Here is a 137,306-nt window from a genome sequence, read left to right on the forward strand (position 1 = left end):
GAGGAGACAGATGGGAGGAGAGGCTGGAGGAGAGGGCACCGTAGGGCACAACCTGGGGAGACGATCCAAGTGGCTGCGGGTCCCACGTCCCGTCCCCAGAGAGGCCAGCGGTCAGCGAGCAGGGCTCCTGCACCCAGATCCCGCCCGCCTTGGATGGGCCCAACCTGCTCTCACCAGCCCCGCTGCCTCTTCTCCCGGCCCATCACTTCTCACGACCCCCGGGGCTCCCCGCTGTCCCCCACCCTGTGTGCAGTCATGGCACTGGCCCACCCCAGGACCCCTGCCTCCACTCAGCCTGCCTGCTCCCCCCAGCTTCTTGCCTGCATCACCCATCTGCAGGCTCTGGGCGGGAGAGGACAGAGACAGCCCCCCAAAGAGACCCCACGACACGTTGGCCAGCGCACCTCTGCACCCCTGGATCCATCCCCAAGCCTCGTGCCAGGACTTTCCGGGCAGCAGAGGAGACCCCGGAGGCTCCCATGCCGTGGACTCAGCCCGACAATCTCTCCAAACAGCGGCTCCCTGAGCCGGCGCAGCGAGGCCTTTACCTGCCCCTCCGTGCCCACCAGGCCTCGCACGCCTGTGCCCGGAGCCCCGGGGGCCCTCCACCCATCTCGCCCACCACATCCCAGCCGGACGCCACCTCGGGGAAGCTGCCCAGAACCCCCTCGGCCTGCTTGCTGAGCTGGGTTGGTGCCAAGCCAGCACCTTGAACAGGGCCTGGGGCGGGGAGCCCAGCAAAGACCCCGAGAGGGGTTCACAGGGCGATCACCTCGACTCCCAGAGGGGACAACAGCAGGTGTGACGTAGCAGCAGGGGTGAACCGGCCGGGCCTGGGAGAGATGTCAGAGGCCGGGAGGTGGGTTGAAGGAGGCGGGGAGAGCAGGCATCGCTTGGCAGCCCGCGTGCCCACATGACCCCCAGCCGAGACGCTGTGTCCTCGCCACTTCTTCTAAGGGGACACTGTCCTCCTCTCAAGGAGACAGGCTCTTCCCTCCTCCTCAGGGTGACCTCTCATGTCCCACAGAGGCCCACAATCGACAGGAAATGGTCTGCCCCTCCCGCTCTCCGATGGCCTCGTGTCTCAGGCTGACCCAGGTCACCTGCGTGCCCTGACGATCCCCCTGCTTCTGCCCTGTGCCCGGTCCCTGGGGAACCCCGGTGGGTCTGGGGCCTGCAGCCCCCTCCGCCAGCAGCACCAGGACACAAGCCAGCAGGTTTGGATTCTGTTGTTTCTCTTACCTTTAGATGTTCAACAACATGAATATTCTTACTTTTTATTTAAAGCTAATTTGGAGCTCTCACTCTCCAAGCGGCTCCTAATCACCAGAAGGCGCCTGCAGTGAGGGCTGACTGACAGGCGGCGGGGCTGCTTCTGAGAGCAAGCTGGCCACTGGCGGCGCCTCGCACAAAGGGAAGCGCCGAGCGCTCGCTATTCATGAGCTATTAGGGCAGCGCAATCAGCATCTGCGCCCCACATGGGCAAAAACACCCGGCAGACATCAGGAGGCCGTAACACGCACACGCTTCACAGCCACTTTGTTTAAAAAGTCATTAAAATTGAATGTCAGCTAAAACCTAGGAAAACATTTATTCTCCGAACCCCTTTGAATCTTGCTGGTGAGCAGGAGACAGGACTGTTTCTGCCGGGACGAAGACACGAGTTTGTAAACAGGCAGGCGAGTCCCCGGAGCGGCCACAGTGACAGAACAGGACACGGGCAAGGAGAGGCGTCCGTCAGGGCCCCGGACGGAGTGTGGGACCTGGACGCCCGCTGACCCCGCCCGCCCCACGCTGACCGGGGCCGAGGTCGGCCCTCCGCCCACAAGGAGGCAGCTGCCGGCCCCCCCCTCTTCTTCCCCCAGTGCCGCCCATTAGGGCCAGTTCTGGAGACGCGTCCGCATGGGGACTCACGGGCGCAGGCCCAGGATGGGGTCCGAGCAGCAGGCGGGGCCGGGGGTGCTAACTCAGGAGCCAGAGCAGGGCCAGGCTGGCTCAGATGGGTCTCCTGCTGTAGGGTTGAGACCCCTGGCCGCCCCTGCCCATGTCCCGCTGCTTCCCAACAGAGGGTCCCAGGGACAGAAACTGGCCCGAGGCCGCCTGCTGCCACAGTCTCCACTCAACATGGACGGACTGTTGAGGATGCGGAGGGTTTGCCTCCGGCGGCGCGGCAGGAAGCCCAGCGTCACCCCAGCCCCGCCGGACGCGGGGAAGGGAGGACAGGCTTGCGGCAGCCGCGCCCTTGGCCGGGGCTTCAGACTCGGGCTGGGCACAGGCGGGGATGAGGGATCGACCGGCAGTGGGGACTTTGGCTCAGCTGTTTCGGCCCAAGAATGTTGGTCTTGCCCAGATTTTGCCCGGTTTTGCCCGGTTTTGCCCGGGGCCTGCGAGGTGCTCAAGGTCGTGTTTTGTGTTGAGCAACGGTCATTGGAAGGAAAAGGTCTGTTTGGCAGAAGTTAAGGCTTCAGACATGCCCAGGACAAGAGGGTGAGGCGGCCACAGGCCCCAGAGAGACTGGACCTCATGATTGGCAGATTTTGACATAGACCAAGTAGCTGAGCCTTGTCTGTTTTTCACATAAAAGAATTAACCCTAGGAATTCCCTGGGGGTCCAGCGGTCAAGACTCTGCACTTCCACCGCAGGGGGCAAAAGTTCAGTGCCTAGTCAGGGAATTAGGATCCTGCAAGCCGCGCAGCGTGGCCAAAAACAAAAGAAAAACAGAAAGAAAAAAAAAAGAATTAACCCTGGTGAAAATCATTTCGGAAAAGGAAACATGGAAACAGAAATGATGGAAGTAGTGAGCGGCCCCATGGACGGATGACTGAGGAACCCAGCCAAGCCCCCCGTCGGGAGACAGTGGTGGAGACAGGGCTGCAGACCTGGGACCCTCCCCAGCTGGCTCCTCTGGGCCCGTCCCTGTGCAGATCATCCACTTGGGGCAAAAGTGCCGGAGGGGAGGAGGCCAGACTCATTGGCCTGGGGAGAAAAGTCCGGGAACCCGTGCCGCTGAGGGTCCTCGGGGACACACCGGCCGGGACCGCAAGGTGCTGCAGTGCCGCGAGTGGCTCCCACCCCTGAAGCCCCAGCCCGGCCAAGCTCGTCCCGCAGCCAAGGGGGGAAGGGCTACCCATGCCCAGCTCGAGGGTCCCTCACATGAGCGCCCGGGCGCCTGGGGGCTTGCCCCACCTCCTCTGGGAGCAGGACCCAGCTGCACTGTCACCAATTACCTCCGTTCCCTGGGCGTTGGGAGCGGTTCATCCCTGGGAGCTGCGTCTCCTAACGCAGCTCTGGCATTTCTTCCTGGTTTAGCGTATGGAGAGCCCCAGACATGGCGGACGTAGGTCCCTCCCAAGCTCGGAGGGGCTCTGGGAGCCCCCAGCTTGGGATGCGGGGCCTGCCTCAGGTCGGGCCCCCTGCAGGCGAGGCCGAGCTGGAGACTGGCTGCAGGAGGTCATGGGGGTGGTCTTGACACCAGCCGGGGGGGAGCAGGGGTGGAGTTGGGGTGCAGTGCACCACAACAGAAGCCTCCACCCCCCCATGGAGAACTCTGGAGCCTGATGCCCTTTAGGGTTGTCCCCACTGAGGCCTAGAGCAGGGCCGTAATCCCCTGCAAGATGACGAGTCACACTGGGGGTCAACCCCGGGCGCTGTCGGCAGCCCCCTCCGCACCCTTACGGGGGGTCCGGGCGGCCCGTAGCACCCACTAGGTCTCCACGGCAGCCTCTCCTGGCTCCTATGGCCCTCGGTTCAGGGTAGGTGGAAACGGGGGAGCCACACTGTCATGAGCTGAATGATGTCCCCCCAAATTCATATGTTGAAGTCCCAACCCCCAGGAACTCAGAATGTGACTGTATTTGGAAATAGGGCCTTTACAGGGGTGATTAAGTTAAACTGAGGCCCTTAGGGTGGCCCTGGACCAGTCTGACCGTGTCCTGATAAGAAGAGGAGATCAGGGCACAGACGCACACAGAAAGACGACCATGTGAGGATGCAGGGAGAAGACGGCCGTCTACATGTCCAGGACAGAGGCCTCAGGAGGAGCCCTGCCCACACCTCGACCTCAGACTTTCAGCCTCCAGGACTGTGAGAGGATCTGTGTCTGTTGTTCAAACCCCCTTCCTGAGCGCTTGGTCCTGGTAGCCCTAGGACAACCCCACCAGACCCATCCTGAAAGCGCTGGCTGCTCTGTGCGGAGGTGCCAGGTTCTGTTAGTAAAAATGCGTCAACGGGCGCGCATGAGAGTAGAAGGCAGGAGGAGAAGGGGCCAAATGGTGCAAAATGTCCCATCGGGTGTGGCAGGGAGGGGGCGGTGCAGGCAGCAAGCGGGTCTCCACCGCCCCACCCCCTGCCAGGCCTCCCCTCCCCCAGGTCTCCCTCCAACCCCAGCCTGAGTGCTGGCTGAAGGTTCTCCCAGCCAGAGGCGGGAGGGAGAGCAGGAACCACGCGCAGGCGTGCAGGATGGTGGTGGAAGCTGACGCATTAGCTGACGCATCAGCTGGACAGGCTGTATCTCACGTCGCGGTCCCCGCATGCTCAGTGCTGTCTCCCAAGGTCTGTCCTTGGCTCTGATGCTCTTCCGGCTCTTCCCTAAAGCAGCTCCTAGGTCCGCTGCCCGCCTGGCCAAAGGCAGGACACGCTTTTGGGAGGGGGCCAAATTCTCTCCCAACTACTGGACAGCCACAGAGTGGCCGGTGACCCTCCGAAGGTGGCACTGACTGGAGCCAGGTCCCCACTGCCTGGCCAAGCGGGACTGTCCCTGGGGCTGTGCTCGCCAAGCAACAGCCCCCCCTCCCGCCGCCTCCCCCAGTCCCAGCTCAAACACACCTGCTCCTGCAGCCCCCTGGACGGCCCCTCTCCTGAAGCCTCCCGTCCGTCCTGTGGGATCTTCTCTCCAGCTCTTACCTGGTTGCTATTCTGCTCAGTTAATCATCCCAAGATCTGGGTGCTTTTCTGTCCATCATCGTGTGCTCTCTGCCTGTGTCTGTGCCGGGCATCTGGCAGGGGTGGGCTCCTCCAGGCGTTCCGATCGGGCTTCCTCACAGCATGGCGGCCCCAGGAGGGCAGGGCATAGGCTCACCAGCTCCAGTGTCCCATTCTGGTCTCACAGGCCCACCCAGATCCCAGGGGGACACAGGCCCCATCTTTCCAGAGAAGGAGTCTGGGGGCCAGGTTTTGAAACGGCCGCAGCATCCTATGCTAGATTGGTTTCTGGGGCTGAGTGGGGTCCTCCCCGCTACCTGCCTCCCCCAGCCCCTGATATGGGCACCAGAAGTGCCCGATCAATGCCGAGACCACAGGCCCAGGATTTCTGCCACCCAGTGTGGGACGCAGGAGTCCCGGGTCCTCCTGGCGGGCACCCCTGGCAGGCGGACAGTGTGTGCCATGCACCCCCAGGCCAGGCCTCCTGTGCCCTGTGCAGGCTGCACCCTCGCCAAGGAGCACACAGGCGGGGGGCACAGAGGAGCCCCTGCCTAGCAGGGACCCCCGCATCTGTACCATGCGCGTGTGTGCCTGAGTATGCTCACGCGTGTGCCTGTGTACACGTGTGCGTGTTCATGAGGGTTGCACACGTGTACTAGATGAAGTGGGGAGGGGGTCCAGGCGGAGACAGAGGCCCGGCCAAAGTCTCCAGGTGGGAGAATACGGGCAGGCGCATCTAGCGACCGCGAGAGCCTGGGAGCCAGGGCTGGGGGGGGCGCGGAGCCCTGTGGCTCAGAGGCTGAAGCAGGAGCCTCTCAGAGTAAGGCCCAGAGAGGCTGGAGGGACAGCTGGACTTCGTCGTCCGGGACCTTAGGAGAGTCGTGTCAACAGATGGCCAGGGTGAGGGGCCCGCGACCCCTCTGGGGAGAGAGAGGCAGAGACAGACAAAGACAATGAAGAGAGACAGAGATAAAGAGGCAGAGACAGAGACAGAAAGACAGAAACGGAGATAGAGACAGAGACAATGAAGAGAGACAGAGATAGAGAGAGACAGAGACAGAGGGAGACAGAGATAGAGACAGAGACAATGAAGAGAGACAGAGATAGAGAGAGACAGAGACAGAGGGAGACAGAGACAGAGATAGAGACAGGGACAATGAAGAGAGACAGAGATAGAGAGAGACAGAGACAGAGGGAGACAGAGACAGAGAGCATGAGCTGGAAAGAGACGTGGAGCTGACACAGCTGTTGCTTCACATCCAGCAGGAGGCAGGAGTGGCAGGGAGGGCACCCTGCAGTGCCCATGAGGAGCAGCGCGGCTTCGGGTGGGCTCGGGGGCCTGCCCGCTGGGCTCAGCGTGTCCACGTGAGAGGAGGGGACCACCATGCACTCAGGGCGCTAGGCGCATCCTTCCCCACCGTGCGGGTGCTCTCGACGAGCACTGTCCCTGGACTTCTTGCTGTCCATCAGGACAGAGCAGAGGCGCGAGCCCAGTGGGGGGCGGGCGGGCGCAGCTGGCCCGGGGGTCTTCCGTCCGGCCTCAGGGCACTGCTCTCAGCCCCTCCTCGCAGGACGCTGTCAGCAGGGTGGCGCAGGCATCACCCTCTGGGTCCTCCCTCCCACCCCACTGCTCCCCTGCACCGGCCTGTGACCCCAGGAGAACCCATAGGGCCACGTCCTCCAGGTGCAGGGAGGAGAAGCCAGAGCCCACGCGCCCGAGGAGCGAGGGGCGGCCAGGCACACGGTCCCTGCACCTGCACCAGCCTCCCTGCCAGCTTCCTTGAAAGCTGGGGGCCTCTTTTGTATTCCAAAGTTCAAAGGGCCAAGCTTGCCTGTAATTAAAATGCCCCGTCCTTTAATTACAGGTCCCATAACACATGAAGGGCATCTACTGAAATACGACGTGTTACACAGTCATTTCTCTGCTGTTAATTACTAATTAATGAAGCTATTTCAATTAATAGCTTCCCTACCTCGCTCCCCCTTTGACAGGCGCCGTGCTGGGGCGCGTCCCGCAATCAGATGAGGCTTCCAGCCGCCTTGCTGAATATTCATGCCACGGCTTCAGCGGTGTTCAATTAAACATGATAAAGCAAGTGCCCATCAAAAGTGCGTTCCTACGCGCAGCCCTGCTCCTTCTGCAGGAACCAGCGGACGGAACGAACGGCAGGCTCCACCGAACACTGGAGAGAACACGGCCCGCGGCCTCGGGGGCGCCCCAAACGCCCAGGATGGCCCCTGCACATCCCGCCCAGGAAAGGCGAGCAGGGGTCCCCCAGGGGCAAGGGGGCACCCCCAGGGCCTTGTCCTACAGCTGAAGGACAAAGCCAGAAGTGGGGGTGGGGGGAGCCCAGAGAGGTGGGGCTAATTAACATGCTAATTACAGATATTAACTGGCCATTAAAGATCCTGTTTTAAAGAAATGACAGAAGAGTGTCACTTATGGTGACCAGGAGGGGACACCCCGCCTGAGAGCGGGAGATGGGGGAGGGAGCCCGGCGAGGCCTGTGTGGGGCTGGTGGGGTCTGGGGACAGGACATCGGGGGGAGCCTGGACTGGCACATCCTGGGCCCCAGAGGGACCCCAGCCCGTCCTGACGCCAAACTCCTGCAGTCCCAGGTCGGGGGACAGCCCTGCCCCTGAGGACACCTGTGCCCTGGGGAGAGGACCGGGGGACGGCCCCCCCAGGACCTCCAACCCCGAAGTCCTGCTGCTGTCTGTCTTCTTGTTAGAAGAGGACACAGACCTTCCCTGGTGACGCAGTGGTTGGGAATCCGCCTGCCAATGCAGGGGACACGGGTTCGAGCCGTGCTCCGGGAAGATCCCACATGCCGCGGAGCAACTAAGCCCGTGCGCCACAACTACTGAGCCTGTGCGCCTAGATCCTGTGCTCCGCAACAAGAGAAGCCACCGCGGGCTTCCCTGGTGGCGCAGTGATTAAGGATCTGCCTGCCAACGCAGGAGACATGGGTTTGAGGCCTGGTCCAGGAAGATCCCACATGCCGCAGAGCAATTAAGCCCGTGCGCCACAATTACTGAGGCTGCGCTCTAGAGCCCGCAAGCCACACTCCAGAAGCCCGGGAGCCTAGAGCCCATGCTCTGCAACAAGAGAAGACACCACGATGAGAAACCCACGCACTGCAACGAAGAGTAGCCCCCACTCACCACAACTAGAGAAAGCTCGCACGCAGCAACGAAGGAACCAACGCAGCCAAAAATAAATAAATTAAATAAATAATTTTTAAAAAAAAGAGAGAGAAGCCACTGCAATGAGAAGCCCGTGCACCGCAACGAAGAGCAGCCCCCGCTCGGCACAACTAGAGAAAAGCCCGTGCGCAGCAACAAAGACCCAACGCAGCCAAAAATAAATAAATAAATTTATAAAAAGAAAGAAGAAGTGGACGCCGTAACCCCGTGTGTGCAGGCCCAGCAGCCAGCGGGAGGGACCCACAGTGGGGACCCAGACTGGGGGAGGGGTGGTGGGAGAGGGTCCCCGCTCCCATACGCGCACCCCCAGGTCCTGCCGCTCCTTGGGCCCCCTCCCGCCTGGGGGTCCAGCCTCGAGCCTCCCTGCGCCTGGAATGTCCTTCCAACCCGTCCCTTCCTACAGAGCTGAGGGGCAAGAGCACCGGCCTGCACGGCACAGGGTGGCCAGCTGGACCCCTCGGCTCCCACCTGGCGCCCTAGGGAAGCGTCAGGTCGGCTGCTCTGGGGCCGGGAAAAGCCCTGTCAGACGGCGCCCTCTGTCAGCCAGCTGCAGGAGGACAGCAGCCTGGCCCTCCCGAGGCGCCTCCTGGCTGTGGGCCGGGCAGGCAAGGCGTACACACACGCGTGCACAAATGCACACACACACATGCACTATTGCACACATGCCCTGCACAAGTGCACACTCACGGCCCCGGGCGGCCAGAGCCCCTCCTCTCAGGAGGGAAGTGTCTGGGGTTTGGTGGCCCTACAGACTCCGCACCGGCTCTCCCCCTACTGCACTCAGGGTTGGTGTCGGCCCTGGGATCCTGCCAGGGCCAGCCGGGCTGGGGACGTGTCTGAGCCTGGCTGCACCAGATAACACAGCGGGGCCCGGCCATCCTCCCGCCCATCTGTGCTAACGCTGCCCTCCCCGCCAACAACCATTTCACCTGGACTCCTCGGAGCCCGACCCAGGGCCCAACACTGGCATTGGGAAGGGTTGAGGGGCCGCACCCAGCTCCAAGGTGACACTGAGCACGAGGGACGGCAGTGACGGGAGGAGGCTGGGCCCAGCTACTGCACAGCAGGCCCAGGGCCCCCACATCCTGGCTTCTCCCTCCCCTATTCTGCCAGGTGCTAACAGAAGCGTGACCAGACTCGGATTCCAGGAGGCCGGGGATCCCAGTTTACACGTATGCCCTAGGACCCCCTGCTGAGCAGGACCCACCAGCACCTTCTGGGTCCCGCATCCCTTCAGGGCTCGAGCACTGAGACCCCAGACGGCTATGTTCCCATGGGAAGGGCCGTCTCTCTCACGCTCTCCAAGAGTTTACAGTTTGCTGTGGGTTAGAAAGAAAGGTGTTACTCTCACATCCATGCTCACAGCAGCGAATTCACAGCGGCCGAGAGGTGGAAGCAGCCCAGTGTCCACCGATGGATGAAGAGCTGAACAACACGTGGTCCCGCCATACAATGAAGTATTACACGGACTTACAAAGGAAGGAAATCCCAGCACGCGCTACAGCACGGACGAACCCTGAGGACACCACGCTTAGCGAGATGAGTCAGTCACAAAAGGACAAATGCTGTAGGATACGTTTCCATTGAGGTCCCTAAAGGGTCAAGTTCATAGAGACGGAAAGCAGATGGTGGGCGCCAGGATCTGGGGGAGGGGGAGGGGAGAGCTCCAGTTTGGGAGGAGAAAGTCACGACAATGATGGCGGTGACGGTTGCCCAACAAGGAGAAGGCAGAGCATCCCTGCGCTGCGGGCACGAGGACACACCTGCGTCCTGTGTCCTGTGTCCTGAGGAAACCACCCTGCCCCGGGGAGTTTCCTGGGCAGGGCTCCCAGCTCGGGACAGCACAGCCTAGAAATCCACCCGCGGTTTCTCATGAAAACCCCCAGCCGAGCAGACAGCGCGGCCTTTATGGCAAATTAACATTCCGGCTGCATCTCCGTAAACAGTCAGGCCAAACCTACAGGGGCCAGACTCACTCTGTAATCGCGAATCTTTCTTTCAGAGTCTTTCTGATCACAAGTGGGGGGGCTGCGGGAGGAAATCTTTGCTTACATGGAAAATTAGGAGTTGTCTGATTCTAGAATGTACACAGCTGACAGCTACACCAAGCAGCTCTGACACAGACGCACAGGCGGGGTCTGTCCAGAGCGGGAGCTAGGAAACCCCACCTCGGCTGTATTTGCACGTGTGTGTCAGCATCCTGGAGGATCAGTACGTCTGTTCTTGGCATTTTCCTTCGACTGTTTGAAACACGTTGCTGGTTTCCACGAACTAGTGAAATAAATCTTTAACACACGTTTATTCTTTTCATAAGAAGGGCCTTAAATAACATTATGGTCTTCTTTTTAAATAGTTTAATAGTCATCATTTAAATAAGGCTTTGGTGTGCTTTTCCACATTCTCATAGTTTCTTTTCTCTGCATATACATCTTGCAAAATCTATTATTAATCCGCGAGACGACCGGCCCCTCTATTGTAAACAAGGAGGGAGAAAGAGAATGCGGACCGGTGGGTTCACTGGTTCTGGGGCGTGTCCTGGCCAGGAGCGGGTGCCCACGCGCCCTCCCCAGGCACCAGGGGAGCAGGACGCATCGCCAGTGCCTGGGAATCCACGGGAGGGGACGCCGGGGGCAGGGTCCCCAACGATGCACAAGGGCCTCGAGCCCCCACTTCTGCCCACCCATCGAACTGGGGGGGCCTCAGCCTGGGTGCCTAGAGAAGCAGAAACACCACAGCCCTCCCTGGCCTTCTTCTAGAGCTGTGGTCCTCAGCCAGGGGGCGGGTCTCCCGGGGACACTTGGTGATGTCAGGAGACAGGGTTGGCTGTCATGAGTAGGGGGGTCATCTAGTGGGTGGGGGCCAGGGACGCTGCTAAACGCCCCGCAGTGCACAGGACGGCCCACCACAGAGCATGATCCGGTCCCAAGAGCAGAGAAACAGAGCCAGGCAGGTCTGGGGGAGAGACTCCCGTGGGGCGCCCTGCCCTGCAGTGACACGGCCCCGGGCGGGCTGACCACGTGGGGCTTGGTCTACGAGGAACAGGCCGTGTCTGTGACGAAGCTGCTGCTACTGAAGATGCCTATCCACCCACCGTGAGGTCCCACCAGCCCGGAAGGAGGCTGCGACCCCCAAGGGCGGGGGAACCGGACCGCACTCTCCTGCTGGGCTGAGGCTCCCCCGCCTCTGCTCACCCTGCGGGCCAGGAGCAAGGGGCCTCTAAGCTGAACGCTGTCCCGAGGCTGACGGCGCTGGGTCCTCGGGGACAGGGGGTCGGTCGGCTAGAGGTCCTCATGGGCGGGGCTCAGGTCCACCCGCTGGGCCTTCCCGAACACCAGGAAGGTGCATAGCCCGAGGCTGCTGACGGCCGCCACCAGGTCGAACACAGACGTCCAGGAGCCCGTGGTCTCGATGAGGTAGCCACCCAGGCACACGCCCACGACTCCTGCACCCTCGAGAGGGGACAAGCAGACGGGGTGATGGGCCATCCCGCCCCTTTGAGGACAGCTTTGAGGGGAGCTGAGGGCGGGGGGCCTGAGGGCATGAGCCCCGTCACCGTCACCCAGGCACTTGGCCTCTGGGGACCCTGGACCTCGGGGATTCACTCACATCTGCGGGTCACGTGGTTGGGGACGGTTACATGCCATTGGAAGCATGAGCACCGTGGTAGACGGCTCTGTGCTCTCCCCCGGCCAGCTCTGGGGTCTGGGCTCCCCCCCCCCGCCACTGCTCTGACACTGTGGGGACCCCCCAAGGGGTGCCACGCCCCACCCTGAGGGCCGAAGCAGCGGAGCAGGTGGGAGGACACAGGCGTGGGGCGGCGCCCCGGGGAACTCTGGGTTTGAAACCCGCAGGCAGGGGACCCCAGCCCACTTCTCACCTGCCAAAGCCCCAGCTGTGTTGGCCACACCTGAAACAGGACAGAGAGAACGAGGACCAGTCAGCGGAGGCCCACTGTGACCCTCCCACGGCGCACCCACCTGGGGGCCCTGGGAGCGGGGAGGGGGTGAGCAGGGGGGCGCAGCCACTTCCTGTCCAACGAGGGGCCAAGGTCCTCACCAAACAGAAAGCCGGCACAGGACGGGGCCAGGTCCTGGATATTAACGGAAATGCCGCTGCGGGAAGAGGAAAGGACGCGGGTGAGTGACCACAGGGCGGCCGCCACCCGCCAAGCCGGCGGTCGGTCCTCCGATCACCTGGATTCCGGAGGCTGGCCACGCCAGGAGCTCAGCTCCAGCTCAGCGGTTACGCATGGGACCCACTCCCAGGATGAAACAAGACAGGGAGGTGAGTTTGCCTGGACTCACACTCATTTGCCACCCGATAATCTGGAAAACGACATCAAGGTGCCGATTCCCAAGACAAGTCAGTGCAGTTTTTCTGACTAAACACTGAGCTGCTGCGCAGGCCAGGAGGCCCGCAGAACAACACGTGGGATCCGATGGGCTCGCTCCCCACCTCTGGTTCAAAAGATGCTGCTTGGGGACCCTCATCTGCTCTGCCAGCCCCTCCCCAAGCACCCGTTTTGTTTTCCCAAAAGGCCCAGGTCCTCACCGGCTTGATACCCTGACTGCCCTTCGCCTCGCGGCTCACTTGTGGGGACCTGCCATGCGCCCGCCCTCCATGTGCGCCCCGAGCCAGGGGCCCCGGACCCGGGAGCCCAAAGGCAGCGTGGGTGGCTCTGGTGGACGAGGAACCTGGCCCTTACCTGTGGTTGAAGGTTTGGAGGCCGATGGAGGCTGATGCAAAGACCACAGACTTACAAAAGCTCGAGGTGTGGCCCAAACACAGGGCAAAAACGCTGGACAGGCCGAGGCCCATCGCCTGCGGGAGAGACGAGTGGGGACGGGGTGGGAGTCTCGCCCCTTCCTGGGCTGCCTGAGCCACACTGAACGAGGGTCGGTGGGCACCCCTCCCGGGCTGGGGCCTGCCTGGTGGCCACTGGGACAAGGCTGCACGAATGATCTGGACCTGCTGGTTGTAGCCCATTCGACGTGAGCCGACCCAGGCCCCCAAATGGGCACCAGGACTCAGGGAAGGGCCTCAGGTCAGCCAAGCCAGTCCCAAGCACTGCCCCACAGTGCCCTCCAGCCACTGTGCCACACCAGTCCCCTTCTAGGTCAGGGGCCCCAGGAACAAAACAGGGACGTCCGGAGGGAGAGAGCCGTCCCACGACCCTCCTACCTGCATGAACTTCCGCACAGTGATGGTCCTGTAACCTAGACGGGGAGACCAGGAGACATCCTGTCGGCCCATCTGTGCTGTCCCACCCCAGACGGCACCCAGAGTGGGTCCCACCCTCACGGCTGCGCGGAGGGAGCGGGGAGAGGAGGGCCGGGCTGGGCTGGCGGTGGGGCAGCCCCTGCATCGCCGTGAGCCGCGCGCACATGTGTATGAGCCTGTGCACTTAGAGGGTTCCCAAGGCCGAGGCCTGGCAGACGCACCTGAGCAAGGCCACTCTATGGTTACAAAGTGCTTGCTTTGTGTTTCTACCAATTTTCTAATTTTTCCACAATGAGTGGGTGGTTCTTCTGTAACTAGGACAAGACTGACATTTAAGGACGTGCAGTGCAGGGTCGTGGGGAGCTTGCGTGTCTGCGGGACAGTCATCCTCGGGCCGTGTGCACTCGGGTCTCAGGCCTGAGACCTCTGACCTCACCAGGTGCCCTTTCCTCCTCTGAAGAGGCCGGGGGCTGTGTCCAGCCCCCAGGTGGAGGAATTCCACCGTCGCAGTGTGACTGTGTCCCAATGTCCCCACCTGGGGAAACAGGCTGGGGGGTGAGAAGCTGGAGGCAGTCATCAGCAGAGTCGGGCCGGGAGCCGGGCTCCACGGGCCCACCTGGCTGGCTCTAAGGGCCAGGGGTCCCACTCTCACGGCCTGGTCCTCGGGGGCGTGGCCTCTTCCCATCGCTACAGGAGCACCCCAGGTGGGGTGCCTCTCTGCCCCCCAGAGTGAGGCAAAGCCCAGGCATGGCTCCCTGCCCGGCCCCTCCCCCAGGGCTCACCCTGATTGATGAGACGGTCTGAGAGAAGCCCGCTGAACAGACTGGCAGGAATGGCCACTAGCCACGGCACCACGTTGAAGACCCAGCCCTGTAGGGAAGGAGGGTGCAGGGGCCTCAGAGGCCACCAGGGCAGGTGCGCGACCACGGGGAAAGGATGAACAGCCCAGGCGGTCATCCACGCCCACCACTGCCCACCAGGCTCTCTGCCCACAGGCTGGGCCTCCGAGATCCTAAGTCATCCCCGACCTTGACTGAGCGCTGGGCCCCCAAGTGCTATCACCCCTGCAGGGAGAACCTCCCTCACGGCTCCCCACACCCCGCGGGGCAGAGCTGGGGGGCCGCACCCTGCCCAGAGTGTGCAGCCAGGGGGCCCCGGTCACCAGAATTGGGAGGGTAGCCGGGCGGCTGGGGTGCAGTCAGCCAGGCTGACCAGCAGCTGACATCTGTGCCCACATCACAGCCCCTGCGTGCCCCCCCACCCCCCGGGAAGGACTGTCCGCAGACGGGCAGGCAGCCGGGGCAGCAGCTGGGCCTCTCCTGTGTGCACCCAGGTGCAGCCGCTGAGCCAGGAGGCGGCAGAGCCGCCAGAGCTCGGCGGAAGGAACCCAGGGCCCCTCTGCGTGTGCTTCGCGGCGCCCCCCAACCCTGTGAGCTGCCGGGCGGCCAACCCACCTTGGAGCTGGGGAAAGTCTCCTTAAAGAAGGTCGGCAGCCAGGAGAGGAGGATGAAGAAGGAGCAGGCCGCCGAGAGCTGGGAGATGATGGCCGCCCTGGGGGGGCGGGGGCCAGGCTCAGGGTCCACACCCCAGCCCCCTCCCCACACCCAGGGCAGCCAGGGGCCTGAGGGCGCGGAGCCCAGAGTGGAGCCGCCCCAGCGTGGGCCGCTCGCCCTGTGGCCGAGGTCCCCAGGGCCCCAAACCCCATCCCCGCAGCAGCCCGGCTCACCAGACAGAAGGCTTTCGGAAGAGCTGTCTCCAGGGCACCTTGGTGTGTCTGGACACCGGCAGGCCCTGCGCCAGGACGCCCAAGGCCAGGATTAGATCTGAAGGGCAAGGCATCTCCACGTGAAAGCCATTCAAAGAGGGTGGACGGCTCTGCCCCCACAGGCCAGAAGCTGGGGGCGGCTGGTGGGTCCCCGGCTGTGCCTGGGGGCCAACCTGTCCTCTCCGCCAGAGCCTGGGCTCGGCAGCATCTGCCCTCGAGGGTGGACAGTAGTGTGGCCATCTGTCCCCTGAGTCCTCAAACGCTCCAGGCCCCACTCCTGTCACCGGGAGCCACCTCTACCCCTGCAATCTGCCTCTGCCGGCTGCGCAGCCCCCTGCACGTGTGCGTTCACCTGGCGACTCTCACACCAGACTTGACCGTAGCCGGCTGAGACTCAGGGAGTGGGCGTCTTCTGTGAGGCTCTACCTAGGGGATCCTGGGGCCCCCGAGCTGGCCTGCTCTTGGGGGTTCGGTGGCCGCTCGCTGGAGGGGACAAGGCACCAGGGCCCCCGCCCTTCCCGGGCAGCAGCACGTACCTTTCTCACCCAGCAGACACCTGTACACGTAACACACCCACAGCAGGGTGAGCCCACCCGAGAAATAGAAGACGCTCGGCCAGCCGTACCAGTCCAGGAGCAGGGAGCCTACGGCCCCCGTCACCAGTGTCCTGGAACGACAGAGAGGGGCGTGGCTGGGACCCTCGCTTCACTGGGGTGCGGAGACATCTCCGAGATCCCTACCCCAGGTGACCTGAGTCCCTAGAAAAGAGCATTTCTATCCCCTGTGAGGCAACTGCCCGGAAGGCTGGTCCCCAGGCAGCTTGCTAGGGATGTGATAAATGGAATGTTTATAAATGGAATATTTCCTGCCATATCAACAAACAAAGGATGTCACATTCATCAAGGATTGCAGCCCTCCAACGTGAGCCAGTGAGCCCTGAGGAAACTCAGGGCTGAAAAGAATACCTGCTATCCTGCAGCCGTCTGACTGCAGCCACTCCCTGCGGTGAGCCCTGCGGAAACTCAGGATGTGAAAATACAGGACACTGGCCCCAGAGAGCTGAGGTGCACATCAAAGGAATGATTTCAGTGAGCCCAGACTCTTGCATCTTCCCAGATACAGAAAAGCACTAAATTCCTAAACTTGACAGATCGGGTTTTCTTTAATTAACAATAATTTTTGACCATTACCAGCCCTTTTGTTGCAAAACTCCTCTATATCCTGGCTCCTCCCCTCACCTCCTGGGAGCAGTTTCTCTGAAATGCTGTCTCCCGGGCTGCAGCCCTCATTTTGCCCCAAATCAAACTTAACCTCATGTTGTGCATTTTTTTAAGACAGATGCAAGCTTTCCGGGGACTCCCGGTGCCACGGGGGCCAGCGTGGACGTGGCAGCCGTGATGTGGCACACGGGTCCTGTGTTGCCCTAGTATCTCCTTACTAGGCCTCCCAGTTGGCCTACAGTTGTGTGTGGATCCTTTTAAAATGAAAAGGGCAACGAGAAGACAGCGGTGACAAGAACACGCTGAAACATAAAACCTCCTTGCTGTTTTCAGCTGCTCATATCAGAGAGGATGAAATTTCAAAAAGATTTCAAAATGCAAAAACAACCACCCAACCCAGCTGCCTCTCCAGGTCCTGACAATGCTATTGTCCCAAATATGCCCTCGAGGCCCACCCCTCCCCCAGGCTGGCCTGCCTGTTCGGAGGCTACCCCTCAGCTGCCCCCCACCTGCTGAGGCTTGGCCAGGAGATAAAGGAGAAAGGCTTTCCCCCAAGGCCAGTGGAGGGATGCCTTCCGCTCTGAGCCTCCATTTCCCCATCTGCGGGGAGGGGGTGGGCACGGTCTCTCCCTGTACCTCCCCTGCACCCCACTCCCTCCCCGGAAGGCCCAGGTCACCCAGTGAGATGGGATTTCAGATAAACAATGAAACTCTCCTGTCCGTGTATTGCTTCTCTGAAATTCACATGTCACTGGGCCCCCTGGGTTTCTATCTGGGCCGCTCCCAGCCCCTCAGCAGGTACCCCTCACCCCTCTGCATTCTGCCTGGACCTCGGCAGCAGTAACGTGAGGGCCCTGAGCCCGGGGGTCGTGAAGCCCCAACAGGACAGCAAGACGTCCTTCCAGCCCCAGTGCAGTCACCCCACGGAGGGTCTGGCGCTCTGGGGGGTGCAGTGGGGAGGGGCACAGGTCTGGACCTTACAGGTCTGGACCTTTCATGTCTGGACCGTGACGGGTACCCTCTGGGGCGAACGCAGGCCACCTCCCCCATCGGGACGGGCACCCCATCCAGTTCTGTCAGCACAGATGGAAGCGAACTTAACACCCCAGCCCACGTGCCAGAGCCCCAGAGCTCTGGTCACATGCCGCTGGCCCGAGAGGGACAGAGCATGCACGCAGATGGGGGTGGCAAGTGCCTCCCAGAGCACAGAGTCACCAGACCTGCGTCACCCTGTCCCAGATGTGCACGTGGCCCGTCCCCACCAGACGCACCGAGGCGCTCTGCCAGGTGCACGCCCTTCGCCTCCCCACACCGACCCCCCCGCTCGGCCCCCCAGGCCGGGACTTACCCAAACTGGGAGCCGGCCCCCACGGTGCTGTAAGTGAAGGCTCGCTCACTCTCCCGCACCTTCTGGGACAGCAGGCTGGTCAGCGCAGGGAAGTAAACCCCTGGGGCGGCAGAGAAGGCAGAGGCCCGCGCAGAGCTGTGTCCCGAGCTGGCCCGCGGGCCCTGCCGGGGTGGCCGGCAGAGGGGTGAGACGGGGCTGGAAGCTCCGCGGGGCCCTCGGTGATTATTCAAGCCCGGGTCTCCTTCCTCCCGCTGTCACCCCCAGGGATCAGCAGGGCTGGGCTTTTCCCAACACTCAGCTAAAGAGACAGCTTGGGGAGCGGGGGGTTCGCTCAAGGTCCTGCCACCAGGACGGCTGCAGGGGGGCTTCTGGGCCCAAGCTGGCGCTCCTCCACTGTCACGCCAGCTCCCAGAGCCACACGGCTCCAGAGTCCTGGCACCAACACGCAGAAGCACACACACAGGTGACAAGTGACAAGTGCACACGCACACACACTGACACACACGGTGCGTGTACGTCGGTGAGACCTGAACAGCCCCGTGGAACTGCACTGCCAGGTCCTGGATGTGATGCTGCCCTGTAGCTACGTGAGATGCCACCACAGGGAGGTGGGGGAGGGAGCTCGGGACCTCCCTGTACCTTTCACTGCAACTTCCTGTAAAGCTATAATTATTTTAAAATCTAGTTTAAAAAAAAAAAAACGGCATTGGCGAAAGCAGCTCTTGCCCGTTACACTGCGCTTTTCTCCAAAAGCACCTGGGGAAGCTCAGAGGCCAGGGCACATAGGGACAGGACTTGGTCCCTGCCTTCCCTTTGGGGCCCCAGGCCCCTGCTCCCACCATGTGGGGAGCACGTGGGGTGAATTCAAAGGAGCGCAGGTGCTGGACTGCCTGGACCACCAGGACCACATGTGGGCCAGCCCGGTGGGGCTGATCAGGAAACAGGCAGAGGCCCATTCCAGGATATACATCTGGGGTCTTGGGGGTACGGGCTAGAGGCCCACGCCCCACCAGAGCTCTGGGAAGTGGGGAGGTGTGGTGAGGAAGGGGTCACGTCCAGCGGACGGATGCTGTCAGATGCCATGCTGGTGGAGGGCAGGAGCTCAGAAGGCCGTCCCACTCCCTGGAGGGTGGGTGTGCGCCCCTGCCACCAGCTCCCCCAGGCCACTGGGGATCTTTGAGGGGGGCTCTCTCCAGAAGTATAATATCCCCAAAGAACGAGAGCGGGGGGCTAGGGAAAGCTGGCATCCCCTCAGCCTGCTGGCCCGGCCAGCGCGGGTGTGGCCTCCGACTGGCAGCACATAGAAACTGGGCACGTGCCCACCATGCGGCTGGTGGAGCCGACGGTGCCACGTGGCAACCTGGCTGACACCGGATCCCTGGAGCGGAAGTTTTGGCAGAGGAGGACACGTGACATTAAAACGTGCCAGCCGGACTGTGAAGTGACTCTAGACACGGAAAGTGCCTTGGGCGCGACGGCCTCGAAGCACAAACAACGCCCGGTGCAGGGAAGCGAAGCCAAGAGCCGGCAGCCCGCCAGCGGGGGCGGCCCGAGCTGTCCGCCTGCCAGGGAGGAGAGCCCATGACCTCAGCAGCAGCAGCGCTGCAGCACTGACGCACCCGCTCTGAAGTGAGGCACACCACATGCAGGGGCACACACGAGGACACACGTGCACGCCCACGAGCACCCACCTGAACACGCGCCCATGCACACAGGTACGCATGCACATACATACGCGGGCACACACACCCGTGCACACACTCCCCTTGCTCTGCGGCGCATGGGCCCGAGGTCCAGCCCCCCGCAGCCCCCCTACCTTGGAGCAAGCCCGTGAGGATGCGAGAGAAGGTCATGAAGGCCAGGTGGGCGCTGCTGAGGCGGGAGAGCAGCGGCGTGGCGGCGGTGATGAAGCCCCAGGCAGAAGCCGACAGCAGGATGACCTTCTCACCCCCGATCCTGCACGGGGGACGAGAGGGCAGTGACGGGGAGCTGTGCAGCTGGGCTGCAGGCCGGACCAGGAGACCCTACCGTGGAGGAACCCGGGGAGGGGGCCGGCACCGCCCGTCACTTGGAGCTGCCCTCTGGGGTGGGCACTGCAGCCGCATCCCCTCTGCAGAGGAGGCCGAGGCTGAGCGCGCAGGGTACAGCCGCGTCCCTCTGTCCCCATGGGCCCCAGAGCTGCCTCCTTGGATGCCGGTTGCTCCCCAGGGAACCAAGCATTGGAGACAAGCTGAGCGCCGGCCCCAGCCCACCCCTGCGCAGCCCTCGGGTCTCCCAGCCCCCATCCTGCTATGGGCGGGGCCTCCCCCCATTCCCTTCCTAGGAGCCACTTCCCCAAGCCCTGCAGTGCGGGAGGGATTACCGGTCCCCCAGGTGGCCGCCCACCACCTGAGTCAGGCAGTAGCCCCAGAAGAAGCTGCTGAGCACAACACCGGCCTCTTTCTTATTCCAGCCGAAGTCCTGGCTCATGGCGGCGGCACAGACGGGCATGCTGACGCGGGCGCAGTATAGCAGGCATGTCCCCAGAAGCAGCGTCCCTGTCCACACCTGGCACTCGGGTCTGGGGAGAGAAGGGCCCGGTCAGGCCCAGGAGAGGCTGTTGGATGGGGCCCTTCGGCCACCTCTCAAATGTCCACCTGCTCACGTCTGGTGACTCCTGGGAGAAACGGGCAGACACAAGAAATGATGCAGGGGGTCCCTCAAGCAGCAGGGGTGGGAGCGGTCGGATGGCTGTCGCAGGGCAGAGGCTGAACAGCCGCAGCTGGGGAGGTGCTGCTCTCCAGGCCCCGGGCTCCCGGTTTCCATGGACCAGGGGCCCAGGAAGGCAGCAGGCTGACAGCTGGTAGCCGGCCAAGGGGGCGACGGGCTGGGGAAGAGGACCCCAGCCGCAGCAGAGAGGGAGGGTACCACAGCACCATGGGCCCCCGCAGGGTCCCCAGGAAAGCTGGGTCTGCCCAGCAGACCACCTTGGGGCAGGCAGGCCCTGGGAGGAGCCTGGGCAGCAGTGAGGCAGCCCTGGCTGCCTGGGAAGGTTGCCAGACGAAGTCCATACAAGTCCCCAAAGCTCCTGGCCAGCACCGTCGACTGTCAGTCACCAAACCAGGAAGTCAGAAACTGCCAGAGTGCAGAGCCCGGAGGAGCCCAGGAGACGCAGGTGCCTGTGGGACCCTGGGCGGGGCCCTGGGACCTCGGGGGAGAGTGCAGAGCCCGAGCACAGCGTGGGCTTTGGCAGCAGGACTGTCCACGGCAGTCCACTGATGGGGACCAATGGACACTGACCTAGGACGTGAGTGGGGGACACGTGTGGAGCGCGTGGCAGTCTGTACTGCCTTTGCGGTAGCTCTGTACATCTAGAACCGCCCTAAGAGACAAAGTTTGGGGGGGGACTGGTATTTTTTTAACGAAAAAGAGAGAGGAGACTCAGTGCCCTTTGTGCAGGTGGAGGGGGGCTCAGTGGGGGACGGCCTGGGGGAGGAGCACCACTAGTGACTTGCGATGTCTTTGCACAGGGCGGGGACGTCCCCTGAGGGTGGGGGCCGCAACTGGGGGGGGTCGGGAGAGTGGACAGGCCTTGAAGCAGTCTCAGTGGGGCCTTGGGGGTCCTGCCTGCACCTGGACTCACCTGCCCAACTGGGGCAAGGGTTCTCCCCAGGGTGGGGAGGGGTGGTGGTGCGAGACGCACAAAGGGAATAGGTTCAGGCTGTGGGGAAGGCACGGGGCCGGGGCTCCAAGCCCAGGGCCCCCGAGGCGTTAGTGCTGTAGACCTTGGGGAGGCCGCTGGACAGGCGTCCAGGAGGGTGAGGCCGGCAGGAGCCGCACGGGCAGTTCTCAGAACAGACGGAAGGACGCCTCTCACCTGGCGGATGACCCAGGACACTGGAGTCTCACCCTCGCTCCCCAACCCCCCTTGGACCCCTGTCTGGACCTGGCAGGGGCTACCCCTGCCGGCCGGGCACGTGAAAAGAACAGCCAATGGGGCCCAGGGTAGTGGAAGCTTGGACTCCATCTGCGGACACGGGCAGGTCCCCTGCCTGTGGGCCCCACCCAGGCTCAGGCTGTGAGCCGACTCCGGGGGGACAGTCCAGGGTGAGGCCAGGACCACCCCGGGAGGGCCGGAGCCCTCGCCTGCACGCCTCCCGGGGGTGAGAGACCTCGGAGGCCCTGAGGGTCTTGCCCGCTGGCAGGCAGCACCCGCACCAGGAACTGATAAGTGCGTGCGACGGCTGTGTCCGTTATCTCCAGGGCAGGACCGCTGGGCCAGCAGCGAGGTGGGGCTGCCCCCCACCCCCTCTGGCCCGCGTCCTCCTCCTGGCAGGGTGGACTCCGCACCCCTGGCGCTGGGCGAAAGTTTCGGGGCGGGAAGAAGCTGCTGTCCTGGACCTGGTCACAGACGGGGCGGGGGGTGGGGGGTGGCACGTGGGGCCCGTCGCCCGGCCTCCCGAGCTTCAGTTTCCTCGGTGAAGATGGGCTCATGTCCCTGACACCCAGCTCCTTCTCGGGTCAGTGAGCAGCAAGGTGACCCACCAGTTCCTGGAGCCCCAACAAGGAGCTGTCGACCGGCCAGCGGGCTGGGAGAGGCCTGGCACCAGCACAGCCCTCCTCCCCAGGCGCCTCCCCCGGCGCCGCTCCCCCTGGCACATCAGTGTACTTTTCCACAGTCCAGGGAGCGAGTCGGGGAGCCTTCCCCGTGTCTCAGGCCTGCAGAGGCCTCCCCGGCCCCGCTGCTGCCCTCACAGCTGAGGAGCTGTTGCCCCAGGAGGCTGCAGCGTCTGGCAATCCCACTGGCGGAGACAGCTGCTTCCAGGCTCGAGCCCCTCCCTCGGGGGGTTTGGGGTAAAGGAGCCCGGCCTGCTGTCCCCAGACAGAGCCGTGTTTGTGGGCGGCGCCCGGTTTGGGAATTACAGTCCAAAGTGTTCTGCAGCACTCAGTGATGTGTGGTCTGATGTGGTGACCAACTCTCCCGGAGGAGAGACTTGGGAGCCGCTCTGGGCCCTGGCCTGACTCGGGGAAACCCGCCCTTCCCTGTGCCTCAATTTCCCCGTGTGCACTGGACCACGGATTTCAAACTGGGTCTCTGGGTGCCCGGAGGGGTGCCATGGGTGGGGCTCCCAGGCAGCACTCTTGGACGAGTTGCTTTTTATATTAGAACCTCCCATACGAGTCCAACGGGAAATAGGGTCCCGTGCTGGAAAGCCTGCCGTTCTGCAGTTCCAGGAGCCGGCGGCTGGACCGTGCCTTGGCAGGGGCTGGGGGGCTGCTCCCTTCGGAAACTGCCCGGTGACCCTCAGTGACGAGGGAGGGGCCGTCACGCTCCCACCCTCCTTCCTGGTTCGTAAAGTGTGCCTGAAAGAAGCCAAGATGGTAAGGATGACAGTAGCACAGCGCATGCGGCAGGTCTCGGTGGCCTCCCCCCGGAGAGGCTAAGGCGGCGGGAGGGGGCGGAACCCCACGGGGCAGGTCGCAGACTCACCTGGGGACTGGTGGTCCCAGACGCTAGTTTCCTTTACAGAACCAAAGACTGTGAGGGGCGGGGCAGGGGCGGGGCGGGGGTTCTGCCAGGCCAGCGAGTCCCCAGGAGGCACCCGCTCAATGTCTGAGTTTGTGACATGCAACCCCTGGGGGCTCAGGGCCTGTCTCCTCCGCGGCTCCAACCGTGGGAATGACACCCCCAGTCCACCCTCTTGCCCCCTGTTTCCCAGCCCCGCACTTCAGGCCTTCGGGGACACTGCTCCCTCTGAGCAAACATCCCACCAGGCCTACTGGGAGGCACGGTCCAAACTGCCCACCAAAACCAGCCCAGCCGGCCACCCGGGCCCACCGGGACGGAGCCAGCAGAGGACTCATGAGCCCAGCCCTGCCGTGGCCTCCGACACCCGTCCAGGGCCACCTGCACGGCCCTGCGGGCGAGCCCTCAGCAAGCACACACGCACGGGTTGGTGCACAAGGGGAGTGGCAGGGGCTGGGGAGCAAGGCTTTTAACTTCCCACGAACAGCCACAGCCCGAAGTTGCCTTTAAAAGGAAGTTTTATTCCTTTATGCGGTCAGAGCGGCGGAGGGTCGCCTGCGCGCAGATGGGACCGCGTCCCCGGCACCTGCCCCTCCCTCGGATGCACTGTGCCGGCACCCCGGGAGCCTGGCTGTGTTTGCTCTCTGGGTGGGAAGTCCAGTTAGAAACAGGGGAAAGCCAGATGAGACTGACCTGCTCGGGAAGGCTGGCAGGGTACCGAGAATACGGTGCTGCCCCCCGCCTCCTTGTGGCCCCGGGAGGTCAAGAAGGGCCCGTCAGCTTTCAGGCAACCAGCCCACTCTGAGTTTAAGGCGCTGGCATGGGACGCCCTCTGGAGCTGGGGGGCCAGGTGCTGTGTGCTTCCTCCCTGGGCCCCGGAGGCCCCCGCAGCCCTGGCCCTGAGTTGGCGGGCAGCGCCACTGGGTGGGCAAAGGGACGTCCTCCACAGCTGCTGGGGACACAGAACAGGCCAGCTGGAGGTCTGGCTGGAGGGGGTGACCCAGACACGGCCAGCTGCCCGAGGCCCGATTAGGACGCCAGACGCAGAATCCTGGCCCTGCGGACGGGCTTGCTAGGAACACGGAAGGTCATGGCAAAATCAGCCACAAAAGGCCTGAAGACCTGCCTCCAGCCCACTCTGTCCACTCCCGAGCCTTGGGTCTGAGCCCCCAGCTCTTCAGGGTGCTTCCGTGAACCTTCTAGAACCTTCTGCATCCTGCAAATGGCCCCTGTGCATGAGAAGCACCCACGGCTGAGCAAACACAAGGTCACGTGGACCCTCGATTCAGAAAAGGGAAATGAGTCGGCGCTGGGGGCAGAGGGCAAGCAGGGGCAGAGGGCAACCGCCGGAGCGTGCAGGCCCAAGGCTGCCGGCGCCCGGCTGGGACGTCCCTGGGGAGCGGCCCTGCCTCGGGGGTCATCCACATGGCGGCAGCCGCCCACAGTCGCCCTTGTCACGATTCTCATCACCTTTAGCCACTCGGGGGTGCGAACCACCTTTTCCCGCTGAGCCCCACTCCACCCAGGACCCCCGCTACCCCACCTGCAGCTGCTCCTTTCTAAACTGGGCGGGGAGGGAGGCGGTGAAGGCAAAGCCGGCCAGGTCTAGATCCGTTAAAGCGTAACCGAGGGGGAGGTTTCAAAACATTCTTCAGAGGTCCCGGCCCTCTGCCCAGCTGCCTGCCACCTGGGTCAGCGGGGCCTCGCCTCGACAAGGGGCGGGGAGAGAGCGAGGGAGCAGAGGCGGCCGCAGGGCGCTCCCCAGCCGGGCATACCCTGCATGCCTGCCGCCCTCCTGGGCACCTGGCAAGGAGACCCCGTGCTGCAATTTGGGCTTTGGGGCTCCCGCCCTCACCAGGCCCTGTCCCAAGGGAGCCTTCTGGCTTCTGAGGCCTTCCTGTGACCAGCTGTGGGAGGCGGGTCCCGCAGGCAGCAGGGCAGGCCCCGGGGACTCAGAGCTGGAGGTGGACGGGCCTGGAAGCGCAGGGCCTGACTCTGGGCCTGGGGTCCACTGGAGGACCTGAGGGAGCTCTGAGCGGCGGGCGGCCTGGGGGCTGCTCTGAGGGCTCGCCTCTCGGTCCTGGTCGCCCTGTGAGTCATGCTGGTGAGCAGATCCCTGTCCCAGGGCCTTCTGCACCCGGCAGCAGAAGAGGGCGGCCTGCCTGGGCTCTTCCTCCCTCACAACCGACACCCCCGTGGGGACCCTGTTGGCGTCACGTCTCTGGCACACGACGACAGCAGGGCTCAGCCAACTGCTGCAGGTGCCGGCGTGGTCCCCCCAACGCCCCCCAGCCCACTGCCTGCCTGCACAGGTGGCACTCAGTGGGTGGTCACAGGTGCGGTCCTGGGGGTGGGGAGGCCGTGCCTGGGAGCCACCCTGCCCAGCCAGGCAGGCCTCCCGGGACAAGACACTGCGCACACCACCCCCAGGACCAGGGCGGCCTGGAGAGAGTGCAGGGGGCTCTGGGTGGGTGGGGGGTGGCACTGGCCCTGGATGGGAGGCGTGGAGGTGCAAGGCCCCCCAGGCAGAGCAAAGGTGCGGGGCGGCAGGGAGCCATCTCTGCCCAGGACGCCCGCTCCCTCCCCTGACCGCCGCCCCGCCCCCACCCCCCGCCGCGAGGCCCCACCTGGACCACTGGGCGTCCTCGGCCGCTTCCCTGCGGGCCTCTTCCGGGAGCGGCTGCATCGGGCGCGGACGGCGTGGGCACAGGGTGTCCGGGTCCGTTCCCGCCCAGCCGACCCACCGGGCAGCGCCGCCCAAGTCCACGTGTCAGTCCCAGCTGCGCTTCCGACCGGCGTACTCCCAGGACGTGTCGCCCCCGGACGGCCACCGCGGCGGGCGGGGCGGGGCGCGCAACTTGGGTCTCCGCCCTGCTCACTCCGTCGGAAAGGCCAGACCTGGCGCTCCCGCGGCCGGGCGGGTCAGACCCTCGCGCGCCGGGGCCTCCTCGCTGCCGGTCGCGGAAGTTCGGGATGGCGCGGGCACTTCCCCTGCAGGCGGCAGGAAGGATGGGGCTTTGGAGGGGCTGAGCCGGCGTGATCCCGGCCGGACACATTGCTGGCAGGGCAGCCTCCGCGCACATACACAAATGGAGGTGTGGTGGGGTGGTCCTCACCTCGCAGGGCTGCCTACGCATCAGTTGACAGCTCGGGGTAGTCTCACCTGTGCAAGGACAGCAAGACTCAAGGGGAACCAATTTTTAAAATGGATCTTTGAAGGTGGGCTCCAGCCCTGTGACCCCGGACCAGCCTGGGAACCCTGGGCAGCCCAGCGCTTGCGGGGGGTGGGGGTGGGGTGGGGGTGGGGGTGGGGGCTGAGTGTTCTGAGTAGGGACACGTGCCGGGCCCCACGCTGAGCCCTGTGTATCCTCAGTCTCAGGGCTCCACCTGACCTCAGAAGGCTTCACACCCACGTGCTGCGCACAGCCAGCGCTGTGACGGTGGGGACACATTGGAAGCAGGTGGATTTCTGGGCGATTCTGCTTCCGCCAGCTGCCCCCTCTTCACCCTGCAATGCCCCCTCCACCTGCTACCCCCTCAATCCATCCTCCACACGGCAGCCTGGCGAACGTGGCCACATCCCACCCTGCTCCATGTGTGCTTGCCGAACAAACTGCTGTTCTTCCATCCACGCGACGCTCAACGGGGCAGAAGGATGGGGCTGGAGAGAGGTGTGTGCCCCCAGAGAGCCTGTGACTCGGAAAAGTGTTCAGCTCAGCTACGACAGTACCCCACCCTGCTCCTGGCAGCTCACCCTCACCCACTGCCTGGGGCTCTTTGATGATGATTTTACGTACAGACCTAGAGCCACACTGTGGGGGGCATTTGTCATTTGCCCAAAGTCCCTCTCCTTCTGGAGCTGATGTTCCAGGGCGTGTAGACGAAACACAAAAAGGAGACCAAGTGGGGCAGGGAAGGGTGGCTTCTGCCGTGGGACGGGCTGAGAGGTGCTCCCAGAAAGACATACGCGTCAAGTCTGAGAGCAGGGAAGGAGGAGGCCGTGCGGGCGAGGCGGGCGGAGGCCCAGGGCCAGCTCCAGGACCGCAGGGAGCCCAGCCGGGCTGAGGAGGGGGAGACAGGAGGTGGGGACAAAGTGCTGGTGAGGTCATTACTTGAACCTCACAAACACTGCTGTTCAACACTTCTGTTTTACGCTCAGGATACAACAGAACACCCGGAGATTAAGGACTCATCAGTCCCACGAGTCTGTGGCCAAGCAGGGGCCAGTGCCCCGTCCCCTCACCCTGGCCAGGGTGGTCGACGGCCTTCCAGGCTTCCGGCTGACCGCCCACCACCTCCCTTCCCGCCCCTCCAGCCCCGGCGTGGCATCCTCCGTGACGGCTGGGCTGGCTTCACTTGCAGAAGCCAGATGGTAAAATTAGTGTGACTGTAAGACACCACGACCCGTGGGAGAGAAAACCTCATGTGACAGGGCCCGCGGCTGAGTCTGCGGAGAGCGGGAGCCACGACCGGAGGAGGAGACGTCCCTCCGTCCTCTCCGGTGACTAAGCTTACGTGCAGCCCAAACACGCAGAGTGCCTTGGGGTCCCAGCGGCCAGGCGCATCCCACCCCCAGCTCCAGAGGCGCGTCGGGGTCTCAGCCTCGTGCCGCAGTGAGCCCGCTGCTCCACGGGCATCTGACATGGAGAGAACGCAGCCGCTCAGAAGCTTCACGTGGGCAAAATCTGCTCACCTCCAGTCGCTGCTCCACTGGTCAGAGCTGGGGGTAAACGAGCCCGGGAGACTTCCTTCTGTGCCACGGTCGGATGTGACCGTGAACCTGGCCTTCCAGCTGGGAGGCTTCCAAACCGCAGACAACCCGGGCCCCGTGTTCCTATCTAACTCCACCCCCCAATCCCCACAACGGGAAACACCTCCATGCTGTCAGCGCAGGGTTATCGCGATCAGTGGCCCCAGACCACCCCTCCCCGCCTCCCCCCTCCCACCGCTGGGGCTGGGCCAGTCTGCTCACCACGGAGCCGTGGCCGGCATCCCGCAAAGACGAAGCCACTCAGCACGCTCCACCCGCCCCAGCGACTCGTGCCAAAGCCCACTCGAACCCCGTGCCCGACATCTACGTAAGTAAACCACCACAAGGAAGGGAGAGCCTTGACGGCATCTCAGCGTTGAGGCACGGCCTCCAGGGGGGGCAGGCCCCGTGCCAGGACCAGCCCCTACCGAGCACCCTGCGGGAGGTGAGCACAAAACAAGGGCTTGGGGGCACGGCAAGGGCCACCTGGCCGCGCCTGCGAGGTGGGAGAGGCCCCTGCCGTGGGCCAGCGACGGGGGAGGCCCGCCTTTCCTGTCCCCATCACCACCAGCGCCGGCACCGCTGCGCATTGCCCGGCCCGGGCTGCACTCTGCACCCCGCCCATCGCCCTCCAGCTGCGTCCAGGGTCCCGCACTGGCCTTCCACAGAGGGTGCTCGGGAACCCGCCCCACTGGACGCCAGCACGGGCACCATGGCGGCGGCCCCGGGCTTGTTGGAGCAGCCCTTCTTCTTTGAAGGTTTGGAAATTTCATATGTCACAAAAAAATTACTTAGAATGTTCCAATTCAGCTGAAAGTCATACGGTGGGCATGGAGCCCGACTAGCTCCATCTCCTTCACAAAACTGAAACGAGGTGCCGGTGCAGAAGCGCAGACGGCAGGCTTCAGGGTGGGGATGCAGCCACAGCAAAGCACGGACGCACGGCAACCAACGTTCCGCCACGCTTCCAGGTCTACGTACAAACGTGTTAGTGTGGCACGGAACTCTGTTCTTATTAGAATGTTGTCGGTGGGGGGTGCGGTGGGGAAGAGCTTTCAGACGAACACTCTGAGAAAAATGTGCAAACTTTTACTATGAAATTAAGAACAGGCAGCAAAGGCAACCTATTCTGCGTTTTTCAGAAGATGTTGTGAGTGCTGCACGCATGCGCCCCAGGAATCGCCTGGAACGACAGAATCAGAGGGGCACCAAGTGCTAGCGGGTGACTGTTTTACACAGGCTCTCACACGACTGCTGCCAACAGTACAACTGACTGTAAACCCGAAAGAGCAGGTACTATTTCTGAAATGGAAACACACCCATCGTCAGAACAACACGCTTGGTGTCCAGGGGCTGGGGACGGGCAGCCCAGCCTGCAGTCACCGCACCTGATGCCTTTAATCTGGTCTTCTGTTCAGACCGAGACTTGGCAATAGTCACCCAGAGAGGAGTCCTGCCCCGTTATCCGGAGGACGGCAGTGTCTTTTTTTTTTTTTTTTTTTGCGGTACGCGGGCCTCCCACTGCCGTGGCCTCTCCCGTTGCGGGGCACAGGCTCCGGACGCGCAGGCCCAGCGGCCATGGCCCACGGGCCCAGCCGCTCCGTGGCATGTGGGATCCTCCCGGACCCCAGACCGGGGCACGAACCCGCGTCCCCTGCATCGGCAGGCGGACTCTCAACCACTGCGCCACCAGGGAAGCCCCGGCAGTGTCTTTTAACACAGAATGTGTACGATTCTCTCCGAAACTCCTGGTTCTGCCACGGTCCCCTAAACTAACAGCAGAGAGAAGTGGGAAAGTACAGACATCACACTGCGTTAGAAAAGCTGCCCCTCCACACATTTTCTCTGCATGTCTGTCTTCAGAGGGCGCCCTGGCTGGACGGCAGAGCCAGCCCTGCGACCCCCAGGCTTGCTCCTGGCATCTCAGTCCACGCCAGGACCAGTCCCAACCAACAGCTGCGTTTTCTAGAAACTGGGAAACTTAATTCAGATGGCCAAATACGTTAGCTCTCATGTGCTTTGCGATAATCCCTGTGCTTCGGAAGAATCCCGACTAGGGGTCATTGCTCACGTGACTTCACACCACCAGGAACACAGAGCAGCAGAATATCCGCACGTTTCGTTCATTTCAAGGCACTTTCCACCGGGAAGTGTGAAAGAAGAAGCCGCCCTGTAGAGCGTTACACTGCGGCAGACGCAACAGCGAGGCCGAGTGAGACGGGGCAGAGCCAGCACGCTTGACGCTCGCCACCTTGAAACGGCTGAAGGCAGCCTGCCTGCTGAAACAGAGAGGCTGCAAAAAAGAGGAGACAGAGGCGTCTGCAAAGCCACCCCCTTGAAGATTTCCAGCCCGTGGGGAAGGAACTAAGCCCTTAACAAAGGTGAAGAGCTGAAGAGTAACATGTGAATTCTGCGAGTCTGGCCAGCACCCAGCTCACACGGGTTTTAGCACTGGCCGATCAAGTCACTCACTGGCTGAACTGCGGAATAAAATAGCAACACTTCTCTTAAGCATTTAACATTCATGCACGTGACAAACCCCATTCAAGTTCTGACAGTTTATGGATGATTCTTGCCCATTACTGTACATCTCAAACCCTCTCCTTTGAAAAATATTTCAAATCGATTATATATTAATTATGCACATAAACAATCTTATATACACTAATAATAAAGGATGCTTTTGAAAAAATGTAGTTTTATGTCTACTGCCCTAATATTTTTCTTCCAGCTTCTGCTGTATAAGTCTTAATTACCTGAAGATTAAAACCCCCTTTCTCCCTAACTTATTTTTATCCTCAAACCTCAGAGGAGATGATCCTACGGAAAGGTCACACCTGAGGCTGATGACCGAGAGAGGTGAAACTCATCACTTCTGGGGGTAAGGAAAGGACACCCCACCCCCCCAACCCTCACAAGGTCCAAAGGGCAGCATGAAGGGCCAGTCTAGGGCCTGAGTGGTCTATTTGCCTTTGCACCCGTGACTGAATTACACAACCACCTGGGAAAGGAAAATCCTGCCTGAAGCTGTACCCACTGAAGACCGGTGACCCCGCAGACTCAAGTGCAGGTCGAAAGCGAGTGGTAAGTGGAGGGAAGAGCTGGTGCCACAGATGCTTCAGGACAAACACTCGGGGGGTCGGAGGCAGAGCCCCGACCTCCCCGAGGACCTGCTTCACTATGCATCCAGGCCCACGGGCTCCCCGGATTCGGCTGCTGATGCCATGTCTCTCCATCGAGCCCGGATGCCAGCACAGCCCACCCTGCACAAGGGCTCAGACGAGGGAGAACTGAGTCTCAGCCACGTGGGCGCTCCCACCAGAGGGTGCACAGGAGCCACCAGCCCCAAGAGCTCCGCGTGCTGGGCCCCGTCCACCTGCACCTCCACCACCTCACCCAGGGGCCGGCAGCTCTGCAACCATCCACAGAACCCCTTCCAGCACCGGCGCCCCAGGCCACCTGCCACAAAGCCCAACACCCGAGCCTGCATTTGGGTATCACCGACCGCACTGGGTGCCGGGCACAGAAGCAGGACAGGCACAGCACTGGCTGACAGCGTGAGAGATGCTGAAGTACGGCACACGCCGCGGCGCAGTCACCCGTCTCTCCAGCCGCAGATACTAGACGGTGTCACTGCCGTCACGTGGGGAAGCCAGCCCCAGAAGCAAAAGGTGTGCTGGAGATGATGAAAACTTTTGAGAGACCATTTTGGTCATTCTTGAAATTAAAGAGAAACCTTTATTTTTAACATAACTGCCCAGGAGAGATGGTTCATTGATCCACTAGGAAAGAGTCTCTCACCACGTACAGCACCAAAATATATATTTAAAAATTTAAAAAACACACAGCCCGCCCCTCATATACACACGCACGCACGCACTTATCTCCCCCAAAGCCACACAACCCAGACCAAAAGGGAAAAAAATCAAACTCAGGACCCGCACACGAAAGAAGTCTTTGAATTGGGATTTACAAATTTATATAGTCTTTCCTATGAAAAAACAAAAACAAACCAAAAACCAAGGGGGGAAGGAAATACTTCTACACGAAGGCCAGCCGAGATGTGGGAAGATGAGGATGCGCTGTCTGTCCAGACACAAACAGAGAGCAAGACGGCCATCAGTGCTGCCCCGGTGCTCCGGGCGGCGGCCGCGGGGTGGACCAGTGTCCCTAAGATGCGGCGCCTTGGGAGCCGAGACGCCCAGAGCACGGAGGTCAGGCCATGCTGTGGTTCTCACCAGCCTTCCGGAGGAGACGGTGTCTTTCACCGCGCGTTCTCCAGCACTTAAAAGGGCTACTTTTCCCTTCTGAAAAGATTCTGGGTCAAAAAAAAAAAGTAAAAGGGGGGAGGAAAGAGTTCTCTGCTGCCGTAAAAATCTTCAGTCCCAGACGGTGCTCTGCCAGCCCGGCGGTGAAATGGGGCCCCTGCCCAGACTCTACTTGGGCTCCTCGATCACGCCTTTGCTGAGGTCTGTCATTTTGGGATATTTGACTTTCTTCTGGTCCAGCTCATTCTGAGCCCAAAGGAGTAGTTTCAGTAACTTTGCCAGCTTGGGTGTTGACTCACGATTTTCATAATCCAGGACAGCTTGGTTCACTTCACTCCACACCTAGAAAATAAAGGCAGCCAATAAACACCACCACACATGCAGAGCGCCCGCAAAAAGGGTCCATCGTAAGATGCATTTCGTGCGTCTTGGAAACCAATTTTATGTGAGAAGCTGGTTACTTATTTAACAAACACAAAGCCTGTGACAGTCAGGCACTCCAGAGGATGTAAAGCACACTACTTGTCCAGAGGAGCTCGCGGTGTGGTCAGCAGATATCACATCCGGCCTGGACGGCAGTGACATGCCAGAAGCTGGGCACGAGGGGCCTGGCAGAGAGGGCGGACCAGGGTGGGGGTGGGACCGGTTCCAGCCTAACGAGCCCCAGGACGACACCTGAGGTGGACCCCAAGGACACCCTCGTTCCAGGGGAGCGGAGGGTGGCGGGGAAGCCACCATGCCGTCGGGGACACAGAGGCTGCGACAGGGCGCGCAAAAGTGTCCAAAGCAAGTGTGGGCTTTTAATCGAAAGGTACTTGAAACCCCTCTCCTTCGAGTCTCCAGCTATACAGGAAGAAGGCCCAGACAAACAAGACAAGTGGGCGAAGAGGCTTGCCTGCTTTGTAACAGCTGCGACGCCCTGGGCTCCCGGTGTGACACAGTGGAAGTGTCAGCTAGGGAACAGCCGAGGCCCTCCCAGCAGCGTCCCGGCCAGAAACGCCGTCCCGTTCGACACCGCCCACCCACCGCCCCGTTTCTTTGGAAATCCTGTGAACATCTGTGGAGGATGCAGACGGAAGCCCCCTACCCGCCTGGCGCCCACCTTCTGCCTCTGCATCATGTTGAGCAGGTCTCCAAAGGGCGAGTCCTCGGGGTTGTCGAAGGCCAACAGGGCCAGCGTGCGTTCCATCTCGGTCAGGCACTCCCGGCTCTCCTCGCCCTGCTCGGCCAGCTGGGTCTGTGCGAACTCCAGCGCCGCCTCCGTCTCCCGCTGGCGGATCAGCTCGATCAGGTGCTGTTGCTGGTCGGGGCCCAGGCAGACGGGGTGAGCGCCAGGCACCTGGCCACTCGGCCAGTGACACCCCCGCGGCCGCGCCTGCTTCTCATGGAAAGGGCCTCTCAAAGGACAGAGTTGTCTAGCAACTCCGAGTTATGACATTTGCATTTTTAAAGCAAGAAACAGCTTCTGAGATACACAGAAGAGCAGCTAACTCTAACCCCTTCCCCACGTCAATTAAAGCAACGTTCTATTAAGGCGAATTAGCCTCGTTACTTCTGAATCCCATAAAGAACCTTAATTTGTCAAGCATCCGTAAACCAGACTCACTTGTAGGTGGAAGTAAAGATAGCGGTTTGTGTCCAGAAGCTCCGGGTGGAGGCTGTTGACCAGTGCGATGGCCTCGGGAATCTGGCCTTCCAGTATCATCTCCCGGATTTTGATTCGCTCGTCGAGCGTTTCTAGATCAACACTAGGTTCGATCCCAGATTCCATCCGAAACTTCTCTGCTGCTTCCTTAAAGCCCTCTGGAAATGAAAACCATCCTCACTGCTCGGAAGGTCAGCAAGACATCAACGCAAAGCCCTTTTGTCTCCAGAAAGCCCACCGCCTTGAATAAAAAGCCTCTGCTATAACCGCACTTTCTTGGGGATCTGGGTTTAATACCTTTGTGACTTATCAGTTATGTCCCAGAAATGCAGGCGTAGGACTTCATTTCCTTCCCCCCACACCCCAAACGCTCTAACCTCCCAGCCAGGTGAGGACGGGTGCTGGTGGAGGGCTGCGGTCCAGGCCCAGTGCAGAGAAGCTGCCAACCTGCTCCAGGGGGAGCAAGGCCCTCTCAGCCTGCAAGGCCCTGGCTACTCCCACTCTTAGTGAGTTTACAATTCTCTTCAACATCAGAGACTGATGGGAGGGGTGGTGGCCACTGGGAACTCACAGGAAGGAGACTGACTTTCTGGAAACATGTGGGTTTTCTCACCACGTACAGAGTTACCCTTTTGCTTCCCAGTGTCAAGGAGGACTGAGTGTTAGCCGCAGAGCATGTGCGTTTCCTTCCATATGCCCTTCCCCCTTCTTGAGTTGGACACATCTAGAAACAGTCCAGTATCATTTACCAGACTGGCCAGAAAAGATTAATTACTTGGGTTTTAAACGTATTTCAGCACTTTCTTAATTATGCTGATCAATTGCAAAAACGTCAAAGGCCAAGAAACAGGTTTTTTCCTTAGGTCTCAGAGACCCGGAATCATGATCTCATCTCCGGAAGAGGATCTCTCTTTAAATCCGTAACTACAAGTTTATCAAAAGAACACTGCATTTTCCTGACGCCTGAACACAAGTGCACCACAAAACTCCAGTAAGTCCTGACTGTGTGCACAGAAAGGGATAAGGATGTCCAAGGGGCAGCACCCTCGTCACACCCCTTACCTGTGACCAAGTAGTTCATGATGAGACGGTTCATGTCTGCTCGCTGGACGTGTAAGTTATTGAGCTTTTCCATCCACTCATCCTTTGTGATTTCATCGGGTTTTTCTGTATAACTCATTCTGATTTATTTCTACAGGGAAAAAAGGTAATACTTTAAGAATCGGTGAAGAATTCTATGACAATTGCGATCACTTCAGACATAAACACGGCGACAGAGCAGGAAGTAAAAGAGGGAGTGGGAAGATACTTAAAATGTGGAAAACAGCACATGCAAAGGGCCTGAGACTCAAACACAGATTCAGGGACCAAAGAGAAGGTTGGGGTGTTTGGAAGGTAGGATGAACGAGAGGAAGAGCCAAGGGTCTTAGGACCAGGAGGTCAAGGGTCGGCTGGGGTCCGATTAAGGCCCTACAGGACAAGGGGGATCTAGATGGACTCCCCTCTAAGCACGAAGGGCAGCCACGAGAGGTACAGGCTGCAGAATCACGTGCTGCGATGTGTGTTCTCCAGAGAAGCCCACATCACACACCCTTCAGACTGAGAAAAATGAAGCGGTCTGACAACACCAAGTGTTCACAAAGACGTGGAGTTCTCCTGAACCCCTTTACCCTGCGGTCAGAACGGACCGCACAGCAAAAACATTGCTTTGCAAGGCTACGCACATGTGCCCCTCACAGCCGGCTCTTCTACTCCTGGAGACTGAGACCCAGACACAGACGAGCCTGTCCACAGAGACACTGCTCGGGATGGCGACAACATGGAAGCCATCACCCGGATGTTCAGCCAACAGCAGCACAGACAAATGGACTGTGGTTCACAGGACCACAGTCCCATAGGACCAAAACCTTGGGGCAGGTGGGTTTCGGACTTCAGAACTGTCCAGGCTGCACAAACACTCTCTGCACATTTGACCACGTATCGTACGCCATCCCCTCTGTGGTGTGGGGCAGCACCCCACAAGCAGATATGATTTCTTCAGTGAAACGTATGAGGCCTCATACCAAGTGGAACAGAAGCTACTAAACAGCCTTTGGCAGGTGAGGTTTTGCCATCTAATACATTAAAAAGAAAACCAAAAACTTTTCGTTTTCAGAGTTATGTGGATTTTAGAACTACTGAGAAGGGACTGTGACTGTATCCACGAAACAGGATTTACTAAAGCAAGTAAAATAAATGAATGTGACCATATGGGGGACTTAGAAACCAGCTGGACGAAGAGAGCAAGTCACAGCGGAGACCCCAGTGCGGCGGTTTGTAAAGAACAAAAGCAAGACAAGCTGTACAATGCTTGCTTAGCAGTAAATACACTCATACGTTCGTAGCAAAACCGTTTTGCCACTGTTTTAAGTAAGGGCACGAGACATGAAACTCAAGAGATGGTTACCAAGGAAAGGGGGCCCTGGGAGCACCAGCTGGGCTCTCGCGATGGGTGGTGAGCCCACCACCGTCCACGTCAGTTTTATCCTTTGTAACTGACATAGACGTTGTGGATATTACTTTATACATAGCAAAGCACGTGCCAAACCAACTAAAAAAAATTAAAAGACAGCTCTGGTGCCCAGTGGACATGGGATGACCGTGGGGTGGTGAGAGCTGAGCAGGAATACCAGTGAGGAGCCACCCAAACAAGAGAGGACGGCAGCAGAAGAGCCACAGAGCACAGCCCATCAAGACGCTGTGCACGGAGCCAGGGGGCCTTGCTGCTGGACCCAGCGTGGAAGGATAAAAGAACGGAAGACTCAGGGACCATGGTGGGGTTTCAAGCTTGAGACCTTGCAGGATGGAGCCACAAATGCGGAGGGGAACAGGTCTGAGGAGCCGGGCAAGTTTGGGCTATCAGACCCACAGCTGGAGAAGTCAAGCAGGCACCTGGATTACAGGTCCTGAGCTCAGCGCTGGAAACAATTAGGGAAACATCCGCCACAAAATGACTGAAAGCCAAGAGTTCGCCAAAGATCGCCCAGGGAGAGAGTGTAGGTGGGGAAGCAAAGGGGTACAAGACAAAGTTCTCGGTCCGTGGGGGGATGCCATGCCCAACTCTGATCCGCAGAAGAACACTTGTCCTAAGACAATCAAGATGTGCTGTTCCTCACCCAAGGACCCATCTCTCCAAGCTACGGGCCAGTGGTGTAACTCACTCAGATCAAATTCTCAGTCCTGGACGACAGAGCGACGTTTGAAAAAGTAACAACTTTGGAGAACTGTCCCATTCTGTTTTGTGCAGGAAGAACTCAGCAGTTAAAAATCCCACAGACATAATTTAACATCCCATTGCGGACGGCGAGAAACACTTGCTCGCAAGAGCAACGTCCGGCCTCTGCAGCTCAGCCTCTGCTCGGACGCGGTTCCGGGTGGAAACGGTTCCCGTCGCAGAGACACCTGTGCGACGTGTCGAGAACTATCACCTCCTAGTAGGCGCCGCCTCGGAATGTGCAGACCTCCCTCGAAACGCGCTTCGTCAACAACAAACACCGAGTCTCGGCGCTCGGGCTCCGTCGCCTTAGGAGAAGGGGACATTTGGACCTGCAAACCCCGAGGGCGCCGCCTCCCCGGACAACGCGGCCCGATGACACCTGCTCGGACCCCCAACCCCAGAAGGCCCCCCGGCGCGGTCGGCCAGTCGGCGCACCCCCGCGGCCTGGCCCGTCCCCTTCCCGGGCCGCCTCGACCCCTCCCTGGCCCCGGCCCCTGCCTGCCCTCCGCCTCCCCGCCCCGCTTCGCCGCGCTCTCGCGGGGACGCTCCGCCCGACCGCCTGGGCCCGCCGCGGCCATCTTACCGTGAGGATCCCGCCTGCCGCGCTGCGCGGTCTCCGCGGCCGCTCGGGGTGCCGGCCCGGGCGGGAAGGGGGCGGCGGCGGCGCCGGGGAGGGGGAGGCAGAGGCGGGGGCCGCGGCGGAGGCGGGGAACGGGAGGGCAGACGCACCGGCGGCCGCCCCCTCAGCCACTTCCCGCGAAATCGCGAGATTGCAAGCCGACAGCCAATCAAGGGCTCTCGCGAGGGTGCGGGTCGCGGCGGCCGCCCGGAAGCGCGGGACTCCAGCTTCCGTCCTTGCGCAGAACTCCTCTCACGGCGCCCTGGCTCTACGGATTGGCGCGAGAGTCAAAAGGCGGTGGCCGCTTCTGGATAAGATGGCGGCCGTGGAGGCGTCGTTGTGGGGGAACTTCGAGCCGGGACGGCGGCATCTGGACTGAGTCGGAGGCTAAGGTCCCAGCGTCCCTCCAGTCGTTTGTGTGAGCCCGAGGGCATGGGGCGGGAAGGGGGGACAGGCGTCGGTGCTCCGCGCAGCCCAGAGGCGGGGTCCTTGCCAACCCGGTGCTCGCCTTCGCGCAGGCCCGGGAGGAGCCTCCCGAACTCGGCCGGCGGGAGCTCTCGGTTCCGACGGTTGGGGCAGGTTCCCGGGCACGCGACCGCGGCGGGGAGCGCGCACCCGCTCGCTGCCGCCTGAGTCAACCCGGACGGGCCTGCCTTCGGGGAACCTTCCGGGGACCCGGGGGCCTTTTCCGCCTGTGGTCCCTGCGGCGCGGGGCCTAGTGGTTTTTCCCGCCCGTGATCCCTGCAGTCCCAGGCCTGGTGGTCTTTACAGCCCGTGATCCCTAAGCCGCGCTCGGGTTGGGCGGGGACTGCAGGCCTGTGCGACAAGGGCCCCGAGATGCTGCGGCCGGGACCTGGTGGTCGCGGAGACGCAGAAAGTCATTTGCGCGTTTATTTGGTTATTACTGTCCGTCTGCTGGAGAAGAGTGCAGATTCCTTCAGATCAGGGTCTCGTTTTCCCGTTTCTGGAGAGTAAAGTTAAAAGATTTTGGAACCCTTCAGGAAGGAAATTGAGGGGCAGCCCTTTACTCCATCGGATGAAGTCCGGTGCCCTCCTGAGTTAGAATTCGGGGGTTAGTTGGTTTCCTGTGATTGCTGGGGAGTGAACTAAATAACGTGGAAGTGGTATGGGACTTCTTGCAGAAAGTAAGTGGAATTTGGCAAATAGGTTTGACAGTGACGACTAATTGTGGATATTTCCCATTAGGGTTAGTCAAATGAGCTAAATCTGCAGGTCCAGAGCTTTGACCAAATCTATTTAAAACGCAGACGCAAATGCAGTATATGTCTGTAATTACATCCTCTTCAAGTACTTAATCCTATGAACAACTTTAGATGTCAACTTTATAATGGGCGAGGGGGTGCAGATTTTAAAAATTCTTTTCAAGGGAGCAAAAATCTGGTGCCCTAAGAGGCTAGAGAGTTCTAAAGAAGGTCCATCTGCACCTTCTGTGCGGGTCATAGGTTAATGGCCCGTCACCCCCAGAAGTGGTCCTGCACAGCCTGAATTCTGTCTAGATACCGGCTGCTTTTTGAAACCCACACTTCAGGCAGGATCATCTCTCTTTGTCCCTGGCTCCCTCTTCACACCCATCGGCAACTCTCCAGTTGCCTGTGTAGAGTGAGCACAGCTGAAAGACTCACCACTCCTACCCTGACTCTGGGCTCTCAGGAGCTGGGTCTGCGTGCAGCGCTCCTGAGGCCAACTCCTGGGAGTGGGGACACCATCCCGACAAGCAGGATGTCGTGCCACCCCTTCGTGTTCACGTGGTCCCTAAACGATTCCTTCGTTGCCTTCAGCACACCGTTCTATGTCACTGATGCCTGTTAGTGTGTCACAGTTCACCACCACCAACACATGACCTTCATAAGAGCTGAAGCGGCTAGTATGTGGCAGGGGTTCCGTAGATACTTGCTGAGAATGTGGAGGAATAGATGAGTGAGGGTGAGGACCTTCGCTAGAAGCAGTCTCAGCAAAAAAGGACAAAGGACGGGAAGTTAGTCCCAGTGGAGTGAGAGCAGAGGAAGAAGTCGAGAATGGCGCTCGGATGTGTAGCCTGGTTGGTGGGGTCGATGGTGGCGCCAACTGAGGAAGAGCCGGCAGGGTGAGGAGTGAGATGGGAGGAGGGAAGGGGTGGTTAGGGGCCCAGGGTGGACCATGGAACGCTGGAGGGAACGATGAGGCTGGAAGTGCAGGTTTCTTGGTGACACCTCGTGAGAGTCCGTAAACGTATTACTTGGAGGAAGTCCGTGGAGAGGAGGAGCGGGGAGGAAGGGCCGGAGCGCTGCTGCCGGGCTCTCCAGGAGCCTCGGGGCGCAGCTTCCAGCAGAGCCACTGGCTGGGGCGGGCCACTTGACGTTCACCAAAAGCTGCCCTTGTGACAGGGCAAGAAGTTCGGTGAGCCGGTGAAGGCGGAAGATGTCAGATCGCGGTGAGCTGAGATGGGGTGGGGTGTCTAACACTGAGAGGCGCCTAGGGCCCTGCAGCATGTGTGCAGAGGAGCTCGCAGGTGGACTTGGTCACGGGAAATGCTAAAGCCATGGGGTTTGATGGCTGAGGGGGAGGCCGGTGTGTCGGAGAGAACCCTGGGCTTCGGGCTTGTGCCTTTGGGTTCCCAGGGCCGGGCCGCCACTGAATGGGGACACCAGAGGAGGGCCGGGATCAGCGGGGAGCTCAGAAGTCAGGAGCTCGTTTCGCATGCGTTAGGCTTTGCGGTGCGTTTGAGGCATCTAGTGGAGAGGTTAGGGGAACAGACGAGTGGATAGTAAAGGACAGCCGCACGGCCAGGAGGGCGTGAGGCCCCGGATGAAGAGTACGCAGTGAAAAGAGACGGCCTGGGCCGAGCCCTGAAGACACCCGCATGCAACAGGGGAGCGGGGAGCAGGAAGCAGCTGGGGGTGCAGGGCCACGTTGGTCATCATCTGGGGCAGTGAGCAGGTTGACCAAGATTTCAGCCCCTTGGGGTGGTTGACTGACTTCGTGATAGGAAGGCAGGGGCCCAGAGCTTCTGCTCTTCTCCAAGCCCTGATGGAGAGTTTCATTCTGACAGATTAACAGTTCTTTTTTCTCTGTCTTTGTAATTGGTTTTCTTTTCTTTTTTTTTTAATTGAGGTATAGTTGATGTACGATATTATATGTTCCAGATGTACAAGGTAGTGATTCACAGATCAGCAGTTCTTTAAAGAGAGATGTTAAGGTTTATTAGTTTTAAAAGAGCAGGCAAGAGTTTTTAAAAAAGGAAGTGCAGGGCTTCCCTGGTGGCGCAGTGGTTGAGAGTCCGCCTGCCGATGCAGGGGACGCGGGTTCGTGCTCCGGTCCGGGAAGATCCCACATGCCGCGGAGCGGCTGGGCCTGTGAGCCATGGCCACTGAGCCTGTGCGTCCGGAGCCTGTGCTCCGCAACGGGAGAGGCCACAACAGTGAGAGGCCTGCGTACTGCAAAAAAAAAAAAAATTAAAAAAAAGGAAATGCGTTTTGAGAATAAAATACACAGTGCTCCTTTAATAAAATCCTGGACTGTTCAACAACCTGGGTATCAGCCATGTTTTACAGAATTGCAGTATTTTGGAGGGCGTTTCTGTCTTATTCTCATACCCTCAAAGCATAAAATCAAACCCCTACATGCTGGAGCTCTGCTTTCCAGGGGATTTGGCAAATCAACCCTGATTCTTCAGGATAAGGTGTAAGCTGATTGATTGTTGCTGCTGGGAATCGTTACCACAAGTGGGCAGTAAACTCCAAAAAGTCAGTTCCCATAGCCTTAGCTTCACACGGTATCTCGTCTTCAGTTTTTCTGTGAAGCTGTTGGAAGGAGTAAGGAAGACTGTTGTTACTGTTTAGTTCTGCTGCATGTATTCAAGACCCTGTGAAGCACGTGTAATGGGGTCTGAGATGGTCGCCTTCCCCCTCCTTGCGGGATTGTATTTCCCTTTCTCGATTATATCACTAAATCAGAAAGCACTGGTTTCGTCATAAGTTTCTTTGGATGGGTAAAGTTTCTTTGGATGGGTAAAGTAATATTTTAGAGTAATAGTTTTCTTGACCTTTTAACTCCTGCAGAGGTTGTAACGTAAATTGAGTCCAGCACGGTGCCACCTGAACCGCTTGGGGTGGGGTGGGGGCCGGACGGAGGGGCACAGGCAGCGTGCTCACAAGGCTACCAGTCAGTGCGCTGCTCGCAGACTGTCTCTGCTGAATTTGACCCTTCCCTTCACACCTGGCTGGTTAGGGCTTTGATGCACACATCGGAGATCCATACAGACACATGCACGTGTATATATAAACGCCTATAGCGTACCCATGCGTAGCTGTATATCTGTATATGCTTTGAGGGGTTTCTGGTTTCTGTTGGTTTTGGTGGTTTTGTTTTTGCGTGAGCCCAGTTCTGATCACATGTCTGACTTGGGAGACGGAAGCACTGAATGAAGATGAGGCATTTTTTCAATCGATGCCCACGCGTTCTTTTAAAAAACACTCGCCAAATTGATTTTCTTTTTTGACTTTAAAGTCCTCTTAGATTTACTCTTCTAAATGTTTTTACTTTCCATTGAACGAGAGGAATTTTGTATGTCTGACAGACTCCCAAGATTTGTCACTTTTCTGTGTAGCTGTAAAAGGCAGCTTGTCCTCCTACCTTCTGTAGACAGATTTGGGAGATCCTGTTTCTCCTTGGATTTCTAGATTTCAGAAGCAGTTGGTTCAATTTGGAACTCAAAACTATTTTGGTATTGAAAAGGGTAATTTATGGGTATTGATTGCATTGAAATCAGGGATACCCCAGAATAAAACCTTTTGGGTATCCTTTTGAAATTCCTAATAGCTCAACCTGTGTTACTCTTGTTGGTATTTTCTTCAAATACTCTTTTCTCTCTTTCACCATTTTGTTTTTGTGACCCAGGCAAGAGCAGGAATTTATACTTTTTTTTCTCTTTTGGACAAATCCAGAAAGCCACTGTTAGACCTGACTTTCAACTATCTTTCACTTTTCAAGTATTTTCTTTCAGAGAAAACGAATCTCTTAAATTGTAGGCGGTACAGCTATTTGTCGCTGTGTGCCTGCCCCTGAGGCCCCACAGGCCAGGTGCGGGCCGAGGACTGGTGTCAGCGGCCCTGCCCTGGGCCCTCCCGTCTCAGTTGCCTGTTCTCTCCCAGCCTGTGGAGGTTCCTGCTCGCCAGCTGCCCTAGGAATTGGGCTCAGATCTGCGGGCTTGTTTCTCCCTTTCCCTGTTACGTACTTTGTGGTGTGATGAGGGTAAACGGTGTATCTGGGCACAGTGCGGTGGTGGATCCGGTACACCGAATGGTGTTTCTGCTTTACTCTTAAACTGCTTTTCTGTCAACATCTGTGAAAGGCGTTGACTCTTCTGGCTTTTTCATTTGCTGTGCGCCTTTAGAGACTGCTAAGAGATGAAGCCAACCAGAAAGGAAATACGCTTTTTATGCCTCATACTTTTTAAAGTATTTCTTCTGAAGTCAACTTTATTTACTTTTCACTAAACTCACGGGAAAAAGTAGATGTCTCAGAGTTACAGGAACCACCCTGAAAGGCAGGAGTAACAAGCGTTGTTCTGACGTCTGAGCCCTGCAGCCCATGACCCCTGGGTCAGAGGGCACCTGCGGTAGCTATTCTGAAGAAACCCTGAGGGTTTTCCTCCAAACTGCTGGCCGAGGCTAGGGAGGAGGAGCTAAGCGGGGTCCCACCTTGACTTTGCCCCCTGGCTGCTTCTCTCCTCCCTGGCATCTCTCCTCTGCCCCAGGCCTGGGTCTGAGTTTGGGTCCAGGTTCACTGGGGACCTTGCCCAGGGCCAGGCAGTGGCCCCACCCTAGACCTTGACTACCCAGCCCCTTCTCTGCCTGCCTGCTGGGAGGGCGCTGGCTTGCTTGCTTGCCTTTGAATTCCAAATGAGAGTAGCAATAAAGCTGCTTGGCTGTCACCTCGCCCAGACGCACCTTGCCTTGTCTCTCAGGGTTGCACTTGACTGCAAGGAGAGGGGTGCTCTGCTCAGGACCCAGCTTGCCAGTAGGCTTTAACTCAGGGGTGAGAAGAGGCTGAACGCCAGGAAGCGGTCTTGTAAAAGGATTGCTGACTTTTCCAGATGTGCTTTTCTGCTTTTATAAATTTCCTCCGAATTGTCCATGGGTATTGGTGGCAGGACCTGGTGTCCACACACGTTGGGCAAGCACCAATCATACATTTTCTCAAAGACTGAAACCCCCTTGAGTCCTGGAAGCCTATTTAGCTCCCTGCTCCCTCCTGCCCTCTGAGCTACTCATGTTGTCCCCTGAACTTTGGGATTTTTCTTTGTGTATTTGGGGTATTTAGGAAAGAATCTGAGACAACTGGAGACTCCTTTTTAATCTGTTTGTTCCTCTGGGTATAAGGTTGTTAGGAGAAGGTATTCCTTAGCTAGTAGACTTCAACTAAAAAGTATCCAAACTGAAGTTCCAGAAATGCCTTTTTTACCAGGGAAGAGCAGCTCCCGTGAGGAGTGACAACAGGTGAGCTGGAGTTACCTGAAGAGGTGGGAGAAGGGCGAGGGCCTGACTCCTCCCACAGGTGGCAGGTGCCCCTGAGCCTGGAGGCTCATGGTCAGGGCTAGCTCCTGCTGGGAGATCAGAAAGGGAGGCGCAGTTGCAGGGCTGGTGGGGGTACGGTTTCCTTTCCTTTGCTGCCCGAGAGCCCTCCTGAGCCCCCCAGTACTGCAGTGATACAGCCGGAGCTTCCCCTCTGGGCCTCCCTTCTGTCCACTGGGCTTTCCACCCGGAGCTTCCTCCTGTTCCACTGGCAGCCCGGTCCTCTGTGTCTTTCGTGCGTCCCAGCACCCGCCCGAAGCTGCAAGCCAGTTAAAACCTTGTAGAAAGACATTACTGCTGGGTTTGCTTCATGTAAAGATTTTCAGCTAAAGAGGCTGGGTGGGGTTTCCCCTTTGCGACTCCCATTTAGGGAGCCCTTTGCAGGGAGGCCTTCTGTGAGTTTCCCCTGCACCCCAGCATGAGTCCCATGTTACACACAGCTTACCCACTTACACACTGCTGGTTCAAGCCAGTTCCAACTCTGTCTGGTTTATGAACTTCTCATACACCCATCTGGAGCAAACCTGGAGACAATCAAGATGCTAAGAGTGCAAGATTCATACTTGGGAGAGGCCGTGGAAGCAGTCCTGATGGAATCACATCAACAGAAACAAGCTGTGTTGGATTCCTTTGAAGAAAACGGACAGTCTGCGAACCTGGCAGGCCGTGTGATCTTCAGAGATGTTTATTAGAAGCACACCTGCTCCCAGGCCCCTGGTTCTCACGGAAGCACCTGGCAGTCCTCTGTAGAGTCACGGGTGGAGCTTTACTGCACACAGGGCACTTTTCTGCTTTTTGCCCAGCGGTTCCTGCTACTAAGGAATGTGGAAGCAGGGAGCTGTAGCGGCAGCGATGGGGACAAAGGCCCTCGGCCGGGGAGTTACTGTCTTCGGGGGCCATTGTCCAGTGTCCCAAGGTAGCAGGTGTTTCCCCTCTGAAGCCCGTTTGTTGAGTATTTGGGGATGGACAAGTGCCCTGCAGCCCTCGTGGGCAGGTGTGCCCGGTTGAGTAGGCGGGGGCGGCCCGGGCACTGAGCTCTTTGGCCCGTGGGGAGTGGGCTCGAGTCCCAGAGAAGCTGGGAACGCAGTCTGGTGGGAAAGGAGCGATGCGCCTTGCTCCTCCATCCTCTTCCCGGCCCGTTTTGGGGCCCGGGGTGGCCAGCCGACTGGAGCCGCGCCGCCTCTGCTCTCAGCTTTGGCCCTATGGCTCGGGAACAGCGCGGCGCAGGGCAGGGGCGGGGCCTGGGCCGGGCTCCTTCCTCCGCCAGCCGCGCGGGGACGCTGTTCTCGGGGCGCGGCCGGCTCCTCTACCCGCCGCCTCTCGGTGGCCGGCGTCTTCTATTCGCTCAGCGCGGGCGGCCCCTCTACCCCCCGCATCTCGGTGGCCGGCGTCGACCCCGCCCGCCCACTCTGAGGCGCTCGGAGGAAATGGCTGCGAAATCTTGGAGGCCTGCGGCCCGCGCAGTGAGTGGCGGCCGGGGCGCCGGGCGGAGGGTCGGCCGCTGCGAGGCCGCATAGGGACGGGCGGGGGTGGCGGCGCCCGAGCCCGGCCCGCCCGGCGCCGCAGGGCCCGCGCCCAGCCGCGCTCTGTCGAGCTGAGAAGATGGCGGCGGCCGCGGGGAGGGCGAGGGGAGGGGGGAGGGACGCGCGGGCCGTGGGCAGGAGCGGGGGGGGCGGTGTCGGGGGGCGCCGGGGCTGCCGGGCAGGGTCCACTCCGCGGGGTCCGGCCCGGTCCGCCCGCCGCGGGCGTGTCCTGGGGGCTGGGTTACGGTGTGGACGACTTGAGAGGTGCGCGAGCAGGACGCCGCCCGGTGACCCCCCAGCGGCAGTGCAGGAGGAGGGCGATGCTTTTTCCTAGAAGTTCCTGGTCTCGCTGCTGGTGCGTGGAGGAAGTGATTCTGTTTCAAGTAACTGTGTAACGTAGGACTGAATCCCCCCCTCCGTTTTTTGTTTTTTATCAAGTGTCTAGTTGCTCTGGACACCTTAAAGGAGATGAAGTTTCATTCTGGTTTTTTTTTTTTAAGTGTGGTTCTTTTTGCTTTTATTTCGCTTGATGGTTTTGGTTTCTGGTCGACTATTCCTGTAAAGAATAACATTTCGATAGTTGTGTGATATTTGATGCTATAGGAAGCAAAAAAGGCCTTCAGAAAATCTGTTTCACTCTTTTAAAGAGTGTGTGCCTAGCCATAAAATACGGATTTTTAGCTTTTATTGTGCGACGTGTCGATTTGATGTAGGACACAAATTTGTGTTATATCTTATCTTCTGGTCAACCTCAGAGTAGGAAGGGGCAACGTTCACCTTCCACCGGAGGTGTGCCCGGCCGGGCCCTTTCTGGCTCACGTCTTTGGGGCTCAGATCCCACGCCCTCATTTGCTCACTTTTCTTTCCCCCTCGGTTGCTCCCCCGCCAGGTTGGGAAACTCTGGAGGTCAGGGCAGGTTTTCTGCTCTGAATCCAGCACTTCAGTCAGTGAGCTTAGAGTTAGGACCTTAGAACGACAGCACCTGAGCTAAGTTGAAGATACTCTTTAATTCGTGTTTTGGCCTTAGATAATATCCATATAATTTGCACATTGGTGGAATGAGATTTGAACCTCATGTACTTGGGTATTTTGCAGGAGGGAAGGGCGGATACTGAGATCTTTTCAGTGTGCTCACATAAGCTCATTACCCATAGCTTGGTAAGCGGGAAGCTGAGCCTCCACTTGGCACCAGCAACAGCTCACAGTGGGCATTCCACCAAGGTTGACCCTGTTCTGGGCAGTTGATGTGTGCTAATTCGTCTCAGTGAGTAGGATGCTTCTGTACCTGTTCTAACCTCCAAGAAGCCAAAGCACCTTTAAGGAGCTTGCCCAAGATCGCAGAGCTGGGTTCTAACCGGGCCGTTGGGCCAACCCCAGACAAATGTTCCATGATTTCCCCAGAGCTATGTAGTCCCTGGCTTCATGTTTCCAAGAAAGGTGCTTTAGCCATGGACTTTTTTTTCAACATCTTTATTGGAGTATAGTTGCTTTACGATGGTTTGTTAGTTTCTGCTTTATAACAAAGTGAATCAGGCAGGGTGTCCCTGCCTTCAACCCCATATCTTAGCCATGGGTTTTAAGGAAATAAGATCTGTGACCTTTAGAACGATTTCTCGTTGTATTCAACAAATATTTATTGCATCCTGTGTGCCAAGCACCCTGGTTGTAGCAGGGACCAGAAAGGTGGCCTTCCCAGCCCTGGAGACGTGTGTAATGGGGACCTGTGAGGGTCGGCAGCCATGTCCCTGGAGCCTGGGGCCCCTTTTTGGCACTTGAGGGTGGCATGTATTGAACATATACGTCTCCACGTCTAGTCCTCTACCTTCCCATCTTAACACGGCAGACGTCTCAGGTGTCACCTGGGGAGGCCCAGCCACAACCCTGTTGTGAAGCATTCTGCCTAATGCATTTCCTGAGCACCTTCTGTTTCCTAGCTGCCCATGTTCTTGCAGGCTTACGTTAACAGTGAGTTTAGGACTAAGGTGTATCTTTAATTTACTTCTGATTTTCCACCGAGAACTGTCTTCTATTAGTATTCGATTAAATTCAGGCTGTTTCAGGCGAAGCAAGTTATGCTCTGATAAGAAAGGGTAGAATGAAAAGTTGGGCAGTTGGCCGCTCCCCTGATTGTCTGCTGTTACCGGCGGTGACCATGTATGCGTGTGTGAGCATCACAATGGCTTGTTGAGGAACTGTGTCACTGGGGCTTGGACACGGGGCGCCCAGTGCTTCAGGTGGCCCTTCGTGTGGATGGGGTTTGTCTTCTTGGTGAGGAAGGGAGGGTTTGGAGTGGGGACTTGGCTCCCGTTTTCTTTTTGGCGGTGGAGTTGTGGGTCCTGCTGTTGACGCTGGAAGTCTCTCTGTGACTGACCACAGGGTGCCTTATTGGCTTGGAGCCCCTTCCCTGGCAGCCCGCGGACTGGGTCTTTTTAGTGTGTGTTTCCCAGATGTTCCAGGTCCTGATTGTTTTTTATTTCTGTGAACATGATGTGTTTTACCTTTTTTATACACGTGTTGCAAGCTACCAAGTGACTTGCATTTGGCTCTTACAGAGCCAAGGTTGAATGTTTACAGGTCAGCTCACTGTTGTCCTTGGGTCCCGTCCAGTAGAGGCCTGATTTCTCATACACCTGGTGGCTTCAGGAAGTCCTTTAAGAAAAACGTTCCTTAAACAGTCCCTTTTGCATTTTTTCTTATTTAAATGGTGGCGTCAGGTACAGTGGAAACCTAATGTTACTCTCTTTAGGGCCAGCATCAAATGATGTGTGTTAATTCCACTGCAAAGGCTCTGTGATTAACAGTTAATGGACATGTACTATTTGGGAAGGAGGAGGCCTAACGGTCTACATTGAGCTCCCTTGATCTTAAGTGCCCACACTTCCTGGAGTCTCTTGCTTAGGCCTTTTTTTTTTTTTTAATTCCAAACTCTATTTTATCCCCCTGCCCGAGCATGCGGGCAGTGGGATAAACTTTGTTTTCTACGCCTGAGTCTATTTCTGTTTTGTAATAAGTAAGTTCATTTATGTAAATTTTTTTAGATTCCACATATAAGTGATATATATTAGTCTTTCTCTGATTTCATTTAGTATAATAATCTCTGGGTCCATCTATGTTGGTGCAAATGGCGTTTCATTCTTTTTTATAGCTGGGTAATGTTTTGATGTATACATTAACCACATCTTCTTTATCCATTTCATCCATCAGTGGACATTTAGATTGCTTCCATGTCTTGGCTATTGTGAATAGTGCTGCAGTGAACATTGAGGTGCATGTATCTTTTCAAATTAGAGTTTTCTCCAGATACATGCCCAGGAGTGGGGTTGCTGGATCATGTGGCAGCTCTAGTGTTTTAAGGAACCTCCATACTGTTCTCTTCATTTTATTTTTTGAGTAGTATGGTTGACCCTTGAACAACATGGGTTTGAACTGTCTGGGTACACTTACGCAGGGACTTTTTCCAGTAGTAAATACTACGGTACTACACAATCTGCGTGCGGTACACGGAAGCCAAGTTAAACACAGGAATTGGATGGGAGTCCAGTTCCTGCGTTGTTCAAAGGTCACCTCTAATTTTGAGGGTAAGTTGTTATGTGAAGTTGAATAGGTAATTGTACGCATTTTAATAAGAATTGTTGTAGCCATGATTGTAAAAACTACTTAGTAGGTGTGATTATCTTGTTTGTAATTTGTAAAGCAGATGTTTCTCTCTTGAGTGTCAAACTTAGGTGCTATGGTTTTGTTTTTCATATGCTGATAGAGACACTCCAGAGGTATTTAATACACCTTTACAACAGGAAGGTAAATGAGGTTTCCTCCCCAATGTAAAGATAGCTGTACTGTGTTTGGGTTGCAAAAATAAGTTTATATAGAGAGAAAATTAGGATATAAAGAAAGGATATAAAATATGAAAGGATAGAAAGAAAGCAGAAACCCCAGAAATGGCACCATTTGGAAGCCCAGTTACAGCTGTGGATGTGTTTGTGAACTTGGTTGGGGTGGGGTGGGGGGGTCAGGATGTGCTGGGAACTGTTACCTGCTAGCTTCGCTCAAGGGTGTGGGGCTCTTTCCATGGCAGGGGCTGTAGAGTTCATCATCCTTTAATTACAGTCTTAAAGAATTGCATCACATGGCTGTTTCTGGGTTTTTCTCAAACTGGTCTCCTGGTGATGGACATTGGTTTGTGTCCCTTAGTTTTAAAAAAAAAAAAAAAGGCATGCTGGGAGCGCCCTTATAAACGCACCTGCACTTCCTTAGTTATCCCTGGCAGGTCACAGTGAAGCAGTCCCACCTGGCCGGGTGGAACAGAGGTGCTGCCTGCTCTGTGCTGAGCATAGAAAGGGCTCTTTGTAGATACTTGCAGATTCTCCTGTGAGGGCCTATTTTCCCAACTACTCACCAGCAGACATTGTCATTTTAATAAATGACACAGGCTACTTATCCTAATCTGACTGGCACTTGACACGATGGAGTTTCACAGTTGTCCCCATTTCCCTGGGCAGCACACCTAGCTGTTAGGTTTGCAGTTGGGGTTGAAGGCAGGGACACCCTGGTGTGAAGCCTGCCTTCTTCCGTGGTGCTGCCCCTTGAGCCTCTCAGCCCCCTATCTGCTTATCAGAGGACTTACCCTACTTGTTAGTGTGTGGGTGTGGTCATGCTGTGGTCAGCAGAGGAGGACACTGGTGGCTGCCTTGGTCAGGACTGGGGATGCTGAGCCGACACAAGGAGTGGTACCCCTGAGATGCCCCCCGTGCCCCATGGACACAGGGCTAGGTCAGTGCTAGCCATTGACTCTTCAGGTTTGTTAGATTGTAATTTAAACAGTATTTGTGTTTTTAGTAGTAAGGTGGCTTTCTTCTGTACTTTCCCCACCTGGGCAGTGGGCAGGAGTTGGGGAAGCTGCCTCAAGTTGAGCTCTGCATGGATCTGTAAAAATCAGTACAGAAAATCCTGTTTTTATTTAATAACTGCTTTATTTAAGCTTGGACCTTCCCCACTGCCCCCCAAAGCTAGACATTGGCCTCTTCTAATCTCAGAGAAAGAAAGGAAGATTCCAGCTCAAGTATGCAGTTTAATTCTTGACTTCTGCATTTCCAAGGTCTCCAAGCCCCTTGGCCTGTGGCATGAGATGCAGCTCCACTCATGAAGCAGATACTTGTGAGACAGCAGCAGGCCTTTGGTTTTTTTCTCCAACCATTTTCTCTTTGGACTTAGGTGGCAGTCCCTCTGAATGCTGCAGTTTCATAATTGGTGCCTTCTCATCTGAGGAGAGGTGGGGAGGGTCTGGGAGAGCAGCCTCCTGGAGCGTCACTGTCACGGCCCATCAAGAGCAGCCCCTTGACGTTGCCAGTAGTGTCAAGTCTGTGGTGGTGGCCATTCTCAGACTGACCCCTTTACACCTAAATTAACAAGGACCCCAGAGGGCTACTGTTTACATTGTATCTATTGATATTTCCCATATTTGGCATTAAAAATGAGACATTTAGGGGCTTCCCTGGTGGCACAGTGGTTGAGAGTCCGCCTGCCGATGCAGGGGACGTGGGTTCGTGCCCCGGTCCAGGAAGATCCCACATGCTGCGGAGTGGCTGGGCCCGTGAGCCGTGGCCGCTGAGCCTGCGCGTCCGGAGCCTGTGCTCCACAACAGGAGAGGCCACAACAGTGAGAGGCCCGTGTACCGCAGAAAGAAAAAAAAAAGAGAGACATTTAAATTTACTTACTTAAAAATAATAACATAAATGACACTTTATGGGAACTATGTTCCAAAACAAAAACAATTTAATGAGAAAAGGTAGTGTTGTCCTAGGGTTTTGCAGCTCTCCAGAACGTCTGGCTTAAGCGACAGTAGCCAGATTCTCTTGTCTCCTTCGTCCTATCTCTGTCATTTGGCTTCTGAGAAACCACCACATCCGTGCCCTTAGTGTTGTGCAAATAGTTTGCCCTTGGGGGGGCCCTCCTGAAAGGCCCGGGGGCCACACTTTGAGAACCTCTGCTCTGGGTCATGGTTAGAAATGCTCTTGTTGTTGAGAAATGGGAATTTAAAAAGGCAGTTGACTCTGAACTTGTAACACCTGGGGAAATGGGTTACTTTTAAGATAGGCAATGTTTTCAGGGGGCCCTCAACCACGTTCTTGCTTTTTGGGAAAAACGTGGAATATCTGGCTAGTTTGTGGTCCCTAGTGAAGACGGTTCAGTGCACACGTCCCCCTCAAAGTGGACCGCCTGGAACCAGAGCCCCAGAGTACAGCCGGGGTGCGCTCTGGGTGAGGAGGCCCCAAGGGTCTTGCGGCCTGAGGGAACAGTGGGTGGCATTTTGCCTTTATCGTAGGCTGTCCTCACCCACAGCCTCTCACCGGATCCTTACCAACAGCTCTTGCTGCAGTGAGACACGGTGCGCCGGGCTTGCACTGGGTGCTACGGGTGACACGGGGATCTGGCAGCAGTGCCCCCGTGGGCGCTGGAAGGGAGTAGCCAGCCCAGGTGCACTCGGGGCCCAGACAGACCATTGCGGTTATGAAAGCGATAGGGTGGGCAGTTAGGGGGGCGGAGCTGGAGGATCAGGGTCCCTAGGAAGCAGCCCCTGAGGTGCCCAGCAGGGCCGACTGTCCTGGGGAGCGACTTACTGTGCCCAGGGTCCCGTCTGTGACCCTCCCCCCCTCCCGCCTCACAGTCACACCCTCTGTCTTGGTTGGGGAAGGAGAGGGGAGGCTCCCTTTTGGGGGCCCATCCCAGTGTTGTCCTGGATATTTAGCCAGACCTGCCCCATCTTGCAGACTCCGTGAGGACAAAAGCCTGTGCAGTTCAGAGGGGCCCTAAGACCCTGGCAGGAGCCTTGTCTTACAGGCACCAACCCCAGGGTGTAGGATTCAGATAGTCCCTTGCCAGTGTCTGAAACCATGTTTTCTTGTTCCTTGAGAGACAAGAGGGAGCTGCGTCAGTCCCCTCGGGCTGCCGTGGCAAGGACCACAGACTGGGAGCTTTCACACAGTGGACTTGATTGCTCGCAGCTCTGACGGCGGGAGGCCCAAGGTCAGGATGCCGGGGCAGTTGGGTCCCGGTGGCAGGGCCAGGTGAGCTCTGGGGCCTCTTTTCCAGGGCAGGTATCCCATTCAGGAGGGCTCCGGGGGCACAAACGTGCAGACCACAGCAGGAGTCCATGCAAGGTAGCAAGTGGTTTCGTAGAGAACAGGGAAAGCCTCGTTTCCTCCACCTTAACCTGGACGCATTCAGGTGGCTCTGCTGGTTGTTCCTGAAGCGCTTTTGGAGAGCTGCCCACCGAGGTCACAAGCCTGTGTTTTCACTAGGAAGTGGACAGAGAGAAACCAGAGTGCCCACTGCCCACCCGCAATGGGGGAGCTGGGGTCCCGGCCTCACCAGAGCTTGGCCGAGGCACCAGTCCTGGCGAGCTTTTAAGCAACAAGTTTTACCTTTTGTCTGCACAGACCTGTAAAGCAAAAACACCTAAGAAATTTTGAACAGCAGGTGGTTCCTAGATTTCTCTCTGTAGTTACTGCTTGAGAAGCTCACCGTGCTGTGGGTCCTTTTGCTTCAGTGGAATTTTAATAATGACAGTGTTACTTGGAAAGCAGCATACTTTGGATTGGCCACCTAAAGGACTGCAGTGCCACTTGTGCAGTCGAGTCAGGATGAGCGTGGGGTAGCGTGGGGTCGCTGAGAGGGAGCGCTGCCAGGTTGGCAGAATGTCGTGTGTCCTCTCAAATTCCTGGGCGTGCCCTCGTTAGTGACTATCCCATTAATAAAAACGGAATTGTGAAAGAGGCTTTAATTGGGAAAGCTTGCGTTTTTAAGTACTTCATAGAACTTTCAGCATCTTCTCAGTCCCTCCTCATCCCCAGCAGAGGATTCGTCATGAGACGGAAGACTCTTAACGTGAAATATCAGTAACTGTGAACTTTGGCCCAGCCTGTTAGAACCATAAATTGAGTTAGCAGAGTCCGAAATAATGAGGTTATGTTGTAGCATTGGATATAAATTGTGACCGGCAGGTTAGAATTGTTTCAAAATTAAAATTGTTAGCTTTGAATATTGTTTTGGGGGTGTGAGATTCGGAGGACCACCTTGTTTTGCCGCTAGGTGGGCAGGACAGGTGTGCGCTTGTGTGTTATCTTTTTGAGAAGCTGCAACTGTTTTCTTGTGTTTGTTGTGCTGTGAAAATAGGAGCTTCATTGTGGTTATGTATTATATTTTAAAGTATCTCAGAGAAATTAGTCTCCAGTCCATAGAACTAAACATCTTCAAATGGGTAAGAGGCGGTTACTTACCTGTCACGAGCTTTGTAGAAGTGGAGCCTTCAGATTTACGTGGTTGTAGAGTTGGGCATCACTCACGTTGTTTGTCTGGGGAGCGTATTTTTGGTTTTGCTCTAAAGAAAATCACTTCTGGCAGCTTAACGTTTTTCAAGGGTTGGATAGTCTGAAGGGAAAATGAAGTGGTGGTTTTAGAACAGTTTTGTGGAAGCAAATGTTTCCTCTCCTGACACTGAAGTGCGGATATGTGTGACTGCTTGGCGTGTATCCAGCATGTTCTTGAGCTACCGGAAATGGTGTGTTTTGAAACCCTTTGGAGGCTAAGAGCTCAGAAGCCCTGTCCAGGGTCACAGTCGGCCTCGTGAGCCGGCCCTGCCGGGTCGGCGTTTGCACTGCTGGCACAGAGGTTCCTGGTAGCGCCCCTGAGGGGCCAGAGGGGCCTGCAGCCGGGGGCCGCAGAGCATCACCGATGGACTGCATTTTTCCAGGTGGTGTGTGGCAGGCATTTTCTCGAAGATGCACAGTGTGAGACTCGAGGAAAGTAACTGACAATGTTTGTTACTGATGACAAAATTCCAGCTTTAAACGAAAGTTAGCATTTTGAAAAGCTTCTATCTGCCACCCTGAGCTTGATGGCTTCCCAGTAATGAAAGACATTTCAGGAGATGGGCGCTAACGTTAACAGATGCGTCTCATGTTGTCTAATGAAATGTGCCAGCGTGTGGACTCTGCATGTGTCCAGCTGGCCACCGTGCACACAGGCAAAAGATGTTTTCAGAGTGCGTTACGACGCAGGAAGGTGTGGAGCATTCATGGACGTGGTTGCAGATTCGTGTCACAACTACTTTTCATGTGAATGCGGCCTGTCGAGGTTTGATGTGGTATCAGGGAACATCCACAATTCTGAAAGCCTTTCTCAGGTTTAATTTTGGAAATACATATCCCACATAAGCAACCGCTCTTTGGGGTCCTCAGTTTTTAAGGGTATAAAGGGACCTCAACAGCAAAAAGTTGGAGAGCTGCCTGGGAGGTGGTGGGCTGCTTCCTGCCTTTGGGTGGCCTGGGGGAACCTAAGGTTTCATGTTGGTATTCGTAGGTCTGCTTAGGAAATGGAGCAGTTTTCAGCTGAGAGGACATTTGCACTTAGAAATGTAAAGATATAAAACTATCTCAGTGCATCATGTTCGCCTCCAGGTTTTCTTTTTACCAGTTTCAGGGATGCCCGCCCACCGTTCTTTTCCTCTGGGGAAACGTTGTTACTAGTATGGTGTGACCACCGTTTGGTGACCTGCTGTTGTGTGTGGACCCACATTTTAAGTTGTGTTAGGAGCATAACACAATTTTTCTTTTTTAACTTTTGCCTTGATCATAGGGGTTTGTTTTTGTTTCGTGACCTGAAATTTTACATTAGAATTTCTGGGAAGAAATTATGAAAGTGATCTTGCAAATGTAAAATCAAAAAAAAAAATGAACCAAAATGAACCAGATTATCTACAATGATACGATCTATTCTGAATAAAGTACTTCATTCCACTTAACAGAAATAACTGGATTTTCCTTTTCTGATTATTCAGAACTCAAATCCAGAGGCATGGGGTTTTTTTGGGGGGGGGGTTCATATTAACATAAATTTAAAAAACTTTTTAATTCCTGAGAACATCGTAATTTCTTTGCTTTTATAAATGTTCACTGTTGTGAACAGTTTCTCCTGAGAAGTTTCTCATTTTGAGATGGGTTGACCATCTCAAAACGAGAGAGGTGGTGGCCATGGGGGGGCAGGGGTGACCAGAGTGAGATGGTCGCTATCTCTTTAAAAGGAGGTGGGACGGAATGTTTGCTCTGGGGTCACCAAGGAGACCACAGTTACAGGGGAGGCAGTTGGTGTGAGGTGAGGAAGAGGTGAGGTGCGGGCAGGGAGTCCTGGGTCTAGAATGCGAAATGTGTTAAAATGTTAACATCGAGGACTTACCTAGAAACAGAGACACGTTTGTGGAGCAAACTAGGTATCGTGATTGAATGAGGGCACAGGAGGAGAAACGTTCTTTAAATATGTAAATACACGTAGATGAGCTGTACCACGGTGATGTTCAATAATCATAACATTAGTCCTCTGAAATCTCTCTTAGATTTTTAACTAAAAGGATGACATAGGTATAGTGTTCTAGGGCTTCCCTGGTGGCACAGTGGTTAAGAATCCGCCTGCCAAGGCAGGGGACACGGGTTCGATCCCTGGTCAGGGAACTTAAGATCCCACATGCAGCGGAGCAACTAAGTCCACGTGCAACAACTACTGAGCCTGCGCTCTAGAGCCCACGAGCCACAACTACTGAGCCCACGTGCCACAACTACTGAGCCCGCATGCCACAACTACTGAAGCCATGCGCCTAGAGCCTGTGCTCCACAACAAGAGAAGCCACCGCAATGAGAAGCCCACGCACCACAACGAAGAGTAGACCCCCGCTCGCTGCAACTAGAGAAAACCCACGCGCAGCAGCAAAGACCAACGCAGCCAAAAATTAAATAGATTTTTTTAAAAAAAAGGATTTCTAGGGCTTCCCTGGTGGCGCAGTGGTTGAGAGTCCGCCTGCCGATGCAGGGGACACGGGTTCGTGCCCTGGTCCGGGAAGATCCCACATGCCGCGGAGCGGCTGGGCCCGTGAGCCATGGCCGCTGAGCCTGCGCATCCGGAGCCTGTGCTGCGCAACGGGAGAGGCCACAACAGTGAGAGGCCCGCGTACCGCAAAAAAAAAAAAAAAGAATTTCTAAATAATGACTTTTCATGTGTAATTTTTTGTTCATGTTTTCATGTTTTGTTCCTTTCTCTCTTGTGTCTGGGTTTTTATTGACCTTGGTCCATCTCAAAAGTAAGATTGTAATTGGAAAGCATCTGGTACCAATTATCAGTTTTCAGACTCTCCTTCCCACTGAGGCCTCTGCCCTCTGCCCACCAGCTTCCTCCCCACCAGTGTGCCAGCCGAGGCCTGTCCAGCCCGCCCCCTGCTTTCAGAGTGTAGTCAAAGTATCTTCCCTTCTTTAAAAGTCCTTAAGGGAAGCAGGGGACTTTGTTTTGTGGATTTTGTTTGTCGACTCGCCGAATGTCTTTGTGGGTCACGTAATGTACATTCAAATAAGAGATTGTTTGGAAAGTTTCATGCCTTTTTTTCCCTTAAACATGATTTTAGTTATAGTTGCTTTAAATCTTTAAACTGTTTTGTTGTTTTCTTTTAGGAGCTTACTCCGTGATCACAGTTTCGAGATAATCTGCGTTGTAATCTGTGAATAGTGACCGGCAGCAGCAGTGTTGCGGGGCTTGGCGCTTCCCTTGGACCCTGCAGTTGCATCGGCCAGGTTTTGGTGGTTTTTAGGAAGTCGGAAGAAGCGCCCAAGCTTCCATGTGGGGCAGGTAACGTGGCAATAGTGTTAAACGCCAGCAACACAATTTTAAGTTTTGATGTCATGTTTTCTATTTCAAAAGCGGCATTATATGTAAAGAAACTAATGTAACATTAGTATTCGTTTGAAATGGTTTAAGCTTTAGCCCGAGATTTCTTGAAGAGTGTCTAATTGTGTGTTAAGAATCTGATTCAGAGCACTACTTTATCTTTACATGAGTGGTTTTTTTAGTGCATTTACGATGACGTTTTATATTCTCTCTGGTGAGAACTGTATTTTGTAGAGGAGAGTCCTTCCTACAGAAAGCCTTGGGTGACCAGGACAGTGGCGTGGTCCTTGGTGGCACAGGTGCTGATGTCACAGCTACTCCTGCAAGCTTCCGAGTGGCCTGGGAGAGTGTGGGCCTAGGCCCAGGGTGGGGGAGTTACAGACCTGGACACGGAAATGGGAGGTGACAATACTTAGTGGGAACCAAAAAGAGAATTCAATTGTGTGTGATTTTTAATTTTGTGTATTTTCTGTTTGAAGGTTTTCATTCTGTATTAGTCCTTCCCCTGGGATGGAACATGGCATAAAACCTGAGTCATCGTTAGCATTTAAATGTAATTGAAGCCTGCAGAGCTTGGGAAAAAATTCTCAAGGTATATACTATCTTTTTCAGGCTTTTTCATTTTAAACAGGAGTGAAGTTTTCACAAACATGACCCTTTAAACAGTCTGTTAGAAAGAGGAGAGAAGAAATACACACCAAAGGTGCCGTGTGGCTCAGTATTTTCTCAGTGTCCCCATCGACTGCTGCTGCAGACCCTGCGCGCAGCGGTGAATGGGCCCATCTTGTGTCAACACAGTCGTGGCTCGGGAATCTGGGCAGGGTTCAGGGTCCGAATCCCCCATCTCCATGTGATCCCTCCAGCAGCGTGGTCAGACGTCTCACACACAGCTTGGGGCTTCCAAGCAGTAGGCCCAGAGCCAGCACAGCGCTCTGTCCACCGAGCTCTGCGGGCAGAGCCAGGTGGGCCCCGCGTCTCTGTGCTGGAGAGCCCGAGGCACCCGCCACCCTGTCCTGTCCTGGCAGCACTGCTGCTCGCTTCCTCTTTCCCTGCTACCACTTGTACAAATCCTCGTCCTCAGCAGTTGACCAGTTCACAGATTTGGTTTGCTAGCTGTGTTTTTCTACTGAACATTAGATATGTAACTGTTACAGTTTTCTTCAAGAACCCCCTTGAATCCTCTCAGCGCACTTTAGGAAACACCTTCGGTTTTTGTGGGTGGAGAATTGTTGCGATTCACTGTGTCTGGGTTTCCTCCGTGTGGGTGTTGCCCCTTCTCGTGCGCTCTCGTGGCTGGTGGGTGCCTGTCCTGGTCCTGGACCGCGGCCCTGGCTGACGCCTGGGGTGGTTTGATTGCATTTCCCCGTTAGGTATGGACGAGAAGGGTGACCCGAGTGGTGAGGATGCGCCCAAGGCCATCAAGCCCACCAGCAAAGAGTTCAGGAAGACGTGGGGGTTCCGGAGGACCACCATCGCCAAGCGCGAGGGCGCTGGGGATGTGGAGATGGATGCCCTGGACCCGCTGCCCCGGCAGCAGCAGAGCCCGTCGCTGCGTCGCAGTGGAAGGCAGCCGAAGCGGACCGAGCGGGTGGAGGAGTTCCTGACCACGGTACGGCGCCGGGGCCGGAGGGGCACCCCCGTGTCCCTAGAGGACTCGGCGGAGCCGGCGTCCTGTCCAGTGACAGATGCGGAGAGCGCCTCTGAGGGGAGCGTGGAGAGCACCTCGGATGGGAAGAGCGGTCCCAGGTCTGGCTCCACGGGTGCTAAGGAACGAACGGCCTCCTCGGCAAAGGCCAGAGGGCGTGGCGACGAGGATGACACCTCCGATAGCGACAGTGACGGGCTGACTTTGAAAGAACTCCAGAATCGCCTGCGGAGAAAGCGCGAGCAGGAGCCCACGGACAGGCCCCCCAAGGGCGTCCAGAGCCGCCTGCGGAAGAAGCATCGGGAGGAGGACCCGGTGGAGACCATGGACGTTGAGGCAGGCGATGCAGTGGAGGGCTCGCTGCCCGTCCCGCAGGAGCCGGAGGCCGACCTGGGGGCTGCGTCCCAGGCGGTGAAAATGGACAGAGAGAGCCAACTGGAAGGGAGGGCGGCCCCAGGGGGGATTGCAGAGGAACCCGGAGACGCAGTCCGACACAAGCCCGAATGTGAGGTGTACGACCCCAATGCCCTGTACTGCCTGTGCCGCCAGCCTCATAATAACAGGTGAGTCGTGGGAGGATGGAGTGGCTGCCCAGGCTTCCGGGGGGAGTCCGAGCTGTGGAAAGTGCCAGAGAGCGTTTTCCATTCGTCTTAGTTTAGAGAGTCCCAGGGTGGCCTGAATGAGGGACTTGTTCTCTTGGGAAAGACGAACAAGTCATTGTCCAAAAACAAAAACAAAAACGGCGTGGGTGGGCACTGCCAAGAGCCACACCCTCCACCAAGGTGGGCGCTGGCGTGGGACATTGGCTGCCTCGGTCCCACCAGCCACGGACAAGGCGGCCTGGACCAGAGGGGATCTGCTATCCCAGAGAGCTCGCTGGGTGACGCTGCTCCAGACCGGCTGAGACTGGGCTGTGGTGTGGACATTGGGGCAGCTCGGGGTGTGTGTGGGGGTATAGGCGTGGCTGCCCTTCTGTGGACGAGAACTGTGGTGTCAAGGGCAGAGTGCTTCCCTCAAAGAAAAGATGAAGCAAATTTGATTGAATCTTAGTAAAATTGAGAAGGGCACGTGGATGCTCTTTATTCTATTCTCTCCACGTTTCTGTAATATTTTTGTTTTTTTCATAATAGAATGTTGAAATTTGACTTGTGTTTAAAATTGAGTTGGTCTCTCACTTTCCATTCCTATACTAATAATATCCATTCTTTATTTTATCATTCCAGATTTATGATTTGCTGTGACCGATGTGAAGAATGGTTTCATGGCGACTGTGTGGGCATTTCTGAGGCTCGAGGGAGGCTCTTGGAAAGGAACGGGGAGGATTACATCTGCCCAAACTGCACCATCCTGCAAGTGCAGGACGAGCCCAGCTCTGAGACCACAAGCACGCAGGACTCGAGGTCGAGACCTGTGGACGCCGACGGCACAGACTGTACAAGTATAGGAACCGTGGAGCAGAAATCGAGTGAAGACCAAGGAATTAAGGGTAGAATTGAGAAAGCTGCAAACCCAAGTGGCAAGAAAAAACTCAAGATATTCCAGCCCGTAAGTACCTGTCTCCCAAGGTCAGCGGTAGAGGTGACCGTGGAGCCCTCAGCTGCCATTGGCAGAAACATCAAGACAGGAGCGTTTGTCTTCTGAGATAAGTTAGCTTTTCCCAGGAGTGGCATTGTGCGCAGGGCTGGGCTCTGCGAGCTCCCAGGTCCATGCACCTGCTCCAGGCTGGCAGGCCTATCTATTCTTACTCTATGTTTGTTAATCATATCTTATCTCCTATGCTGTTATTACTGACTTAACATTTTCCATAAGTGGACTCACTTTTTTAAGTCTTTCCTTCAGTTTTCTCATGAATGGATCCTGAGTTTGAAGTGCATATGTGAACAAACAAAATTATTTTTGAGTCACAGGGGCACGTGTGCACCTATGTTACCCGTCACCGCCTTGAGAGAACCAGTGGTCTTGTCCCTGCCTCGCAGCAAGATGCCAAGGCCAGCGGTGGTGACCGCACGGCTCCCCAGGGTGACAGTTCAGCTGCGGCTGGCACGCCCTCTGTTATGGTCTCCCGCTCCCCAGTGCTTGTGCAGCTCTATATGCTCCTTTCCTAGCTCTGTTCACTCGCTTCTCCTGCCCAAGGGCCATGATTCTGTCATGGTTTCCGTGCATCTTGAGAGCTGTCTCAGGCTCTCAGGATTGTCCTACTCAGAGCACGTTTTCACCCCAGGCCTTCCTTGAATTGGGGGCCCATGCCGCCCCCACAGCCCGTTCTCTAGCCAGTGTTGGGCATGCAGACGACTTTGCGGTGGCCGTGTCATAGCTCCCTGCCGTCTCCCCCTTGCACTGACGTAGCCTCGAGGGCTGGACCATTTAAATTTTACCCGTCATGGGGGTATGAGGAGGCATCGAGTGGAAGTATGATGGTAACTGGTAAGGAAGAAGAATTAATGGAAATGTAAGTCAGTAGGAAACGTCATGTTATTGCTGATGTGTTTGAGACTACACATAAAGTATTTTTCTGAGTAAAACTTGGATTCTGTGGAGAAAAAACAATTAAGTGCATCATTTGAGATACAAGATTTTGCTCAAGTACATTTGAGGGGTATGTTCATGTATCTTATTAGTCTCGACCATCAAAACATGTTCTAGTGATCATGGACAGCTGTGTTCAGCCCTTGTAGTGAACCAGGTTCCTACTGCACGGCAGGCAACCACAGACTTGTTTAGCAGCTTAAACAACACACATTTATTAGCTCAGAAATCCAGGCCTGGCTTAGCTGGGCCCCCTCTGCTCTGGGTCTTACAAGATTGCCCTCCAGGTGTCGGTGGGGGCTGAGGTCTCATCAGAGGCTCGGCTGGGGAAAGATCCACTTCCAAAAGCTCTGACTTGATTTAGCATGTAAAATATGTCCCGGGCAATTTTTGTGGCATGGTGACACCAAAAAGTTATCTGTCGTTTCTGAGACCCACGTTTAATTGGGTGTCCTGGGTGTCGTCTCACAACCTTGCCCGCCGAGCCTAGGCCTGGGCACCCTCTCAGCAGAGGCAGCAGTGGAATCCTCTCTCTTCTGGAGGCTCAGTTCCTCTTTTAAGGGTTTTCGGTTGATGAAGTTGGACCCTTTGGACTAACTCACAATCCTCTCACTTGGGATCTTAATTTCGTTGGTAAAATCCCTGCCCATTTGCCCGATAAGGGAACCTACTTGTGGTGTGAAATCCCATTGTGTTCAGAAGTGTGCAGCATGAGTGCCAGGGTCCCCTTAGAGTTCTGCCCTTCATGCGTGGCATGAAGGGCAGTTAAGAACTTGAGGGCCTTACTCAGGGGAGGTGGATTTGTGTGTTTTGAATAAACAGAGGTACATCTTTATTCATAATTTCTTCATACATGATTAAAAGCAGTAATCTCGGTACCGTGAATAGTTGTGTTACGAAGTGCCACAGCCACCAAAGCGGGCGAGCACTGAAGCCGCGTCTGATCCTGCAGGTCGTAGAGGCGCCTGGTGCCGCCAGGTGCATTGGCCCCGGGTGCTCGAGCGTGGCGCAGCCCGACTCTGTCTACTGCAGCAGCGACTGTATCCTGAAACACGCCGCGGCCACCATGCGCTTCCTGAGCGCAGGGAAAGAGCAGAAACCAAAACCTAAAGAGAAACCCAAGACAAAGCCGGAAAAAATCATTCTTCAGAAATGTAGCGTTCAGGTGAGTTGACGGAGGCCAACCATTTGTGTAGTTGAAACCAAAAGCGTCTGGAGGTTACGGGCTCGGTGGGTTGGTTTGGAGAGTGTAGGGCACACAGGCCCAGACAGGATGCAGGCGCCTTCGCACTGCCCTCCGCCTTGCCCACCAGTGTTCTTGTCAGCATTACAAATAGGCACGTGTTCTCATGTTTTCCTTCTCCGCCTCTAGCCGAGGGATTAACTGATAGAAATGTGGGAACCGGCTGCTGCATGGAATAGCTCTCCACCCACACACCAGCCCTGCCGGGAGGAGAGCGGTCCCTGTTGGAGTCTGTGTGGGGAGTTGACGCGCAGGCAGCGGGGTGGCAAGTGGGTTCTGGGGGTGCCGCACTGAGTTCCTGGTGGGGTACAGGGATGTCGTTTGGACGCCTGTCCTTTCTCCACGTGCTGTTGTGTCTGCAGCTCCTGCCTGTCAGTGTTATTTGGGTGTGTTCTCACACAGGGCCCCGGCCAGCCATGCTCTCCGCCTTGCTTCACTGCCTCACTCCATGGCCCCTTGGTTATCCTGGTGGCCTAGCACCTCATCAGGATGCTAGGATGACGGGTTATTCTGTCAGGGACCTTCTCATCTCTCGGATGTTGATGCGGGCCTGCTGGATGTGGGGGAGTAGCCAGCCTGCTGCTGAGCAGATGCAGTGTATTGGGCTTAGGATGGCCCAGGAGCTGATTGAGTCGTGACCCTCACTGCAGAGTGAAATGAGCAAAGGTTAATTTCTGACCTCATTAATGATTGGGGCTTTACTGATTATCCAGGCAGGCATTAAAATCTCTTCTGTGCACAAGAGACTGGCTCCAGACAAGAAGGAGAACGCAGCGAAGAAGGTGGCGCTGGTCCCTCCAAGGAGTGAGGTCCTCGCCAAGGAGCCGCCCTGTGAGAGCAGCACGCCGTCCTGGGCCAGCGACCACAATTACAATGCAGTAAAGCCAGAAAAGACTGCTGCCCCCTGGCCGCCACTGTTGTATAAATGTATGTATCACCCGGGGGGAGCTCTGGACCCTTCCCGGTCTTTCTGGACGGCCGTGCACTCGGGCCTGTCCAGAGCTAGGAGTTCTAGCCGTGTTTTCTGCTGCACCTGCAGAGATCAAAGCCCTTGCCCAAGTCCAGGAGGCCTCCTGAGCCCCGCGTGCCCATCCTTAGTCTGTCGGGACTTCTTGTCAGTGTTTCCAAAAAGCTGTACGAGACCCGTTGCTGAATGTCTCACCTCTGACGATTGATGTCTTTAATCGCTTTTCTTTACTATCAGTCTCTGGTAAGTATGTGTAGTATCTTCAGCAGAATGTGACAAGGGGGCGCGCTGCCTGGCACTCAAGGTCCGCCGTCATCCAGACGTTCACCACAGCGCCGTCACCGCCGTGGGCTCTCCACGCGGGGGTCTTTCCACACAGTCTGCTGCCAGCACACGTGACCCTCACTTCCTTGTATATTGTGGGAACCTATTACTATTAGCACAGTAGTGTTGTAGCTGATTTTCAACTGAAGCATGAGTTTCAGGAGTTATATTATTTTTGACGGAACCGGAATTTTTTTTATGTCCAATTCACATACTACACACAACATAAACACACATGCCAGTCTTGAAGGCCGTTTACCCTGCTTCCTGTGCTTGAAGGTAAGTGAGCACAGCGTCTCCACTCTGAGCAGCACCCAGACCAGGAGTCTTGGCGTGCACTGCTGGGTCATCCCACCCCAGGCTTCAAGTTCAGACAGACCTTTGCAATCCCAGATGAGATCATGCAGCTTGAATCTTTTCTCTTTCTTCTTTTTTTCAGCTCATTCTCCAAAATTAAATTTTAGAAATTTAAATTGCTCTGGGGCACATCTTATTCTTATTCTATGGTTAAGGTCATTTTGTGTTCAGTTTTTATTTATGCTATCTTTTATTTATACTCTTGCAACTTTTTTTAAAAGCACAAGAGGTTAAATGGCCCCAAATTCCAGGATTATAGCCACGTGCTGCTTCCTCCTCTCAGCGGGCTGTTTAGGCCAGTGGCCTGAGGGAAGGCCTCATGGATGTAGTGTGGCTAGAAAACTGCATAACTAGATGCATTTTGAGAATGTAAATGACCCAAGACCTGAGAAATGGAGTTGCAAGTGAACTGCAAAGCAATGCTGTGTGTGTATATATATGCATATTTATCTATTTTATTTTATTTATTTTTGGATTTTTGGAGTGAGTGGTTAAATATAGAGTTAACCAGTTGCTGTATTAAAATGAGTCTCAATACACCTCAGGTTGTTTGAACCAAGAACTTCATGCTAACAACGTGTCGCAAATACCCATCAAGTTCTAGCACCTCTACACAGTAGCGCCTCTACAGGGGTTACGAATGGACCTAAATATAAGCATCGCCCAGCTGGGAAGGGGTGGGGAGCAGTCACGTTGGAGTCCTGTGCTAAATGTTCTCAGTTGGTTATAGGCACGTGACAGAATAAAAGGAAAACCGAGGTGTAGCCACAAAACCCTGGGTGATTGGTTTCAATTCAGTTAATTTCCATCTCAGTTGACCAGAATTGGGAGACTGCCCCCAGGCTCCGAGTGTGGAGTCAGATGTAGGGCGCACAGTGAGAAAGGAAAGTTGGCGGGGTTTGGGGGAGGGGTGGGTGCTTACTTATCCCCAGTTCTGACTTCCCGGTTTTTGAGGGAAGACTGGGGTGGAGGGGCGGGGAGACTTGCCCCCAGGAGGTGGTGGCTCTGCTCACAGGCGGGGTTTCTCTTCCCTCTGCCCCACCCTCCCTCTCTGCACATCAGCTTCTCACTGATCACCTTCCCAGCACATTTACGTCTCAGAACTACGTGGATGGATAGCCACAGCTTCTAGCCTGCATAAGGGACATGGTTTTGAGCTAGTTGCTTCTGATCATTTTTTGTTATCCCAGAAATGTCATCTTCCCAAAAGATGATTGGGAGGAGTGTAAAAGGTCGCTGGTAAACACCCGACTTCAGCCTCGGTGAGTAGCAGCTGTGCCTCTGCCTCTTCCCCAAACCATTACTTGACAGTGGCAGTGGCTGTGGACCTTCCCCGGGTCCCCACACACAGGCACAATGGGAGGGGGCCCCTCGCACACACTCAGCAGAACCCTGCATCCCCACCAGGGCCCCCACCTGCCTCCCTGGCTGCAGAGCGTGATATGTTTCTGGGTGCAGGTGATGCCAGGACAGCTCTTAGGAAGGGGGCGTTTTCCACGTTGACCTGGATTCAGGTCAAATCTTGGGTAGATCCTTGGGCAGCCAATGTGCTGCCCCTGGAGGTGCTCTGCCCCCCACCCCCTTCTCCCAGGCTATTGGCACTGGCCTTGGGTTGTGGGTTCAGGGCAGCCCTTCATGAGCGTCACGGGCAAGACCTTGCTACACAGAGGCTCTGACCTGCTCTCATGGGACAGTCAGTAGATCTTCAGGTCCTCAGGGTGGTGGGATTAACACGTACTTGTTCTCTGATGAGTTTTTTTTTTTAATTTTTCAGAGTTTCTGAGAACAAAACCAGTGTAACTCATGGAAACGATTGCCATTTTCTTTCCCCCCAGGTCACTGTGTTTCTTACTCCTCCTCATGGTTCCTCTTCATTTCCTCTCCGTCGCCTCTCATTACTGTCCAGGCACAGGCACGAAGAGGGCTGAAAACGTTCTTCGAAAGTGTCCCTGGTTTGTTAGGGTTTGGAAGTGGAATTGTGATAGGCATAGGCACATTTCCCCATGTTTGGGGCTCCCTAAATGGCCCTGAGATGACTTAAAACTCTGGGGACCTGAACAAATTTTGACTGGAAAATCAGATTTCTGCAGTTTCATGTAGCTTTGAGAATTGAAATGGGGACCCCTTGCAGAACCTGTGCACCCAGGTCCAGGGATGTGTTAGCATCCTGCCCGGATGCGAGCGTTGCCCCGTGGTCCCCGTGTGCCACATGTCCGGTCCCCGTGCTATGGCGAAGTGGATCTGGGGACGCGGGTTTCACAGGGATTGGTGTGTGGGTTCCGGGAGCACGCTTCACAGGTAGTAAGAGAAGACAAGTCCCCACGGTGAGATAGATGGGCGGGGGCGGGGGATGGGGGTGCCTGGGACCCAGGGGTGTTTGGTAGAAAGGGAACGGTGGGAGAGGCATGTTTTATCAGCTGCACGAGCTGTTTTTATCTGTGTCTTCCAGATCTTCAGTGGCAAAAAAATGTGGGTGGGGACAAAGCAGCCTTGTACATCTCACCAATCTCCTCCCCCCATTTGGAGAGAGAACCAAAACTTGTCCTGATAAGGATTTACCTTGACAGCTGTTTTTAAAGTTATCCAAATAGCTGGAATTTTCTTGGTCATTGACATTCTCTCGTATTTTTAAGTGTTTTACTTTTTACAGTTTTTTTTTTTTTTAAATAGCCAACTTCAGAAAATCAGTGCAGGGGAGGTTTCGCATGTACATGTACTTTTTCTGACAGAGACCCTCAGATGTATCCTGGCTGCCCCCCTTAGTTCTTGTGCTTTAGCGGGGGTGGGGGTGGGTAGAAGTTTCTAGCAGGAGTGGTCCTGCTCACCTCACCTGCCCTTTGGCCTTCATGTGGCCTCTGGGGCTCTGCATCTCCTGTGGCACTGTTCACAGACGGTCCCGCGGCAGAGTCCCTTAGGTGGCATTGAGTCCCGAGGGCTCTTTTGAAGGTGCAGCTGTAAACCCTCCCACACGGTGTAGGAGTCTCAGGCATATTTGAAGCTGTGCAGTAATGCTTTTGATTTGTTGCGTGTTGCACGTCACCGTGCACGTAGTCATAGTCTTACCTTCTGAAAGTTAAGCAAACCTGGAAGATCGATAAGAAGGGTTTCCACTTTGATTTCTGTCAACGAAGGTCGGGGCGTTGCCATGCACCTGGAGGCGTCAGCAAGACGAGCACAAAGGTAACGCCGCTTAACCCGCCGGGGTCAGCAGGTGCCGCGGGCTACGTGCCCCAGAGTCTTACCACGCCCCCGGCCCCATCATGTTGCTTGAAGTAGCAGGTGATGCAGGCACAGATAACGGTTAAAGTTGAACCTTGTCAAAGTGGTGAAAGTGCCTGTTGGCGGGTTTTGGAAGTGAGGGAAAGCAGCAGCTCTACTTCCAGCTGAGTCTCAGGTCTGGCGGCCAGTCCCCACCAGTCCAGTTGGCGTAGACAGGAGAGTGGAACGCCTGCCTCACACACAGCCTCGGCCCCGTTTCCTTCTCGTGGTTCATGCTGAGGGATGATGTGACCATTTTTTTTCATATATTACCAGTCCAACATGAATTGGGTTTTGGTTTTCAAAATCTGTGAAACTCTGAAAACAAGGAAGGGTCCATTTGCCTCCGGAGGTGTACTTGGTTTTTTTGCAAGCTTGTTATGGCCAGTTCTCTGCACCTCTCTTGAGGTGTAAGTCGCTCAGATACTGCACATCAGTAAGAAAAAAGTCAATCTGGACAAGCTTTGTGTGGCCCCAGATCATGGCAGTTTGGCTGTGGACCCACATACAGACCCCTAGCGATGGAGAGCAGCTGGCGCGAGGGCCCCAGCGATGGAGATCAGGCCTCCCAAGTCTTCAGTGGGGATTCTCTCTGTTTCTGTGTCAGCACAACTTGAATTCTCCAGGAATAATGCACTGCAGAATATTTAAGCAAAGGCACAAAAGCAGAATGTTCTCTCTTGCTACTTGAATTTTCACACTAGGAAACGTCTTGACAGCCAAGAAACAAAGTTGAAATGAGAAACGTCTTCGTACACGTGTCAGGCTGAGCTGAAAATAGAGCTGATGTCACAGTGAGCAGAGCCCACTCCCCCCAGCCCCTGCTGCTCCACTGTGTCCTCTGAGCCCTGGCTGGTCCCGTTACGTTACCCGGGCCTTGTGGCGGTAGCTGCCTTGCCTCGGCCTCACCACTGAGCCTGGGTGGATCTGGGGCCCTGTGGGAATGGGGGGGGGGGAGGGGACGTTCCGACCTGCACCACGTGGGCTTGTTTGGCGCCTGGTCACATAAGAAGCTCTTTGATTTCTTTGGCGTTTACAGCCAATCATTCTGAGTAGTGTCTCTCCCCCTGCCCCCCACCGTGTCAGTGTGACTGAAAGCCTCATATCTGGGGATTTTTAGGGTAAATTGGCACCTCTTTGGGGCAGGACAAAAGGTATAAAGCAGTGACCGTCCCTCAGGGTTTCTCACTGGTCCCTGTGAGGGGCCACCCCGACAACGGCTGTCACTGGGCGGGGGCCGCGCGATGCTGTGCGACTCGGGCTCCTGCCCGGCGCTGGTTCCTCGTCCTGCTGCACAGCACTGGCTGCTCGGAGTAACACAGCTTCCACTCCCGTTTCCTCCTGTCCCCACCAAGGCCCACCAGTGCCACCCAGTGGCCAGCGATGCCACAGCACCACGGCCCACCTTGCCGTGTGGCAAGGCCCCCAGTTTCATGCTTATTGGGAAGTTAGCCAATTAGATTGTTGCTGGTCCCTGAGCGCACCGGCCTGCCTGGTTCCTACCGGGCTTCACCACAAACAACTCGTTTCCAGTAAAAACCAATGGCCAGACCCAGCAGAAACGACGTCATCTGGGGCGGTGGCCTGGCCACCGGCCAGCATTTCCTCCTGTATCTGCTCCCCAAGACAGCACCTGCCCTGGAGCTTGGGCCACTCTTTTCCCCATAGGCAGACCCCGGGATGGCCCAGACTGGGTGTACACTCCCAGGAGGCCATCTCTGTCCGGCACATGGGCAGGTGGTCACGCTGCCTCGAGCTGGCAGCACTGGGGGCCTGCCACTGCTGGAGCCACTCTACCATGGGGGTGTGCTGCTTTCCTGTTCTAGAACTGGTGCTTCGTGGTTGGTTGGTTACGCCTTGCTCTTCTGTGAATGTATACACATAATACAGTTAAAAGGGAATTTGGATGAATTTGCAAATCTGATTTTAGCTCTACTCAGAAGTAATGCTTCTGTCACTGTCAGCCACTTTGGCACTACACCGTGTCACTGCCATTCCAGCAGCAGCTAACCCACATCCAGCTGACGGTGGGACCAGATGCAACTGTTTTCTGTTTTGAGCATTTTTCCTCAAAGTAGGAGAGGGATAGAGCTGACTTGCTGTTGGGGTCCACCAGTTCCCACATCTTACCAACTTTTTATTTATGTAATTACACTTACATACGCTCTGAGATGCAGGTGAGGGGTGATGAAAGTTGACTTTTAAAAGCCAGAAGCAGCTAATTTTATAGAAGAGCAGCATAATGGTTAAGGAAAGCCATCCCCTGCTTTTTAAATAGATTACGTTCATTTACTGTTACCACTCTTGGATAGCAGGTCACTTTAATCACCTGTACTGTGAATGTCCTAAAAAATAAGCTCCTGGCTTCTGTTTTCCCTGAATGAGAGAAAACACCGGTTAGACCAGTGGAAGCGTTGATCTTAGGGAGTGAATGTTTTCGAAGTCAACAGGAATTGTCACTTGAAACAATGTAAATGTCACATGATAAGATTTGTTTGAGGCCCCATCATGGGTGCCTCACTGAGGATTCTGGAAGCACCTTAGGCCAGCTTTTTACAGTTGTTTAAAAGTGTGCTACTAAAATCTCAGCAAAGTTTGTAAAAAGTCAGTGACTGAGCTGGTCTTAGGACTCGATTTTAATCCTGACGGGTTTGTTCCTTCATCCCCTGCTGGCAGTCACAGCTGGCACCGCGTCCTGCTCCACTCTACTCTCGTTCCTTCCCCCAAGAAGAGGGGCCTCTGTCCATTTCATTTAACCTAAGCTCTAACAGTCGTCCCCGCGCCCCCCCCCCCCGCCCCCCGCCCAGATTAGGTGCTGTGGACCCTGTTAGCCAAGGCTGAGCTGGTAAAGATAAGTTTCCATGTACTGAGGTATGGTAGCGCCTTAGGAATATGGATTTGAGCTGATGAAATAATATACGTAGAATCATAGTACTTAGTCTTAGTTCCTATGACGTCCCCAGTTCCTACTTTGTTAGCTGTGACTTGCTGACGGGACATGGGTGACAGCCAGCAGGGTGGTCTTGGGAAAGGGCTGCTCAGCAGGGAGTGGGTGGTCTTGGGAAAGCCTGGACAGCATAGCCCGGGGATGCCGGCACATGTGGGGCCAGTGATTGGGACACCGTGGACAAGGGGACATGAGGTCGGGGGGTGCTCTGTGAGATGAAAATAGATTTGCAGTCAGGGTTGTTGCTTGATGACAATGAGGTACTTCTAACACGGTTCTAAGTTTTGGATGTGTGTAGCGCTGTTGCAAACTGTAAAATTAGGTAATTTCGCCTGTACTATGAAATGGAAAAATCTTGCGGTCCCTGGGCTTTTAACACCTGTGGCTGAACTGGCCTGACCAGTGCTGGAGGAAGGCAGTCCTGAGGGCAGCACTCCGGCCCTTTGCCAGGATGGTCACGCAGGGTGTAGGCTGTGAACGCCTTGGGGGCTCTTGTGGGGTCAGGCCTTATTTGTAGACAGGCTCTCGCCTCTCTCCCCAGACTTCCGATTTCTCCCTGCTTCACTAGGACAGTTGCAGGAAGCCCCGGCAGCTGACTGGAATTGGTGGGTCTTCAACCCCTGCGTAAAATTGGAAGGCTGCTAGAGCATCTCGAAGTCTCCCGTTTAGAATCTAGGGGCTCACTGCGCTGTGGGTAGTTGAGAAAAGCCTACGCCTGGGGAGGCGGCTTCTCCGTCGGCCCTGTGTGACGTGGCCCTAGGTGGTGTCCCTGTGCTCTCCTGGCTTGCTCCCTGGACCTTCCTGCCCCCACCCCCACCCCCACCCCATTCTGCCCTGGGTCCCAGACGTTCTGGGCGGTGGGCCTGAGCGGGGCCATCTGGAAACACGCCCCTGCTCTCAGTCACGGCTCCCCACGTACCTCTGCTGGGCCGCACGCCCCTAAGACTGAGGAACTGGTCTTAGGATGAATCTCCTTGCTTGCCTCTGACTGTAATTCTGATGGTCTGATACGGGATTAAGTGTAATCAGTCCATGCGAAGTACTGGCATAAAGATTCTCATTTTAGCTTTTGGCTGTAATCCTTGTTTGCATTGAAAGTGCTAACCTACTGTCTTACCCAATAGCGAGCTGCAGCTAGAGGGGTGTGAATGACAGCAGGTGGCGTTCCTGCCACCCAGCTCCTAGTGTAAAAATAACTGGTCTCCCCCCATGTTGCAGTTTTCTGCCAACATTCTATATTTTATTAACATCACCACGTCCAGTTGACTTTTGTCCAAGAGGACGGTGAACACCTGTGAGCCTCTAACCCCAGGGTGGACTCTCGCTAGTCCTTCCAGTGCCCCATGGGCCCCCGAGGTGGGGCTTGGATATGCATTCGAAGAGAATGTCTGATCCACCCTGGAAAGATTTTCTAAGCTCCTGTTCACCAAAAACTGCACTGGGACTCTCCATGAGAGTGGTCTTTGAAATCTATACCTTCTCTTGATACAGCAAAATTTGCCCTTTGAGTTCCAAGCTAAGCTAACGGTTTAAATCAAGCCTTTGATAGCTTACTGGTTTATCGGTTGAAGTCAAAGTTTTAATAATAAAGCATTTATCTCTGAAACAAAGTATGCTCGCTATCATAAATGTTGCTGGTAGCCCTTTTTACACTCCTTTTCTGAATTTAACAGTTACTTTAAATCTGTCTCAGTGATGCCGGGTTATTAGCTTTGCTGGTTTCGGGTGCACGTGCTGTGTGGGGTCCCCTGCACCCCTATCTCACTAAGCGGGCCCCTCTCCTTTGCAGCCGTGAAGGAGGACAGACGCGCAGAGGCAAAGGTGGCGGTGGCGGCGCCGAAGAAGGCGGCTCCTCCAGGCTCCTCGGGAGGCAGCAAGCAACCCTCGCCCAGAAATCTCCTTCCAAAGAAGTCCCCTCCTTTTGCAAACGCGGCAGCAGCCAAACCGGCCATCAAAAAGACGCCACCGGGTTTCAAGGGCACCATCCCCAAGAGGCCGTGGCTCTCGGCTGCCCCCTCCCCCTCGGGCAGCGCTCCCTCGGCCAAGCAGGCAGGGCTGGCACCTGTTGCTGCCACGTCTGCTTCCAGAAAGTTTCCCAGCTCTGCTGCTTCGGTGGGCGCCATCAGGAAGCCTGGGACCACCTCGGTTCCCCTGGCCTCTCCAGCCCCGGGACGCCTGGGCCCCGCGAGCCCCGCCTCGTCACAGCCAAATTCTCAAATTCGGCAAAACATAAGACGCTCCTTGAAGGAGATCTTGTGGAAAAGGTGGGCTGTTCCACTTTGTTTCTTAAATGTTAAAGTGGAAAGTTTTCCACGTAAAGGGTGGTGGTTTCGCGATGGCTCCGCTGTTTAAGAAAAATGTCACATGTGGGACTTCCCTGGTGGTCCAGTGGTTAAGACTCCGCGCTTCCACTGCAGGGGGCACTGGGGTTCCATCCCTGGTTGGGGAGCTGAGATCCCACATGGCATGTAAATGCAGCAGTTACCGTGGGTTTTTTTTCATTCCATCTAGAGTCACTGACAGCGATGACTTAATCATGACAGAAAATGAAGTAGGAAAAATTGCACTGCACATCGAGAAGGAGATGTTTAACTTGTTCCGAGTCACAGACAATCGGTACAAGAGCAAGTACCGCAGCCTCATGTTCAACCTCAAGGACCCCAAAAACCAGGTGCGTGTCCGACCGTCAGGAGAGGGGGCAGTCCTGGCCAGGTGCTGCCCAGGCCTGGGTTAGGGCAGTGGGTCCCCCTGCAGCTGTGGGTGAGTGGCATGCTGTTCCCGTGGGGCCAGGCGCTCGCCCGCTGAGGTTCTTGCCACCCGCACGCCTGTGTGCCTGCCGGGGCCCACGCTGTCTGGATCGGCCTCTTGACCTCTTACCTGTGTTTAGAAGCAGGGCACATACTCTGACTTTCCATTTCGCCTTGTTAACCCCCTGGCAGAAGGGATTTCTTCTACCTTTGTCCCTAACACTGTACCTTCTTCAGTCGATTGTGTTTTCTGTGAAGTGGTCTTTGTAGCAGGGTCAGTGCGGCCGGATACTCGAGATCAGCTGCCCGACCTCAGGGCCCTTGTTCTCCGAGCATCGATGGGATGCTCCGGGCCCTCGTCCTGCTGCGGGCAGGGGCTTGCCGTGCTGCCCATCTCCACATCCTCTCTAGTATCTTAGAGGGGGTTTTTTGTTTTTTGTTGTTTTTTTTTTTTTGCGGTACGCGGGCCTCTCACTGTTGTGGCCTCTCCCGTTGCGGAGCACAGGCTCCGGACGCGCAGGCTCAGCGGCCATGGCTCACGGGCGCAGCCGCTCTGCGGCATGTGGGGTCCTCCCGGACCGGGGCACGAACCCGTGTCCCCTGCATCGGCAGGCGGACTCTCAACCACTGCGCCACCAGGGAAGCCCTCTTAGAGGGAAGCCCTCTTAGAGGGAACGAGTGAACAAGAGATGTTTGTTTACAGGGGCTCTTCCATCGTGTTCTGCGTGAAGAAATCTCTTTGGCAAAACTTGTGAGAATGAAGCCAGAAGAACTTGTCTCCAAAGAGCTTTCCATGTGGAAAGAGAGATCGTCAAAGCCTGTGAGTGCCGACGGGAGAGGAGGCTGCGGGTGCCAGGAGCCTGACACCAGCGCCCCCCCCCACCCCAGAGTGAATTAATAGCCCGTTGGCGTGAGAGAGTCCCTTTGGGAAAGAAGGGCTAAGTTTTCACGTTTGTCTGTCTTTTTCATCTTAGGTGATGGAGTCCAGAACTAAATTGCATAATGAGACTAAGAAGCCAACTGTTAAACAGGAAACTATTCCCGATATGGAAGATTCTCCGCCAGTATCAGATTCTGATGTAAGCGTTTAGGATTTCCAGTGCTCACGAGAATTGACTAAGATGATCCCGTTCCAGACGTTGTTAGGTGCCTGAATTACTGGGCAAGACACTGAGCTGACACAAGTGTGTGTAGTTGTATTGCTTCTCAAGTACTTGTGTTCAGTAGCCCTTTTGCTCTTTGTTCGGTGGTTCTTAATCGCGTGAGGCGCTGCTTCCACGGGGGCTGCTGGTGTGCAGAGGGGCCGGCGGAGGAATGACCTTCTCTGCTTCTTGTGCTTTAGGAGCAGCAAGAATCGGTGCGGGCGGCCCCTGAGAGGAGCGCGGCCCCGCTGCTGGACCTTGTCGGCAGCATGCTGCAGGACACGACCGGGCAGCACCGGGCGCACCTCTTTGACCTGAATTGTAAGATCTGCACAGGTGAGCAGATCTTGGGGGAGACTGTGGAGACCCTTCTCGGGACAGCTGCATTCAAACCAGGTTACACAGTGGAAAGGGTAGAATCGTTTCTTCAAGCTTAGGAAGTGAGCCGCTGCCTTTATAGTGGCGTTGTTTTAAAGCAGTGATCGTCTGTCTACCCACGGGCAGGCTTTGCTCTCGAACGTGTGGGATTTCTCACGAAGGCCTTCCTTGTGTTCTCCAGGTCAGGTTCCATCGTCGGAAGATGAGCCAGCTCCGCAAAAGCAAAAGTGGTCAACTTCTGCCAAGAAGGAGGACTCAAAGTCCAAGCATGACAGCTCTGCCTCTGAGCCCGCTCTCAGCTCAGCCGATCATGCGGCACCAGAAACTCTGCCTGAAAACGCCTCGGAGCCAGACCTGGAAAGCGCTGCGCGCGCCCATTTGGAGGGAAGGTCCCTCCCGGTGCCTCCAGAGGACGGCCACCCCGAGCCCTCCGCCCTGGAAGGCGCCCCCTGCCCGGCCCCTGGGGGCGGCGGAGTGCTCACCACAGTCACGGTGTCTGGCCGAGACCCCAGGACTGCACCAGGCGGGCCGAGCACGGGCACGGCTCCCTCGGCAGCCCGCCCAGACAGCGCCCACCCAGCGGAGCCCCGACAGGACGTCCCGAAGCCTGTGCCGACCTCCGTGACGGTGCCCAAGTCCATCCTGGCCAAGCCGTCCGCGTCGCCCGAGCCCAGATACCTCCTGTCGGTCCCACCGTCGCCAAGCATCAGGTGCGGCCCCCTTGTGTGGTCTGAGCAGCTGAGCTGTGGCCTTTCTTTCAGATGAACAGGAGCAGTAATGAGTGATTCAGTCTTTCGGCTCTGAAATCCACCCAGAAATACAACTCTCCTCAATTTTCTATTTTAAAAAGGCGTTTTTTTAAGGCTTCAGTTTTAGGATGACTAATTATCACCTTAGAAATATAGTTCCTGAAAACTGGAATTTAAATTTACAGCCATCCAGTTTATTGCCTATATAGTTTATATTTCTTTGACCAGAATGTGTTTATATCATTATGATTAAAGTAATTAATTTGAAAAAGTAAGCTATCAAAACTTGCAGGAATTCACTTTGCTTTTGTAAACACGTTAAATAAATAAATAAATATTGGGGATTCTTTGGGCAGAGAGAAAGATTCACGTATCTTCTGTGGTTTTGTTTTGCAGCATCTCAGAGTCCCGCTCCCCTCCAGAAGGCGATACCACCCTCTTTTTGTCTCGACTCGGCACCATTTGGAAAGGATTTATTAACATGCAGAGTGTAGCGAAGTTTGTCACTAAGGCGTATCCTGTCTCTGGATGTTTTGATTATCTCAGTGAGGTTAGAACCAGGAGGGAGAGAAGTGTGTGTGTGCGTGTGTGTGTGCGTGCACACGTTTTCCACGGGCACTCTGGTCCCGCGCTGGAGTCAGGCGTGTGACCACCTTCCTGCTGAGTGTCTGGACACGCGAGCACCTCTGAAGGCAGAATAGGGGTTGCCGGGCCGAGTCAGCAGGTTACGTGGTTTGCACAGTGGCGAAAATTCAAATGAGAAATCAGACCCTCCATCTTTTCTGAAGAAGCTGAAGCTTGTCTTCCTTCTCCCTCTGTTCACTAGAGCTTGTGCAAAACCAACCTGGGTGTGCGTGTGCCCACTGCAGGTGTGGCCAGACACGCATGACCTGCCTTGGTGTGGAGGGGCACACGTGACAGGTCTTTTCATTTTTCAAAATTAGCAAAACAGCACTAGCATTTCAGACTTAACAAAGAGTGCTCAGTCACTTCTGAGACATACCTGGATCTTTATGCGTATGTTCCTAAAAGACAACAGTAAAACATATTGCTGACTGTCACCCTATTGAGCAGAAGCTTCTCCTCCTACCACCCTTGGGTGTGGTCACTCATAATCCCGGATGTTAGTCAGCTAAGCAACATTTGACACCGTTATTGCTGCTTTGTTTGGGATAGTTGCAGTTTTCTTAGTTGTGAATCTCGGGTAGTTTGGGGTCTCTCTCTGACCGCCACGGTTCCACCGGCCATTTAATCAGAGTTCATTTCACTTAGGACCTGCCCGACACGATTCACATCGGCGGAAGGATTGCCCCAAAGACAGTCTGGGATTACGTCGGCAAGCTCCGATCTTCAGTGTCTAAGGTACCTGCCCACAGTCTGACCTCTGCACCCGAGGAGGAAGGGGTTTGTTTACACACGGCTCTTTCTTTGACTCTCGTCTTGCGCGTTAATACTTGAAATGTCTCTAGTTCGTGAGATACTTGCAGGTGAACGTTTAAGTTCATAGCTGGCTAACCTGTGAAGGGGTGTCTGAGTAGCATGACGGTGGAAGCTTTGTGAAAGCGCATGTGCAGTTCAGAGCTAGGAATACAGATGCTCTGTCCCTTCTTGTCTGAGCTGATGGAGTAGAGGTGGGGGGAGGCGGCTGGGCTGGAGTCTGAACCCCTGAAATGCGGACGCAGCTGTGTGTCTGCGTGTGCAGTGCTCTTTGGGGGAGGGGCTCTTGTTTTCACTGGGGTCACAGAAGGGTTACAACCCTGGTCTAGTTCAGCCCTCCCGTTTCGGAGCTGCGGGCAGCTCATCACACGCTTAGTGGTCACTTAGCTCTGTGTCAGACACTGCCCCAGGCTGGCCCTGCACACAGAGTACCCCATCAGTACGAGCGCCCCAGGAGGTGGGCTCTGTGTTGAGGACAGTGGGGCTGAGTAGTTTTAAAGCGGTCCCTCCGAAACCAAGACCAAACCCAGCAGTCTTGAGACTCGGGCCTGTGTCCTCTTCACTAGCTCGTTGTTCGGATGTGTTGGGCAGCAGGGCTGTGACGGTCAGAATCAGAGCTGGTTGCTCCTGTCCTCGCTTCCCTCCTGCTTTTGGGGCTTAGGTGCAAGGTGAAGCGGCTGCCTTTCCGAGAGGCCACAGGTCAATGCTCCCCGCCCTCTGTTTGTTGCAGGAGCTGTGTCTGATCCGCTTCCACCCCGCGACGGAGGAGGAGGAGGTGGCCTACATCTCTCTGTACTCCTATTTCAGCAGCCGCGGCCGCTTCGGCGTCGTGGCAAACAACAGTAGGCACGTCAAGGACCTCTACCTGATCCCGCTGAGCGCCGCGGACCCTGTGCCCTCCAAACTCCTGCCCTTTGAGGGACCAGGTAGGCCCCAGCCTTCTGCCCACACGTCCACCCCACGCCCTGCGGAGTCAGTCCCAGCGAGCTGCGTGCCTCACCCAGACCCGGCCTTTGGCAGCGGAACTTGGGAGCAGGGGTGAAGTAGCGTCGAGCTATGGGACTTCCTGGGTAGTGGAGGGTGGCACCGGAGGTCCCCTGAGGAAGGTGTGAATTGTCTTAGAAAAGTCCTGTGAAGAGGGACAAACCTGTCCGGAGCCCGCCCGCCTCGTGTGAGCAGGGTGTTGGCGTCAGGAGCTGGGCAGTGCCGGGAGGGCGGGGCCTGGGCCTGGCCTGCGGGCTTGCCTCCTTGCAGGCGTCAGGCCAAGCCTCTTCGCTACGGGCATTCGTTTTGAGGAGAAACGAGAAATAGCGTTGAGACAGGAAGTAGTTCTAGAAATAGTCACTTTGAAATCTGCTGCTCGAATTCTTACCTTTGGCAGACCACTTTCTGTTCACTCATTCCTTAGAAAGTGCTGCTTCTAAAGAATTACTTACAGGCTGACCAGAAAGAAAGTTCAGGCTTGTCAAGGGAGCTAAGGGTGATTCCAAGGGGGACGTGGTCTCTGGGGACCCAACTCCTCTTAACCCTGAGAAGTTGACGGGACTTAAGTCTCGCAGAAAGGTGCCTAAATGGGAGTGTCTCCTTGGCCGTGGCGCCCCCCAAAACGGCTAAGCCTAGAAGATGCTGAGCGTAACCCGCGGTCAGCGCTCTTGAAGCACTTGCTTCTACAGGCGGTGGCCACGCCCGCGCCCGGTGCCTCCGTGTCCATGGCCAGCGCCCCGGCGGCTCTGCGGCTGGGCCCAGCTTCCTGGTCGGTCCCCGTGACTGCAGGGCTCGTGTTCCCTGACATAACACACGGAACTGTCTCAGTGCCAAACACGTTAGAAGCCAAGCTCTCCGGGGGGCTGTCCCACTCCTCGTGCTAAAGCGGTGCTGCCTGATGGGCAGCAGGGAGGGCCGTGGCCGAGGTTCTTGGCGGGCAGCTCCTGGGGTGCTGGCCGGCTCCCTGGACGCCGTGTTCCTGACACAGCGGTGACGGTGGTGAAGCCGACTTCCCGATACCATGAGGAGCCTCCGGTCAGTCACAAGGGTGGAAGCCTAAGCGGGGCCTAGTGTGAGCGTAGATCCTGTGACATGCACACTCTGCTCGTCTGTAGCAGCGGGACCTGGGAGGTGACAAAGCCCTGTTTCACCCGCGTTGGAGCCCCCCTCACGGCTCCACCTGCAGAGCCTGCGGTGGGGTCTTGCCTGACTCCGTCCCGGTGCACCTTGTCACACGAGCAGGGGGCTGCCAGGTTCGGGGCCACAGACAGACCCTGAGTGGGGCAGAGGTGGTTGAGGTCAGGTGTGGTGAGGAGGCAGGGGCGCAGGGGCCACCGAGGGGACCCCCAGTTGGAGCCGCGGTGGGAGCTGGTGCAGTGCTGGGTTGGGGCCTGGCTGGCAGAGGGAGGGGGCCGCGCTGGGTGTTCCGGGGTGACACGGGGACAAGGAAGGCTGGGCAGGGCGCTCACCTCATCTGCTAAGTGACCACACTTGATGACCAGCGGAGTGGACATCACTCCTCCACCTGCATTCCCAAGGCTGTCACTTCCTGAAGGGGATGCTCAAAGGCCTGTGGGTTTTCATCCACAATAGAGAACGAAGGTTTCATTAAAATCAAGTAGGAAGAGGGGCTTTCGAAATGTGATTGTATGGGAAATTTTACCATAAACTTTTAAAGACTTTTAATCGAAGAGCTTCTAAATCTCAGCTCGCTCAATTTAGTATATATATTTTTAATTCTCCTGCTACCTTTGTTTGACGTTAACATCCGTGTGTGTTCTGTACACCTGCACATCAGCCAGACTCCCTTGGCCCCAGAGGCCACGTTACCTGCCTGAGCTGCTTCGCACGTTTGTAGCGTGACTTGGCGCTCCCTGGGTACAGACGTCCGTGTGTCCCAGGCTCGTGGTGTGTGCGTCATGTGCGTGTTGTGTGTGTGCATGAGTGTTTGGAAGGTGGGCCGGGGGTGTTCCTCCCGTCTCTGCACAGCATCCTTTGACGGCACAGGTCCAGTCTGAGGGGCTGCCGTGTCCGTCGATGGAGCAGCCAGTGGGCTTGAGCACATGCTGCCTGGCAGCGCTGGCCCCGCACCCTGAGGGGAGCACCCTTGACCCCCCCATGTCAGCCCCTCAGCAGGGAGCGCCCGCACTGCCCAGGGTTGTTGCTGCCTGAGCTCGCAGGGCCAGTAAGCGTGGAGTCAGGGTCCGACCCGGCCGCATCTCCATCCCAAGGCCTCGGTGGGGCACAGGCCTCCCACTTCGGGCAGCCCGCCAGCGGGCGGGCCTCTGGGAGGAGGAGGGCAGGTCTGTGGGGGTGGAGAGTGCCGACTCGGCACGTCCGTCTCTGGACTTGGGAGCCCCGTAGGTTTTGACAGTATGGCTCACTGGAGAAGCAGGCGAGGACACGAGGTGTTGAATCCATGTGCGGTGCCGGGGAGGCCTGCGCGGCCTGCTTGTGGTCAGCGTCCTCTCTGCCCCACGCTTGGATGGTGGACACGGGGTGGTCTCCACGCAGAACCCACAGCCCAGTCCCTGCACGGCAACAGAGTCCATCCGAGCCCAGTCTGCCTCCAGGGCCTTTTGTCCTCCCGGGCTCCCTCGACTTGTCCCAGAGGCGCCAGGCCGTCGCCACGTCACACAGCCTGGAGGACGGCTGGGAGGCCCGCGTCCCTCTGAGCCAGCGGACAGTCCTTCCACTGTGGACACGGCTCAGCTCAGTCCCACACACACTGACGGGGCTCCACCCCTGGGGACTCGGGTCTCAGCTGGTCCGCGCGTCTAGGGGCTTTATTCACAGAAGGAAGACCAGTCAGATGGGATGCTGGGCCTAGGCCAGGGCGCCCGGCCCTCCCGAGGGGGTGGGGGGCGCCTGTCGAGGGCCCTCAGGCATCTAAGGTGTGGACCACCCTGAGCAGAGGACAGGGACCTGCCTTCCGAGGCATTGCAGGGCGAGGGCCATTCTCTTAGCAGGCTGGCTCCATCCGTGGTGTCTGCCTTCTGTCCTCACGCTTAACTGCTTCCTAAATTAGCAGACCGTTTCCGTGACTTGCAATATTGTCAGGTAAGCACGTCTTCAGTTTCTGCGTGCATAGCTGTGTACAGATGCTGTAATCAAAGGCAAAATCGTGCTGAATGGAAAGTGCTTTTCTCTCCTTTGAAATCAATAAAAATATTTCATGGAAACTGGTCATTGTTTGTCTGAATTTGAACCATTTGGTAGCTCTTGGTGCCCATCCAGGTGCACTGTGACGGAGGACTGTCTCCACCTTGCTTTGCCTCAGCCGACGCCAGTGTGCTTCTGGCTGTGCAGGTGGCGGTGCTGTGCTGGGGGCGCCTGGACACGGGCGGGCGGACGGATGGACGACGCTCTCCTCACTGGGACGCGGAGCCCTGGCTTTGCACAGGTCTTAGGGACCCAAGAGTGGGAGCGGGCGAAGTCTGCATGGGAGCCGAGTGTGGCGGGCGGGCAGCTGCTTCTCCCCGTATTTGCTGCGTCTCTGCCCAAGTCCTCTTCGAGGACGGTTGCGGCTAACTCCAGCACAGTTTCTGTTCCCGCAGGTGTGGACGTTTTGTTTTGTTGGACTCAGACCACAAGAAGGTGTTCACTTTAAACACTGAATAGTGGAGCATTCCAGGTAGACTTAGGGGTAAACGCCTCATTTGATAGTTGGACAGCTTTCATCTGGTTTATTAAAACTAAACCTTGTACCCCCGCTGTGCCACACCCAAGGTGCATGGGGGCTGCTTCCCCCGCGGCCCTGTTGCTGACACACCTGGACACAGATCCTGGTTTGGGTCTTGGCTCAGGAAATCCACACACACCTTTTCAGCTGTCCCTCGTCCCTGGGTTTGTCCACTTCTTTCCCTGTACGGGTGGTCTGGGGCTGACCCTTTCACCGTGAAGACTCGGGGACCTACATGCAGCTAAGAAGGCTTGTTTCATCCACACCGGACATTGTGGACACGTTTCTCCCGCAATTTGGAGGGGGTCGGGCAGGGGTGCCGACACCCCGGTGCTCAGTCTGATCAGTACCCCGTGTCTGGAAATGATAGTTCAGTGGCCTCCCACCTAGTTCTCATCTACTTGATGAGTCATAAGCCTCACCACTACCCTCAAAGGGAGGTCGGTAAGTAAGCGCCCCTCTTGTGACCATGGGACAGAGGCCCTGTGCGGAGCCGGGGAGGCGCCCCGGGCCCCAGCGGGAGCCCTGTCTCTGCACGCAGCCAGCGGGGCGCCCTCTCCTCTCCAGGGCTCACACTCAACAGTGGGCGCGCCCACAGGGGCCCCAGGCAGAAAATGGGGCCTTCAGGCGAAGGCTGCCCCTGCCCCGCCCCAGTGGTAGTAGCCCTTTGTGTCCAGCGTGCCCTTGCCAGGCGCCTGTTGTGAGGGTGCGGAGCGGGGTGGAGCCAGACGTGCCCTCACCTCCCTGACGGTCACTGCCGAGGCCCCGGTAGCACAGTGAATCATATTCTTCCACGAGTAAGTCATCTCCACGGTGCTGGTTACATTTCAAGTCTCATGCAGCCATGACGTGCACAGGTGAAGCAGATGAGATTTGACTGCTTCAGAAACAGCCCAATTTAAGTGTAAAGTCCTGGGGAAGATCAGTGGGGAAATTCAAAGCTAACACTCCTCCAGCTCGAGCTTTGTTAGATCGCTTACGGGTGTGTGTAGACGAAGTAGTTGAGCTGAAAGCATTTAACAATACTAGCTGCTTAGTTAGGTGCTGGTCTCCAGGGAGTTAACTGTTTTCGAAACAAATGTAAATGTTAAGTAATTTAATTATAACCTCACCTGTGATGCCTGTGACCACAAAGGGTAGAGTCTAGAGAATTTTGCCACATCTGGGATATATCAGTTTTGTTAGGAAGCATATGAAGCTGCTGCAAGTTGTAGGGCTGGCGCACCTCCCGAGGACAGGACCCCACCTCCTTGGATTTAACGCAGTGACTTAGCCTCCACACACAGCGTCTTTGACCTGAAACGCGATTCATGCCGCAGGCCCTGGTGTTGGCACCTTAGAAGTTTAGCTCTTCAGAGGTAGCATAGCCCATCCGCACTGAGGACAGAGGACAGTCGTGGGCCCTGGGCTGCTGAGAGGACGCCCCTGGCCGGGGCTCCCCAGCCCTCCCCACCCCCGCCCGCGTGGCCGAGCACATTCCTCCTCTGCTGCTGCTCACAGAGCTGGCCAAGGCTCCAGCTTGTGGCTCGGCTGGGGACCTGCTCTGCCAGCTCTGGGGCCGTGTCAGTGACAGTCGGTCCAGAAAGGGCCACGAGAGCCAGTTGAGCTATTGACTGTGCCCCAAACTGGATATTAGTGAGCTGTAAATTATTCAGTAAGTGGCTGTTATAGTGAGTGAGAGATTTACTATTTTAAGTTAAAATAATTCATTTTGATTAGAAAGCAAACTTGATAGAGTATCTTTCACATCTGAGCAGAACCATCTGGATGCCATGCTCAGTGCAGTGGGCCTGGCCTTCCTGTCTCCACGCCCTCCTTTGCCCAGCTCCTCCTTCCCCTGAGTCACCAGTGTCATCAGAAGGGCAGGCAGAGGACATTCTGGAAGAAGCCGTTCCTCTTATCATGAGTGGGTGTCTTCATGGGCACCTCAGCCCTTGAATGTCAGCCTGTGAAACGAGGCGCTGAGCACAGTGGGGAGGGGGGCCGGCGGTACCTCGCCGATCCATGTGGATGCTGGGCCAGCCCAGCTCACTCTGGCATGCCGGGTCTTCCTCCTCGGGGGCGGGGTGGGACATCCGCCACCCTCGTGCTCGGCATGTCAACCCACCTCTGTTGGAATTTGGGAAGGGTGACAGGCGCTCAGAACTACACAGTGGGTGTCCAGAGACAACTATTTGATCTGTGATCAACTTAAAATCACAGAAAGAATAGGAAAAACAGTGCTGATTTTCTTTTTTAGTGATTAAACAAAAAATATATAGCATGAATATCTTTTACACAATAGTGATTTATGTGTAAATTGAGTTTATACAATTTGATTAATTTTAAATATGCTGTTGAAACAAAATTTTGGTCCCATGTTTATCATTTCTCCCTAACTTACCGATCTGTGACTCGGGCTTTTCTGTTCCCCTGTTGGTGTTCCGGGTTTGTTATTAGTGTGAGGGTGGAGGAGCCGTACAGAGACAGTAGCATCCCTGGGACAGTGCACCACGATCCACAATGTTTGGATGAAGACTTTTTAAAGAAATAATTATTTTTTAAGAACTGTGCAATGTTCTGAAATTCCCAGCGTGTTCTCCACGTGGTCTGTCCTTTGTTGCCCCTGTCCGAACACCGTTGGGCTTTAAGCCGCACGTCTTGTGTTGACAGAGACCTGAGCGTTCGGTAGCTTTTGATAAGCTACTGGTCGTTGAACGTCTTTCTAAACCTGCAAGAACATTTGTTTTAGGCATTTTGGTCAGCGTCACTTTTCCCGTCAGTTGTAATTTTGACACCAGTGACCGATGAACTTATCGAATGGTGTGTGCTATATCGATCAGTATAATTTTGTTGATCATTATAATTGAGTTGTAGAATTGGTCCTTAATTGAACCTTTAATTTTAGTATGAATAGCTTAATTTACATATTGCAGCTCATAAGTTAAAGTCGAAAGGGGGTGCTGCCTTCCTGATTTGTAGCAAGAGTCAAATAAAGGAACACAGCTAAGAGTTCGTTTAGAAAACATCCTGGTACATACAGGCTTCATTCCCAGTAGGTGAACGGCCTGGAGTGTGTGCGTGCTGGCCTTCCCCACCTCCCCCAGCACACCTCTACCCTAGCGTTGCGTATAATTGAAAATCTGTAATAATTTTAGCACTGGGCGAATGAGCGTGTGCATTGGGCCCTTGGTTTTGTGGTTTGTGGGCCCGTCAGGCCGGGCAGGTGTGCGGTGCAGTTTGCATCTTTTGCAGCTGGTCTTCAAACACTTGGTTCTGTTTTGCCACAGAATTTCCTCCTCCTCCCTCTGGAAACCATCCCCCCACTGCCCTTCACACCTAGAGTTTACCCCTGAAGGACAAAAGCTACAATTCGATTCTAAAATTTGCACAACTGTTTTGTTTTCTAGGTCTTGAGTCACCGCGTCCAAACATAATCCTGGGGTTAGTAATATGTCAAAAAATAAAGCGTCCTTCAAATGCTGGCGAATTAGACAAGACAGAGGAGAAGCGGCCCCGTACTCAGACACAAGAAGAAGTGGATCCCGTCCACCCCAGAGTGCCAGCAGCCCTGCTCCCTGAGAAGAAGCCGCCCAAGTACCCGCTGTGCCCAGGGGACGCGGCTGTCAGCACCACACCCCCGGGGTCTCCCCCACCCCCACCCCCTCCTCCAGAAGCACCAGGCGCGCCGGCCTCGTCTTCCGTGTTACAGATACTGTCGTCGCTCAAACCAGGAGCCACGAACACTGTCACAGCATCACCTGCATCAGTGACGGTGGCCGCTTCCTCTGTCACTTCCTCTTCTTCAAAAACAGCTTCGCCCCTAGAACATATCCTGCAGACTCTCTTTGGGAAGAAGAAGGCGTTTGACCCCCCCACCAAAGAGCCTGCTGAGTCGGCCCCAGCCCCCCACCAGGACTCGAGAGCCAAAGCCGGCGGCGGGCTGCCGGCAGCACCTCTGCTGGACCCAATTGTCCAGCAGTTTGGTCAGTTCTCAAAAGACAGAGCTCTGGAGGAGGAGGAAGACGACAGGCCGTATGACCCCGAGGAAGAGTACGGGCCTGAGAGAGCCTTCGACACTCAGCTTGGAGACCGCGGGCGACGCCAGGACGCGGAGAAGGCTGCGGAGGCAGCTGAGCGGGAGGACGTGGCCTATGACCCGGAGGACGAGACGATCCTCGAAGAAGCCAAAGTGACCGTCGACGACCTGCCCACCAGAATGTGTGCAGACGCGCACGGCGGGCCGGGCCTGCTGGCGCCCTCCTTGGCCGAACAGCAGCAGATGATAGAGGAGCTCACCAAGCAGATCGAGGAGCAGCAGAGGCAGGTGGAGGAGCAGGAGGAGGCGCTCAGGCAGCAGAGGGCGGCCGTCGGGGCCTCCATGGCCCACTTCTCCGTGTCGGACGCGCTCATGTCGCCACCGCCCAAGGCTGCGCTCCTGCCACCAGAGCCACAGGCTGCGGCCAAGCCGGCCGCGCCCCCCGCTGGCAGCCAGGCTCCGGGCCCGAGCGCCGAGGCGCGGCTGAGCCGGGACCCCCGGCAGGCCCGGCGGTTGGCCGCGGAGAGCAACGAGAGCGAGGCCGCCCCGAGGCCCCCGCTGGCCAGAGAAGCGCCCGGAGGGGCCGCTGCCGGCCCGGGGCCACTCCCAGCCCAGGAGGAGCCAGAGTCAGCCCCTCCACCGTGGGCTCCGGGCGAAGAGGCCCCACTGCCGGCCAAGCAGGACGGCCCTCTGCGGGAGCCCATGGAAAGCCCGGGGCCTGAGGGCGCGACCGGCGGGGACAGCGCGGCCAGGCCTGCCCGGAAGGTGCTGCTGCCCACGCCGCCGGGTGCCTCCTTCCAGCCCCTCTTCCCTTCGCAGCACGAGGGCCAGACCTTCCACCCTCCCGGAGGAAGGGATCCTTTCTCGGGTCCAGGGTACTCTCAGGAAAAACCTCTGGGCTCTTGCCAGTACGACGATCAGAGAAATGCTCAGTTTCCCGAAAAAAGTGACTCCCTGGCAGCTGAAACCGAAGGAGACAGAGAGCCACAGCCCAGGCCAGGTGAGGGGGCCGGCACGTTCCCTGCCGCAGCACAGAAAGGGGGGCCTCCACCCCAGTTCCAAGGCCAGCGGGAGCCTGCACCGCGTGCTTTCGGGATGTCGGGCCTTCACGGCCCCAATTACACAGGCCCACGGGGGCCAGTCCCTCCGTTCTCGGAAGAGAATTCTAATAACGACGGGCCGAGAGGGGGGCCTCCACCAGCCAGATTCGGGCCCCAAAAGGGGCCCATCCCTTCCTTGTTCTCAGGGCCACATGGGCCACCTCCCTATGGGGACGGGAGGGGCCCATCCCCTTCCCACCTGGGCGGGCCCAGGGGAGCAGGGCCGCCTCCGTTTGAAGACCGCAAGGACCCCCACGGGGAGAAGAGGGAGTTCCCGGAGGCCCCTTACGGTGAGGCCTCGGGCCCCCCTGGCCAGTGCGAGGGGCCCGAGCAGGCCCCGTTCCTGGGAAACAGGGGCGCCACGCCTTTCCAGTTCGGGGGCCAGAGGAGGCCTCTGCTGTCGCAGTTTAAAGGACCCCGAGGTGGCCCTCCTCCTTCTCAGTTCGGAGGTCAGAGAGGCCCCCCTGCCGGCCACTTTGTGGGCCCGAGGGGGCCGCACCCTGGGCAGTTTGAAGGCCCCAGGGGCCAAGCTCCTGGATTCGTGCCGGGACCCAGGGGGATGCAGCCTCAGCAGTTCGAAGAGCAGAGGGTCCACTCACCGCCCAGGTTCACCGGCCAGAGGGCACCGGCGCCCTTGCCCTTTGGGGGGCCCCGGGGCGCCGCTCCCTTCCCCGAGAAGAGCGAGTCGGCGCCTCCACGCTTCCACTTCCAGGGCCCGGCCGCCCCCGGACCCAAGCCGGCGCCCCGGCCACTGCTGGAGCTGCCCAGCCACCCGCCTGCGCCACCCGCCGCGCCGGCCCCAGGCCCCGAGGCCGAATTCCGCGAGGGCAGGGGCCACGAGTACAGAGGCCCAGGCTTCGAGGGGCGGCCCCGGGACAAGGCCCCGGAGGAGCCCGAGGCCCCGCCGCCCGACAGCCGCCCGGGCCGGGCCCTTGAGGACCGCCGGCGCGAGCGGGAGCGTGGGAAGCCCTGGGAGCGGGAACGCGGCCGGACCTGGAGTCGCGAGCGGGACTGGGACCGAGGCCGCGAGTGGGACCGACACCGCGACAAGGACGCTGGCCGCGAGTGGGACCGGGGCCGCGAGCGCAACGCGGGCAGGGACAAGGGGCGCGAGTGGGACCGGGCCCGAGAGCGGAGCCGCAACCGCGACCGCGACCGCGACCGCGACCGTAGACGTGACCGGGAGAGGTCCCGCAGCAGGGACCGTGACCGCGACAAGGCCCGCGAGCGGGAGCGCCGCAGGGACCGTAGTCGGAGCCCGGAGCGACCCCGGGACCCCAAGGCCGAGGCCCCGCGGGCCGCCGCCCCCACCGCCCAGACCTAGGGCCGCCCGTGAAGCCGCGCTCACGTGCTAAGCGGGTGGTCTTGGAAAGAGCTGGGTGCTCATGCACAGGACAGAACCTTCTGGACTTGAGAAATTACTGTAATTTTGTGTATGATGGTTTCTTATAAAATTTCACACCTTTACAATTCTGATGCTTTTTAAATATAAACAAAAAACTAAGAACTCTTTAACATTTCCATTTAAATGTACTGAAATGGGAAAGTACCTACAAAAGCATATTGCTTTTTCAGATTATAAAGTTATCTTTTCTAATAACTTGACTATTGTAAATTTTAAGGGAGTTTAGTGGACCTCAGAGCCATACCTTTCCTGACATCTCATCTGTGATACCTGTTTCCAGAAGCTGACTTCACAGGGTTCGGGGCAGGCGGCCACGTGTTTCTGTGCATGGCTGTGTCACCTGTCTCTGGAATGTTGAGAAACACCAGACTTAACTACAGGTGCATCTTTCTCTTGTCATGAAGAAATTTGAATTACAAATTCCAACCAGGAAACAAAAACACATTTCTTTGTTTTGCTCAGTGTTTAGGTATCCCCTTACATGTTCCCCCCACCCCCAAACATGATTAAAAGCAACATCTGAGTAGAAATTGTGGAATTTTAAATAACAATTTATTTTAAAATGTTTAAATTTTACCAGCCTGAAGAATGTGAGAAAGTAAAGCAATTAAGTGTACTTTAAAAGGCGGGGCGGGTGGAGGGAATAGGTTTCTTTGATTTGAATAATCAGGAACGTTTTGTTTGTTGAACTTTACCATCTGAGCGGTTCTCTGTCCCGGGAAAAGTGCACTAGCTCCGCACTGTGATACATACTTGTGACAAAATCTCAACGTTTGTCATTGAAATGGAACAATATTTGTGTAAAGCCTGAGATGAAAATAGTGATATTAGCTTAAGAACTACAAACTAGAAAGCTTTTCACTGTGAGACACAGTATACTGCTTCTTGTCATGTATTTTCCAAGTACTTCTGAAGTGCGAAAGAGAAAAAACTTGCTAATTTATTTGACTGTACAAATAAACTTTGATAATTTTTTTATATTTTCATAAACTTACTTTTGCAAATATAAAATTAGAGAATTTCATTTGTTCTTTGGAGTCTGTCCCATTGTACATCACTACAGGTTTTTCACTTTCTAGCACAAACGTTTAAGTTATGAGAACACCGAGAACTTAGCAATTTGGAGCGATTGGTGTTAGAGACCCTGTCAGTAGGTTGCGTTAAAGTGGCGACGAGTTCCAACACCTAACGAGATGTGAAGGTTTTTTACGTGTAAAACAAAAAAATTTTTCTAATTTAAATACAACAAATGTAAAAAATCAAGTGTGTTTCTTTAGTTTTCCTTGATAGAAATTTCTGTAAATTGTATTTTTATTGCGAAGTATTGTATCACTGTCCATTAAAACATGGAACTCCACAGCTTTGTTACTTGAAGTAGAATAAACATCTACAGAAGGTCTTCTGTCTCGTGTGGCATCGCGCTGGAAAGTCGGGTCTGCAGAGGGATGCCTCAGCTCCCGCTTCTTGGCAGTCGGCGTGGTGTGGGCAGCGGTGCCCTGTGGCCTGAAGACCCCTGCCGGATGCACCCCGTTCCCGGGATGGTTCCAGCACAGGACCCCATGTCGAGCAGGAAGCCCGAGGCCACCAAGGGAAGGACAGAGAAGCGCACGGTCGGGATGACAGAGACGTGGGGCAGGCGGTACCGGCAGGGTCGGCAGGCACCCAAAAGTCCCCGGCCGCTGACTCGGGCCTTAAAGGAGCACCGGGCTGGTCGCGAGCGTGTGGTGAGGCGGAGCTGGTGGCCCAGGCGCCTTGCCGGGTGGAATAAGTGGCAGGGGCTGTACCAGCAGATGCGGAGCCTTCAGGTCAGGGAAGCGGCCGCGGCTGGGAGGAGAAGACAAAGGTGTCGGCCTTGCCCTTGAACTTCAGGGCCACCAGTGACTGGCCCCATCCTGGTGGCCCTTGTGCCAGCATTTAGCTTCTCAACAAGTTTGTGCACCCATCTCCCGCCATGAGCCGAGACACGCAGAAAACATCCCTCGGGCAGGACAGGCTCTACCCCTGTGGGCTGGAGAGTCAGTAACCTAACGTCTGGTTTCCCGGCTGAGTGCCGCAAAGCGGGGGTCCCGCGAGGGGACGCCGCCATCACTGCCGCCTCAGAAAGGCGTCGGGCCAGACGAGGCCAGGAGGGTGGCCGCTCGTCTACGGAGAGCCCACAGCGCTAGCCTGACCTTGGGGAAGACCGCCCTACGGCTAGGTCCTGCCAAAGAGGAAATCCCGAATCCTGCAGGATAGACGCGAGCAGGGCTGGGCACGGTGCCCGGCTCCAAAACGCGTGAGTCCCTCTGGCCTGCAGGCTGCTGTCCAAGCAGTTTCCCCAAAACGTTGGGGAAAACACGCGCAAGTTTTAAAATCCTCAGTCCCTTGAGTACAGCTGGGATGTTTGCATCCTCCCCAAGCCCTGCCTTATCTGCTCCACAGAATACTCCCGTGGCGTCCGCTGCTCCGTCCTCACCCTGCCAACTACCCCTGCTCTCCTCCAGGACCAGGCCTGACGGCTCCAACCCGTGACCCCGTTTAGCCAAAGTCACTCACACACAATCAGGTGCGCCGTGCAGCGCTTGGCTCTCCGGAAACCTGGCATGAGGACTCCCTCCCGCTTGAGGCCTCGAGGGCCGCGGTGCCTGGCGGGGCCCCGTATCCCATCCAGTTCCGCAGAGGCAACTGTCAGGGAGGATGAAAGCAGCCTCCAAGGGAGGATCACACCCCAGGGGCCGGACCCTCCCCACCCCCGCACCAGCAGGTCCAGGGCCAGGGAGACAGCAGGGCGAGGGCACAGCGACGGGGACCATCTGGCTGTGCCCTTGAGGGGGCCTGAGCAAAGGTTGGGGAGGCAGGTGCCCCAGGGTAGGAGCCCCAGCCTCCAACCCAGGCCCCTCAGGGTGGGGATGGGAGCTCCTGGCTTGGGATGGCTCTGACGCCTGCTTCCCATCAGACATTTGGGAAAGGGGAGGCCCTCCAATGCCACCCACACTGTCCACCCAGTGGTCGCCGCGGGCAGCCATCTGTACCTTTTCCCTTAATCTGTTTTTCCCTCTATTTTTCTTTACAAAATTGGGATTCTATACATTCTTGCATCTTTCCTTCTTATAACCTGGGCGACTCCCAAAGGCATCAAGTATTCATCAAAAGCGCCGTTTAGGGCTTCCCTGGTGGCTCAGTGGTTAAGAATCCGCCTGCCGGGCTTCCCTGGTGGCGCAGTGGTTGAGAGTCCACCTGCCGATGCAGGGGACACGGGTTCATGCCCCAGTCCGGGAAGATCCCACATGCTGTGGAGCAGCTGGGCCCGTGGGCCGTGGCCGCTGGGCCTGCGCGTCCGGAGCCTGTGCTCCGCCACAGGAGAGGCCACAACAGTGAGAGACCTGCGTACCGCAAAAAAAAAAAAAAAAGAAGAATCCGCCTGCCAATGCAGGGAATACGGGTTCGAGCCCTGGTCCAGGAAGATCCCACATGCTGCGGAGCAACGAAGCCCGCGAGCCACAACTACTGAGCCTGCGCTCTAGAGCCCGTGCTCCGCAACAAGAGAAGCCACCGCAATGAGAAGCCCGCGCACCGCAACGCAGAGCAGCCCCCGCTCGCCGCAACTAGAGAAAGCGCGCGCACAGCAACGAAGACCCAGCGCAGCCAAAAATTAAAAAATATAAATATATTTATTAAAAAAGAAAGCATCATTTACATTTTTCACGTTGTTCAAAATTTTCTAACTTCTACTTTCCAGAGAATGTGGGCTCCCTGGAGATTTGTGGGGTCCTGTGTGTTCCCAGAATGTGGGAAATGAAAGCGGTGTACCAGGAAAATCAAGATCTCCCAAATGCCGCCGTCTGGAGACAAGCGTTCTTAATGGTGTTTCTGGCCCAATTTTCCTGTACCCATGTTGCTGGTGTTCAGGTGGGGGGTCACCAAGGAAGCACAGAGACTTTTTCCATCTTTGAGCTTCACACGAGGGTGGGGCAGGCAGCCCTGGTGGCTTGCAATGTCACTGAGGGTCCCCCGTGCTCTGCATCCTCAGCTCATGACTCTTGTCCTCGTGTTTGCAAGAAGCCTGCCCCTGCAGCCGTCATGTCATCACCTCACTGTTATAGGAGGAAACCAGCAGGAGCAACAGAGCCTCTGTTCCCCTTTCAAATGTCTGGTTTGACCTCATTGGCCAGGTTGGCACCCGGCCACCTCTGGCTGCAAGGCAGCAAATCAGGGTATCAGGGTCTGCCAGAGAAAAAGAAGAGGAATTCAGCCACTGTGGACACCACCCCAGGGTGTCCCTTTATGTAAAGGGTCAGAAAACTGACTGTAGCAAGTGCTGGCGAGGATGCGGGGTGGCGGGGAGGGAAGGTGGCACCGCCCTGGAGAAGAGCTCTGGGTTTCCAATCAGTGACTTTTCATTAAATTCCACACAAGCCGGCCACCCCCCGCTAGACATTCACCCCAAAGCACGCATCATCAGTGAGGGCAATGTCACCCCAAGGGGATGAGAACCCAAGTACTTATAGTGATTTATTCACAGTTGCCTAAGCCAGGAAACCACCCAGGTGCCCTTCAGTCAACACGGGGGTGGATAGTGGCCCAGCCACGGGGAGGAGGGAAGTGCATCCAGTGAGAGAGGCCCCAGACCAAGGCCACTGGCCGCAGGCCCCCCTGAGGGACATGCTGGAGGGGGCAGGTTGCAGACAGGGTGGGGCGGGGGGCCTCTAAGGGGCAGTACGAGGGAGGCATCTGGGGGACGGGGGCGTCCTGTCCGATGGCAGCGCTGCAGGCACGGCTGTTTGCACTTGTGACTTTGACCGTGAGCAACACCCAGACGCACAGGGAGACCAAGTGCTAGGCTGGCAGCTCCCAGGGATAAGCCCCAGCTCCCGCGCGCACACATGCACACGGATACGCACACACATGCACACACACTGGCACACACGCACACACGTGTCAGGACCAAAAAGAAAGCAGCTCACGTCTGGAAGGCGAACCGGCCGCAGTCACGCTTCTCTCCCTGGACGACGTGCATCCTTTCAGCTGGAGTGGCGCGCTCTTGGTTTTCAGAAAAGATCCCCACCCGTGTAATCAAGTAGTAAAGGAACGCTTTCCTTTTGTTTAGAAAACAAGGAGTGGGGAGGGAGGAGGGGGGCAGAGGGAGGGGGAGGAGCCCCGTGCAGCAGCCTCGGGTCCCTCTGTGCTGCTTTTCTCGGCCGCGCTATCACCCCCGTCAGGACGGCCCTGTGCATCCCTGGCTCTGGCGTCCTGCTGCATCGTGCCTTTTTCTAGGCCAGTCCTGGAATCCCTCCACCCTGCTGGGTATTCGGACCCGATTCTCTCCAGCACCGGGTCCACCACTTGCTGCTTTTACTGTGTTGTGATTTTGCGGTTTTAACTGAAGACTCGGCCCTTCCCCGCCTCTGCTGGCCTCTGACTCCTGCCGCCCTGCCCCTCGTCACTCGAGTGTTCATCTCTTGACCCCGCGAGTTCAAACTCACGTTCATTTCCTTGGAAGTTCAAAAGCAGTTGCCTTAAACTTTCCTTTGGTTTGTCTTTCCTTCTGTGCGTGCGTGTGCGTGTGCGTGTGCGTGTGCGTGTGTGATTAATCAATACTTTAATAGCTGAGGAACTTTCGAGCAAGCAGAAGGAAACTCGTATTTTCTTCAATGTCCTATTTCTCATCTATTAAACAATATTTTTAGAGATATTTAAACACAATATCAAACACTTAAACACCAAATTAAATACTGAACAGTTTTTCCAAATATTTAGAAATCGGTCACAAAGGTACTTAACCGAATGCCCCTAAGCCGCTGGTTGAAATCACATCTCTAACAAAGGCTTCTCCGATTCTTTTACTCCTTAAGGAGCGAACAAAACTCACAAATCACAGCAATGAGATGCTCAGCAAATGGTTTACAGACGCCGGCGCCGTGGGTCTCACCGTCTCTTCGTTATCTGGGTCAGAGAGAGACAGAGAGGGCGGGAGGGAGAGAAGAGGGAGACAGGGATGGGGGATGCATCAGGGCTTGGTCTGCAGGCTTAGCCCCGGCTGTGGGAGCTGCTGCAGCCAGAGCTGGACGGGAAGGACGGGCAGACGGGAGGGTGTGGAGGGCGAGGTGAGGCCAGGCCAGGCCCCACGAGGATGGACTAGCCTCTCTCACGTGTTTCTCTCTACCTCCAGCCTGGACGGTGCGGACATCCGGCCTGAGAAGCTGGCGCACTTTGTCATAAAGGTGAGAGGCACACCTGGCCCGAGGGATCCCGGGAGGCGGCGTGGCCAGTGGGGACACTGCCCCCAACAAGGCGACAGCCCCGCACGTGACCCCAGGTCGACCTCTGGGTTGAAAAATCAGTGCGGCTGTCGCTTCTCTTCTGGTCTCCAGATGTCATGCAGAACTGTCTCTGCTGATCCCCTCAACCGCGAACACGCAGCAGAGGGGCTTCTAGGAAAAAGGGCCCGGCTAGCCACCCCCTGCCCATCATCTCGGCCCCCTGCGCGCCTCCATGCCTTGCTTACAGCCGCCCTTTGAGCCAAATTCCCAAAGGAAGACAGGCACAAACTCACCTCCCGCCCAACACGACGCCCCCATCGCCACTGTCCCCGCCCCCAGGAGAGGGGACCGGACCTCCCGTCGCTTCTGGGAGGGCTTCCCGGTCCTGCAGACCATGGGAATAAGGCCGGCCATTCTCGTTGCATCCTACGCGATCAGGGACGAGCAAGGAGGAGAAAACAAAAGCGTGCGGTGGATAAACACGCAGGCACGTTTCCATCAAAAGCAGGACGAGGCGCGGCTGTCACAGCCGTCACTCCTGGTGGCAGCCGCGGCGCTGGTACCGACAAAGACCCTCCTCCATGACCCCGTCCACGCTCCCTGGGCCCTCGAGCAGCTGCTGGGGGTTCGTGGCCTGGTGGGTGACCCAAACCTTCGCTCCTGCCCGGTCTGAGCCTCAGCCGTCGGGCCCGAGGGCATCGCTGTGGCCGTCCACCGGCTTGGAGGACGAAGAGGACCTGGGTTCTCTAGTTCCTCACCCGTGTGAGTCGGGCTCTGCCACCCCTGCTTTGGGCCTGAAGAGTCCCAAGTGGCCAGGCCACAGCCTCCACCGACGGCCCCAGGAAGCCTCACTGCGTCCCCGGGAGGAAGCTCTCTTCCCCTCGGGACTGAGCCCTCGAGAACCGAGAGTCACAGAACGGGAAGCACAGACTCTGCGGGGCATCACGAGAGGTAATAGGGAGAGGGGCCACCCCATTCGCACCCCTTGATTCCAGATCCAGCAATCCTGGAGCGACAGCAACGCGGGTTGCGGAGCCCAGACCGTGTCCCGGGAGACATCGCCCCCGCCCTGCCCCGCGCGGGGTTGCCACCTAGCTGGCATGGTAACTGAGTCTTCAGAAGGCCGTCAAGCACACCTCTTAGACTGCCCAAAGCATGCAACGCCGACAACAGCAGATGGGGCTGAGGATGTGGGGTGACAGGAGCTCTCGCTCACGCCAGTGGGAATTCAGAATGTGGCGCAGCCACTTTGGAAGATGGTTTGATTATTTCCTACAAAACTAAGCATCCGCTTACCATACGCTCCAGGAGCACACTCCTTGGTACTCACCCAAAGGAGCTGAAAACTCAGGTCCACACAAAAGCCTGCACACGGATGTTTACAGCAGCTGTATTCATGGTTGCTGAAACTTGGAAGCAACCAGGATGCCCATCAGCAGGTGACGGATAAATAAACGGTGTCCCACACAGACAATGGAATATTATTCAGCACTAACTGAAATGAGCTATCAAACCATGAAAAGACACAGAGGAACCTGAAATGCATTTAACTAGTGAAAGAAACCAATCAGAAAAGGCTGTATGAAGCCACCTCTATGACACTCTGGAAAAGGCAGAACTATGGAGACAGTAAGAGGATGGGCAGCTGCCAGGGGGCAAAGGGGCAGAGGGATGGGTAGGCAGAGCACAGGGGACTTTTAGGGCAGTGAAACCACCCTGTATGCTATTCAACATGCATGTCCTACACGTATCCTGTTAAACTCACACCTCGGTGTGTGCTGAGTGATTGTAGGCGCTAGTGTACTCTAGTTGCGGGGCCTGCATGTCCACCGCTAGGGTATAGGAACGTGACTGGTATTAGTATGTTGTTGTGTTCTCCGACCTCGCTGAACTCACTGGCTTTTTTGTAGGTTCTGTAGGATTTTCTCCCTAGGTCATCGTGCTGCCTAGGGAGAAAGTAGACAGTTCCACTTCTCGTCCTCCCACCTGCAGGCTCCTTTCTCTTGCCCTGTCACGCCGAGTAGACCCTCCAGCACATGCTGAACAGAAGTGGCGACAGTGGGCATCTTTCCTTTTTCCTCATCGAGAGGGAAACATTCCGTCTTTTGCCATTTAAGTATGATGTGAAGTGTGGTAATTTCATACACGCCCTTTATCAGGTTGAGGAGCTTGCCCTCTATGCTTGGTTTGCCGAAGTTTGATTGGGAATGGATGTTAGATTTGCCAGCCACTTTTTTTTTTTTTTTTTTTTTGCATTTTTGAGGTAATCATATGGCTTTTCACTTGGCTCTATGAATATAGTAATTTACATTGGTTGATTTTCAAATGTAAACAAAACTTGCATCCCTGGAAAAAACACTACTTGGTTACGATGAGTTATTCTTTTTAAAAAATCTTGTTGGATGCAATTTGCTAAGCTTTTGTTAAGAATGTCTGCCTATCTGTTCCTGTCCAGTATTGCTCTGTAGTTTTCTTTTCCTGTAATGTCTGCATTTTGCTATCCAGCCCTGCTGGTTTTGCTACCCAGCCCTGCTGGTTTTGCTATCCAGCCCTGCTGCTTTCACCGAATCCATATGTTTGTACAACGGCGTCACGTCCGATGCTCGCCCGCGTTCCTTGAGGCTCATGTGGATGCTGTGCTTGGGTCTCCGGCCGTTAGTCCGGAGCCACTAAACTGACTCTGCCACCCACCTGCACGATGGCCTGTCCACAGAGCGGCTCCTCCTGTTCTCGAAAGCCAGCCCTTCGCATCGGTCCATGATGCCGTTTACTTATTCATTTATTTATCTTTTTGCATGTTTACTTCTTAGCTCAGGGGAGCCCAGGTGGGGCCTTTCTCCCACCCTGACCTGCTCCGCCGGGCTCTGCCTGACTCTTCAGCTAGGGTCCTCAGCTGAGGAGGGCTACCCCTGGAGGCCTAGACCAGAACCACTTGGAGCCACGTTTAGAGTTTGAAAAAAACATGTTTTATATTTTCTTCACATTTTATTTATAAAATAAGTCCCACTAAAGCCAGATCATTCTCACGTTTCATGTCTAAATAAAAGAGGGCTCAAAACTGTTATCTGCAAGGAACCCGCCCAAATCAAGAAACACAAAAAACAACGCAGGTGTCAATGGTCTTTATTTCCAATAAGCGGAAAACCAAGTCGCATATAATCTTGACTTTATTTTCTTTTTTAAACATTGTAAATTTCACCATACTCCGTGATTTTGCTGCTCGCAGTGGGGTCAACTGATCAGCGGCACACACGTCAGCTGCGGGCTCCTTAGAAAGGTGGCATTCCGGGTCCCACCTAGGCCTGCTGAATTAGAATCTGCTTTTAAACAAGATCCCCAGGGCGAGCCTGTGCACATTATGGTCTGTGTTGATGTCACGCTTAGAATCTTCTCAAAGATTTTATCGATATCATCCTATATATTTAGTAGTTATATAATTTTCTTTTTAAATTTAGGTATTTTGATGATCTGAAACTAATTTTTATGTTAGGTGTGAGAAGAAGTGCTCTTGTTTTTTCCCCCACACCTGATACATTTTATTGAGTAAGCGGTCCATCATTTTCCTACTGGGGACATATTAAGTGGACAAAAAGAAAAGCAAATATATATATATATATACACATATTTTTTTTTACCTTTTTTTTTAAGTTTTTTGGCTGTGTCACGTGGCATGTGGGATCTTCGTTCCCCTACCAGGGATTGAACCTGCACCCCCTGCAGCGGAAGCACGGAGTCTTAACCACTGGACCTCCAGGGAAGTGCAGGATGATCTTATATTGTTCAAAGAAAAGATACTGCAGAAGAAATGACTAGCACTCCATAGATGTCTGAGCTCTGACAGAATGAGCAATTCAGAGCCTGATGGAAGAAAACTGCCTAAATCACAGGCCTTTCTTTAAACCACGTGGTTCCTATACAGAAAACAACCACTGGTTGAGATGGGGGTAAGGGTGAGAGGTGGGTACAGTAATTATTTTGAGCCCGCAAAAATAATTCTTCTAAAGACCACCTATTCTGTGATACCATTTATAGGACGTACCCAGGGTTGGCAAACCCATAGGGACAGAAAGAAGGTTAGTGGGTAGGGAGTGCTAATGGGTATGGGATTCCTTGGGGTGATGAAAATGTTCGAAAACTGATTGTGGTGATAGGATGTGAATACACTACCACTGAAGAGCACACTTTAAAAGGATGAACCCACATGGCATGTGCATTCTAGCTCATCACTGGCCAGTGTTTGTCGAGTGCATTGATTACACGAGCCCTGCCGGTTCTAGGAGGAACGGTGCACCACGTGTATTTATTTATCTGACTGAGTTTTCACCTACGTACAGCCTGCCTTGTCACACCTGTATTTGGGGGCGCTGTCTCACCTGTCTACTGTTCGGGCTTACTGTAGGCCTCGTGTCCCGAGAAGGGGGGGACCGCGCGGCACCCCGTGGATACGTGAAGCGTTACCTGGAGAGGCGCCTCTTGCATGCGCCCTGATACCCGGCCAGGCCCTGGGAGGCCCCGCGGACACTCGACCCGGGTGTCTGACCCTCGGACACTGGACTCGGGCGTTTGGCCCCTTGGACATTGGGATCAGGGCGGCCCGGCCCTGCGGACACTCGACCCGGGTGGTCTGGCCCCTCAGGCACTGGACTTGGACGGGCTGGCCCCGCGCGCCGCAGCCTCGCCGCCCGAACCCCACGCCCCAGACCTGCGCGCGTAGCTTGGGACTGGGCGCCGCAGCGGAGGCGCGGCGGGCGGTTGGTGTGGCCGGGCCGTGGGGCGGGGCCGCGGGGCGGGGGCAGGGCCGCGCCGGGGAGGGGCTGCCGTTGCGGGCGGGCGGCGCAGGCGCGCTGCGGCCGGCGGTTTCCGCGACCCCGCCCGCCCGGCCTGGCCCCGCCGGCCTGCCCTCGCACCGTACGCCGTTGGCGCCGGCATGTCGGGCCCCGGGCAACCGGAGCCGCCTCAGGCGGGCGGGCCGGCGGGCCCCGAGGGCGCGGACGCGGCGCTGGGCGAGGCGGGGCTGAGTTTCACGACCACCGACCTGAGCCTTGTGGAGATGACCGAGATCGAGTACACGCAGCTGCAGCACATCCTCTACTCGCACATGGAGGCGGCGGCGGCCGACGGCGAGCTCGAGACGCGCCTCAACTCGGCCTTCCTGGCGGCGGCGGCGCCGGGCGCGGCGGCGGGGGGCTTCGCGGCGGCCGGGGGCGCGGCGGCGGGGGGCGCGCCGCCCGTGTACCCGATGCTGTGCCCGCCTGCGCTGGCCGATGGCGGCTTCGCGGGCGCCAACCAGTGCCTGGGTCACATTGACTTCCAGGAGCTGCGCATGATGCTGCTGGGCGAGGCGGGCGCGGCCCCCGCCGCCGAGAAGACGCCGTGCGCCGACGGCCCCGGCGCCGGCGCGCCCCGGCCCAAGGCGCCCGACGGCGCCGGCAAGGAGAACGTGGAGGGCGCGCCCGAGGCGCGGGCCAAGTCGGCCGTGCGCGTCCGCCTGGAGGACCGCTTCAACAGCATCCCAGCCGAGTCCCCGCCAGCCCCGCGCGGCGCGGATCCCCCCGAGCCCGGCATGGCGCTCAACAAGTGGGTGCATCCCCCAGGGAGCGGGCCGGGTGTAACTAGGGTCCTCTGCAGAGAGGCACCAGCCTGGGTCCGGGTGTAAACCAGGGTTCTGTGCAGGGAAGCACCAGGCTGGGTCCGGGTATAGACCAGGGTCCTCTGCAGAGGCCACCAGCCTGCATCCGGGTGTAACCAGGGTCCTCTGCAGGGAGGCACTAGCCTGGGTCCGGGTGTAGACCAGGGTCCTGTGCAGAGAAGCACCAGCCTGGGTCTGGACGTAGACCAGGGTTCTCTGCAGAGGCCAGCGGCCTCACTGCAGCTCGCATCTTAACAGGGAGCAGACCTCAGTGGGTCTGGAGGCTGAGCTGAAAGTTTGTGTGGTCTGTGAAGCACAGCAAGCAGATATTAAGTACACAGCCTGCAGCATCACCTTTGCAGTGTGCACTCAGCGTCTGCATGCGGAAGAGAGATGAGTTAAGTGCACACATGTTCCTGAGGAACAAAGGTTTTGTCCCCAAATCACTCACCTAAATGTCAGGAGAGACCTCTGCTTCCCCCTCTGTTGACTCAGGTTGAGGCTGACCTCATCTTGCACAGATGCATCCCCTGGGAGGAAAGACGTCATGTTGTGAGGTTTTGAGTGTAAAATGCAGCTTCATCCTTCAGCCAGACTGCCAGCCCATAAGTGATCTCGCAGCAACAACTATCGGAGAGGAGTCGCCTGTCTGCTAGGGTGTCTCCTCAGCTTCCTGTCTGTCCCCACCCTGTAGTTTTCCCCATTTTGCCCATAGTCGTCAGATTTTGGAGGATGGCCAAAAAAACAGATTGGTGTCAGAAGTGTGATGGGAAGGGAGGTGTAACTAAAAGATGACACACAGCCACACCTTCCAATGTGAGGAAGAAAGTTTGAACTTGTCCCCTACAACACTAGCTGATAATTGTCTGTAGAGATTTCCATGATGGGGGGCATTCATGGTAACAGATTCAAGTTCCTATCTAGAAAATCAAATGTTAGCCTTTAGAGTGTGATAGTTAGTGATTGTGGTGTTTCAGGAAACTTACCTGCCACATGCTCTTCATGTGTTTCTGGGTTTCTTTTGTCTTGGCAGTTTGGTAACTCTTATTCGCCATCCATCCGAATTAATGAATGTTCCTCTCCATCAGCAACAAAACAAATGTACAACATTAGTGAAAAATAAAACTGCTGCTGCAGCCACTGCTCTGCAATTTACATACCCTCTGTTTACTGCAAATAGTTGCTCTGCTAGTGGAAATTCTAATCTTTCACAAACACAGGTAGGGAAAATGATTTGCGAAGCTTTGCTCTTCTGTATTAAATGGATAAATTGTATTTTAGTTAGGCCCCAAGGATTTTTTTTTCTTTCATTGAGCTCAATAACTTTTTTAAATCGAGAGTATTTATGTGGTTCGGGGATATTTAAAAATCCTTAGTGCACCTAAAGTTCTTCAAGTTCATGTGAATAGCTTTGACGTTACTTCTATTAAAGTGCATTTTATTTGTACGTAGAGAGGAGATTGTCACCTGTTGATAAAGTTCCTGTTGCTTCATTTTTTTCCAGAGTTCTAGTAACTCATGTTCTGTACTTGAAGCTACCAAGCATCAGGATATTGGATTGCCGAGAGCATTTTCTTTCTGCTATCAGCAAGAAATTGAATCCACTAAACAGACTTTGGGAAGTAGAAACAAAGCTTTGCCTGAGCAGGTTTGGATTAAAGTAGGAGGTAAGCGATAAAACAGAAGCTGGCAGGTGCTTTCTCCTCCTGCCTGATGTCTTTGCCCCCCCCTTTTTTTTTTTGGCCATGGGTGGGAGAGGGGAGAGAGGTGGTTTATAAACAAATGAAATGATCTCGGAAGCCTGCTTGCATCTTAGAAATCCTTCCGTCCCTCTGCCCAGTCACCTCACTTTGAACATCCTTGCGAATTTTGAACATCACGTTTATACTTGGCCTGGAAACGTTGAGTTTAGGGGCTGCTTTTTCTTAACAGTAACCTCCTTAAACAGAAAAATGATAGACTTAGGTACATTTTCGTTACCTTCAAGTTACTGACAGCACTTCCAGGTTTTTTTTTTTTTCTCTTATTTCATACTTCATGAGTGAGGCAGGAGTCTGAAATCCGCTCAGACCTTTAGAGGACGATCTGCAGATGGGCAGAGGATTGAGTTGGGAGCAAGAGGCCATAAGGTGATACAGAAAGTTTTAGAAATAAACTTCTGAAGGCAAACTTTGCTTACCCCTGACGTTAACCCTCAATCCGTTTTTCCTGGAAAACATTCTTTTTCGAGCTATCCAACAGTAACACAGCTTACACTCAGCTCTTCGAGAGCTGATAAAGACAGGGTAGGGATGCAGCTCTCCTTCTTTCTCCCACGCCAGTGATTAGTTTTCCATTGTTCTTATGACATTGCTCGCGAAAGTATACGTTAACATTTGTAAGGTCGAAAGGTTAATGTTAAAATAGTCCCTGTACTGACTGCTCAGCTGAAGCAGTTACCGATACTTGCGAATTCCTCTCTATGTCTTTTGAAAAGTTCTCGCCATTCTGAAACGTGTGTTAAGGGGTTCTTTCACCGCAGAGGGTTTGGCTTTGTACGGCACCTGGGGAATGCACATCACCGCAGGCGCTAATTAGACGCCCGCTGTACTTTGATAGAAATTTGACATATTTCTGTAGCACAGGTCAAAGCTATGATGTGATTACTCCTTTTGTGGGGGGAATCTCACTTGTAAGGTGAGGGCATGTTTAATCCTAAACCACTTAGGTTTTGTCCTCTTCTGAGCATTGCAGTTAGAATATCAGTTGTCTATTAGGATAATTGCACGTCAAGAAAATCTCTTGGAGAAAATATTTCAAGTGTTTTTTTCCCCGTTCTGAATATCAGAAAAATCAACCAACTTCTTGGTTTTTTTATTCATAGATGACAGTTAAAATGCCTGTTGATTTAAAAGGGGGACTTTTGACTGTATTGCTGTATAAGCTGTATTGATTACGGAATACCTGGGGTGTTTATATCTTGGATCGAAAATACCAAAAAATATATTCAGCATTCACGAGGGTAAGTTTAGAAGAACAGAAAAATGAAAATACCACTTTTTCCTTCTTTTGCAAAGAAGAAGCGCTGTGTAAGCAAGCAATAAGCAAGAGGAGTCGGAGTAGGATACGTCAGCTGGACACAAACCTAGAACGAAGAGCCCTGGGAGAGCTCCAGAATGTGGGTGAAGGCTCCGCAGCAGCGCAGGGTGCCTGGCAGTCGGTGGAGTTGTCCCAGGCCGCCTTCGGGGAGCAGACCCAGAGCGGGCCCCAGCGGGGCCGGTCCCAGCGCAGGGAGAGGCACAACCGCATGGAAAGAGACAGAAGGTAATGCGTGGCGTCGGTGGCATACAGTTGTCTTAGACGCCGAGCTGATGACAGTCGGTGGTGGTGACGGGCGCCTTTTTGTGGAAAACAATGGTGTAGCCATTTCTGTGTTCAAGGGAGGGAAAGCTGGCTAGAGTCAGTGGTCACCGTGCTTTGCTAGGTGGATGGGGGTACCCGAGACCACCCCCAGGTCTGATGATTCATTAGGAGGACTCATGGCTTTGATTTATTTTGGACGAAGAACCCAGCAAAGTCGGCAGAGGCACATGGGGAGAGGTCTAGGGGCCCCAGGCGCCAGCTCCCCAGAACACCTCTCAGCGGAGCCACTCAGGATGCCTGTCACCCCCCAGCACTGGTGACATGTTCCCGGACAGCAAAGCTCCTTAGAGACTCAGGGCCCTGGATCCTACTGGGGGCTGGTCGGGGTGGGGGTGGGGCATTCCCTACCTGGCACGCGGCCAAGTCCCAGACACCCAGAAGGAAAGCTGGTGTTTATAAGCCAGTGGCCAACGGTGGTGGGAACCCCCCCGAAATCTAAGTTCCCAGGTGCTGACCGGGGCAGCCTTCCTGGGAGGGGGGCCGCCTGCGTACTGGCCTACTCAGTTTTGCTTGGCTCTTTTAAGGATATTGAAGAAGGAGGAAGGTACAGCTTATGTAAGTTGTTTTTCTGTGGATTTTATTTGTGCTGCTCTGTGGAGAAGCAAAAGGTGGTTAATTTTTCTGTTATAGCTGGGTACGGGATGAATCCCTAACTTCGTCATCTGTTGAGTGCTTTGTACCAGTTTCTGTTTTAGGCTCAGGAAATAGAGCATTGAGCAAGACAGATATTCATCTCTGAACCTACAGTGTTGAGCAGTGGAAATTTATTTATTTAAAGGGATATATTAAAGCTAGGCAGCTAGATACCTTTCCTAAGGATGTGTCCGCACATACAGGCCAAGCGATGGGCATCACTGAGCTCACCGCGAATTATAATGGGCATTGTTTATATTTATTTAATAAACATTTACTGAATACCTACCATCTGAAAAAAAGCCTTATACGTACTACGTGTTGACGGTAAAAGTTTTCATTCTTACTCTGCCATTTCCTAGTTTAACAACTTCCTACACATTCTTTACCTCTCCACCTGAGTCTCTCATCTATAAAATAGGGATATCACCTACTGTGTAGATGGGACACAGGAATTAAACAAGCTGAAATGTAGTGTCTGGCCCAGTGCCTGCAGTTGCAGAGCATCTAGTGAATTCCTGCTGTTGTTGTTACCTTACAAAGTTGCTCTAGAGTTCTGAGTGTACAGGTGGGGAAATAGGAACAAGGGCCGTATTACCTGAATGTAATACGTGAAAGTTAAAAATGGTCTAAGACTCCAGGTGGGATGTAAGTCATCCCTAAAAGGACTGGATTTGGGGATATTCACAGGCTGGTAGTCTGTGGTCCCTTATGAACCGGGGCGCCTTGGAGAATCAAAGCTGTGAATCCTAGCTTCTGTGACTTCCTTGGCACCTGGGGGGCAGGTGAGTGAAAGAATGTCCTGCCCAGAAGAAACACACACACAATTTTGCTTCCAGTTTCAGGGGGTTTGGGTCCATCCTTGGTCTAGAGACTTGGACCTGGTCCTTGCTCCTGGCCCAGGAGAAGTAAACAGGAAACTTTCCAGGGAGCGTGACTGGGCTTAGTGGGCAGCTGAGGGTGGGCTGGCCGCTGTAGAGGGGAGACCCGAGGTGAGGGCCTGCCCTTCCTACGCTCTCAGTGGCCAGGCCACGAGCTGATTCCTCAAGACACACAGATACCTGCTCTATCCCTTTGTTCTGCTTCAGCTTCTCTATGTGATCACTTTGGGTTTTGACTGTAGGCGCAGAATCCGCATTTGTTGTGATGAGTTGAATCTTTTAGTCCCGTTCTGCAACGCCGAGACGGATAAGGCGACGACGCTGCAGTGGACCACAGCGTTCCTGAAGTACATTCAAGAAAGACACGGGGATTCTTTCAAAAAGGTTAGTATCTAGGCCAGGATATTTTCAGAATCCTGTAAATGTATCCGTGTTGTTATTTATCCTTTTTCCTCTAAGATGTCCCAAACTGTCCTTTGTTTCCTGGAACCAAACGTCCGATGCTGAGTCCAGTGTGAATAATGCCCTGCTCGTCACTTATCAAGGTGCTAGCCACAGCCTGGATGTGTGGTCAGCTGGCAGTTAGGGCCCTGCTCTGTGCAGTGGATTGTTTGGGGGCTTAAAGGGGTTTCAGAGACCTGCCTGTAGGGTATGATCTTTTTTTTCCCCCTCAGAAGATGTTGTGAAAGGGATAAAGCACAAATAGGGAAAAAAAAGAGGCAACTAAATGTCAAATAAATAATCTGGATTTCAAACATGTTCAGAAGGCAGAGAAGAGAAACACTGCGGCCTGGGGGATCGGGGTGGGGGCTCAGGGGCTCGAGCATCTCCGTTCCTTAGGACAGCCAGCTCGACCTTGACCCTGTCTGTCTGGGCCGAGGAGCCATTGATTCCCTGCAAGCCCTCCAGGTGGGAGCGGATGCTGGGTGTGAGTGAGGGTCCCACCTGCCCCCTCCTTGGGGGTTCAGATGAGAGAACATTCCCTGCATTGGCTTCTGTGCTCTTCCTTGGGGGGACCTTGGGTCCAGGTACCGGCCTCATTTCTCTGGGGATCAGGGCGCGTGGGATGAGGCCTTAGTGAAGAGCGGCCTGGTTTTGCTGCTGGTCCCTGCTGTCATGTAGTCGCTGCCGTTGATGGCAGCACGGGTCTGATTAGAGAACCGAGCTGAGGTTGGCACTATAAACGTGGAACATTTTGAAAAAGAGCCTTCCGTATCTAGATCCTGGGGGAGCGGCCGGCCGAGCGCCCCAGGCTGCCTGGAATGAGGCCCCTTGGGCTGAGTGCTAAGAGTTTGTCTTCTCCATTTCCCTTTTCTGTGCCCAAGTGCATTTCCATCTTGTGTGTTTCGTAATTTCGTCAAGTTCCTTATTTTCATTGTATATTTAATTGCCTTTTAAAGCAATACCTGCGTCAAGTTTGTGCTGATTGGATCATTTATGGTTATTTATAATGTGGTTACTCTTTAACATTATTTTTTAGCGATAGACTTGGTTTATTGTAATAAAATAAAGCTATTATATTTAAAAAAATGATTTAATGGTTGGCTCTATGTACCTAATAGTGGTAAATTATTATTTATATGATCCATTCAAATATGATGAAGGTGTTTACAACAATAAAAAAACTTAACTGTCACTATCTGTACTCAAAGATTAAATAGGTTAAAAATTTATGGACATTAATTTTTATGTATATTAGGCTTCCTGAATATTTCTGAAATGTAGTTACATTGAATTTGTAGATTGTTTCTGGGTTGGATTACAAGACCCATGAAGAAACAGGCCGAAGTGACGTCAGTAGCAATTTGGGGGGAATTAGAATGTAGGCAGCTTAAACCCTTGTGTCCTTCCTGTTTCCTCAGTGACTTTCCCCCTCTTACTTGCATGAACATTTTGAAAGATGTGATACACGAAAGTCTTCAGTGATTTTCCTAAATTATTTCAGTACACATCTCATCCCACAGGTCTGTTCCGACTCTAACCAGGCTTCTGTCCGAGACACTGGGGGCACCTTGAATAAGACAGAGACCCCGTGGGCTGGAGGGAAGCGGCTAACAGGTTGAGGGTGAATGGACCACCTCCATCCCGGTGTGGGGTCTGGTTGACATGCTGCAAAGATGGCTCTCCCTGCTGTGCAGCAGGGAGACTGGACTCCAGGAGGAGAGATTAGGGGTGGGCAGCAGTGGAGACACAGACCCTGGTCAGAGGCCGCAGCGGCTCTGCTGAGACTGGCCAGGGCCCGCGGTGCTGGATGTAGGGCTGCTGGGCAGAGGAATTGGGGTCCACGGTGGGGTGTCTGGCTGGAGCAGCTGGGCGGGTGGCGCTGTTTCCTGAGATGGGAAGACGTGTGGAGAAGCAGGATGGGGTGGGGCGGAATCCACGTTCTGTGTCCGACGGGCTAGGTTTTCAGTGCCCAGGAGGCGTCAGGTGGAGGAGTTGAGAAGGTAAATGAGTCTGCAAGCAGGTGGTTCCCTTTGTTTTATTTTTCTACTGAGCACAGAGTTCACTGAACACCTGCCCTCCCCTCACCTAGTCTGAGCCGTCAACATTTACCATGTTTAACACACACGTGCACACGCACAGCACAATTTCAAAGACAATGACGTATCATGACCCTTCACCTCTAAATATTTACGCCTGTGTCTCCCATGTAACGCCAGTGCCGTTTTCACACCTCACAAGGTCGATAGTCATTCTCTTATACCATCTACTACCCAGTCCGTATTCTCATGTCCCCCAGATGTTCTAAAGGTGACTTTTATGGCTGCATTTTTTCCCAAACCAGCACCCAGCCATGCTTCTGTGTTGCATTCAGTGACGTTTTTCTGTCTCTGAGCTATAGCAGTCCTCCCTACCCCCCAGTTTCTATTACGGCACTGAGATTTTGAAGAGATCGGGCCAGACAGGTGCCTGTAGAACGCTGGATTTAGATGATTCGTTGTATTTATTTATGGTCATTAAAAATTTTTATATAATTTTAAACTTGCAGGAAAATTCCAAGGTGAGTGCTAAGAGCTCCTTGTGTGCCCACCCAGGTTTACCCAGAACCCCCAGTTGTTCACATTTTGCCCCATTTGTTCTGTCTCTTGCAGTCTAAACCATTTGATGGTAAACTGTGGGCACCATGTGCCTTGATACCCAAACACTTCAATCTGTGCTTTTAACGAATATTACATTATCTTACATAACCAGAATTATCTTACATAACCAGAATACAATGGCCAAAATCAGGACACTTAACATTGGTGTAATACTCTTATCTAATTCAAATTTTGCCTCTTGTCCCAATAACATCCTCTACACCATTTTCCCCGGTCCAGCCCCAATCCAGGATCGCTGGTGACGCAGTTGTTGTGAGGTGACATTTTGGGGTCGTGACCTTGAACCCTAGCCAGGCTCTGGGGCTGCGGGGCAGTCTGTCACCCTGTGCTTCCCTCTCCTCTGTCCTGTCACCATCACAGTCGTTGGGCAGCACGGTGGCGCTGCCCCCCTGCTTTGTCTTCCCTCCTCCACCTGAAGTTGGGCTGGGGGCCCGGCCCGCACCCACGTGTCCTTGCGCACCAGCCCCAGTTATCAGGTGCAGCCGTACTGTTACTTCTCCCTTTCCTGTGCAGTAGGAATTCTGTCCTTTTTATTTTAAATTTAGTTTATTGCAGTGTAGTTGATTTACAGTGTTGTGTTAGTTTCTGGTGTAGAGCCAAGTGACTCAGTTGTGTGTGTGTGTGTGTGTATATATATATATACACACACACATGTATATATATACATACATTCTTTTTCATATTCTTTTCCATTATGGTTTATCACAGGATACTGAGCATGGTTCCCTGTGCTGTACAGGGAACTGTAACACTCTATAGGGTTAGGACCTTGTGTGTCCATCCTGTATATAATAGTTTGCATCTGCTCACCCCAAGTTCCCACTCCATCAATGCCCCACCCCCACCCCCTTGGCACCCACCAGTCTGTTCTCTGTCTGTGAGTCTGTTTCTGTTTTGTAGATAAGACACAGCATTTTATCTGTTTCTCACATTTATTTCTCACGTTCTGATCAGTGCAGATAGCAGTTTTAAAAACGTGTTGGGGCTTTTCCATTGTGACCTCTTATGTGGTCAGTTTTTTAAAATTCTGTGTTTATTTGGAAAGGACGTGCATTCTCGGTTCGGCGAATTCTGTATGTTTATTAGGTTGAGGTTACGAATTGTGGTTCAGGCCTTTCCTGTCCTCTCTTGTCTGTCAGACCTGTTGTTCTCAGAGCCCCCGTGGCATCTCCCACCGTGACTGGCCTTGTCCCATCTCTGTGGGGCTCTCAGCGTGGCTAAGTGTCGGGGGCGCACCCTCCTACCTGGGCCCCAGGTCTGTCACCCCTCTTGGTTTCATTAACCCTTTTCCTTTAATTCTCTCGTCTCTCTGTACAGATGACACCTGTCTTCTTCCTCTTCCTGACTTCCTGGTATAATTTCTCGACATGTAATTGGAACGATCTTTCTTTTTCCCACTAAAAATAGTTTTTATTATTGGCCTTCTCCTATTTACAAATTTAATGTGAATATCCAACTTTGACCAGACGTCATCTCAAGGTGTCTGATGAGTTGTAAAAATCCCTTAAAACTCAGCTATTTCACTTAAGTTTCGTTGAAATAGACGCTAATTGAGAGAGCAGGGTAACAATTACTAGCTTACCTTTGACGCAGTCAAGGGCGGGAGGTGTCCACTTGTCTCCCTCTTTCACGGTCACCCCAAGTTCCCATGAACTGAGTCCCAGGGACCTCGTGAGAGTCTAGATCGAGCTACACCTTAACCCCACTGCTGGCAGAACTATTCAAAATAAAGACGGGTGCCCAGGGCTCCTCATTTTATGATGATTGTTTAGAAAAATCTCTTGAAGTACTTTCTTACATCTGAGAGGTGATTGTTTTCTTCCTTCTGACTTCTATTTAGGTATTCTCAAAGGTCAATTCTGCCTTCTCAAGTACAGGCAAATATTTTATAGCTGGGCTTTGGGTGTCAGAATATAGAAACCAATGTATCAAACCATGGTTCATCTTACATTGCATTAAGACCCGTTGAAAACCTTTTAAACTTTGGGAAGGAAATTAGAATGTGTTTCTGTGCAGATATAGCTTCTGAGCATAGACAGTTGTTGCAAATGGCAGATGGCCGTGGCTGGGATGCCACGTAGCGTGTGGACAGGTGGAGGGCGCCAGCCGTTCCAGATGACTCAAAAGTCAGAGCAGTGGCAGCAGAGAGAGCGCTTATACTTCCCTTCCTGGACACAAATTAAATAGAAACCTATTATAGTCCAGCAACAAAGAGACAGCACAATTCAAAAATGGGCAAAGGACTTGAATAGACGGTTCTCCACAGAAGATAAGCAAATGGCCAATAAGCACATTTAAAGATGCTCAACATCACTAATGATCAGGGAAATGCAAATCAAAAGCACTTTAATGGATGTGAGATACCAGTTCACACCCATTAGCTGTGGCTATTGCAAAACAAAATAACAAGTGTTGGTGAGGATGTGGAGAAATTGCAACCCTTGGGATTGCTGGTGGGAATGTAAAATGGTGCAGCTGGTGGTTCCTCAAAAAGTTAAACATAGGGGCTGCCCTGGTGGCGCAGTGGTTGGGAGTCTGCCTGCCGATGCAGGGGACACGGGTTCATGCCCCGGTCCGGGAAGATCCCACATGCCGCGGAGCAGCTGGGCTCGTGAGCCATGGCTGCTGAGGCTGCATGTCCGGAGCCTGTGCTCCACAACGGGAGAGGCCACAGCAGTGAGAGGCCCGCGTACCGCAAAAAAAAAAAAAAAAAAGTTAAACAGTTACCCAAAAGAATAGAAAGCAGGGACTTAAACAGATATTTGTATACCAGTGTTCATAGCCGCATTATTCACAGTCACCAAAAGGTAGAAACAATCCAAGTGGTGGAAACAATCCAATCAACAGACGAATGGAGAAGCAGAATGTCTGTACAGCCAATGGATTACTATTCAGCCATGAAAAGGAATGAAGTTCTGACACATGCCTCACAATATGGATGGACCTCCAAAACAGGATGCTGACCGGGAAAAGGCAGACACAAAAAGACAAGTACTGTATGATTCCACTTACATGAAGTACCTAGAGTCATCAGATTCATAAAGTCAAAAAGTAGAATGACGGGTGCCAGAGACTGGGGGAGGTGGATGGATGGAGGGTACATGTTTAACAGGGACAGAGGTTCAGTTTGGGGAGATGAGAAAGTGCTGCAAATAGATAACGGTGATGTTTACACGACATTGTGAATGTACTTAAGCCACTGAATTGTACACTTACAAATGGTAAAAAATGGCAAATTTTATGTTATATATATTTTACCACAATAAAAACGTATAAACTTAGACTTAATTGTGTAAGAATGCTATGCTTTAAAAAAAAAAAACTTACAGAAATGTATACACGCACAAAAACGGAGAGACTAGTATAATGAACGCCCGTGTCCAATAACTCAGCTTCAGGCATAACTTTGTTTCACCTATACATCCCCATCCTCCCACCGTCACTGAATTATTTTAAAGCATTACCAATTGTCATATCATTTTCATTCACAAATGTATCTCTAAAAAGAAAAGGGCTGTTTAAAAGCACAACCACGTCATCATCAGCTTCCTTAATCTCCCTCCCTGTCCAGATTTCTCTGATTGGCTCACAACTGTCTTTTTACTGTCGACTTACTTAAATCGGTATCCAAACACTGCATTTGGTTCGTAGCTCTTATGCACCTTTTAATCTGTTCTGGCTCCCCTTTCCTATTTTCCTTGCTGTTTGTTTATTGATGAGGCTGAACGTTACTGAACCAAATTTGGGTCCACTTGCCTGCACACAGTAAAGCCAACTTGCTGACACCAGTTGCGGTGAAAACAAGTGCAGCGTTTACTGCAGGTGCCAAACAAGGAGTCTGGGCAGCTAATGCTCAAAAGACCTGAACTTCTTGTTTGGCACCCGCAATAAATGCTGCACTTTCTTTCACTGCAACCCAGTGTCAGTAGATTGGCCTTACTGTGCGCGGGTGAGCGGACCCAAATTCAGTTCAGTAACAATTTTTGGTGACCCAGATGGGATTTCCAGCCCATCTGGGATGCCAAAAATTGTTACTGAACTGAACTTGGGTCCGCTCGCCCACGCACAGTATTACACATCATGATTAGTTATACTCTGTGACGACTTCAGCAGAGAAGTTTTTTCCATATAATGTTTTTTGTGTCATTTAATATACTACATAATCTTCAGTAGTTTAATATTTCTCTCTGAGATGCCTCAGGAGCCCTTTGGAAAACTCAAAGTCAGCTAGAGAAGGAAACTTACAACTGTTGTCAAAAGCAGCTCAATATTCCAGGAAAACTTTGCTGTCTTAACAGAGAGAGAAAACCACTTCCAGTCTGCACCAGCTTACTTTTAATAGCGAAGTTCATTTAGTTAATTAAATTCAATCTAATATGAGCCAATCTTGACCCCATGCAAAACTCTTTCCTTAAAGTTCCTTTTCCACAAACCTTTCATCACTTTCTGTATCTGTATTAGTTTGTCCATTATATTTTCCCTATCCAGAAACAACCAGCCCTGGGACGAAATTATTCTCCCTTTTTTCCCTTAACAGAGATATTTCCATTCTTTATACCTTCTCTCACTGACAATGTATATCCTACTTTCTGTACACACTGAAATGCTTCCCTTATTACTTTTAGTAGTTTAATTACACACGTATTACAATTTTTAACCCTTAAAAACTTTAATCTTTACTGAAAACCAAGAAGCGAGTAATTGGACTTTTCTTTATATCAGCATGTTTTGATTGGCAAACTTATGAACACACCTCTAAAAACATACGTTTTCCTATAGCACAGTTTTTCTCTTTAATGTAGTACAAGACGTGTATCTAATAAACTCAAACATCTCTAGTTGTTTTTCTCTCTCATAAGAAGGCAGGAGGTGAACTTAGACTTGTCTAGTAATCGGTGTTAACGCTCAAAAGATCTGAACTCCTTGTTTGGTGCCTGCAATAAACGTTGCACTTTCCTTCACCACAACCTGGCGTCAGTAGGTTGTCTTTACTGTGTGTGGGCGAGTGAACCCAATCTGGTTTAGGGACAGTGTTGGTGATTGAGGTGGGTCCTGTTCAGCAGCTGTCTGAGCACCTTTGTCTCAGGGGCAGCCCCAAGACCTTGCCGCCAACCAGCCATCCTTGGCCCACAGCGCTTTTGATTTTTGTGATAAAAGAAACAAGGCACTTGCATTGGCAGGTTGAGATGTCTTTGGTAAGTAATGGAACTCACGTGTGGTGACACCAGAGTATTCTTCCCTATCACATTGACTTCTATAGCAGAATATTGGTTGGGATTTTCCCTTTTGGACTAAGGCTTGGTCATTTGGCTTTTTTTTTTTTTTAACAAATTTATTTATTTATTTTTGGCTGCATTGGGTCTTCGTTGCTGCACGTGGCTTTCTCTAGTTGCGGCGAGCGGGGGGCTGCTCTTCGTTGTGGTGCGCGAGCTTCTCGTTGCAGTGGCTTCTCTCGTTGAGGAGCTCGGGCTTTAGGCACGTGGGCTTCAGAAGTTGTGGCATGTGGGCTCAGTAGTTGTGGCTCGCGGGCTCTAGAGCGCAGGCTCAGTAGTTGTGGCACATGGGCTTAGCTGCTCCGCGGCCTGTGGGATCTTCCCAGACCAGGGCTCGAACCCGTGTCCCTTGTATTGGCAGGCGGATTCTTAACCACCAGGGAAGCCTGGTGACTTGGCTTTGTCTCTGATGGGGCATTGGTTGGGAATTTCCCTTTTCGGGACTAGGGAACTTCGACCCTGAGGGACTGTTTTCCATTGCATCGGTTGGTTTGTTTGCTTGACATTTGACAACAGCGGCCATGAATAACTAAGAAATGAGTGATCAGAGCTCTGTTCCATCTTGTAGTCTAGGGTGTATTTTACTAAACTGGTAAATGTTCAGCTATGCTCCTATAAAAAGAAAAATGTTTTTTCTGACACCACATGGCCACAACTTTCTTCAGACTCTGGAGAAAATTGGTTAAGATGAGACTCTTTTGAAATTCCAAACCTGGTTCTTTTTTGCCTATGCAGTTTGAGAAAGCTGGCTTAAATATTTTCTCAGAATTCTGACCCTCAGAGAACAAAAATATTTCTAGGAGAAAGCTTGAAGCCATAACTCTTACCATGTCTTTGAAATGCAAACACAACCCACATTGCCTGAGACTTCAGCCTGGGTTAATTAGTAGAACTTCAAATCAAAAGGAAAAAAAGGGAAAGAGCCTTTTTAAACTCAAGTAGGTAAATTTAACTTGTTCCAACTGTTACAAAGTTTTACGTTTGCTGGGTGAGTTGCCATGACACGTGAGGTCATGATTTCCTATCTTTTCATTTGCATTTTGTTTGTTATTAAAACAGGAACCCTCATTTGGGAACTTGAGGGAATTGTTGGACTTCACTCTTTGTTTTTGTCCTGCAGGAAATAGATTTTGTTCTTCATGCGTGTGTGTGTGTGTGCGTGCACGCGCATTTGTCTTGTGTGTAAGTGTGCTGGTATGGGAAACTCAAGCTTATTTCCTGAATGCAGCCCCTTGGGGTGCATTCTCCAGAACTGGACCACTTTCAGTCACAAACAAATAAAATGAAAAAAAATGATTTTCCTTTGTTACATGGCCTGGCCATGATACTCCATAGATTCAGGAAAAAAGTGGCCTGTTAATGGATCCTTAAATTATGCTACTATTATGCAGTTAGGGCTGTTTTACAATAGAGAGGGAAAATGGGATCACATTTATAAACTAATAAGTTTTTTATTGAAATATAAGGTATGAGATCTCCGGATGGATGGATGTCTTTATATAATATTGTCATAAGTAATAAAATAGAGATAAATGGGATAAAAGCTTTCAGGTGAACTCTTTAGGAATAGTCGTGTGTTAGTTTTTCCAGATTTTTGGTAACTTGAAACTTTAGTTTTGCTAAATTAAGTTATATGACGGAAATTCATTAAAGGTCTAAGTCATTTTTCATTAAGGTAAAATACTGGAACATTGATTGCTCGAGAAGTCTAAGTTTATCTTCTCTTGTCTGCTTATGAGAGAGAAAAAAACTAAAGATGTTTGGGCTTATTAGATACATGTCTTGTACCACATTAAAGAGAAAAATTGTACCATAGGAAAATGTGTGCTTCTAGAGGTCATAGAATGTGCTCATAAGTTTGCCAATCAAAACATGCTGACATAAAGAACAGTTCAATTACTTGCTTCTTGGTTTTCAATAGAGATTAAAGTTTTTAAGGATTAAAAATTGTAATACATATGTAATTAAGTTACTAAAAGTAATAAGGGAAGAATTTCAGTGTGTAAAGAAAGTGGGCTAGGGGCTTCCCCAGCGGTCCAGTGGTTAAGACTCTGCGCTTCCACTGCAGGGGGCAAGGGTTTGATCCCTGGTCAGGGAACTAAGATCCCGCATGTCGTGTGGTGTAGCCAAAAAAGAATGGAAATATCTTTGTTAAAGGGAAAAAGGGAGAATAATTTTGTCCCAGAGCTGGTTGTTTCTGGCTAGGGAAAAAATAAGGGACGAACTAATACGGGTACAGAAAGTGATGGGAGGTTTGTGGAAAAGGAACCTTAAGGAAAGAGTTTTGCATGGGGTCAAGACTGGCTCACATTAGATTGAATTTAATTAACTAAATGAACTTTGCTATTAAAAGTAAGCTGGTGCAGACTGGAAGTGGTTTTCTCTCTCTGTTAAGACAGCAAAGTTTTCCTGGAGTATTGAGCTGCTTTTGACAACAGTTGTAAGTTTCCTTCTCTAGCTGACTTTGAGTTTTCCAAAGGGCTCCTGAGGCATCTCAGAGAGAAATATTAAACTACTGAAGATTATGTAGTATATTAAATGACACAAAAAACATTATATGGAAAAAACTTCTCTGCTGAAGTTGTCACGGAGTATAACTAATCATGACATGTAATGCTGCACGTGGGCGAGCGGACCCACGCTGGGGTCAGTAACGTGACTACTGCGTCCTGCAGGACATCCCACCTTCTGCATCTTGCAGACCCGTGTCTTTTGTTTCCTGGAGGCCGATGAGCTTCGGGTGGTTTGCGTGCACCTGCCTTCTCTTTTTGTGAGCTTGAGACTGACTCAGCCATTAAAATTGAGGCCTTTCACAAAGTGTCTAGAGGCGTAGTGTCATGAACTTGACCCGCGGCCAGCAGGGTGTTGGGGAGTTAGCTCTTGGTCTGGCCCCGTTGCCACGCCTAACACTGAGCAGTCAGTGGGGCAGGGGCAGGGGACAGCAAATGCCCATGGCAGGAGGGGTATGTCACGGTACAGAGTGTCTGTGTGGGGTGGTGGAAAGTTCTGGAAATGGATGGTGGTGATGATTGCACAAGAGTGTGAACATACTTAATGCCACTGAATTGCAAACTTACAAATGGTTAAAATGGTAAAGTTTATGTCTGTGTTACCACAATGAAAATAACAAAAAAATATGGCTGCTTCTAAAAAAATATCAGAAGGCTTTACAATATGGTCAGGCATTTTGAGAATCTATTGGAAAACTAAATAAAAATACACGTAAAGGTAACTATTTGAGACAAGTGTTTGAATCCCCATTTTTATCATCTGTATCTCCTTACAGGATGTGACACACGTTTGTGAGTGACACCTTAACTATATATTTTGAGGTGGTTTAGCTCTTAATTTCAACCATTTGTGTTTTTGAAGATAACAGTTTTCATGTCTGTGTATATTGTACGTTAATGGTCATTTCTCAACTTTAGGAATTTGAGAGTGTATTTTGCGGTAAAACTGGCAGAAGGCTAAAGTTGACCAGACCAGACTCCTTGGTGACGTGTCCCACACAGGAGAGTACAGAGTAGCCCAGCTATGGAGACCAAGTGACTGACTGGATGTGAGCACTGATGTCTGGGAAGCAAACGGCTGTTCCTTCGTGACCCATAAACATTTCCTAGGACCCTGGAACTCAGCTCTGATAGTCTGACTCTAAAGGGACATGATTCAGCTGATGGGACTCCAATGGGGACTTTGAAAGCACATTCTGTAAAAATATTTATCTAAAACAAAGTGCTTACCGATTAACGTCCTCTTAGACCATTTGGGGATGAAGACATCTTGACAATTAGTAAGTAATTTTTCAATTATCTATCTGATTCCATCATGTTTTCTTAACATGATAACTTGAAAAATTAACATCCTTTGTAATTTCTTTAGTCTTAGAAGGTACATTGCTTTTTACTTATTTTATTTACATTTTAAATATGCCCCCTTAGCAACTAGAACAAGTTAAATTGTTCTTAACTGTAAGTAAGACATTTTATTTCATTTGTCTGTCGCTTCCCCTTGTAATGATTTCTAGCTGCATAGAACTGTATTGCACAGTGCAGTCCTATTTTAAACCTTTCTGCTAGAAATTTTCCAGAGATCTCCTTTAAAGGTACTTGTGTCCGTAAATGAAATACTTGCTGGATATTAGATTGCTTCAATGCCCTCATTTTCATATTGAGAGTCATTACTTTCTGTGTAATAAACTGTAGTGTTTGGAACTGAGGTTTTCAAATGAGTGGCTTTATTTGTTACAATAGATACCAATAGACCTTAGTGCAGTACAGTCACTTGCAATAAATACTGTCAATGGGAGATAGTTAAACGTTTGTACACAAAGGAGGCGGGTAAATCAGGCGAGACCTTTGTATGGAAGGGATACTGTACATTAAATTCTTTATTTTTTTTGTAATACTGTGGCCAGTCATTAATCTGAAGATTTCGTATATCATTTTATTGAAATGATATCTTAGCCTTTACACAAATGCCATGTAAACAAGTTGCTGAGTATTTTTTTCTCTCGTGAAATTGCACAAACCTTTCTCTATGTACACCCTAGATCCGTCTGAAACGTTGGGTTGATGATTTTATTACATAGGCCTGGGTCTGAGGTATGATGTTACAGCCGAATGGACCATTGTAAATACACGTAGAGACAGAACACTTTGACAGCAGCTCGATGAAGGACGCTCTCGGGGACCAAGTGTCCAGTCGCTGCCGCTGAGGACAGGAGGGGCAGGCCTCGCTGGACGGCACGGCGGTCTCCGACCATGGATGCCAGGACACTGCTGCTCCCCGCGGGGCCCTGGCACAGCTGGCTGCTTCAGTCGGCATCGCTTCCTCACTCGCTTCCTGAAGTTGTGTTTTAGGAGCTCCTGGAACCTGATTTTTCCCCGCCCCCTCCCATCACGGCTCCTTGGCAGGCGGAGGTGTCGCAAATGCCGGGGGTCCCCTGAGCGCCAACAGCACCGGGAAGGCCAGGATCGCCAGGGAGCCCAGGCTCTCCGTGGGCCCCGTCGCGGCCATCTTTGCCAACACCGGGCACGCCTTGCGGTCCTTGAGACACACCAGGAAGGTGAGTGGAGACACAGAGAGAGGACATCAGTGGTGTGTCCGTTCAGCCAACCCAAGTCTTGTGTTTCTGTAGCTCGTTTCTTAACTCTGGGAGGGGCCCAGGGGAGGCGCGCTCAGGCCGGAGAAGGACGAGGGCAGAGGCCAGGGCGCAGGAGTCTGGGTTCTGTCCTAAGCAGGGCAGCTCAGACTTGAGAAGAGTCAGCTGGCGCCATGTGAGGAATGGGTCTGGGGTGAGTGAGGGGGATGCTGACGGTGCTGGTGGTAAGCGTGGGAATGGACTAGGTGTGAGACAGAAAGCCCCGCCCCCCCAGGTGGTGGGCACCTGGGCAGGTGGACGGCAGAGGAGAAACCAGGAGCTGGGGGTGCGGGGAGGGGTGGAGTGAGCAAGGAGCTGTGCCGACAGGTGTGTGTTTGCTCCCGGGACGTGTGTGCGGATGCGGCGGCCCCGGGGCAGCCCCCGAGAAGGCTCGGGATGGAACGCGGCTGGGGCTGCCGTCCTCCCTCTCGGCAAAGTGTTTATATTCAGCATGAAAAGTGCCAATATCCAGGGTACGTGTGGGTCACTTAAGAGAAAATTCTGTTCGAATTTAACTGAAATAGATACTCGATGGCTTTAGTTGGATAGAATTTAACTGAAACTCCTGAACTAAAACAGACACAGGGCGATCTGATTAAAGGGTCGTTAAAACAGTCCCTAACCTGGCCTTTAAGTGTGCATCGTCAGGAGAAAAGTTCCCTCAGAAGAGGGGAGACATGCTCGGCACCCAGAGGTGCCTGTGTAACATAGGTGACAGCGGCCTCATACCTTGGAGCCCTTGGTCTCCGTCAGGCCCGTCCAGGCCCTCGCCAGCTGGGCCTTTGTCTCCTCTGTCCCCCTGGTTTCCTGTCAAGGGCAAGTGACACACGCATTTGCTTAGAAGCCCCGATTCAGGTTCAGAGACAGACTTCTGCTGCCGGCGAGTGTGCGGTCCTGCCTTTCTACAAGCTGGGTGCCTGCTTCCTAAGCTGTCTACCGGATCAAAAACGTTTAGAAAAGGACACCCAGCAGTGTCGGGCTGGATGGATTTGACAGAATGCACCCACCCGCGTGACTCGCCAGCCTCAGAGCTGCACTTTTGGACCTTTAGTTTGTTCACAATATTTATGCCTGTGAAACAGCTGAGTGTTTGCCCTGTAGCCCTATGTTCAACGTGATTTTTGACAAATTATCTAAGGTGTTTTGAAACGTCCCCTGAATTGTGTTCTCTCCTCCTCCACCTGCAGCTGGTTTTGGTCTCTGGGAGGGGAGCCGAGGCCCTGCTACGAGGGCCCGCTTGTCGGCCTGTGCTTTGTGTGATGCTGGCCGCAGACAGCTTATCCTGAGTGATGTTCTTGGAAAATTGAGCCTCTTGTCAACATAGTGACGCTCAGTGAGGCAAGCAGCATTGTTGGGCGCGGTCTGTCCTGCCTGATGGTAAAAGCAGTGACACCAGTTTCCTTTCCGTTGGTGTTTGTCACTTTTCCCATCGCAGAGGGTAACACACCTTCTACAAAGGATCAGGAGCCCCTGGGCCGGGCAGTCGGGGCCTCCCGTGGGGCCTGGGCTTTCCCGGCCTCCAGAGCAGGTCCCCCATCTGCTGGGTCCCCGGGGGGAGATGGAAGCCCAGCCCTGACAGTGGCTTCTGCCTGAAGACCTACAGTATATATTCTCGTTTAATTCAAACAATAACCTTCGGTCATCCCCACCCCGAGGCAGGCGCCCCAGGGAACACGCTGACCCCGCGCCGTGCGGCGGCCTCCCCTGAATTCTGGGCCGTTTTTCTGAGACCCCATAAAGTGATCAATGCTATTTTTGAATTTTATTTTCAAAAGTCTTAAAGGCATTCAGATCCCTATTTAGAGAAAACCTTGTTTGGTCTTTCTTTGAGGACAGCCGTCCCCCCCGCAGACTGTACTGGCACAGATGGCCCAGGGACTGGCAGAATTCAGACACGTCTCCAAGACAACAGGGAGATGTCTGATGGTAAACTTGGGACGGGGTGAGAAGGTGCATTTGACACGTTTGCCCTCTAGTGTTGAAACTATTCAATCTCCCGGCGTCTTAACAGTAATGAAATGATACCTCTAATTCTGGAAGCATTTTCGTCTGCTGAGGTATTTTAACTTAACCTCACAGAGGACAAAAGGAGCTCACAGAAGTAAGTTTCCCTTGGAAACTTTTCTCTTAAGCTGTTTTTCAGAAACAGAAAATTATTTGGTCAATAAGTTTGGAACAAATTGCAATCACGAACTTTAAATCCTGAATGGGGGCCGTGAGGCTAGCTGCCTGGGGGCAGGCCGGCTGCAGGGGCAAACGGTTAGAATGTAAAATGAACTAAGTGTTAAAGGCCTTGTTGGAAAAGGTTAGTGGCCAACAGCTCCCTGTCTGGGCACCAGGCATCCCTACAGTGGCACCCCTGCGTGGGATCAAGATTCTCACCTCGTTTCAACTCGTCCCGAGTTCGTTACAGTCCTTAAAATGGATTTTTGATTTATAATTTTTGCCTTTTGCCACAGAAATGGTCACACATGCCAGTTTTCATGAAGGGAAGTGCTGTTACGTACAAATGGGGCTCCTGTGCGTTCATTCCTCACATTCTTCTCAACCCTCCTCCCCCAAATGTTATTCTAACGGTATTTGAGAAAACCATCACATTTTGAAAAACGTTGTCACACCCGTGGGTTTAATAAGGAATTAACTGAGCTGGGCCTGAAAGCATGAAGGGCTGTACCCGAGGCGGCTTCTAGCAATGGCTCAACCTCCCAGGGCTTTTCTAGATGAGCCCGTGGACCCAGAGGGAGGGGAGGGGAGGCGAGGGGAGGGGGCCCCCCCAGGCAGCTCAGACGTGTGTGTCAGACATGGATGGGCAAGGCCAGAAGGACCCTGGCTGAAGGCCAGGTGACTCTGGGCCCATTTCCCCTCTGGGTCTCTTCCCCCGCCCTGTCCCCGCAGGGGAGCCTCTCTGCGTGGTGGGGGTAGATTTCATGGCTGGGGTACTGGCTGGGGGCTCTGGCGTGTGGCCGCGTGGTGGGTGGACTGCACTCACCTCTGGGTCCGGGGTCTCCCAGCTCTCCGGGGGGACCGCGGTATCCAGGGGGCCCTCGAGCCCCGGGGTGACCAATGGAGCCTGGGGGCCCCGGGGGGCCGGGGGGGCCAGCGGGACCCGGCCGACCGATGGACCCTGGTGCTAAGGGCTTCCTCAAGTGCGCGGCTAGCTGTGCGATTTGCTCTTTTGGAAAACAGAGATCAGACATCTGTTCATCAGAAGTGTGTTATGTAAAGCGCGAATATACTGCCTTTCAAAGGAAGTTTGTTCATGGATTGAAAAGGGCTTTAACCGCTTTGGGTACACGTTAAATGCTGTCCAGTCCTCGGTGACCCAAAGAGTGAATCACAGCCCTAGAGCTCCTTAAAGAGCTCATGGATCGGAGAGGCCAAAAGAGCTGAAAGGGCACGATTATTTGACCCTTGTGACCACCTCATTGAGCAGACATTTAGAACATCCCCCGTGCACCAGGCACCGCGGTGAACCCTGCGGGGAGGGGGCCCCCTCCAGTGCAGACCCCGAGGACCGCGGGCGGTGGTAGGCCAGCTCGGAGCGTGGCTTGGCTGCGTGGGGATGGGGTGAAGGCGAGGATGGGGCTGGGGGTGGGAGGGGCTGCAGCTCCAGGGGCGGGGCCGTGGGCGGGATGGGACAGAGGGCACTCACCGCTGACCATCCCCACACACAGCTCTCTGATGTGCTGCTCGCTGGCTTCTTTGCCCTGGAATTCACCCCAAAATCCATCATCGTATTGGGGGGCACGCTGGCATCTCCTTGAGGCACCCCCACTATCACGCTCTGCAAAGTAACCTTGATCATCTAGAAGAGACTTGATCTGAATCCAGGAGAAGCCCGACACCAGCGAGCGCTGGCCCCAGAGAGGAGACACGTACCGGGACTCCGGGTTTCCCAGTGATGCCAGGCACTCCTCGCACGCCCTGGAGGCCCATGGGGCCAGGGTGGCCCGGGACGCCGTCTATGCCGCTGGTGCCATTGGGGCCCTGGATGCCCTTGGGACCCAGCTCTCCTCGACTGCCGGACTAGAGGGAAACAACAGGAAGGGGTGGGTCAGGGCATGGGCTTCTCCCTCTGGGAGAAGAAGGGCCGACAGTTTCCTGACTTCTGACCAGAGCAGGCCTCTGAGATCTGCACGGCCGTCAGGGCCCCGGGGCTGGCCCGGGGGCCCCGAGGAGCCAGCCTCTACCGGGCACTCACCTCTCCTTTGGGTCCGACAGGGCCACTGGGACCCTGCAAAAGAGCAGAAGGGAAGATGTGCGTTTTAATTACTTGCGTGTTGTTAGTTGGTGGGAATTACTTCCCCAGGAACCCGTCTAGCCGGTTATTAGTTGGGGACGGAAGAGAAAAGCAAGTCATTCCCTGGAGCTGCATTTGATGGTGTCACAATGGCCACAGTGGTCACTCCTCTTATTCTCGGTTTCGTTTTATGTCGCTGAGGTGGTATTATAGCTACTGAGTTTTTAACCTTATTTTCCCTAAAGGGCGTTCTAGCTGCATAGTCCTTTTTCTCATCCATGTGTACTTTGTTCCCATTCTTCATCTTTTTTAACATCTTTATTGGGGTATAATTGCTTTACAGTGGTGTGTTAGTTTCTGCTTTATAACAGAGTGAAGCAGTTATACATACACATATGTCCCCATATCTCCTCCCTCCTGCAGAGCTGAGGGTCTCTGTGCCTAAGGCTCCCCCTTCTCCAGCTGTGACCTCAAGAGGCTGCCTGGCAGGACGGGGACAGGGACTGGGCCCCAACCAGACAGCAGACGGCCCAGGACCACTCATCCATCCATGCCACCGGCCTCCGCCCAGGCCACAGCTGGTGGCCCCCCTCGAAGCCGGAGGGAGATGGAGGGGCCAGGCTTTTCAGCTCAGACAGCCTGAGTGGTAAGTCGCTGAGAGCACAGTGTGAGGGGCACTGCCTGCCTCGCAGGCAGGGATGGAGCAGGTCGGGGGGCTGTTCCCAGGGTCCCGTGTGTCAAGGTCATCTAGGAATTCACCAGATGAAGGACACTCGCGCACACGGCTGACACCGTCTCAGCTCAAGCTGGGAAAAGTTGGCTCTGGGCTACAAGGTTGTGCTGGAGACGAGGGTCCCTGGGGCTGAGCCCTTCCCGTCTCCTCTAGACTCAGAGGAGGGCTCAGTCACAGAACTGGAGACCCTCACCACTGGGAGCCACGAAGATCTTCATCCCCAAACCCCCTGACTGTTCCGTTTCATTCACCCCCAAGGTGTGACTCTGTCGACGAACTCCGTCAGGCTTTTATTCTAAACTCGACCTGAGGTTTAGCTCTGTGGAAGCAGCGTTTTCTGTAGCTCAGTCTCAACGCTGGCTAATTCATGCTGGAGACACAGATGGAGCACAGGAGGGGGTAGAAAACCCCAGAGCTGGGCCTGGGGCCACCTCCTGCCTTAGGGGCCAGTCAGCAGCCAGGACGTCCCCTGCGCCTCGGTCCTCAGCTCGGCCCACCCCAGCCTGGACCTGCAGATGCTTCCCTTGCCCAGCCCCCACCCCGAACGTGGTGAGTTCTGTCGTCGAAAGTGAGGCCGACTTAGTCATACTCACCAGTTCTCCTTTATCCCCAGGAAGGCCGTCGGCGCCCGCGATGCCCTGAAACGACACAGCTCAAGGTTGCAGAACTGTCCACGCCGCCGTCCTCCAACCGTGGTGGGAGCCGGTGCCCAAGACCCCGACCCCGGCCCAGGCACCAAGCAGACGGTAAGCAGAGCCTCGGGTGGGTTTAGCCTCTTCTAGGTCCTCCTGCTGCTCCCGGGGGGTCAGAAGCAGAGCTGCGCCACCGCCCCCGCCCCTGCTCCTGGGCCCCCCAGAGAGAAGGTGCTGCCTGGAGAACAAACACTTTTCTAATCTGCTCCTGGAACCCAGATGGCCAGCAGGGAACACGCCCCACTCTGAGGGTCCCAGAGGAGCCGCCCAGGCCACAGGCGTCCCCCGTTGTACCCAGGAGCCAACTGGTCCCGGGTCCGGCTGGGTGCCCAGAGTTGTCAGCCTGGGGGGTGCGGCGGGAGAGGGAGGGAGATGGGAGAGATGAGAAGGATGCCCCCCAGCCCTGAAGACAGCGGGCAGCCCACAGCCGACCTGACCACCGGTCGCTCACCTGGTCGCCCTTTGGGCCTGCAGCTCCTCCCGAGCCCTGGGCAGAGAAAGGCTCAGCGTTAAAGAAACCACAGGGATCCCTGGGCGACCCGTACCCGCTGTGGAGCCAGGACGAGCTGGGGGCACCCGGGCTGCTGTGGAAACAGCCTCCTTCCCGGACGTTTGGCATCCTGGCCCCTACGTGTGCTGGATCCTCCTGTGGAGCCCTCATCTTTTTAGGGGCTCGAAGCCTCGCCCCACGTGGGGTGCACGCTTGTTTCACGGGCCCTGCTGCCGGACAGCAAGGCCTCTGGGCTCGGCACCACCGGAAAATATTGGATCGTGCGGCGTTTGCACTCACACGATCCCAGGGCAGCTTCCTGCTGCGAGCTGCCGAGTCAGAGCCCAAGCTCGTGTGGATCCCCTTCCCGGGGGACTGCGGGATTGGGGATCACCTTCCCAGGGGGGCTGCGGGATTGGGGATCACCTTCCCAGGGGGCTGCGGGATTGGGGATCACCTTCCCGGGGGGCTGCGGGTTAGGGATCACCTTCCCAGGGGCTGCGGGATCAGGGATCACCTTCCCAGGGGGGCTGCGGGATCGGGGATCACCTTCCCGGGGGGTTGCGGGATTGGGGATCACCTTCCCGGGGGGCTGCGGGATTGGGGATCACCTTCCCGGGGGGCTGCAGGTTAGGGATCACCTTCCCGGGGGGCTGCGGGTTAGGGATCACCTTCCCGGGGGGCTGCGGGATCGGGGATCACCTTCCCGGGGGGCTGCGGGATCGGGGATCACCTTCCCGGGGGGCTGTGGGATCGGGGATCACCTTCCCGGGGGGCTGCGGGTTAGGGATCACCTTCCCAGGGGCTGCGGGATCAGGGATCACCTTCCCAGGGGGGCTGCGGGATCCGGGATCACCTTCCCGGGGGGCTGCGGGATTGGGGATCACCTTCCCGGGGGGCTGTGGGATCGGGGATCACCTTCCCAGGGGCTGTGGGATCGGGGATCACCTTCCCGGGGGGCTGCGGGATTGGGGATCACCTTCCCGGGGGGCTGCGGGATTGGGGATCACCTTCCCGGGGGGCTGCGGGTTAGGGATCACCTTCCCGGGGGGCTGCGGGATCGGGGATCACCTTCCCGGGGGGCTGCGGGATCGGGGATCACCTTCCCGGGGGGCTGCGGGATCGGGGATCACCTTCCCGGGGGGCTGCGGGATCGGGGATCACCTTCCCGGGGGGCTGCGGGATCGGGGATCACCTTCCCGGGGGGCTGCGGGATTGGGGATCACCTTCCCAGGGGGCTGCGGGATTGGGGATCACCTTCCCGGGGGACTGCAGGTTAGGGATCACCTTCCCAGGGGGCTGAGGGATCGGGGATCACCTTCCCAGGGGGCTGCGGGATTGGGGCCTGTCTGGGAACTGCCACAATCACCCCTAAAATGCTAAAATAAAAACTGTCCATCGGCGCAGATGGCAGCGCGAGGAAGAACCCGCCCAAAGGGTCCAGAGAGGGAAACTTCCCTGTGACCTCAAAGTGCAGGCGAGGGTGACCGGGGTGGCAGGGGATACAGTAACCGGCCCCTCGCCCCCACGGGGACGGGCGCAGTGTCCAGGGCCTCTCTCTCTACCTCTTGGAGGCCCTGGTGCCCTTGGCATGCCCCTGACCCCTGGCATTTCTGGCCTGAAGGCTGAGGAAGGGCCCACTGTCCCAGCCCCAGGCCGTGGTTTCTGTGGCCCACCAAGCCCGGGATGAAGGGGCGCCAGAGATGGCAGCTCCTGGGTCCTGTCACTGCCAGCAGGTGGACGGACGGCCAAGGAAGGCACCTGAGGTTCCCCTGGGACCTGGTGTAGCGCGGCTAGGCCGGAGCCCAGACACAGCCCACAGCCTCCTCCCGGGGCCCCCGGTCACCCAGACTGGGGCCCTCTGTGTCCCAAATATCATGGGACAATAGGGACACCCACAGTGCCCGACTACTGCGCACCCATGGTGTGAGGTGCCTCTGGGGGCCGCTGACGTGGCGCCGCTGTGTGTCCCGTGGGACTGTGGGTGGGGTGCAGGAGCAGGACACCCCTGCTAGGACAGCCACTTACCCGGTCGCCCATGCCACCTCGGAGGCCTTGGGGGCCGGGCAGGCCAGGGTCTCCCATGCTGCCCTTCCGGCCCTACAGACAAGGACGCAGTGCGTCAGCACCCACAGGGAGCCCAGTGGAGGCCCCTCCCCAGCCCGGCTGGCCCACCTGGGCTCCCTGGGCGCAGACCTCACCCACCTGGAAACCGCGGACACCAGGGGCTCCGGGGGGGCCTTGCGGGCCCAGAGCCCCCTGAAAGACAGACAGAGAGTGTGAATCCAGCTCCGCCTCCCCCGCAGGGGCTGGGCAGACACAGGAGCTGGTCCCCAGCCATCTGGCCCAGTTACTGGGGAAAGAGGTGGGAGGGATCCTGGGGGGCAGCTGGGGGTCGCAGAGGTCAGGCATGCCCTCGGGCCCCGTGCGTCAGTCGGACTTGGCGTGGGGCACCGATGCCGATGTCTTCCTTATCTTGGTCTATGGTGGGGCTGAGAGGCGGGGTGCTTCCACCACACCTCCCAGGCCCCAGGTGGGTGCTCCCTCGGCCGGCTGGGTGCTGGGACTTTGCTTCCTCAGCACAGAGGTCTCAAGGACAGGACAGCTTGAGCCTGGCCACCACCGTGTCCCAGCTTTCACAGGCTCAGCCCCTTCATGCACCCAGAATGCCACCGCAGCCCACACAGAAAAGGGGGCCCCTCGGCTGTGGCTCCAGGCCCACCCCCACCCCAGGCTTCATTCCCCCGACTCACCGCTGAGCCCCTGTGGCCAGCCTCGCCACGCTCCCCGGGCACGCCAACGTCTCCCTACACTCGGGGAGGGGGACAGAGGGTGTCAGCGGGGTCCGCGCACACTTGGGTTGGGGGTGAGGGCTGCAGATACTCACGGGGACACCGGGCTCTCCTGAGGGGCCAGCCTCGCCCAGCTCTCCAGCTCTGCCCTGCAGGGGAGGGGGGAGCCCTGCGTGAGCTCCGCCCACATCCCTCTGCCCAGGATCCAGGCTGCGGCCTACCCGCTTCCCCCTTTCCTCCTCCCCCTCCCCTCCTCTCCCCGCTCCCCTCCCCAGAAGAAAGAAGCCACCTACCGGTTCTCCTTTCTCACCCTTGGACCCTGCTCGTCCAGGGAGACCCTGCAGGTCAGAGGTCAGAGGTCAGCATACAAGACCAGAGGCAGAGCACCCCCAAGGGTGAGGGGCTCCTGCAGCCTCCCCGGCCTTGATGCACAGCCCCCTGCAGGCGCCCCCACTCAGGAACCCACGGGAGGTGACCACTGGCATTGTCCCTGGGGCCATGGCAGGAGCCCCATGCACTCACCGGCAGCCCATTGGGACCCTTCTCTCCCGGGGCACCATTGCGACCAGCTTCTCCCTGTGGGAGTTTGGGGGGACATGGGGTGCTGAGGCCCTGGAGGCTGAACTCCCTGCAGACCCCTCCTCCCCTGCAGAGCGCCAGCCAGTACCAACCTTCTCGCCATCGAGTCCCAGCACACTGTCCCGGCCATCCTTGCCCGGCATGCCCTGGGGACAGCGGATGGTGTAAGGCCCAGTGGGCAATCAGCCTGGTCACCCTCCAGACCATGCCCACCAGCCCCCCCCCTTCCCCAGCCCCTCCCTTCCCCAGCCCCTCCCTTCCCCAGCCCCCTGCGCTAGGTCTGCCCTCCTGGGCTCGGGGGGCAGGTAGTAACCTGTGCTGCCCTCCGATCGCACAGATGAGGGCGGTGAGGATGCACCCAGACCACACGCTGCCCCCCGCGTCCCGCGTCCGCCCAGACTCTTCATGCGCCCCAGGGAAGTTCTGCTGTGCCCACTTTATGGACGGTGAAACAGGCTTGGGAGCCAGGATTTGGGCTCAGGCCTGCCGAATCCTAGAGGCTTGACTAATTTTGGAATCTCAGACACAGCCGTGTGCTGGGAAGGTGCCAGGAGAGCAGCTGGGGTCCCTCCCTCCCCTCCTTCAGCCTCCCACTGCCAGGCTGTGCTACCCCAGGTGGCCTCCCAGGGGCCCATCCTCTAGGGCCAGGATGGGGAGGGGGCCAGGAGGAAGTGGGGGTCTGGGCTGGGCATGGGCACATAGCAGGGATGAGGGGGCACAGGTGGGGAGGGCCAGTGCTCAGGACCCTCAGAATGCCCCCCACCTGTGCCACCCAGTCCCCCACCACCCTCACGTGCCCCTGGAATGCAGATGAGCCCAGCCCGAGACCCTCTACCTCTGTGTGGTCTAGACGGCAAAAGATTCCGTGGCCTCCGGCAAAATGCAAGCGTGCGGGCCCTTCACCCCCAAATTAGGCATTTCCAGAAGGCGACAGCAGAGCGAAACGAGGGAGGGCCAGTGGCCCTGCAGCTGGCCCAAGTATAGCCCAGGGCCGCGGGAGGAGAATGACTCTCCCGGGGAAGCAGGTGCAAAGGGCAGGGAGCAAGGGGCCGGCAGAGCCCCCTCCGCCCCTATGCTGGCACCCACCGGCACTCACCGGCTCTCCGACCAGCCCGGACATGCCAGGGACGCCTTTAGGACCAGGCCTGCCCTGAAAGACAGGCACGGGGCCGCAGTTAGGCCCATCGGGACTGCTCCTTCCAGATACCTCACTAGGTCCGGGGGAGGTAGGCCCGGGAGCCTTAGACGCGCCGTGTGCCCCACTTTCTAGACTCCGGGTGTTGAGCTTGGGCCGGGGACAGCTGTGTAGGCCGGGTCCGACCCCAGGGGAAAAGGCCCATCACCCCGGGAGCTGAGGACCCCGTGGATGCGGCGGCATCACATGGCCGCCTCCTGGACCTCCGGCTGCTAGGCTCAGGCGGGGGGAGACGGGATTGGTTCAGAGACAGCCACTTCATTCCGTGAGATGCTGAATTATCTCTTGGCTTCACTTATGTTCTGCTCAACCCGAGAGTCGTTTGCGTTACTGCATCTCACAGCTGGGCATCCTCGGCCCAAGGCCAGGCCCCACTGCCCGAGGCCTCTTGACGGATGTCAGGGGCCAGGTGCGCACTCAGAAGTGTGGTCCTCCGGACCCTGCCCTGCTGCTCCGGAGAGGAGTTGCCGAGGTGACAGTAGCTTCAAGGAGCCACGGGGGCAACAGGCCAGGGGACTCCTGGGGGAGCTGCCTGGGCAGGGGGAGGGCTGGGACTCCCAGGCCCAGCTTGGCACTGTCCAGCGGCTCCCCGCCACCCTCAGGAGAGGGCAGCTGCCCCTCGCCTCCCTGGACTTACCGTCCATCCCCCCCACCACCCACCCGCCCTGTGGATCAGGTTCTCCCAAGGAAGGACCCAGAGAACACAGGCTCTCTCACTTACGAGGTCGCCCTTGGGGCCGCGCAACCCCTCTGGGCCCCTCTCGCCTCTGTCACCCTGCAATGACAAGGGGGGACAGGGAGAGAGTTAACTCAAGAAGCTGGGAGAGCAGGGTGACGATGCTGAGGGTCACAGAGGTCAGAGGGACACTCACCACACCTCACCTCATGTCTGGAAAGAGAGAACGCAAATCTCCCACGAAGGACGGGCTGACTCTGGACTCGCCCCCTCCCCCCAGGTGTGTCCACTGGCACCTGCCCAGGTGTGCCACATGTGATTCCCCCCAGGTGTGCCCACGGGATGGGCAGCCCAGTGGGGCTGGGGGAAGCGTCAGAGTGAGCAAGAGAGAAGAGAGCCTGGGCCTGCACAGGACCAACCCCACCCCCAGACACACGTACCACTTTCCCAGGGGCTCCTGGGATCCCGGGGGGCCCTCGGAATCCGATGGGACCCTGTGGAGGAGAAGGGGCACCTGAGCCTCTCCTCTGAAGCCTGGGCAGCATCCCCCAGCACCCGGCTCCATCTGGAGAGGCCCGCCGGGAGCCCCCCACCCCAGCCCCCCAGCAGGCCCCTCCCCCATCATCCCCCCAGTGGTCCCCAAGCCCCTCCCCCTCCCACATTTGCCAAGGCCTCCCCTGCTGTCCCGTTTGCCTCTCCCATTCCCTTTGGGCCCAAGCCACAAAAGCCTTCACAGGCCGCGGTTTTGGGAAACATCCAGTGAGTGGAGGCCCAGAGGGCTGCGGTCACACAGGCCACCTGTGGCCGCCGGTGAGGACCCACGCTCAAGGGGCCCATCTAACGTCTGGAGGTGGCCCCCAGCCACCTCTTGACCTCGGGCTGGCCCACAGCCCCTCAAGGGCCAGGCAGCGGGGCGCTGGTGGACTTACCCGGTCCCCGGGGGGTCCGAGTGGCCCTGGAAACCCTTGTAGGCCCCGTGGACCCTGCAGGGAGAGAGCTGGAGCTGCAGGGCCTGGGCCGGCAGCCCCTGGTACCTCACACCTCCCAGGAGCTGCTGAAGGGCTCTGGTATATTCCCCAAAACCCTGCCTCAGGACCCGCACCCGATTCCCGTCCTGGGAGTTGGTGGACTGTCCCCACCTCACCTGTCCAACACCTCCCCTTACTCACCTGCAGCCCCACGGTGCCTGGGATGCCAGGGGGCCCGGGGGGGCCGGGGTCACCCTGCAGGAGAGGAGGGTGGCATCAGCCCCGAGCTCTCCCCCACCTCTCCGAGCCCACGGCCCCACCCCGCTGCCAGAGCCCTTGCCATGCGGGGCGTCGCCCCACTTCAGAGCTGAGCCCCCAAGGCCCAGAGGGGTGGCCCCGTGTCCTCCCCCGCCCTCCCCAGACACCTCCTCCTGGCGGCGGCCAGCCCCTCTGCTGCTCACACGGCAGTCTGGCGGCTCGCGCCGCGCTAGAGGGCACCCAGCCTCGCCCGCAGCCTGTGGGTGAGGATGCCCAGATGCCCTCCAGGGCAGTGGCAGGGACTACTGGGGGCCACTCCGGGCTGAGGCCCACCTTCTCCAGCCCGCAGCGGGCCCGCCCAAGCTCAGGGAGCTTCCGTGTGAGGCCAGGTGTTGCGGGCTCTGTGCAGAGACCCTGCCCCAAATCACCCGCCTCTAAGAGCCAGGCCCCGAGGGGAGGCGTGCACAGAAGCTGCTCCGTCAGAGGGCACCGAGATGCAGCCAGCACGTCCTCACACACCCCCAGCCCTGCCCGAGACCCAGCCCCCACGCCCCCAAGTGCTGTGCCTCCCAGCCACCCCCGGGCGCCACCCAGCCGCCAGCCGCCTTCACCTTCTCGCCATCCTTGCCGACTTCTCCTTGCTCCCCTTTGTAGCCGGTGGGTCCCTGAAAGACAGCGGCGGGTGGACGGTACAGACCCCACAAGCGGCCCTGAGCCAGTTAAGGCCTGCCTGGCCCACCGGCCCAGCTGGGGAACAGAGGCCCGGTTGGGAGGAGAAGGGCTGGGCCAGGGAAGGGGGCTGGGGGCCTGAGGCCAGCCTTCCCCCATGCCCTCTCTCAATGCCCCCCCCAGTCCCCAGCGGGTCACCGCGGTGAAGGGGGACAGGGACAGAGCGAGGTCCCCCAGCAGGGCAGGGGCCAGCCCGCCTTGCTTCCCGCAACAATCCTGCAACCAGGGCAGGCTTTCTGGACGCCCACCTCCCCCCCGACCTCCGCCCACACGGGGGCCCCGCTGCCTCCTAGGGGTGTGAAGGTGAGCTGGGGTCTGAGTCAACCCTCAGTGGCCGCTCACCTTGAACCCTGGCATTCCTGGGGGCCCCGGTGGGCCTGGCGGGCAGATGGCCGGGCACTGTTGGGAAACAGAATGGTCAGACCCCTCCCAGTAAACCTGGGGCAGTGCTGAGGTCAGAACCCAGGGGCCCGGAGATGGGCCATTTGGGGTGGGTGAAGGGGAGCTCGGGCCACATGGGGGCCTCCTGGGGAGCCCAGACAGGGCCTCATTCAGGGCCACCGTGGGGCGCGGTGAGGGGCCGCAGAGCCAGAGCGCGGCCGCCGGCCCCTCATAGCCGGCTCCGATGTCTCAGCCCCAGCGCAGGTTCAAAGCAGCTATTCAGCGTCATGGCCGCCGGCTGCACAAAGGGGCCTTTATCACGCGCCCGGCTCTGCAGCCAGCTCTGCTCGGGGGTCCCCTCGGCGCCAGAGGTGCCTCAGGGAGGGACACGTGGTCCTCGGGCACAGGCCGCATGCTCCACACCTGGGGGCTCGGCGAGCCCGGGGCGGCATGGGGGTGTCTGGATCATTCCACAGCTGCTCTGGCACAGAGCCAGTGCCATCCACCTCCCCCAGCTGTCCTCCTTTTTCCAGAGGACCCCCAAACCCTCCCTCAGAACGCCAACCGTCAAGCACTCGGGACACGGGCTGGGGAGAGAAGGGCAGCAGGGGCCCCAGTGGGCAAACGGGCTGGGCCAGGCTCTCCCTTTAATAACTTCCAGCCGCTCCGAGGAGGAGGCCGGGTGCTGGCCTGGCCCACGAACAGCTGTGCAAACGAAGCCCACAGGCCCCAGGCCTCCAAAGTCACTGTTTTCTTCTGACGGGAGACACAGCTCAACAACCAAAAGCGGGTCCCAGACTCCGGGCTGGAAGCTTTTGTGACGGGGAAACCTCCCGTCCGCGCCCCCAGCGCAGCCACGCTCTCCGTGCCGAGGGGCGGGTCGGGTCGACACGTGATTCTGCTTAAACTGACTTCAGTTCGTGCTGCTGCGCATGCCGGGGTAGACCGGTGAGGCGGGGAGGGGCAGCTCGGGGGAACTGTACCCAAAGCTGGTGCCACCGGCACTGAACCCGTCCCTAGGGGCCCCCGTCCCTGCCTCCCTGTGCTCTCCAGACGGGCCCCTCCCACCAAGACAGGCACCCCGACAAAGGGCTTCACAAAGACAGCACATGCCCACCTGAAGGTCAGTAACGCCTTCGGGAAGGACCCCTGGGCGACCCTGGAACAGAGAGACGCCAGTTTTGACGTGGCCCCCCCTTCCCTCCCCCCACCCACTCAAGACCTCCTGGGGACTCAGGGGCCCTTCATCCCCCCGTGGCCAGTGCCAGGTACTGCTGGTCCCCCCCCTTGCAGGGCATGTGACAATGACAGAAACCACTGCCCTTGGGGCGGGGTGGCCACCAGGCCTGAGCCTCACTAGCCCTGGGTCAGCTGGGCACACGGATCCGGCCTGGACTTGGCTCACGTCTGGGGTGTGGCCAGGACTCTCGACGTGGACATGGGAGCTGGGGCTGGGGGCATGGGGGGCCCGAGGACGGGCACCCTGGGGACAGGAAGGCAAGCCCACCAAGCAGTCGTCACGCCTGGGACTCCTCCTGAGAGGCTCTAGAACCCCGCCCAGTACTCACAGGGGGGCCGGGAGGTCCCGGGGGGCCAGGGAGGCCTGGAAGTCCAGAGGGTCCCTGTGGGGGGATGATGGCTTAGACGGAGCAGGGCCAGCCCCGACCTGAGTGAGGGGCCCCGCGACTTCCAGAGAGAAGATGCCCCTATGGGGGCACCCCCAGTGCTGCCGTGCTGGCCCGCCCCAGCCCTGCGCGTCCTGAGGTCTGCGCTGCCCTGTCCTGGGTGTCAGCCACGAAGGCCCACCAAGAAAGAGGGCGAGGGGGGCTTCCCTGGCGCAGTGGTTAAGAATCCACCTGCCAATGCAGGGGACACGGGTTCAAACCCTGGTCCGGGAAGATCCCACATGCCGCGGAGCAACAAAGCCCGTGTGCCACAACTACTGGGCCTGTGTGCCTAGAGCCCGTGCTCTGCAACAAGAGAAGCCACTGCAGCCAGAAGCCCGCGCACCGCAACGAAGAGTAGCCCCCGCTCCCCGCAACCAGAGAAAGGCCGCGCGCAGCAACGAAGACCCAATGCAGCCAGAAATAAATAAATAAATTTTAAAAAAGAAAGAGGGCGAGGGGGAGGGAGAGGAGGGGCACAGGGAGGCGGTGACAGGGGAGGGAAAAGGGAAGGAAAGCGGGGAGGCCCCCCCCATGGTTGCATTTGGGGAGTCCTGGCAGACACTCACCGGGGGACCCCGGAGGCCAATTCCGCCTGGGACGCCGCTCACCCCTGCCTCTCCCTGGGGGAGGTAAGAAGTGAGAGATGGGGGTCTGCACCCAAGGAGCTCTGAGGATCCCCGGGGAGTCCAGACCAGGCTCCCATATCCCTACACAGGGCCAGCCTGCCCTCTCCCCACCCCGCCCCAGTCCTGGTCTGGGACCTGGTCGCCATGTTGGCTCGGGGTGTGGCGGGCATGCTCGGGGGTGGGGGGGGCACGAGGGTTATCAGTACTCACGGGGGGTCCAGGGAGGCCTTTGCCCTGCAATGCCAAGCACGGGGTCAGAGCTTGCTTGGGACGGGAGGAGGTCGCCCAGCACCCACCCCGTCCCCCTGAGATGTCAGGTGAGTTGCTGGGGATGAGAAGGCACAGCCCAGATAGCACCCAGGCCCCCAGCCCAGGGACCAACCCCCAGGAGAAGCTGCAGAGGGGCAGCACACGTGGCATTTTGGGGCCCCTCAAACTCCCACCAGGAGGAGAAGACAGTACTCACCCCCAGCCCAGGTGGCCCTGGGGGTCCCAGACTTCCCTGCGGAACGAAAGGGGGCATCAGGGGTGGGCTGGGCCCAGGCACCGTCGCCTATGTTTGCAAACCTGTCCCCTTCCCTCTCAAGTCCATCTCCCCTGAGGAGGGGGTTCTTGTTTTATAGAAGACCGACAGGGGGTCGGGGGGACCTCTGATGTCCCAGGGGCCTGGGACTGGTCCTTTACCAGCAGTCCTGAGGAAAAGCCTCCTACTGCAGGCCACCAGGAAGGCACATGCCAGGTGTGACCTGAGCCACACAGCATAGCCTGATGCCCGGCTCCTCCAGGAAGCCCTCCGGACTCCTTGGTCCACAGTAGGAAGCCCCAAACCTCCAGCAGCTGGTGGCCTGCCCGTCCACCCAGCACCCTCCTGGTCCTCTTGCTGCCTTGCATCCCAAGGATGGGGCCCTTGTTCAGGAGGCCCTTCCCCTCCTGTGCCCCAGGCTCCCTGCAGAAAGCCTGGAGCTAGTGCCCCCTCCTCCCTTCCCCCACTTCCCCCACTCCCCCACATCCTTGGAAACATCAAAGCAGCCACTCTCTTCCTTGTTTCCCACTCAGAACACTCCTACAGCCCAGTTCCCACAGGCAGGGCTGCGCCCTGGCGCCCTCCCGCATCACAGCCCCCCTGCCCTCTGCACCCCGGGGCTGGGGCAGCCCCTTCTCGAGGGGGGGGGGAGTTGCCGGTCCCAGCTTTGCACTTGGAGCCACGAGAGGAGTTGGTTGGTCAGAAAGGGGGTTTTGGCGAACAATGGTCAGACTCGGGGGACAGGCTGGGTGACCGTGGGCCCCTAGGGTGGGCACAGAGAGAGGGGCAGCAGCTCACCAGAGGAGGAGGAGGGCATGTGGGGCCGCACACGCCCCAACCATACCAGCCCCCGCAGCACGGTCTGAGGGCTGGGACAGCTCTGACCAGAGGGGGCGGGGGGGCACTCATCACCCTGTGTCCTCATGCCCTCCAGCCCCCTTCCACCCCACGGCAGGGGCGGGGCCCAGCCAGTGCAGTCACAGTAGCTGCCCTCAGAACCCACAGCCTGTGGACAGCTGGTGCTCAGCCTGGCTGCCCCTGGCTGGGACCTCGCCCCTGAGCTGAAGCCACTGGACGCAGTGCCTGCCTTACCCGTTCTCCGGGGGCGCCCTTGGGTCCAGGGGGTCCATCGTGCCCGGTCAGACCCTGGGGAGGGAGGTGGAAGGAGGGATGGAGGGGTCACATGGGAAGGACGTGCCCTCTCGGGGAAGAGGCAGGTGTGGGCTCCGCCCTAACTAAAGCCGGTTGAGAGAGGCCAGAAAGACCCTCGGGCCGGGCACCTTCCCCTCTGGCCCCACCCACCACCCACCTGGTGGGAAGCCAGCGGCTGGAGCACCTGCCGGAGTGGGCAAGCCCAACGGGCAGGAGAGTTCCCCTCTGACATCCCCTCCAGTGTGTGCGAAGCCCCCAGGCCTGGGGCCAGGCCTTAAGCTCCCGAGGAGCCCCTGACGCAGGCACCCTGGGGCTCGGAGGGGTCTGGATAATGGGCCTTTGTTCCCAGAGAAGCCAGAGCTGGCGGGACTTTCACCTCGCCTGTGCGCTGGCGCTGGCGTCTGGCAGACGGGGCCAGACACTAACAGGCATGGGATGAAGGCCAAGGGACCCTGCTGGGGGACATCCGGAGACACTCTTGGGCCTGGCTTTCCTGCTTGAGCTGGCCCAGTTGGAAAACAGCAATTAAATCTGACTCCTGGGCGCTGGGATGGAACCCGTCCAGGCTGGGAGGGGAGAGGGGGGCTCGTGGGAGGAGAAGGAGGGGCCGGCACACTCACATCCACACCAGGCAGTCCCGGCATCCCGGCTTCTCCTGGTTTCCCTGGCTTCCCCGGGGCCCCTTTCGGTCCCTGTGGAGGGAAAGGGCAGAGGTGTGAGCGAAGCTCCAGCCAGAGCCTTGGCCTTGACCAAGGAGAAGAGTGTCCTCCAGCGGGGCACGACCTAGCAGCCCTGGATGGGCCCCTCTTCACCAGAGCCCCAGCCCTCCTGCTGCCCTGCCCAGCCCTTGCTGGCCCCAGGAGGCCTTACCCCTC

General features: G+C 55.9%; 5 protein-coding genes across 15 annotated transcripts in view; 2 read left to right on the forward strand and 3 right to left on the reverse strand.

The window, feature by feature from the left end:
• Positions 1-8,312: 8,312 nt before the first annotated feature.
• Positions 8,313-26,037, reverse strand: SLC17A9 (solute carrier family 17 member 9). Of its 5 annotated transcripts, none has more exons than XM_049700092.1 (13): positions 25,815-26,037; positions 20,044-20,241; positions 19,498-19,637; positions 17,682-17,781; positions 15,650-15,780; positions 15,075-15,171; positions 14,803-14,899; positions 14,131-14,218; positions 13,310-13,569; positions 12,834-12,949; positions 12,185-12,240; positions 12,006-12,035; positions 8,317-11,577 (listed from the first exon to the last, which is right to left on the reverse strand). In XM_049700092.1, the coding sequence occupies exons 1-13, from the start codon at positions 25,871-25,873 to the stop codon at positions 11,417-11,419; spliced, it is 1,533 nt and encodes a 510-aa protein (XP_049556049.1). In that variant the 5' UTR covers positions 25,874-26,037; the 3' UTR covers positions 8,317-11,416. The 5 variants fall into 5 exon arrangements, with proteins under 5 accessions (XP_049556050.1, XP_049556049.1, XP_049556048.1 ...); XM_049700091.1 differs by having other exon boundaries at positions 8,318-11,570; positions 25,815-26,033; XM_004282343.4 differs by having other exon boundaries at positions 8,320-11,570; positions 13,310-13,344; positions 25,815-26,024.
• Positions 26,038-31,742: 5,705 nt separating this feature from the next.
• On the reverse strand, positions 31,743-37,828 carry GID8 (GID complex subunit 8 homolog). 2 transcript variants are annotated; one of them, XM_004282342.3, is made up of 5 exons: positions 37,690-37,828; positions 34,913-35,042; positions 33,812-34,008; positions 33,308-33,505; positions 31,743-32,547 (listed from the first exon to the last, which is right to left on the reverse strand). In XM_004282342.3, exons 2-5 carry the CDS (start codon positions 35,028-35,030, stop codon positions 32,374-32,376), a joined length of 687 nt encoding a protein of 228 aa, XP_004282390.1. In that variant the 5' UTR covers positions 35,031-35,042; positions 37,690-37,828; the 3' UTR covers positions 31,743-32,373. The 2 variants fall into 2 exon arrangements, with proteins under 2 accessions (XP_004282390.1, XP_033266171.1); XM_033410280.2 differs by lacking the exon at positions 37,690-37,828 and adding an exon at positions 37,051-37,290.
• Positions 37,829-37,990: 162 nt separating this feature from the next.
• Positions 37,991-89,461, forward strand: DIDO1 (death inducer-obliterator 1). Of its 6 annotated transcripts, none has more exons than XM_012537655.3 (17): positions 37,991-38,143; positions 57,310-57,484; positions 58,003-58,115; positions 58,894-59,731; positions 60,392-60,713; positions 62,647-62,859; positions 63,651-63,864; positions 72,580-73,054; positions 73,302-73,461; positions 74,241-74,357; positions 74,512-74,616; positions 74,880-75,015; positions 75,239-75,767; positions 76,203-76,356; positions 77,079-77,168; positions 77,974-78,169; positions 85,299-89,461. In XM_012537655.3, the coding sequence occupies exons 4-17, from the start codon at positions 58,896-58,898 to the stop codon at positions 88,349-88,351; spliced, it is 6,600 nt and encodes a 2,199-aa protein (XP_012393109.1). In that variant the 5' UTR covers positions 37,991-38,143; positions 57,310-57,484; positions 58,003-58,115; positions 58,894-58,895; the 3' UTR covers positions 88,352-89,461. The 6 variants fall into 6 exon arrangements, with proteins under 6 accessions (XP_012393109.1, XP_033266166.1, XP_033266167.1 ...); XM_004282399.4 differs by lacking the exon at positions 37,991-38,143 and adding an exon at positions 45,178-45,760; XM_049700090.1 differs by lacking the exon at positions 37,991-38,143 and adding an exon at positions 46,005-46,175.
• A 10,076-nt stretch (positions 89,462-99,537) lies between these two features.
• Positions 99,538-117,686, forward strand: TCFL5 (transcription factor like 5). Its single transcript, XM_012537650.3, is given in 7 exon segments — positions 99,538-100,248; positions 101,334-101,520; positions 101,805-101,967; positions 103,357-103,603; positions 105,459-105,600; positions 117,019-117,107; positions 117,109-117,686. Coding segments are annotated over 7 exon segments (1,509 nt in total). The 5' UTR covers positions 99,538-99,598; the 3' UTR covers positions 117,140-117,686.
• Positions 117,687-117,959: 273 nt separating this feature from the next.
• COL9A3 (collagen type IX alpha 3 chain) overlaps positions 117,960-137,306 on the reverse strand; it is a 21,700-nt gene continuing 2,353 nt past the window's right edge. The window contains exons 4-32 of the mRNA XM_004282341.3: positions 137,052-137,123; positions 136,372-136,425; positions 135,223-135,258; positions 134,967-134,990; positions 134,697-134,750; positions 134,032-134,085; positions 133,581-133,622; positions 132,425-132,481; positions 131,965-132,018; positions 131,297-131,350; positions 131,057-131,110; positions 130,568-130,621; positions 130,173-130,226; positions 129,353-129,406; positions 128,349-128,402; positions 128,200-128,253; positions 127,971-128,015; positions 127,773-127,826; positions 127,639-127,692; positions 127,091-127,144; positions 126,914-126,985; positions 124,847-124,882; positions 124,297-124,341; positions 122,932-122,964; positions 122,610-122,756; positions 122,383-122,437; positions 121,720-121,902; positions 119,460-119,537; positions 117,960-118,636 (exon numbers count right to left, since the gene is read on the reverse strand). Coding sequence (XP_004282389.1) covers positions 118,446-118,636; positions 119,460-119,537; positions 121,720-121,902; positions 122,383-122,437; positions 122,610-122,756; positions 122,932-122,964; positions 124,297-124,341; positions 124,847-124,882; positions 126,914-126,985; positions 127,091-127,144; positions 127,639-127,692; positions 127,773-127,826; positions 127,971-128,015; positions 128,200-128,253; positions 128,349-128,402; positions 129,353-129,406; positions 130,173-130,226; positions 130,568-130,621; positions 131,057-131,110; positions 131,297-131,350; positions 131,965-132,018; positions 132,425-132,481; positions 133,581-133,622; positions 134,032-134,085; positions 134,697-134,750; positions 134,967-134,990; positions 135,223-135,258; positions 136,372-136,425; positions 137,052-137,123 — 1,872 coding nt within the window. The 3' untranslated portion in view covers positions 117,960-118,445. The remainder of the gene's footprint in view (positions 118,637-119,459; positions 119,538-121,719; positions 121,903-122,382; positions 122,438-122,609; positions 122,757-122,931; positions 122,965-124,296; positions 124,342-124,846; positions 124,883-126,913; positions 126,986-127,090; positions 127,145-127,638; positions 127,693-127,772; positions 127,827-127,970; positions 128,016-128,199; positions 128,254-128,348; positions 128,403-129,352; positions 129,407-130,172; positions 130,227-130,567; positions 130,622-131,056; positions 131,111-131,296; positions 131,351-131,964; positions 132,019-132,424; positions 132,482-133,580; positions 133,623-134,031; positions 134,086-134,696; positions 134,751-134,966; positions 134,991-135,222; positions 135,259-136,371; positions 136,426-137,051; positions 137,124-137,306) is intronic.

Source organism: Orcinus orca, chromosome 16, assembly GCF_937001465.1.
Source record: "Orcinus orca chromosome 16, mOrcOrc1.1, whole genome shotgun sequence".
NCBI lineage: Eukaryota > Metazoa > Chordata > Mammalia > Artiodactyla > Delphinidae > Orcinus > Orcinus orca.

Excerpts from the sequence above, each read along its gene's own strand:
- DIDO1 (XM_033410275.2), top strand. The coding sequence starts at position 58,896 with ATGGACGAGAAGGGTGACCCGAGTGGTGAGGATGCGCCCAAGGCCATC. Across the intron at positions 74,617-74,879 it reads CGCCAGTATCAGATTCTGAT|GAGCAGCAAGAATCGGTGCG; the intron begins GTAAGCGTTTAG and ends CTTGTGCTTTAG. Across the intron at positions 77,169-77,973 it reads TCCGATCTTCAGTGTCTAAG|GAGCTGTGTCTGATCCGCTT; the intron begins GTACCTGCCCAC and ends TGTTTGTTGCAG.
- GID8 (XM_004282342.3), bottom strand. The coding sequence starts at position 35,030 with ATGAGTTATACAGAAAAACCCGATGAAATCACAAAGGATGAGTGGATG. Across the intron at positions 34,009-34,912 it reads CATGAACTACTTGGTCACAG|AGGGCTTTAAGGAAGCAGCA; the intron begins GTAAGGGGTGTG and ends TTTCATTTCCAG. Across the intron at positions 32,548-33,307 it reads ACATGATGCAGAGGCAGAAG|GTGTGGAGTGAAGTGAACCA; the intron begins GTGGGCGCCAGG and ends TTTATTTTCTAG.
- SLC17A9 (XM_049700091.1), bottom strand. The coding sequence starts at position 25,873 with ATGCAGCCGCTCCCGGAAGAGGCCCGCAGGGAAGCGGCCGAGGACGCC. Across the intron at positions 14,900-15,074 it reads TTCCGAAAGCCTTCTGTCTG|GGCGGCCATCATCTCCCAGC; the intron begins GTGAGCCGGGCT and ends CCGCCCCCCCAG. Across the intron at positions 14,219-14,802 it reads AGACTTTCCCCAGCTCCAAG|GGCTGGGTCTTCAACGTGGT; the intron begins GTGGGTTGGCCG and ends CCTTCCCTACAG.